The 104,751-nt window shown below is 52.4% G+C and overlaps 7 protein-coding genes and 1 non-coding gene across 18 annotated transcripts; 4 read left to right on the top strand and 4 right to left on the bottom strand.

Annotated features, from left to right (window-relative positions):
* The first annotated feature begins 2,994 nt into the window (after window positions 1–2,994).
* On the top strand, window positions 2,995–21,106 carry HSPA12B (heat shock protein family A (Hsp70) member 12B). Of its 2 annotated transcripts, none has more exons than XM_032461892.1 (13): window positions 2,995–3,127; window positions 7,914–7,973; window positions 9,755–9,852; window positions 11,383–11,507; window positions 13,821–14,007; window positions 14,364–14,468; window positions 14,687–14,803; window positions 16,731–16,905; window positions 17,545–17,631; window positions 18,006–18,110; window positions 18,237–18,495; window positions 18,850–18,953; window positions 19,605–21,106. In XM_032461892.1, exons 2-13 carry the CDS (start codon window positions 7,931–7,933, stop codon window positions 20,240–20,242), a joined length of 2,043 nt encoding a protein of 680 aa, XP_032317783.1. In that variant the 5' UTR covers window positions 2,995–3,127; window positions 7,914–7,930; the 3' UTR covers window positions 20,243–21,106. The 2 variants fall into 2 exon arrangements, with proteins under 2 accessions (XP_032317783.1, XP_032317784.1); XM_032461893.1 differs by having other exon boundaries at window positions 16,731–16,869; window positions 19,605–20,242.
* Window positions 21,107–21,513: 407 nt separating this feature from the next.
* On the bottom strand, window positions 21,514–34,301 carry C19H20orf27 (chromosome 19 C20orf27 homolog). Of its 5 annotated transcripts, none has more exons than XR_004313158.1 (6): window positions 33,731–33,956; window positions 27,470–27,586; window positions 25,956–26,098; window positions 23,411–23,549; window positions 22,294–22,532; window positions 21,514–22,170 (listed from the first exon to the last, which is right to left on the bottom strand). XR_004313158.1 is itself a non-coding variant. In XM_032461896.1 (6 exons), exons 2-6 carry the CDS (start codon window positions 27,504–27,506, stop codon window positions 22,070–22,072), a joined length of 543 nt encoding a protein of 180 aa, XP_032317787.1. In that variant the 5' UTR covers window positions 27,507–27,586; window positions 33,651–33,932; the 3' UTR covers window positions 21,514–22,069. The 5 variants fall into 5 exon arrangements, 4 of the variants coding, with proteins under 4 accessions (XP_032317787.1, XP_006187170.1, XP_014416734.1 ...); XM_032461896.1 differs by having other exon boundaries at window positions 22,410–22,532; window positions 33,651–33,932; XM_006187108.3 differs by having other exon boundaries at window positions 22,410–22,532; window positions 33,731–33,932.
* A 3,503-nt stretch (window positions 34,302–37,804) lies between these two features.
* SPEF1 (sperm flagellar 1) lies at window positions 37,805–43,442 on the bottom strand. The gene is given in 8 exon segments (XM_014561264.2): window positions 37,805–38,540; window positions 38,542–38,601; window positions 38,693–38,816; window positions 39,007–39,067; window positions 39,215–39,254; window positions 39,411–39,567; window positions 39,917–40,028; window positions 41,041–43,442. Coding segments are annotated over 8 exon segments (711 nt in total). The 5' UTR covers window positions 41,150–43,442; the 3' UTR covers window positions 37,805–38,492.
* A 150-nt stretch (window positions 43,443–43,592) lies between these two features.
* CENPB (centromere protein B) lies at window positions 43,593–46,497 on the bottom strand. The gene has a single exon (XM_032461894.1). The coding sequence runs from the start codon at window positions 46,232–46,234 to the stop codon at window positions 44,420–44,422; it is 1,815 nt and encodes a 604-aa protein (XP_032317785.1). The 5' UTR covers window positions 46,235–46,497; the 3' UTR covers window positions 43,593–44,419.
* A 4,583-nt stretch (window positions 46,498–51,080) lies between these two features.
* On the top strand, window positions 51,081–60,830 carry CDC25B (cell division cycle 25B). 4 transcript variants are annotated; one of them, XM_006187103.3, is made up of 16 exons: window positions 51,084–51,579; window positions 52,417–52,523; window positions 53,133–53,184; window positions 54,956–54,997; window positions 55,158–55,194; window positions 55,447–55,569; window positions 55,683–55,805; window positions 55,987–56,121; window positions 56,576–56,656; window positions 56,772–56,951; window positions 57,137–57,232; window positions 57,761–57,823; window positions 57,986–58,084; window positions 58,295–58,428; window positions 59,097–59,208; window positions 59,369–60,830. In XM_006187103.3, the coding sequence occupies exons 1-16, from the start codon at window positions 51,380–51,382 to the stop codon at window positions 59,507–59,509; spliced, it is 1,725 nt and encodes a 574-aa protein (XP_006187165.2). In that variant the 5' UTR covers window positions 51,084–51,379; the 3' UTR covers window positions 59,510–60,830. The 4 variants fall into 4 exon arrangements, with proteins under 4 accessions (XP_032317786.1, XP_006187165.2, XP_014416723.2 ...); XM_032461895.1 differs by lacking the exon at window positions 57,137–57,232 and having other exon boundaries at window positions 51,081–51,579; XM_014561236.2 differs by lacking the exon at window positions 52,417–52,523 and having other exon boundaries at window positions 51,449–51,579.
* Window positions 60,831–67,618: 6,788 nt separating this feature from the next.
* Window positions 67,619–82,304, top strand: AP5S1 (adaptor related protein complex 5 subunit sigma 1). 2 transcript variants are annotated; one of them, XR_004313157.1, is made up of 4 exons: window positions 67,619–68,051; window positions 69,114–69,302; window positions 70,608–71,103; window positions 76,211–82,304. XR_004313157.1 is itself a non-coding variant. In XM_006187102.3 (3 exons), exons 2-3 carry the CDS (start codon window positions 69,130–69,132, stop codon window positions 71,032–71,034), a joined length of 600 nt encoding a protein of 199 aa, XP_006187164.1. In that variant the 5' UTR covers window positions 67,620–68,051; window positions 69,114–69,129; the 3' UTR covers window positions 71,035–71,749. The 2 variants fall into 2 exon arrangements, 1 of the variants encoding a protein (XP_006187164.1); XM_006187102.3 differs by lacking the exon at window positions 76,211–82,304 and having other exon boundaries at window positions 67,620–68,051; window positions 70,608–71,749.
* On the bottom strand, window positions 75,829–75,900 carry TRNAT-CGU. Its single transcript has one exon. It is a non-coding gene; the product is annotated as a tRNA-Thr (tRNA).
* A 4,489-nt stretch (window positions 82,305–86,793) lies between the features above and the next one.
* Window positions 86,794–101,520, top strand: MAVS (mitochondrial antiviral signaling protein). Of its 2 annotated transcripts, none has more exons than XM_032461891.1 (7): window positions 86,794–86,948; window positions 90,191–90,379; window positions 91,312–91,486; window positions 92,775–92,920; window positions 93,668–93,824; window positions 95,753–96,267; window positions 97,122–101,520. In XM_032461891.1, the coding sequence occupies exons 2-7, from the start codon at window positions 90,263–90,265 to the stop codon at window positions 97,578–97,580; spliced, it is 1,569 nt and encodes a 522-aa protein (XP_032317782.1). In that variant the 5' UTR covers window positions 86,794–86,948; window positions 90,191–90,262; the 3' UTR covers window positions 97,581–101,520. The 2 variants fall into 2 exon arrangements, with proteins under 2 accessions (XP_032317782.1, XP_006187193.2); XM_006187131.3 differs by lacking the exon at window positions 86,794–86,948 and adding an exon at window positions 86,984–87,846.
* The last annotated feature ends 3,231 nt before the right edge of the window (window positions 101,521–104,751 follow it).

Genomic DNA, 104,751 nt, shown 5'->3' with positions numbered 1-104,751 from the left:
GGTGGGGAGACAGAAGTTCTTTCTGCAGCCCCTCAGCACACATTAGCTTAGGTGGGGGGATGACGTGTCCTAAAGACAAACATCACCATCTGCCCTGAAACTGCCTGCTAGTCTGCATGCCAGGCTCCCAGAAATGGGAGTCTGCTCCAGTCTTTCAAACCCGAAGAGTTTTCCTAAAAGCCACATCTGGTGGTGACCAGGGCTGGAGGGGCTGCAGACACTGCACCCACAACAGATTCCCAGGGGCCAGTTTCTCCCAAAGGCCCAAGGGAGAAAGGGTCCTGTCTGCCGAGCAGCGCAGGGCTGGGGGCTGGCCCAGGGGGAACAAAGGTTCAGAAGCAGAGAAGGCAAGCTGGGCTTGAAGGGCAGCAGATGGGATGGGAGGTTAGGGCTGGGAAGGGGAGCTTAGAGGTCAGTCAACGGCAGGCCAGGCCTTGGATTTCTTGGCTCTTCTCCCATAGGTGATGGGGAGTCATGGAGAGGGTAGGAGTGGTGGAGCAATGGGACCAGATTTGCACTTTGAAAAGTCTCCTCCAGTTGCACGATAGAGATGAACTGGAGGGGCAGGGCTGGGTGTGAAAGAATCCACAGGAGGGGAAGGTCCTGAATGAAGGCCAGAGAAGGGATGCGTGGCCTGGAGAGAGGCTGCTTCCAAGAGGACATGCTGATCCTTCCTCGCGCCTCCCCCACTTGGTGAGGTCAGTGGGTGGGCCCACAGGGCACTAGCGGGGAGGAGAGGGTGGTGCAAGGGCCAGAGAGGACCACGAAGGGCAGGGGCTCTTTGTCCCTGCCCACCTCACCCTGCATCTTCTGGTGGCAACTGTATCAAACCTCCCAGCGGGTGAGAGGCTGTCCTTCTCCTGTGTCAGACTGGAAGCTACAAACACCCATGGCAGGCTGAGGGGGCCTAGACTGGGGGGAACAGAAGGCTGCCAAGCAGGAGGACACCAGGGGCTGGGACCCCCCCCCCCACGAATCTTCACTCCTGCTCAGAGCTTGCTGCCATGGCCCTCAGAGATGAGCCAATCTGTGGAGCTGGGGAAGTGGGGATGGAGGAACACCTGGGTGGAGGAGAAAGATAAACAAGAGGCAGGTTGTACTTGAGGGGCTAGACCCTTTCCTTCATACACTAATGAGCTAATGAGCAGCCACACTTCAACCCTCCCCAGCTTTGCTCAAACTCTGGAATGACATGAAGGCCTGCCAGCCCCCCACCTGTCACACAGACAAATACAAACATAGAGACACACGTATATAATATACACAGACACACATAGACACATACCAACAGTCACACAGACATCCCAAAAGACACACTCACGTATGGACACAGATAAACATACACACACAGCGTGTATAAACAAAGACACACTCACACAAAGACATAAGCACAGACACATCAATGGATACACACACTCTGACAGCCTCCAGTGGAGGCTGCTGATTGGATATCTTGCTGACTTATTGGCCATGTGCTGACATCCAAAATTGCTCGGTGAAGCACACCCCTCACCCCTAACCTCACTGCAGGCACTCTGGAGCAGTGGCCCTGATAATGACAAAAAGGCTAGGAGAGGTGACACTTTAGCTAGAGCGCCATTTAGATGGGCAGAGAGGACAAGAGAAAGAATTCCAGGGAGGGAAAATGGCCCCTGCCAAGGTTTGGGGTGGGGGGCAACTCTGATGCCCATAGAACTGTGGGGGCCTTCTTTGGGGAGGGGGCTGAGAGGGGGGCAGACAGGAGGCAAGCTTCTCTCAGCACAGAGAGACAGGCTAGAGTCAGCCCTTGGCCCCATCTCACCCACACCCAACCTAAGCCTCTGTGGGGACACATTCACACTGGGCAGAGGGAAAGGGGCCAGGCCCAGCCCTGCCAGAACCAGGACGTGGGCGGGGGGAGCACAGGGCGTTAGCTGCCTTAGAGGGGCCTAGCAACCAGATCTCCACTCTGTAAATCCCCTTTTTGGAGGCCAGGTCCCCAAGTCCCCAAGACAGCATGCATTAGGACAGGAAGAAGCCCTCACAGATAAGGGGCTACGTGCTCCTTGCCAAAGCAGGATGACTTCCCAGTGATCCTTTTGCTAGGAGTGGGGTCCGAAACCGTGAGAACCTTCCCCTCGCTGTTCCAAACTTCAGCAAGGACAGACCTGGGCCCCAGCCTGGGACTCAGAGGCCTGTCCTCACCCTTCATTTGGTCTCTTCTCTCTTCTCTGACCCTTGGAGCCTAGGCCTAGGGATCTCGGAATGGAGGTGGGAGTGGAGGGGTCTGGGTGAATCAGCTGTGAGGGGTCTGGGACAGGGGTCTGTAACGGTTCTGGAGCAGGAGACTAGAGAGATCTGGGGCAGTGGACTGGAGAGATCTGGGGCAGGAGACTGGAGGGATCTGGGCAGGGACTGGAAGGGTCTGGAGACAGGAGACTGGAAGGGTCTGGAGACAGGAGACTGGAAGGGTCTGGGACAGGAGGCTGGAGGGGTCTGGGGCAGGAGACTAGAGGGGTCTGGGACAGGAGACTAGAGGGGTCTTGGGACAGGAGACTGGAGGGGTCTGGGGCAGGAGACTAGAGGGGTCTGGGCAGGGCTCTCCCTCCCAGCAGCTGGCTCCGGCAGAAGGCAGACGGGCTAGTCTCGGCTGAGTCCTGAGGTGGGTTTTGGGGAGGGCAGAGGTGCCCTCCTCAGCTGGGTCGCAAGAGGCCTACAGAGCGTCTGAAATTCCTCTCCTCCTCCCTCCACCTCGCCTCCACAGCCTTCTCCCCTCACCACCCCCGGAGTTGCTGGGAAGCGGGGGGGGGGGGGGGGGGGGCGCAGGAGGGGCGCAGGGAGGGGCGGTGGACTCGAGCCGGGCCGGGCCCCTCGGCTGAGGCCCGCGCAGCAGGCCCCGCCCCGGCCTCGCACATCTGGGCTGGAGCGCGGGCCCACCCGGCGGCGGCGCGGCCATCCGGCGTGGGGGAGGGGGAGGGGACGGGGAGGGGACGGGGAGGGGACGGGGGCGTCGCGGGGCGGAGAGCCGGGGCGAGGGCCGGGCGCACGTCGAGGGCTGCGGCCGCCGCGGCAGGGCAAGGCCACCGCACCGGCTGCGGGCCCAGGATCCAGGCGGCTGGACGGAGGTCGAGCTGTCGGGAGGGCGGAGGTGAGTCCTGGGCGGGCGGGGGAGCTGCTGGGCTCTCAGAGAGGAGAAAGGCGCCAAGGTCTGCCGTCCCGTCGCGGGCTGGCGGCTGAGAGACCCCACCACCGACTTCCTGACCCTGGGGGTCAAGACTGGGGACGGATCTCTCCAACAGGGCTGCCGGTTCGGGAAGGCAGCTGGGGCCGCGACCGTGGGCTGCTATCCGGGCTTTGGTACCCCACCCATGCCCTGCGGAGGGTGGGGGCCTGGAGGGAAGGAAAGGGGCCTGGAGAGACTTCAGTGTCTGGGCGTCTGGCATGGGGCAGGGGCTGCTCCAGGGAGCCAATCTGTGGAGGACACGGTGCTTAGGCCAGAGGTGGAGACCCCGTAGTTGAGTGTGTGTATTTGAGGGGCGCCTGCAGGGGGAGTTCCCACTGCCCGTGGTCCAGAAAGTTCAGGAGTCGTTGGGTGGCCCGGGTGCCAGACTGTGGGCTGGCCTCATGAACAGAGACCTCTGGTTTCTCTCTCTGAGGCCAGCTTGGGGATCCAGGTGGGGTGGGGTCTGGGCTCCCTGTGGCCTTGCAGTGGAGCCAGGCTGTAAAGCTTACTTGTGTAGGGGAGAGTCTGGGAGGGAGGGAGCTCTGAAATATGGACTCCCTGTGAACCCAAAGGCAGCTGTGGATCCCCAGAAGGTGAAAGAGGTGGTGAGGGACAGTGGGCAGAGGGTAGGAGGGGCTTCAGGCCCTAGGCTGTGTGGGAGAGAGGTTGTTTGTTAATTGGCTGCTCCCGTGATGAGGACCCATGGGGGTTGGCAGGATGTATGGAAAGAAAAGTTAAATACAGGCAGGGCCCTCAGGAGGCCCCAGTCCAGAAGGCAGACTCCATATCCCTCAGGCTCCCACTGGCCCCTCTCCTTGAGGGCTCCTCTCCAGATAGAGACTGGGGCAGCCCTCTGAGTGCCACTTCTGATCTGTCCCTTGGGCCCTGGTTGGCTCAATCTGTGGCTTGGGAGAAACTACCTGTGGCCTCTCTTTGCTTGCTGACCAAGTGCTCTTCCATTAAAGAACTGGCAGGATGCTGAGCAGAGAACAGTGGATGGGAGAGGCAGGGTCCGAGTGAAAGGAGGCCTGAAGGGGTATGGAGGTGAGCTGTAAAGATGGGGTGGGCTCTTTGTCCTCCTGGGCAGAGGACAGGTGTGTGTGGAGCTTTGAAATCCAGCAACATCACATGCTTCCCATGCTCTGGGGGACATACCCAGCCTCATCACCCCAATCAGAGGAAGAGATCATTGGAGATTTGTCTCCATCAGGCAAAAAGTCTTAGGCTTTTGTGAGTCTAGGGGACACTCCAGGATGGGAGTCTCCCTACTCAGTTTTGAGTCTCTACTCAGCCACACCCTGTCCTGGTCCCCAGTCATGCCTGTTGGGTAGAAGTCAGGGTCAGGGATCAGAGTAAAACTGAAGATTAGAAGTCAATATGAAACCAAGGGCTAGGGGTCAGTCCACGGGCAGGGTTAAGGGTCTGTCTGTGGGTATGGTCAGGGTCAGGCTGGGGCCAGAATTTAGCCTCCTCTTGTAGCCAGGAAATGAAGCTACTCTCTGTGTAAATCAAATTGCCCCACCCAATTATTCTCAAACCCATAAGCATCACCACTGAAATTACTGAGTCCCTGGGGCAGGGATCTAATTCCCCCATTTCCAGCTGTAGATTCTGCCCAGATGCAGCTTTTAGGATATATGGTTGTCCTGAGCACCACAATCAGCACACCATATAGTGGGTGTGTATGCGCAGTGCGGGATGGCCCCGAAGGCAGAGGGGGCATGTGTGCACGCTTGTGTGGCTGCCACCCCCTCTACCTCCACCTCGCAAAGCATCAGCAGGATCCTCCTTCTTTAACACTGATTGATTCAGGGCCTCCCTCCCTCTGTAAAGAACTCAGAATGACTAGAGTAAAAGCCTCAATGAGACCAAAACCTTCTAACAAGGGAACATTCAGTATCCACATCATGGAGGGAAAGAACACTGTTCACATCTGTCCAACTCCCTGCTTTAATCAACAACCTTCCTCCCTTACTTGGACTCGATCCTCACAAGGCCCTTGCATGATCCATTTCACAGGAAAGGGCACTGAGGCACAGAGAGGCAAGATAATGCACACCAGCCAGATGTCATAATAGGCTCTTGTCAGCCCCGAGACCCCAGTGTAGGGGTGTTCAGTGTATCACACACTCAGAGATGGGACTAGCTGGATCAGCTTCCCAGAGCTGGGGAGATTATAGACACGTGGTTGGACATGGAATCCCGTTTAGAGTGACGACTCCTGAAGCCTTTTTTCCTGGTGGTTCTAGATGGTTTCTGCTTCAAATGCAATAGCTTTGGTTCGGAAAATCCATTCATTCATTCAACAAAGTGTTTCCCCTGGTGCTTAGTGCAGAACCTGGCAGAAGGAAAGTTCAGTAAGTTTTTGCTGAAGAATTGAAACAATGTGCAAAAAGGACTGCCAGCTTCTCCCTCCTGGCCTTGATCCAGTAGTGTGCTGGTAAATGTTTTACAGTCAACTCTCCAAGAGGGAGAAGAACCTGATCTGCAGTGTTTGCCAGTTTCAATGGAGTAATCACCATGGCTGATTTCAAGCTATCGATGTGATGTCAGTGAATGCAGATGCACAGAGTCAGCTCTTGCGAGCTGGTGGGAACCACGTCCAGAATGACACTCCATCACCGTGAGCTGGGCTCCTGTCCCTGGCTCTCAAGGCCCAGACCCACCCCCATCATTTGCTTTCTCTTTTCTCAGCATCACCCAGCTGCTCTGCAAACGCCCATGACCTACCCCTATGTTTCCCCTGATTCTGATTCCTGGACATCCCCCTGTGCACCTCTGATGATAGCAGGACTGCGTGTATCTGGAAATCTCCATGGTGCTGGCCATGCGGGAATATCCTGGACATGCCTCGGTGTCTGTCCATGACGGGGCTGGGTTGTGGGAACTCTGTGGGAGCAAGGGTGTGTACTTGTGTGTGTATGGGTGTGACAGTGCCCAGCTCTGTGTCTGCCTGTGTTCTGGTAGCAAAACTTCCTGATCCGGCCATTGCTACAGAGAGGGAATGGGCTCTGGGCCACCACCACCCTTGTTTAGCCCCCAGCTGAGACTGGACCAGGAAGCACTTCTCAAACATTAGGGTGCTCCCTACCACCTGGGAACTTGTTATAAAGCAAGTGCTAACTCAGTGGGCCCAGGACAGAGCCCCAGAGCCTGCATTTCTAACAAGCTCCCAGGGGATCCAGTGCTGCTGTTGTGATACCGCACTTGGAGTAACAAAGCTGTCAATGACCTGAGGACAGTGCCTCTAGTTTGGCCCCCAGAACATCACAGACACAAGCTCAAGGTCCTCCCATCTTCAAAAAGGAAATAAAAACCTGTCCTCCCGTCCTCGAGCTCTATGTTCCTGCAGGTGCTGCGCCATCAGCTCCTGCTCTCAGCCAAGCTTCCCCGCAGTGCCAGCTCCGTTCTCTCACCCCCGTTCCCTCCTCGCCCAGGCTTACTTGACTCCCACTCCATCTCCATCATGTCACCGAAATGCCATGAGCCATTAAAACAGGTGTTTCCAGTCTTATCTAAAATCTCTGAAGGCATCTGCCTTCATAGCTTTCTGTTATCAAGATCTTCCTGAAGCCATAGCAGGCATCTCGGTCTTCCTGGCCAGCCCCCTTCCTCCAGTCAACGTTTATTCACAGCGTCTCCTCCCTTCCCTTCCCCTATTCTACTCTCTGCCAAGCCTCCTGTGACAATGACTTCCAAACACACATCTCCACCTCAGATTTCTCCCTGACCTCTGGATCATACGTCATCGAACTCCTTGGTCTGTTCTCTCAACAGTTTCAAAACTGTACCCAGAACACTGCCCCTTTCCCCCGCCAGCCTGCCCTGCCCCGGGATTCTCCATCTCACCATCCATCTCCTAGCTTGGACCAGACAATGTCACCCTTCTTCTTCCTAGCCTCCCATGTCCAATCTAGCCATCCTCCATCAGCCTTGTTGATTTTAACCTCTAACTTAAATGTCTGCACATCTGACTCAAGACACACAGCCCCCACCATCATCTGTTGCCTGGAGCACTGACTGGGCTCCTGCTTCCATGTGGTCCTGCTGCAGTCCACACTTCCCTTGCAGCCAGAGGATGCAAATTTAGTCATGCTCCTGCCTCCATTCTGCCACTTGAAACCTTTCAAGATTTGCTATTGCCGTTTATGTAAAACCAGACCTAAAATTGGGTCCACCAGGCTCTGCCTGCAGGGTCAGCCCAGCCCAGCCCTTCTCTCCAGCCTTGCCACTCTCCCCTTTCTGCCTCACTTACATTCTTCACAGTATCATTCGTAGTCTCAGATCCTGTCTCTGATTATGAATGTATCCCCACCAGGCTGTGGGCCCCCAGGACAGGGACAGTATCTCTCTGGGTCACCAATGTCCTCCATCACATGGCAGAGAGTGGGCACCCAAAAACATTTAGAAGCATCCTGATTCCAACAAAGCAACTGTCAAAAAGACATTTTTGAGGCAAGCTGGGACTGTGGGACCGAGCATTGGATGAAATTAGGGAACTACTGTTGATTTTATTAGACATAATAATAGTGTTGTGGCAATGTTTTTTAAAAAGTCTCTGTAAGAGATATAGTAAAGAATTTATAGGTCAAGCAACATGATATCTGGGATGTGCTTCAAAGGACTCCAGCTGAAAGTAAATAAATAAGCATTCAGTGAGGTAACAAAGGAACAAATAAATGCCATTCTACTTCTCTGTTCCTGTTTACAGCCACAGCGCCTGCAGAGATGCTGGCGGTCCCGGAGATCAGCCTGCAGGGGCTGCACATCGGTAAGACCTGCCCCCTCACCTCTGCCTGGCCCACCCCACCCCCATCTCCCACTCAGACCCACCCCGAATCTGTCAACACGTGCCCCTCCCAGCAGAGGCTCCCCAGAGCCATTCTGTGAGACGGTGTATCCAGGAGGGTCGGTGCACACAGGACCGTGTATGTGAGAGTGTGTGTGCATCTGTGTGCCTGGATGGCAGGCCTGTTCATGGGGCCTTTGTCTGCAAGTGTGTGTATGCGGGGCAGGTCTCTGTGCACCGAACTGTATGCATGTGCATGTGTTTTGTGCAGGGTCTGTGTGTAGTATGTTGGCCTGTCTCTCTGTGTGAAGGTCTCTGGGCACAGGATTTTGTGTGAGAGTGTGTATGTCTACTCAGAATTCTGTGTGTGTATGTGCGCTCCTGCCTGTGGCCTGGCCTGGGAGCAGGCTCTGGGTTCTGTGCAGGGGTAGGAGGCCAGGAGGCAGGAGGCACACGCCTCAGGAAGTCCACTCACAAAGAACTGGCGGGCTGGGCCTTCCTTCCTGCCTCCCTTCCCAGGCTCAAGCGACAGCAACTTTGCCCCTCCAGCTGGAGCTGGTGACAGGGCCCAAGCCTGCACTTGTCGCCTGAGGAAAGGGAGTTCTGGAACTGTGACCATCATGTCCCTGCCCCTCCAGCACCTCAAGACAGACACCAGCCCTGTCCAGGCACTTCCTAGTGTCCCTGACATGCTTAGCCCCTTACATATGTTCCCAGGGTACCCCAAGGCCAGAGAGGGCCTGGACCTGTCAGGGCCACTCGGCTGTGACTGTGGGAGTGCAGGCCTTGGCCCTGGCTCAGCCTAAAGCCAGATAGATCTGTTTGATTTGCTGATATGTCTTCATGCCAGACCCCATCGGTCTTTCTGGCCGGCCTCCCCGTCCCCATACATGAATCTCAGAGCTACCTCAGTGCCCCTCACAGGGGCCTTAGCGAAGCCCAGAATGTGGTGATAAGCCACCAGCCCACACCAGGAGGATGTCCGGCCAGGCAGCCCCTCCTGCCCCCTTAGCGCCTGAGCCTCCAAGCCAGGCTTTGGGCTGCCTTCCAGGGGCTGAGCTGCTTCTTCCCACCAAAGATCCAGCTCAGGCCTGGGCCAGTGAGAGGGTCTCAGTGGGGCCTCCTGCCCCCAAATATATGTGTGTTGGCTCCAGGTATATGTGTGTTGTGAGAGAGCAGAGGCTTGGAATCTGATTTCCTAGTCTGTGGACACCTCTCGGCTCAGGGCTGGGCTGGGGGAGATGCTGTCCCCACCGTTGATCCTCACCAGTCAACCTGCTAGGCCTGTCGCTGGTCCTTGTTGGGGGGAGGGGAGGGGAGGCAACTCCATCAGGTCCTGATTAGAGCCATGTGGCTGAACTTTACAGGGAAGAGGAGCAGGCCCACCTCCCACTCAGTTAGGCCTGTAGTTCTCCCAACTTTTCTGGTTTTCCTGGACTCAGTCTCCCCTGCCCCCACAATACTTCTCTGTCTCCCCACTTCGCTGTGTCTGAGGGGCTCTGGGAGAGACAGTGAGTCCTTAGGTGAAGCATGAGTCACCCCTCAGGAATAGGTTGCCTCTAACGGATACCAGGCCCTGAGCTAGGGCACCGCCAACCCCTCCTCGGTCTTGGCCTTTCTACCCTCCCTCCCTCGTCCCCCTTCCCCGGCAGAGCTTCCCTTACCTTGGCCCAGCAATGACTGATGGAGAGCCTCCCAGGCCTGGGGCCGGGCCACCAGCCCCTTACCCTGACGGTGCCAGAGTGACATCCCTCTCTTTGCAGGCTCCAGCCCAGAGCGGTCTCTGGTGCCCAGCCCACCCGGCTCCCCAAGGACCCAGGAAAGCTGTGGCATTGCCCCACTCACACCCTCACAGTCTCCAGTAAGCCTAGAGCAGGGATGGGGGTGGTAGGTGGCCTGGGGGGTGGAGGGGGGTCACGCCGGTGTCCGTCACTGGGGCTGGGCTGGCAGTGCCACCCTGCCTCCTGCCCCTTCTCACTCCACTCATGTTCTCCCCAGAAGGGTTAGCCTTAGGTGGCCTTGGACCACAGGAGTAACAGTTCTACCGAGGTGAGCCAGCTCCAGGGTGACGTTCAGGGACCATTGCCTCCCTCTGGCCTGCCTGGGCCAAGTATACTTCTGAGCAAGTAACTTTCCTAGGTCCTCAGAGCACTGGACCTCCCCTCCTGTCAACCACAGCCCCACCTTAATACCAAGTATACATAGAGAAGACCGTCCTTTGCCTAAAGTTGCACGTCTACTAATGACAGACAAAGTAAGAGTTCAGCCAGCTCTGTCTAGCCTTTGGTTATTTCAGTAGTGAGATCGCAGGTAATATTTTTTTCTCCTTTTTTTAAAAGAAAATATTTCCTCCGTATTTTGTAAATCTTAAGTGGTAATATTGCTTTTATAGTTAAGTAGTAAATGTTATGAAAGTAGAGATAAAACATTTTTACATAATCTGAAGAAGAGGGAAAGAAGAGATTTTTTTCCTATTAATGAGAAACATGTCGCTGTTTCTCTTCTCCGTCCTGGACTGTTTGCTGTGATTGCACCTGCTGTGTTTTGCTGAAATGGCCTGAAAACAGATGGAAACAATATGTTCTTCAAGCCTGAAAATATCTACTTCAATTTATAGCTTTATTAATGCCTGTGTGATCAGATTATGCAAAAAATTAGTGTATATTATTATCTAAACTTCTTCAAGCACTAATTCTTAATAAAAATATAGAACAATTTGAAAAATACAAGGTATATCTAGGGAAGAGGAGATGCATTGCTAAAAAATAGTTTGGCAACTGCTAGCTTGAAGCATCCAGGACATAACCACCCCCTGCAAGCTCCCTGGGTCTCCCCACCTGGGATGAAGTCACCGTAGTGATCCAGCCTGGGGACCCCCTTGTTCTCAGGGAGCCCAGGCCTGGCCTGGGAGAAGGCAGGGCCCACTCCTCGGCATGTGGATGGGGCCTCTCTTCTCTGCTACAGAGCTGGACAGAGTCTGGCTGTGTCACTGTGGCCGCAAAGAGCAAGAGGGTCAAATAGACACGGGTCCGTGTGTTGTGAAGCTGCTCCGAGCAGCAAAATTGCTCCCAGCTGGGCCCAGGCTGTGAAATGTTGTGAGATGAGGGTGGGGCCAAGGCAGTACAGGCAGAAAGTGGCCTGAGAATTGGAAGTAGGGAAGGAGGAGCTTGAGCCCAAAACTTCATGGGGCTACCTGAGAGGCCTTGGGCTTTCTGAGCAGTTAGCATCTCCAGGGCTCAGCCTGGAGATTAGGAGGGGAAGGGGAGCAGGCAGGCGGGCGGGGGGTGGGGCTGGGCAGGGCCGGTCTGGACCACAAACAGGAGGGGAGGAGCTCCCACATGCAGCCAGCCTGGCTCTCTGGCTGCTCCTTGACTTGCTCTTGCACTTGCAGAAGCCCGAGGCCCGAGCCCCGCAGCAGGCCCCCTTCTCCGTGGTGGTGGCCATCGACTTCGGCACCACATCCAGTGGCTATGCCTTCAGCTTTGCCAGTGACCCTGAAGCCATCCACATGATGAGGTGAGGGTGGCTGGGCTGGGAGATTGGTGGGGAGGTCCTAGACCCTGGGAGAAGCCTGGTCCCAGAAATACTGTCACCGTGTAGACATGAGGTCTCCTCAGAGCTCCTTCCACTCCTAGTCTGGGCTCCCCACTGGGGCAAAAGTTTGGAGGATGGGGCCCAGGCGTGGGGCCCCAATAGGTGTAGCTCTCTGACCCCTGCAGGAAATGTTGACCTTTGTTTTTAAATTTTTTATTGAGATATAATGAACATTCAGTAAAACACACAAATCTTTTTCTGAGCTTGTCACAAACGCACACACGCACGCATACATGCACAAATATGTGTTTTTAAAATAAAAGTGGGATATCATACAATTTGCTTTATTTTAAATTTTCAACACTATTTTGTAGATGTTTCACATCAATACATAGACAGCCACCATTTTCTTTTGACGGTTGCATAGTATTCCACAGTACAGATGTGTCATAATTTATCCATTCTTCTATGGATAGTTTTGAAGGAATTTTTCCCTCTAATTTTTCACTATTACAAAAAGTGCTGCAATGAATATCCTTCCTTGAAAACTTGTGGTGGAATTTCTATGTGGTAGATTCCTAGAGGCAGGTTCCTTGGTCTAGCATCTCAAATGAAATACAAGGAAATGAAGGATCAGAGAGTTAACTGAGTTGACAAGTCACACAGTTGTTATGAAAGACGTGTTTGAAAAATCCCTTCTGATGGAGTTTGTTGAGTTTTGTTTGAATGAAACATTTGTTTGACACTCCCCTTCAGGCCTCAAGACCCTGATCCTTTGAATGTATCTTAATGGGGCTGCAGCCAGTAGGAGGAAGACCCCAAAGCTCCCAACCCAGACTGGGATGGGGGCTCATGGGGCTTCACTAGGGCCTGGGAGGCTGGATGGAAGGGCGGATGGAGAGACAGGCAAAGGGTCACTGCCCCAACGACATAAGGAACTTGACCTGCATGAGCATGGATTGTCCTTCCCCTTTCTCTGCTCCCTCCACATCCAAGAGAGGCCACAAAGGCTCTGGGCACTTAGATCTCTCTTGGAGCTGCAGGGCATCCCAGCTTGTCAGCACACATAGCTGAGGCTATCGTGGGTGCCGTGCTGGGACTGAAGAAACATGAAGAGACACTGTGAAGGGAACAGTCACAGGAAGTAACTGGGGGACATCCTGGCCTCCTCCCAAACCCTTCCCACCCCCACTAACCACCAAGCCTCATCATTTATATTTCCCTAATATCTCTGTAATACCCATCCACTTCTCTCCACCGCAACTGCCCCTAAGTTCAGTCCCACACTCTCTCAGATGATTGCAATATCCTCCTCCCTGGATTTCCTTCTCCATCCTCCCTCCCCTCTAGTCTGTTGCTATATGGGGACCAGTGACCTTCCTAAAGGCAGATGTGATCATGCCTCTTCTCTCCCCTACTGAAAACCCAAGAGAGAATTCTAATATGGCATTTGATATTCCTGCTTAATTGACCTTAACGATCTTGTATTTTCTCTTGCTGCATATTGAGCCAGTTTACAGCTAATTCTCCCTGCTCTTTCATAGCTCCAAGCTTTTGCACATTCTGTTCCTTCCGCCTGGATTCTCAGTTCTTTCCCCAAAAAAACTGCAGTGGTGAGCTTGGCCTGACTCTGATGCCTAAGAGTCAGGGCATCAAAGAAGGCAGAGGAAGGGGAGGAAGGATTTGCCAGGCCAATGACCTGGGCAGGGAGCTCTGGGTGGAGGTTCAGATGATGGCGGGGGAAGTTTGGTATCTTAGGGTTTAGGGGCCCACTGGAGGTGCAGTCACCTGGGGTGTAGCTGCTGAGGTGGGTCAGATAGGAGTGATCATGAATGCCTTGAAAGAAATTGGCTGGGGAAGATGGCCTAGAGGAGGGCAAACCAGCTACCTGGGAGTAGATCTCTGCCAGGGTCCTGGAGAGACACATCCATCACGCCAGACCAGGCAGGTGGATGATGGCTTGCTGCCACTTGTTAAGACGACAGGGAAGTATGGTCAAATGGTGTACCTCATGGTAGGGAGCAGGAGCTGAGAATGTCAGATGGGACCCATGGCCCCAGGGATAGAGAAGATCCCATGAGCAACATTTGTAGCAATTTAAGTGGATGCCAAGCACCATATTCACAAGAACCCTAAGAGGTAGGTACTATTATTCCCATTTTACATATGGAAAGACTGAGGCTTGGGGAAGCCAAGTGGCATTCCCATGGTCACACAGCTGGTCCCAGAGCCAGCACCCAACTCCCTGAAGGGAGGTTTACTGCTGACCACACTGACAGCCCTGTGCCTCCACAGGAAATGGGAGGGTGGGGACCCAGGTGTGGCCCACCAGAAGACCCCCACCTGCCTGCTGCTGACCCCGGAGGGTGCCTTTCACAGCTTTGGCTATACAGCCCGTGATTATTACCACGATCTGGACCCTGAGGAGGCTCGGGACTGGCTCTACTTCGAGAAGTTCAAGATGAAGATCCACAGTGCTACTGTGAGTCACATGGTGGCTCAGGGCCCAGCTCCACCAGGGAGGCAAGGCTAGGAGGGGGAGCAGGAGGAAGTCTCATGAAAGGTGGGCAAAGCTGAAAGGTGAGGAGTGGCCTGGTGGAGGAGTAGCTAGGGGGGCGGAGTTTAGATGTAAGGGATGAAGGCATGACCAAGGGGTGAAGATAAGGTAGGAGGAACAGGGCTGAAGAGAGGGGCAGGGGACAGAACTAATGTGAGATCAGAGCCAGAGCAGGACAGTGCCAAAGAGGGGAAGCACCCGGAAATGGGGTGATTATAAGATGTCATCAGGAAATGGAGGCAGAGCTATGGCCTCCTGCAGTCGTCCCGTGTCCCTACCAGGATCTCACCTTGAAGACCCAGCTAGAAGCGGTGAATGGAAAGAAAATGCCTGCCCTGGAGGTGTTTGCCCATGCCCTGCGTTTCTTCAAGGAACATGCTCTTCAGGTGTGCTGCCTACTGGGGCAGACGAGCCCCAGGTCCAACATTTCCCTGCCGCCTATCCGATGGGTAGCCACTGGCAGAGGTCAATGGTCATCCCCTCCAATCCCCTGCCTCCATCAGCCCTATTGGTGGAGCCTCCATCAGCCCTACAGGTGTTGGGGAGGTGGGGGTTAGGGGTTAAGGATTCTTCCAAGTCCCCTCACTGCCCCCTTTTGCTCCAGGAGCTGAGGGAGCAGTGCCCGTCACTTCCAGAGAAGGATGCTGTGCGCTGGGTGTTGACGGTGCCCGCTATCTGGAAACAGCCGGCCAAGCAGTTCATGCGGGAGGCAGCCTACCTGGTGAGGATGTGCAGGTGGAGCAGTGGACGTTGCTCGGGAGGGTCCCGGCATGGCCCCATTTCCTCATTCACCACAGTCATTGTGTAAAGACTGCTGGCCTTCCCCTGCTGGGCATTTTAGAGGGTTGTTGCCACCAAGACAGGGCACCATAAACACGAAAAGCCTGCAGGAACAGAGAGCAGAGGGACAAGAGGCACAGCCCAGGCCAGCTTAACCAGGGTCTTCAGTCAGGTTTCCTAGAGGCAGAGCCCAAGATGGGGCTTCTTGTGCCTGCGGTCTGTTGAAGAAGGACTCTCAGGGGAAAGGGGAGTGAGGAAAGCAGGAGAAAGCTGAGCAGGCATGTGTCTCACTTGGAGTCTAGCCTCAGTCTGAGCCCCTGAAGAGCTCTGGAGGAGAATGTACCCTGGTGTTGGCCACGGTGGGGCAGGGAGGTGGCTTTTGCTCCATCCATATCAGTCTGTCATTGGTTACTGGGGGAGTGGGGGGGAACCTCTCCAAGTGAGGCGGTTCTCATTTAGCTGAGGGCAGTTCTCCAGAGAAGGGACAGCTGTGAGCCGATAGCAGCTAACACTCACAGTAGCTGGGCAGGACACCAAGAACATCCACTTCAGCCAGTATCAGTATTTTCTGGAACCCCACCCCCACCATAGTCCCAACTACTGCAAGTTCTTGAACAGGGGGAAAAGGACTATGAAACTCTGAAGGGAGGTGATTTTGGCCAATGTTTGCTGGTCTTCCTACCATAAGAGATGCCCAAAGCTCTGGAGAAAGGGGGGCCACAGCTCAGACACCCTCTTTCCAGTGGAGATAGGGAGGTGGGAGAGGGGCTCATTGCTTGATCCTGCTCCTGCCCCTGGGGCCTTGGGGGACACCCTAGGACCTCCAAAAGAGATCTCAGGAATTCCAGTGCACCCTCCCTGGAGGATACCAGGGCCCCTAACCCCTACAGACACACCTGTGGACCGGGCATGCCCCAGGTGCCAGGTCTGTAGGTGCCTCCACTTGTTTCTGGAAGGAGCTAACCCCGAGGCCAGTGGGCATCCTCTCTGCAGAGACCAGGATTAAAGCAAGGCTGTACCCAGCCAGAACAAACACCCTCACCCCAGTGCCCCACTGCTGGTGTACCCACCCTGCTTCCTCCTATACTGCTTGCTGCCTGTCAGGTCAGGAAGGGCTGGCCCTGGGCAAGAAGTCTCTATACTCACCCATCCCCATCTCCCACCTGGTCAGAATCTGAGGACTCCCACAAAACCATAAAGTACTTCCTGTGGGGATCTTCTGCCCCAATGCAGGAAGTTAACAGATCTCAAGTATTTTTCTCTCCCCTCAAACTGGCCTGACTTGGTGCCTGAAATTTCACTGTTAAAGTTTCTTTCTTCTATATCAGAATCCCTGGGAACAAAGTTCTCCTGAGAGTGGGGAGGCCTGGGGCCACTAACACCAGCCTGGTGAAGAAGGAGGGTTCAGTGAGCCAAAGGGGAAGCCCCCCATCTCCTCTGATTGATGGTCTGGCTGTTACACCCCCACCAACACACTGTGCTGGAGTCTCCACTAACCCCTCAGCCAGTGCTCAGCTGGCCAGCCCAGCACCTCTGAAGAGGACCTCGCTGCAGCCCAGGACCGCCTTGGGCAGCCCGGGGGCAGATCCCAGGTTCTAGGTTTTCATTCTGTCTGGAGTCTCTTCCTGCTGGGCAACCCCATGGCATCCTTGGCCATGGCCATGCCCTTCCCCAGCCTGGTCACAGGGTGGCTGTGGGATAGCTCCAAATTTATGCAGCATGGAGAGGCCTGAGAGGCCTAGTATGGGTGGGGTACAATGGGGAGGAGGTGGGAGCCCCACAAGCCCCGGTTGCCTGCCCTGAGGTGCCATTTCAGTGTGACGCTTGGCCCATGGTGCTCCCCGACCCTGCCCACCACCCACCCCCAGGCCGGACTGGTGTCGAGAGAGGAAGCGGAGCAACTCCTCATTGCCCTGGAGCCTGAGGCTGCCTCTGTCTACTGCCGCAAGCTGCGTCTGCACCAGCTCCTGGACCTGAGTAGCCAGGCCCCGGGCGGTGGGCGCCTGGGTGAGCGCCGCTCCATTGATTCCAGCTTCCGGCAGGGTGAGCCGCCCCCAAGGGCACTGCCCAGTGGTGGCCTTGGAGGCAGTCCCTGGAGATTTCACCTTGCCCTATTGGGACTCTCCGAGTCTGGGGTGGGGGTAACAGTCTACTCTAGGGGGAGGTGCTTGGGTAATGACAAAGGGTACTGTGAGCTGAAGGTGGAGGTCTTCAGGAGCTTTCCCTTAAACAGTCACTGAATCAGTTGCCCCTCTCCTCCCACATCAGCTGCCCTCCCCCCATCAGCCCCAAGCTCCTGCTGCCAGACCAGGCGCTGAGACAGCTATGGTCAACCTTGGTCATCCTCCCAGAAGCCATCTCCCATGACAAGGAGAGGTCTTAAGACCTGCCCCTCCAGCTCCTCCAGACCTTCCTAATTCTGATTTTGCTGTGGCCTGCGCCCTCCAGTGTTAAGGGAGGGCTGTACTTGCCGCAGCTGTTGGTTACAGCACCTGAGATTACCCCATTCGACTTCTTTGGACCCTTTGGAGTTCAGCTTTGCCCTCTCAGTTAGGAATGGAGCAGGAGTTTTAGGAGTACTGGCTGCTCCAGATGTTCATGGAGGGCGTTGGCAGGGGGACAGGGGTTGATGGCGGTGGGTGAGGCACTTCCTTCTAACCTCGCTGTCCCCCCAACACCCAGCCCGAGAGCAGCTTCGAAGGTCCCGCCACAGCCGCACATTCCTGGTGGAGTCGGGAGTTGGAGAGCTGTGGGCAGAGATGCAAGCAGGTGCCGGGAGGGGAGGTGGAGGGATATTCCCTGGGCTCTGTTGGACACTGTACGCCTGGGTGAGGGGGAGGGAACATTCCAGAAGTCAGCTCCAGTCCCGAGAAACCCTGCCCCTTCCAACTCCATCATTTGTACCTAATCTGGTAGTTCCCTCACAGTCACCTGCACCCCCCCACACCCACGCAATCCTCTGGGGATTCTCAGTGGATAAAATTACAGAACCCTGGAACCATTTCCCCCCACACCTTGTGCCCCTACATCACTCCCCATGGCCCTGCAGATACGGCTGGGGGCCTGGGGCAGGGCTGAAGGCTGGGTGGGTCTGGAGGGGGTGCAGAGGTGAGCGTGGAAGGTGCTCACTCTCCCTGCCGCAGGAGACCGCTATGTGGTGGCAGACTGTGGGGGAGGCACGGTGGACCTGACCGTGCACCAGCTGGAGCAGCCCCATGGTACCCTCAAGGAGCTCTACAAGGCATCTGGTGAGTAGCCAGGCAGCGCCCTTGGTACCCAGCGCGCCCTTGGTACCCAGCGCGCCCTGGCCCCGCCACCGCCCCCTGGCGGCGGAGTTGGCACTGACGCCCCTTTCATCCCCTGCCCCACCCCAGGCGGCCCCTGTGGCGCGGTGGGCGTGGACCTGGCCTTTGAGCAGCTGCTGGGCCGCATTTTCGGCGAGGACTTCATCGTCACCTTCAAAAGGCAACGCCCAGCAGCATGGGTGGATCTGACTATAGCTTTTGAGGCTCGCAAAAGAACGGCAGGCCCACACCGTGCGGCAGCACTGAACATCTCACTGCCCTTCTCCTTTATTGACTTCTACCGCAAGCAGCGAGGCCAAAACGTGGAGACTGCCCTGCGCAGGAGCAGGTGGGCCGCGGGACCACCCCTACAGGGGAAGGTGTGGGCCCCAGGGGACAGTAGGGTGTCTTCCTGATGTGCCCCCACGCACACATGCCAGCCCTGGTGGAGGCAGGGGGAGGGTCATGAGTACATCGGCAGCCCAAACTGGCACAAGAGAATCTTGAGCCCCGCGGGAAAGGCCGACATCTATCTCCCCTGGGACCAATGCCTGGAACTGGAGCAGACCTGCATCTAAAGCCCCTGAGAGAGGTTGGCGTAACACATAATGTGCAGTCAGTGCCCGAGTACATTGGCCTGGAACAGGGTTAGAACCTGGGACCCTGACCCTGATCCTGACCCTGTTTCCTTCACCACCTACAGCGTGAATTCCGTTAAGTGGTCCTCACAGGGGATGCTCCGGATGTCTTCTGAGGCCATGAACGAGCTCTTTCAGCCTACAGTCAGCGGGATCATCCAGCACATAGGTGAGCGCCTGAGCTTAGGTCCTCCATTCACCTCAATATACACACCCAGATGCAGGAATAATTCTATTAGTGCCTGGAATCCTCCCCATATCCATACACTGGAAGGAGACCCAGAGTCATCTGGAACACGTGGAGGATGCAGTACGGTAGGGAATAAGCTAGGAGAGAGGGTCTGTAATCTTGCCAAGCTAAAGAACCTCTGATGCCTCAATTTCCCTAAGTGGGGTGATAGTATTAGGTTCCCCAAACTGTCATCACAGGGATTTAAACGAGCTGAAGTATCTACAGAGTGAGTGCAATGTCTTGCATGCAGTAAGCTTTTAATATGTGTACATGCAGATCCTTATCTCAAACTTCCACTCTGTGATGGGAAAGCAGGGAAGAGTGCTGGGGAAGCAGAGCCCTTGAGGATTCCCAGGGGCCCTCAGGAAAGTGCTGTTTTTTCATCAGAACCAGGCTACTGTTTTATAGTGAAATGGCTAGTTTCTAGTTGCCCGGAGAGACAGAGGGGAGGTGCCAGTGGCCGTGTAGTGGTGGCCTCAGCGGCTCAACGGCTCTGGCTCTTAACGCACCTTCTCTCCCCGCCACTCTCTTTCTGCCCCCCCCCCCGCCCTCCTTCTCTTTACCCCCATCTCCACCCCTGTCCCGCAGAGGCGGTGCTGGCTCGCCCCGAGGTGCAGGGCGTGAAGCTGCTCTTCCTGGTGGGCGGCTTCGCCGAGTCCGCGGTGCTGCAGCACGCGGTGCAGGCAGCGCTGGGCGCCCGCGGCCTGCGCGTGGTGGTTCCGCACGACGTGGGCCTCACCATCCTCAAGGGCGCGGTGCTCTTCGGGCAGGCGCCGGGCGTGGTGCGGGTGCGCCGCTCGCCTCTCACCTACGGCGTGGGCGTGCTCAACCGCTTTGTGGCTGGGCGCCACCCGCCCGACAAGCTGCTGGTCCGCGACGGCCGCCGCTGGTGCACCGATGTCTTCGAGCGCTTCGTGGCCGCTGAGCAGTCGGTGGCCCTGGGCGAGGAGGTGCGGCGCAGCTACTGCCCCGCGCGCCCGGGCCAGCGGCGCGTGCTCATCAACCTGTACTGCTGCGCCGCCGACGACGCGCTCTTCATCACCGACCCGGGCGTTCGCAAGTGCGGCGCGCTCAGTCTGGAGCTCGAGCCCGCCGAGGACACACCCCCGGGTCGCCGCGAGATCCGCGCCGCCATGCAGTTTGGCGACACTGAGATTAAGGTCACTGCCGTCGACGTCAGCACCAATCGCTCAGTGCGCGCCGCCATCGACTTCCTTTCCAACTGAGGGCGCAAGGGCACAGTGCCAGCCCCTCTTGGCCCAGCCGCGCCCTCTTTCGTGCCAGAGCACTAGGGAGCCGGCTGGGGAGGACGAACCCGCCCCGTTCCCCGCAGTCCTGCCCCTGGAGATGAGGTCGCAGGAGGATGGAGGGGACACATCCGGAAACTCTGGCTTTGGGGATTGGGCCCTGGTCCGCTGACTGGAAGGCTGAAGGACCCAAGACTTAGAAGAGGTGTGTAAGGTGGCGTGCCCACAGGGAGCACGTGATCCTGAAAGCAGAATGCACCAGAAGACTGGAGCCCTCTTCAGAACTGGGGGACGGGCTGGGAGTGGGGCGGGGGTTTGGGGGTTGGAGGCAGCTAGGAGAAGCTGAGCAAGGCAGCTGCAGGTGGGGCAGCAGGATGAAGAGGTTGTGCAGGGCTAGGCCTGAAGGCAGAGTGCACCGACTGACGGGCTAAGCCTACAGAGGGAGCCGGGTAGGAAAAGGACTGGAGCTGCCACGAGGGACAGGGGTAGTAGGACCTCCCTGGGTGTGGTGCTGACCACCCAAGTGTGAATGCTAATTGTAGAAAGGGCGGTAGCAAGCTAGTGAGAAGAGTACAGGGAGAAGGCACTTATGAGGGGATATGGGGGCATATGTTGGGGTGGGGCTTTCCTTTCTATCTGAAAAGGCCCCAAGAGCAGCCTGTGAATGATCCGCTTGCACCCTATCCAGCCACACCAGGTGAAGAGGGTAGGGAGGAGAGGGAGCACTGAGGGCTGGTCCCAGCTCTGCCATCAACTCAGTGTACCTGCCCAACCATGACATGCAACAGCCCTACCTGCCCGAGAACCCTAATGTGACAATAAAGCATTTATGCTCCAGGTGAAGCCATGGCTTCCTGGTACCTCACAAAAGCGGTACTTCAAATAGTGGACCAGTGGCGGGGGTGGGGGATGGGCCTGGGTCCTACAAAGAAGAGAGAAAGTTTTCAGCTGTGCATGGGGTTGGGAACTGACCAGGAGCAGTTGCTGCTCCTCCCTGTCAAGTACCCCAAACTGAACACCCCACTCTGTAACCTCAGCAGAAGGCCCCTCTGCATCCAAACTCTTTCTTGGCAATTATTCCCAGACCTAAAATGCCGCCACCCATGCATATTTCCTTCAGGACTGGGTGCTCTAATACCATGAAGTGACCTTATCTCCAAAAAGAATGAGTTTAGCCAAAACTGTTCCTTGGCCCATCTGCAAAGGATTGGGTATTCTCAGGGCCCTGGAGAACAAAAATCTCACTGGCCTTTGGTATCCACTGAAAGTTTTATTTCTTTAGGGTTTTATCCCAACCAGTTGTTTAAAAACCAAATAACACAGACCTGGGGGTTAGGAGTTGGGAACTGTACCTCCCTCCTACTCACCGTGGACAACAGTGGGAAAGAGGGAGGGGACAGGAGAGGTGGCTAAAGCGAGACAGCAGCAGTGGTAACAGGGGTGGCTATGCCCCAGAGCCAGCTCCCCCCTCTCCCAGGTCCTGGCTAGAGCCCCTATGGCTTGGGGTCGGGGGTGGGTAGAACCCCCCAGGCCCCCCCATCCCTCCTCAGACAGCCTCCTTGGGGGCTCAACCCATTTCTTCTGCAGGAGACTGAGGCACACAGGATGAAGTGGGAGAGGAGGAGCAGGGAGGTGGTACAAATGAGGTGAGAAGTGTGGGTGAGGCTCCGGCTTGGAGGCCCTTGGACTCTCCACCTCCACACCCACCCCGGGGAGGGGCGAGGAAGCCACACCATCACACAGCATTCGGGGAGATAAGGTGGGGTTTAAGGCTGAGGGGCCCCGAGGCAGGTGGAGGCGCGGGCCTCAGTCGAAGCCGTGCCAGTCACTGTGCTCCGAGTCGTATTCGAGCTCAGCACCCACGCACTTGACACCATCCAGCAGCATGGGTGTGCCGTGGTGGCGGTCTGCAAGGCAGGTGACAAGTCAGTATATGTGGCTGGACCCAGGCCCCGTTTACTCCAAGGGGACCCCTCTGCCTTCCACCCCACAACCCCACTCTGCTAGGGGGCGGGGAGAAAGGCACCTACCAAGAAAGTTGGCAAAGGGCCAAGGCAAGGATCCCTCTTTCATACTCGAGGATGGAAACCCCTTGCAGCCAGCTCGGCGCCTCCCTCCTCTAGTCAGACCCGCCTCGTGCTCTCACCCATGACGCGCGCCTGCACCGTCACACGCACGCAGGTGCCAGTGCCACCTTCGCAGGCTAGCAGCATCTCCTCCTTGAGGACGCCCTCCTTGTGCGCTGAGTACTCACACTTGACGCTGTAACCTGTCCAGGCAATCAGCACCTCTGCAGCCTGCCACTCCTGCCCCCCAGCACTCACTGACCCCTACCCACTACCTAGACTGGCCGCCTCCTCCAAAGGAGAAAGGATGGCCCAGGACCCACCCCCAGGGCGGGGTGCACAGGTCTCTGAATTTCCCATTCTTCAATGAGCTCTACATGCCTCCACCTGCAGGCCAGGGGTCAAACCCAGGCTTCCAGGAGGCGGGATTCCCCAAAAAGGCAGGAAGGGAGGGGGGGGTGATGAAGAAGGGGTGATGGGGAGGGAAAGGGCAGGGCGGGCCTTGAGCAGATCAGATGGCAAGAGGCAAAGGCCTGAGAGGGCCTGCTCAGTCCACTTAAGGGCAAGGTCGTGAGGTGGAGGTAAGGGGACATGAAACTGAAGCCCCAGCACATGGTGAAAGTGATATCCTAGCCTTGGGGAGGAGGGGACGCTGACGCTGGCAGTGTATGGAGAAGCAGCCCCAAGCCCAAGCCCAGGTCTGGCGGATGCTTGGGAGGTAGCTGCTCAGAGTTGCTGAGTTTCTGGTAGGTTTTTCCCGAAGGGCAGCAGAGGGAGGGCTAGAGGCCCAGAGCCAGTTCCTCAGTGGCACCAGTCATCCCGCTGAGGTAACTAACAGGCGATGAGCAGACAGGCCAACTGTATGAGCCTGTGGACTTCTGTCCAGGGAGGGAGGCCTGGAGCATGGGACCTGCCAAGCTGCCACACTGCAAGCCCGTAAAAAGGCATCACGTCCCCCGACTGCTGAGCTGACCATCCGCCCTAGATGTGGGGAAGGACATACCCCATGCTCACACTCCTGCTCACACCCAGGCCCTGCTGGAGCAGAGCAGGCTTCCAGCACCCTGAGTAGGGGACGCACCTTCTGGGATGGGCATGACGCTGAGGAGCTTGAGGTGCAGGCTGGGGACAGGTGCCTCTCGGACGTCCTTACTCAGCCTGTGCACTGGGGGCAGAGTGAAGGTAATCTCATACCTGTGCAGGATCTTCAGGAAGCCAACCTGCAGCAGGAGGGGCGGGGGGGAGGAGGCACCTTCACTTAGTCTCCCCCAGGCCCCGCCCAGGTTATGCCACCTGTGACCCTGTGGGCCTCTACATTGGCTTCCTTGACAATCCCAGGGGAGCCTGACTCCCTCCATCACTCTAGCCAGTCCACAGCCCCAGCCTGGTAGCTCCAGGCCCTTTCTCTAAGGATCCCATCCCTACAGCTTGGCCAGCACACTCCTCAGCATCTGTCTCATGGGACTCAAAGGTCCTCAGTGGCCCGTTATATAGATGATGAGATGGAAGCCAGGAAATGACTGGCTGAAGGCCAGAGTGGCCACGGTATAAGTCCTCCCTGGACTTCTTGGCTACTCCTGCCACATGTGGCCCACAGCAAGGCACCAGCCTCTGCCCACAGGGGAGGCTCAAAGCTCCATAACACAGGCCACCCACCTGCCACCACCACCACCGGCACGTGCCCAGAGTCAATAGCCCAGGGTCAGGGATGCTGGTCCTCTAGTCACTCACGTGGGGCCACCAGGCAATACAGATAGCACAAGATGGAGGATGGGAATTAGAAACACAGACGCTAGACCAGCTGTGTAAGTCCAGAGCTGACCCACAAGCCTGGCACCAGCCATGGGACTGAGGCTGCTGCCTGCCCCGCTGGCACGTGAACATGGATGCCTGCCTGCCCACTCAGAGGCTCACTCTGCCCAACAGCCCTGATTCAAGGCCTGAGCAATTTCTGTTGTTCATACACAGATCTTGGCATCCGATGTCCTCTGGGACAGATGCCATCCTTGGAAACTCCAGTCGTGTGAAGGGTCACAAGCCAGGGTAGCTGCTGAGCGAGTAGGCTGCCTGGATGCCAGTCCAGGAGGTGCAGGGGTGCGTGCTGGACCCACAGCTCATGTGTGCACATGCTCTCTTGCTCAGTTGTAGGAACTGGATGGCCCTGTCCCTGGGGGAACATTTAGCCTTTCAATGGGATCAGGATGATACGACTGCACAATACAGCTCAGTCCCTGTGGCCCCCACACTCTGCTGCTGGAGGGCACACCTCTCAAGAGGGCTTTCTGGCTGTACCTGCCAATGGTAATCTTGTAATACAGTGCATCACCTGCAGAATTTTCCAAGGGAAATACTCAGAGATGTGGAAAAAATACTCATCACGACCATATTTATAACAGTACAAAAGAGAAACAACACCAGGAATAGGGAACCAGCTAAATTGATGATACATATAATGGAATACAAGGCGATTGTAAAATCTTGTGGGGAATTATTTACTGACACAGGCAGGAGGTGGTTCACAACAGAAGCAAGTAAAAAACAGTGTGTACACTGTGATATCAGCTTTTTGGTTTTGGAAACAAAGCTAAAAAAGAAACTGGAATGACACATATCAAAATATTAACCGTGGTTATTTCTGAATAGAATGATTGCAGGTACTTTTAAATTTCTTTATAATTTTCTCTGTCTTCCAATTTTTCTCTAGTGGACATGAATGGATTTTGCAATGGGAGGTGGGAAGCTATTTTTGAAAGTTTGGGTTCATTCTGTTTATTCCCTTGGGAAAGTTGTCAGCTGCAGGAGGAAGAGCAAGGGTTTTAGACTTGGGCAGAGATGGGCATGAATCTGGGTCCCTCCTCAGGGTGGTCTCAATAAACTGGATGCCACTCCCCTCCCCCCCCATGCCCTTCAAGGCTCAACTCTGAAGCCCTGGTTTATTGTCCAACTTGAGGGCCTCACTCCCTGTTTTCCCCCCAATCCATCCCCTCCAAAGACTTCCTCCTGCCCCTCCCCCAAATGGATTTGGGACCAAAACAGTATCCCAGCACTTGGAAGAGCCACACCAGAAGCTGGATGAGATGTGGCCACTAGGAGAGAGGGAGGGAAAACATGGCAGTGATAAATACTCCTGCAAAGAGCTTAAATCAGTGTGGCAAAGAAGGGCACATAAAGTCACACCCAGATATCAGTGTTAATTAGCCTCACACCTGTGTGACATATAGACATCCTTCCATTTCCAACCCTATGGGAATGTGAATGATCTCTACTTCAGAGAAGAGGAAACTCAGGTAAACTTCCCAAAGTCACAGACCCAGAACAGCAGGCCTGGACCTGAACCAGGCCTGCGACACCACAGCCCTGACACCTGCCTTCCAACTGCCGTTGTCAGAGTGATGCCGTGGATGGTAACAGCAGCTCCACTCCCACTCAAGTAACGGTCTAAGTGCACTCATCTCATAGCAATCTCACACTTCCCATTTTACAGATGGAAAAACCAAGGCCCAGGGAAGGACAAAGATGTGTCTATGGCACCAACTTAGAGGAAATAGCACAGGCCCAGGAAGCCAGGTAGGGCCAGGGAGGAGGAGGGGGAATGAGGCTGATGACGGGGGCTGGTGTGCACATACCTTGACCAGAAAGCTGCTGTCGCTCTCCTGGGTGACCATGACCACGGAGTCATGCAGCTTCTCATCAAAGTGGACATGGCTCTGGGAGCCTTCTGCATCATGGCCTGTCGCAAAGCGGATACTCCGAACTCTGGGCTTGTTGCCTACAAAGAGAGCAGGAGAGGGCTCCAGGACTGTTGCCTTCGCTGAGTCCCAGGAAACTAGTCCACTGTGTACCCTCAACCCCTGGCCCCTGCGACTGCCCTTCACATCACCCAGCATCCACTGCTGGGCTAGGCCACATCCTTCCGGACAGTGGACATCATGCAGCTCCAGGCTCCCACCTGCCCCTACCTGCTCAGTCTCCCCACAGAAAATGCTCATCCCGAGAGTGGGTGTGGGGGCATTCTGGGGTTAGCTAATAGGACCTTTCACTTAGAAGGAATGAGGCCGACACCAGGGACAGGAAAGGACAGTCCTCCCGACTCTCACCAAGCACCAGGTAGTGCAGGACTCAGCCCCAGTCATCGGGACACCCTGCCTGCTGCTCTCCTCCACAGTGCCAAGCTCCCTGCTCTGGGGCCTCCTCTTCCAGGTCTGTCAGTGCCTGAGGCCCCCTGCCTGCCCCTCCTGCTGACCCCAACCTGGGAGGGGAGGAGGGCAGGGACAGGAATGGGCTCTCTGGGACCTGCCTGGGGGTAGGAGAAACAAGGGGGTCAAAAGCCACACTCAGCCCTCCTGGGAGAGGCTGCAGCTGCCTATATACCTCATCACTGATCACTGGCAGGTAAGAAGGAAGAACCCAGGGGAAACTCCGGGACCCCTCCCAGAGACACTTTTCCCTCCTCTGCTTAGCCCCCCACTAAGCCCTCAGCTGTCCCCAGCTGGGACGGGTTCTCCAAGGCCAGGAAGTCAGGGAGTTCAGGTAGGCAGAGTAGTGGGAGCTGGACTGAGGGCCTGGCCCAGGGGAGGGTAGCTCAGTCTAACTGAGCTAAAAGAAGCCCATCTTGCCCAGAGCATGATCCCAGGCCTCTCTGACTTCTGATGGGCCCTGTGACTGCCGGGGTTCTTACATACTCAGTGGAGGCCCAGGGGGCCAGCCTGGCACTTCCACATTCCCTGCTGAGCCCCTGAGACTCAGCCCTCATATCCTCAGGCTTCCCTTGCCTAAAACCCTCTATGAGCCCTCTGGACTCTGAATGAAACCCAAAGTCCTGTCCACAGCCTCCTGTGGCCCTGCCCACCTACCAGCTTTAGTGCTCATAACAAGCACCTAGTGCTCCCCAACCCTGACAGTGGAACTTGGGAGCATTGGAGACACACCTCCCTAGACTAGCACACTAAGGAGCCTGTGGAGGTCCCCAAGTTCCCTGCTAGGGCTTAGGTGTTCCCAGCACAAACACTAGTGTGATTACTGATGTAATTCGTACTCACACTCAGACAGGCACACACAGAGCCAATGCATTCAACAATGCCCGCTTCCACCAGGGTCTGCTGGAAGACTGCAAACCCCGCCAGGCCAGGCAGGCACTCACCCTTGTTGGCTGCAGCCATGGATGCCCTCCCTGCCATGGGGTGAGACACGCAGCTCCTGCCAGACACCACCGCTCAAGCTCAGCAGCCTGCCATGCTCCAGGGACACCAGCAAGAGCCTGATGGGGGAAAGCAGGGAGGGCAGGGGTCAGGGCCACTGATGGGTCTATGACTAGGTGAGAGCAGAGGTTTCCCTTTAGGAAGGACCCAAGCAAACTCCTGCTGCGCTCAGTAGCCCAAGTGGTGCCTACGCCCCTTAGCACAGGGGGCTTCTGCTCCCTACTCCTCCACCCACTCCTCACATTCACCAAGAGTCCTCACCCCTACCTTATACCCTACTGACCCAGGGCCCAGCCAGCATGTACTGAACTCAAGTTTCTGGGTGCCAAAGCACCAGCACAGGACTCTTCTGCCCAGACCACCTGAGGCTGGTGGGAAGGGGCAGCCTACAAAGGAAGGGGACTTCTTTGGCACTTTCCAGGGGCCAGTTCTGTTGCTGGTGACTCCAGGGGCTGGCCCAGCCGAGACACACAGGCTGTACCGTCCCACATCCAGAGGCCACATCATTCAGGTTGCACAAGTGGGTTCAGGTCAGAGTTAACAGTATGCTTGGAGGGGGACAAAAATCAGGGCCCACATAATATAATGTCCTTAGAGCCTTCCCTCCTGGCAATTGGTCAGGGTCATGTACAGAACAGACAGCCCCTCCAGGGCTGTCCCCCATCGAAACCCACCATTCAGACTCCAGTCTGATTTCCTGGTGGCCTCCCAGCACAGCAACCCAAGGGCAGCCTCAGGGAAGAGGCAGTGGGAGGTGCCCCCAGGAAGCCTGTGTGAGCAGCCTGGCCTCTGATAGGCTGAGATGAGACAGTCTCAGCATTAAAAAGAATAATGAGTGTAACTGATGGAAACAGATGGAATTATATAAAACCAGAGCATTCATAGAGATTGTGAAAAAAGAAGAGAGAAAGCAAAACAAACAAACCTAAACCTTCATTTGTCACTACTGATGGTGGCAATGCCCTAACTCTCTATCCTGAAAATTGGCAATAAAGAGAAGTAATTCAGCCTGTCTCTTGGCCTTTCCTGTAACCAAATTGCCCTGGTGGTTAAAGGGAAGCTCTTCTTTCACAAAGAAATGACCAAATGCTAAATAATTCTGCAACCTCCAAAAAACAAATGCAGGAAGCAACACCAATCAGTGAGTGCTAAACCAGGAGGGCAAAGTTGAAGTGGATGCTCACAGATGTGCAAGTGCCACTGACAGATTACCTGGGGTTAAAGGAAATGACACAAGTTTGCAGTGGGTGGATGTGACGTCAGCCGGCTCGGACACACTGATGCCTCCTGATGTGAGGCAGCACGGAGTCACAGCGTCACTGACAAGGGAGTCCTGCCCCAAATGTCTAACCTGCATCGAACAAGCCCCTAGACCTCCAACTTCCAGCTTACTGCAAACACAGAGGCCAGTGGAACAAATTAACTAACTGATCCCATGAGAAGGCAAGGAGACAAACCCAGAAGGCACGCTTATTCTACAGGACAACTGACCTAGTTTTTTTTTGTTTTTTTTTTTTTCTCAATCTGCAAGAAGAAAAATAAAGGAGGGAAGTTGTTCTAGATAGAGGATGGGCAAACTACAGCCGGAGGGGCCACCACTGTTTTTTTGTAAAGTTTTACTGGCACACAGTGGTGCTCATTTGTTTATGTGTTGTCTAAAACTGCTTTTGCACTAAAGCAAAACTACTTCAAGTAGTTGCCACAGAGGCCACATAGCCTGCAAAGTCTAAAATATTTACTATCTGGCCCTTCGCTGTTCTAAATTAACACACAAAGAGACCAAGAAGGCAGGGTGCTCTATGGGACAGCTGACCTGGTTTTTTCCACCAGGTCAGTTGAAAGAAGAAAAATAAATGGGGTAGGGGGTTTCTAACTACCTATAAAAAGAGACATTTGGGGGATAGTTGGGAAATGTGAGTGAGTGGGATGGGATCTTAGATGACATTAAGAAACGAAAGCTGATCTAGTTAGGTGAGATAATGGAATTGGATTATATAGAAAAGTAGGCCCTTATTTGCCAGAGATACACATTGAAGTATTTAGAGATGAGTGACCCATGGCTAGTCCAGGGAATGAAAAGAAACCACAGGGTGGCCTCAGATTTGGGGCTGGGCCTGTGGAGGGCATGACCTCAAGGTCCTTCAGGCAGCAGGCTGCCCTGGGAGTAGGCCTCCTCTCCCTCCCCATTTCCCAACGCGAGAAGCCCACCCAGGCCCAAGCCCGGCCTCAAGTGCAGGGTGAACAGCTTTGGTACCATGAGCCCCAGGTAGAAGGGAGCCTCAGGAGGTACAAGGAAGGGCAAGGCTTGGGTTTCAGAAATGCAGGAGTGGCCAAGGCAGGAATAGCCCCAGGCCAGCACGCTGCGTTCAGTCCCAGAGGGGCAGCTTTTTCAGCCCCGGAATGCTCAGCTTCTGCCCAGAGAGCCTAGCCCCACCCCACCCACTCCAGCCACGCCCTGAAGCTGTGGGCTCAGTGCAAGGGATCAGGCCTTCTTCCTACCTTGTGCAGGGGCTGCTCCAGCCACACCTCTGCAGCCATGGGGAGTGACAAGATCCCCCCAGTTCCCAAGACAGTTCCTGGAGGCCCCGGGTAAAACTCAAACAATGGCTGGTGAGCAAAGGCTCCTAGGACTCTTCAGAAAACACTCTTCACTTCGTAAAACCCCAGTATATGAAGGGTCGCCTCCCCCTCTTTCTCCCCAGGCCACTGCCTGTTGCCTGACTGCCTGCCTTCTAACCCTCTGCCTGGAATAATCCTCAGTCCCTCATCCACACCTTCGCCTGGGTCTCTGCCCTAGAGGACCTTTTTCAAGGTAGCACAACCCAACCCCACCCCCACCCATCTGAGCATAGGCCTGAAAATCTTCAAAACGAGCCCCTTTCTCATTTCTGGTATCATTTGATATCTCTGTTCCCCACCTTACAAGGGCAGTGACTGTTTTTGCCAAACACTGTGTCCCCAGCACCCAGCCCAGCTGTGTTCAGTTTATGTTTGTTAAATGAATCAATGACCAAACTAAGAGGAGCCCAAGCATGGGCCTCGGCTGGGCCCTCTAGGCAGATGTGGCACATCAGGGCCAATGACTTCCCCGGAGGCTCTCAGGAAGAGGAACTCCCCACCCTGCTCTCTTAGCCAACCCCTGCCCGGAGGGCACTCCCCTCCCCCCATTTCACAGACTGGGGCCTAGTACTGGGCAATCGTCTAGCCTTGCCACAATCAGCTGTTATCTGCCCCTCTGCCCCTACCTGGAAATGGGAAGTCCACCGAATGCAGGACCCGTATCACTGGCACCGCCCAGAGCTCAGGACAGAGCAAGCACTCAGGCACTGCCTGCAGCCCTTGGGCAGCGAGAACACAGAGCAGGGATGCAAGTGACTTCAGGGGCCCAGAGCAGGCTGGAAAAAGCTCCTTTCATAGCCGAGAGCCCTGCTGGTCACTGCGCCTGTGAGCCTGACTATCGTCCACATACAATTCTTCATCAGAGTAGGAAGGAGAGGGCGTTGGGCCTCCTCCTGCTGCAGGTGTGTCCATCGGGAACCACTAGGTCCCCTTGAAACCCCAGGCCTCCTCCTGTGCCAGCCAAGTCTTGAGGGTGGCCCAAGCAGCACAGCCCCTGAGAGGCAGCACGGGCGTGGAAAGGACCCCAGAAGTCCTGGTGCAAATGCAGGCTGCATGGAAAAGTTACTTCATGTCCCTGTGCCTCAGTTTCCTCATCCGCAGCACAGGCATAAGCAGTGGCCTCTTCCTCAGTGGGTTTGCTGCAGCTGGTGCCTGAAGCTCTGTGACAACACTCCCCACTCCACCCCCACCTTTGCAAAGCAAATCCCCCAAAGGACTAGCTTCCGAAGCAACAGCAATTTCAGCATTAAAGAGGCACTTCAGGCCAATCCTGGAACAGCCTAGAATGGCCCTCGGGGTGGGCCCCAGGGACTTCAGCCTTCTCAGAAAACAGCTCAAGGGTTGAGGGGTCTCCCCCTCCCTTCCCTCATCCTGCCTTCCCCTCCCCCACTCACAGGCCAGCCAGGTCCCCTGGGATTGTCAGAGAGCAGACTGCTGGAAGCCCGCTGTACCCCCTCAACCAGAAGAGCTCATAAAGAAGATGTAAAGATGTACATCCTGGGAAATGCCCCCACCTGGCCAAAAAATGAAATACACCCCCTACCCTAGATGGGCTGTCAACAGGTCAGGGGCAGTACCATGGCCAGTCACAGGACCGAGAGGGCTGGAAAGCTGGAACAAGGGCCTTGGGGGACTTTTTCGGCTCTCAGTTACTCTGACAGAAATTGGGAGAAACGTCTCTTTGAGAAACAGAGAGCTGCTAGCTCAGGTCCCCCTCGTCTTTAGAGAGAAAGGCTGCTTTGAGGTTATCCTACCCCGGGCAGGCGTCAGCCAGACCCAGTGGAGCCTCTGGCACAAGGAGCAAGCGCAGGGACATGACAGATAGGCAGATGGACAGATGGACAATTACATGGGAACCCAGAGTTCTCAGCTCCTTATATTCCTGCCCTGCAGGGTGCTAACTACTACTCCAGGATGTCACATGCTGGAGCCCAGGGCTCCAGACTCAGAGGGAAGGCTAAAGACAGTCTGTCCATGGCAAAGTGGAGCTCCAGAATCTGCCACCCTCATGCCCTCCACCCCACAGCTTACCCCCACACCACCTCTCTGCCCCAGAGGCAGCCTCCAAATCCCAGGCATCACAGGGCCAGCCCCAGCTTGTCCTCTGCTTTGTGACTAGGGGCATGCTTCTTGGGGCTTTGTTTCTCATTCATCCCTCAATCCCCATTGCCAACCTTTTCAAGGACTTTCTGAGCCAGGAATTCTATAACCTTCCATCCTCCCTCTCCCAGCTCAGGGCTCAGTCCTGGCTTAAGCACTCAGTCCCAGAGAAGCCTCTCATGAAAGCTCAAGCATGTAAAAAGAGCACCCATCGAGGCCACCCTAACCTGCTGACTCCAGAACCTGACATAGGAGTGGGCACACAGTGGGGTGGACCACAAACCTAGAACAAGGCCTGGAAAAGCAAGGCTGGAGGTCAGGAGTGGTTGTGACAGTTTTACATCAATTCAGTATGGCTGTGACTCCATTTCCTCCTCCCTCCAGCAGGGCAAAGTTGTAAAGATAAATATTGGTGTTCTCTCTCTCAGAAACAGGTGGAGCAGGAGTGAACTGAGGAAGAGACCCCCAACATTCCACACCCTCTTGTCTCCCCAAGAAGTGCTGCCCTCCTCTCCAAAGCACCTCCTCCCCATACCCCCTCATGCCCCCAGCTATAGGGTGCTTAGACATCTCTGGCCTCCAGGCCACTGCCCCACCCAGGCCCCGAGAAGTAGAGGCCAGGCCAGGTCCAGGGGACGACAGCTGCTCTTGACCTTCTTCAGCTCCCCGGGCAGAGAAATGCCCTACCAGCACTTCCCAAGCCAAGATTCAAGAGGAAAGGCAACCCAAGGCCTCCCTTCTCAGTCCACCAGGGTCACTGCCCACTAACAGGAACACTGGTCCAGAACCTAAACAGAACCGCCCTGCGCTGTAACAACGAGGAGGTGGTGGCCAAGCTCCCGGAAGCACCAGGGGCCCAGAGTATAGGAACCTGTATCCTCGCCCGCCTCCATCCCTGTGGGTGTGGCGCCCCCATCCCCACCTCATCCTCATCTTGTAAGGGGACAGATGCGTTTGTACGCCCCACCATCGCACCCCTTCCGGGCTGCGAGGCGGCAGTTCTGTTCCCCAGAGATAATCCTGTGCCGTCCCCACCCTCACCTCTTCTGACGCAGTAGTCTCCGGAGTTCGTACTCTCCGACATCACCGCCCTCCTCCCTGAGGGTGCCGAGCCACGCGAGGTTCAGAGAGGCTCTCGTCCAAGGTCACACAGCGAGGTGGTGACAATAGCAGTGGGAGGGGGGAGTTGCTGACGGCGCTGACCCCGTTAGGCCCCCGCCCTTACTGTGTCACACGTGCCCCTGCAGCGCCCCGCGGAAAACACTCCAGCTCCACCAGCTAACGGTCACTGCAGCGCTGGGGCCTGACATCTCCCCAGTTCAGGTACCAGGGAGCCCTCCATGGCCCAGCTCCGACAGAGGAGGCCTCAAGCCCCAGCCCGATAGGGTCCCAGGCACCAACTACCTAGAACAGCGGCTCCACCACGAGGGGATCTCCGCGATCTGGGCGGAACCGGGAGGTGGCAGAAGGGAGAGCAGTCTCACCGTGTGGGGAGTACCCCGAGGACAAGCCAGGCAGGGACGACCGCGGCAGCGGTGGCGGCGAAGGCGGCAGCGGTGGCGGTCGAAGCTGCAGCGGGGGCTAAACGCCGAACACGAGGAGGGAGCCCCGCGCCGCCGCCTACCGCCTCAAGGGCACACCCCCAACTCCTCCTATTGGCCGACTGGGGGGGTGGGGCGAGGCCTCCTATGGCCAATAAGCGGGCCCTAGAGAACCGCCGACGGGCGACGCACCACTGTGTCACCTGCAGGAGGCCTGCGGCTGCGCCTTAAGAGCCCACACCCCAGGGCCCGTCGAGTTCTCGCGATGAAGTCATCCAGGCAGCCCGGTGTGGCCAGGGGCCAGAATCGCACAAAAGCAAGAGAAAGAGGAAGAACCTTGAACAGGCCTTGACCGCGTCCACTTTCAGCCTCGGAGTTTGCACCTCCCGTCTCCGCCCAACTTGGAAGGGGCGTCCCCTGGGCTCGACGCCCTCATAAGGTGGGGCTCAGGACTAGGTGGGGCAACTGACGCTCTCCTCTCTTCCTTGGCTTCCTGGCCCGCACTGGCAGTCGTTACGAGCATCGCTCAGTCCTCTCCAGGACCCGAGGAACGTTATATCCTTCCCGCTTCGCGATCCCCAGGATTCGGCATCTTCCCCTTCCGTCCCATGCCCCTGCCTCGGAGGAAGCTCTTCCTCACGGACCTGAGATGCGTCCAGGGAGCCTGGCCAGCCCGGATAAGCATCAGAACAAAAAAGGCACGCAGGGTGGGTGGGGAGAACCATGCAGGCGCCCCCCGGGGACCGCAGCCTCTGCTCCCCGTCTCCATGGAGGCGGTCGCCATGGCAGAGAGATGCGCCTAACACAGCGTTGCGGAGTGGGATGTGGGCGCCTGCACAGAGCCTGGGAGCGAAAAACGTGGCCCTTGGGTCTTAAGGGTTCTAGCCGCTGCTCCGCCTGCTGGTCCTTAAAAAACAAACAAACAAACAAAAAAAAAACCCTTCCCATCTCGTTAGCTGGAACAGGTCCCTCAAGTACCTGCGGGGAATGGTTCGGAGCATGGCTCCGTCCTTCCAACGTTAACTAGGGGTGAAGATAGTATGGGGGACTGAGGGCCAGCTTCCTTTCAGAAAGACCGGGGAGGCAGGTTTTGGGGACCCCCCAAGGCTCCTACCCTCCGCTGGATCCCTGGTGGCCCCTAACTTCTGGTCTCTGGTCTACACACTGCTGGCAAATTAACCTTACTGAGCTGTTGTTTCTATCTCAACCTCCCCTGCTCCAAAGCGGCGTGATCTGGGACTGTCTCCAGCAAAGCCTCAAACTTTTTAGCATCATTTTGTGATGGGTGCACACTCTAGCGTTTGAGATACTATCCTCCATCGCACGTGGTCATTGGGAGATTTACACATTCTGATCCCAGCACATCCACTGTTGCCAAATGCTTTCTCACTACCCAACCCCACCATTCCATGCACCCCACTATGCCTCCCCCACAGTTGTATTCCCATGTCTATTCTATTCAAGGTCTAAAGTTGGCACACAGTGTGCCCAAAGTAGGCTTCAGATGTATTTTGTTTAGCCCACATGGGGCTTTTTAAAATTCTGATTCATGAGGGGTGGCTGTAGCTCAGTGGTAGAGTGCATGCTTAACATGCACAAGGTCCTGGGTTTAATCCCCAGTAAGTTAAAACAAACACACACCAGGCAACACAAAACAAAAATTCTAATTCTTCTTACTCCTCCTCCACTTCCTCATCCTCTTATTCCTCTTTTGAAGTATCAGAAGATCTAACAACATGGACTGAATTCCAGTCTAGTTATCAAAGGCTGGCACATCAATTTACGATAGTCCTCACCGATCCCTGTTTTCTCACATTTATTTTACCTTCTTAGTCTATGCAGACATTTGATACCCTCCTTATGCTACCTCCCCACTTAGAATGCCCCTCCCAGTCTCCTTCCCTAGGCAAAACTCACTCTTCCTTCTGGGCCAGGTTAAGGCCTGCCTTTTTTATGTCTTTCTAGACACCTTCTGGTATGGGCTCTTTCAAACACATGGACTAGCTACTAACTGTGCACTGCCTAGGGCCAACTCCTTTCAATAAATATTTACTAAGTATATATGATGAGGAAGTTACCGTGCTAGGCTCTGGAGTTAAAGGCACTCACAGTTTAGGGTGAGACATACACCACACAAAAAGAACTATGGTCTCCTTTGCCTGCCAAACCCTCCCCACACTCCCAGGCACTGGACTGTCTGGCTGACTGGCCAGGAGGACCTGCAATACAGAGCTTTCCATGCCCCTGAGGATACTACAGGCTCCCAGGGAAGGCCCCAAAGCCATAGTATAAGTGCAGATGGTTCCAGAAGCCTCCAGGAGGAAATGAGACTTTTCAGGACAGGAGGAAGTCAGGCTAGGAGGTACATGGCTGCCATCGAATCCCAATAGGCCTGTGTAGCAAGAAGGGTGGGGGAGCTGACATCAGGCCCTGGGACTTCCTGTGCAAATGGATCTACCAGAGCCAGACGACTGAGGGAAGCCACAGGCTCAGTGGAGATGGGTGATATGTGGAGGAAATATGAGCAACTCCAGATTAGGAGAACAGATTGAGCATATGTTAAGCATCCACTCCAAACACATGGTTTTCTGGACTCCATTCTCTTTAACAAAAATTAAAGAACTATAACCTCATTGGAAAACTGCTTGGCAATATCTAACAAAGCTGATAAATTCCAACCCTGTGACCCCAAAATTTCACTCTTAGTTATGCACCAAAAGACATGCATATGACATGCACCATTTGTAATAGCCCCAAACTGGAAACAACCCAAGTGTCCAACACTAGAATGAATAAGCTCTCTGCTTTCTCGGAAGTAACAACTATCTTAGGTTTTATCCTTTCATTGTATTTTCATCCTCATGGCTGTTAGCTTCTAAAATGGCTCCTGGTGATCCCTGCCTCCTGGTATTCACACTCACGAGTACCTCTCCCTTTGAACATGGGCTGACTTACTTTTAATAAATGGAATACCACAAATGTGGATTATCACTCCTGTGATTATATTAGATAAGATTGTAACTTCGATCTTGTTGGCTTAATGAAACTAGCTGCTATACTGGAGATGGCCACAATGTGGCAAGGAAATGAGGGCAGCCACCAGCCAATAACCAGCAAAAGCTAAAGACCCCAGTTCAACAGCCACAAAGAACTTAACTATCAATAGCCAAGTGAACTTGGAAGTCAGTCCTTCCCCAGTCAGGCTTTCAGATGAGACCACAGCTTTGCCCAACACTGATTGCATCCTCGTGAGAAACCCTGAAGCAGAGGACCCAGCTAAGCCATGTTTGGACTCAACCCACAGAAAATATGAAATGTGTGCTGTTTCAAGCCACTAAGTTTGTGGTAATTTGTTACACAGTAATAGATAACTAATACATGTTCTTTTCAGTTCTTTTGCTATTGCAAAGAGTGTTGCTATGAACATTGCTGTACATGTGTCCCAGAATACAGAACCCAAGAGATTAAGTTTCTCCTGGGTATGCTGAGTGTATGCCTAGGTCTAGATGAGGGGTGTCAGGATTTTCAAATGTTCAGTATTGAAGTCAGTAGATGATCAGAATTAGGGTCACACCAAGGCCATGGTATCTTGGTTGGGATTGGGAGTCAAGCTTGGCCTTGATCCACAGAACCTGGGATCAGTCCGTGGGAGGGCTGTGAATCATACAGAGGACAGATTTAGGGGTGAGTCCATAAGCAGGGTTGAGAGTGCCTGTGTGGCTATATTTATGGGAGAATCTGAAGCTTGGGTTTGGACAGGGTTGGAGGACCCTGTGAAGGTAGGCTTGGGGGTCAGTCTAAGGCCAGAGTTAGAAGCCAGGCTGTCCTGGTGCACAAGACCTAACCCCTGGTTGTATCATCAACCTACCAAGCAGTGGCCATCTGGCCCAGTCATCCATAAGGTAAGACCCACTCTGGGCCCAAAAGGCCCTTTCACTCAAGGGGTGAGGGGGCAGTACAAGAGGGACAGGAACTTGCTGCCTTCAGGGACCCAGGCAGAGAGAGAATGCAGGCACGGGAAGGAGAGCACACCTTTAATGGAGGCAACCCTGTCCCATGTCCCCCAAACATTCTCAACATGTACCCATGGGAGGGAGGGCTACTAGAACAGGCATAGCCCATGTCTTCCCCACTCCTGGCTGAGCTCACTCCTCACCCCTTCTTCTCCAGTTGCTGTGTTCTCCAGCCTCTAGATGGGTCCCAGGTGAGTGCCCAGGATGGGCAAGGAAGCCCCTCAGCTATCTGAGGCAGCTTTCCCCATTGCCCAGCAGACAGAGGACTAGCCTGGATGGAGCTGCCGCTGTCTTCAGAGCAAGGCGGGGACCTGGTTCTAGGGGTGTGGGCCAAGCTGGGGGACCACTCCCCAAGGCCCAGCACAGGAAGCACCAAAGTACAGCCCCTGGTGTTGGGCACTGCTTTGGGGTGCAGGCCAGGTCTCTGCATGTGGCTTCTGGGTTCTGGAAAGTGGTCCAGTCTCCTAACTCGGATGGAGTGTAAGGAGGTGGCTCAGTCCCAGGGCTCAGCTGTGGGGGGTTCCTGTCCCACTGCCCCCAACGCTCACCCACACCCCAAGGGAGGGGGCGCTCCTGTCCCAGGCTCATTGGAGTTGCTGGCTCCGCCCGCCCATTCATTAGTCTGTCAGTGGGTGCGTTGGCATCTGGGCTCCGGCGGATACTGGGGCGTGCCCACGCACTGTGGCCTCTGCTCACCACTGCTTACGCTCCGCCTGCTGGAGCCGCCTGGAGAGGTCTTCGAATGCGCACGTTCTTGAGCTGGAGCAGGTGCTCCAAGCGTTTCACTTTCATCTGCAGCACCTGGGCCAAGCCGCGCAGAGGTCAAGCCCAACGCCCTGCCCCGTGCCTCTCCAGGCCCCAATCCCCCGGCACCTTCCCAGTGTGTCCTCACCTGCACGGTCTCCTGTGAGGCCAACAGCTCCTGCTCTTTCTCAGCGATCTGGAGGATGAAGCTTGGGTCGCCCTGCAGCGCCTGACTATACCCCGGAGGCCGGGGTGCAGGCTGATGGTCCACCCTGGGGTGAGAGGTAGCTTAGCAGAGGCTTGGACCTCGGGCCCCACCCTCACCCTTCCTTGGCCAGGCCTTCCCTTCCCTCCTTACCTTCTCCCACCTGTCCCTGACTTTCCTACATTTTCACCCTCACCTCCCAGGCTGCATGGGGAGATTACCAGGCCTGGAGAGGTCAGAACTCCCAGCTTCTTTACCTGAGCTGGCCCCTTCCCTGGGGGTCCAGGGCAGCTTCCCCTCCGGCCTTCTGGGACAAACCTGAGAAAAGGCAAGTGGAGAAGTAACCCTGCTGGAATCCTATTTTCCTGTCTTCCCCCTTCCCACCCACCCCTACCCCTGCCCATAGGAAGGAAGGACAGGAGGAAAACTCCTCATGGGAGGGAAGAAAAGGAGAGGCCACTTTACCCACGTCCATGTATTCAGTGCCATCCTGGGGAGCCAGCTCCTGAAAGAACCCCCAGGGTCTGCTGTGAGCTCAGGCTGCCACCTCCAAGGAGCTCCCAGACCAGGCACCCTTCTCCCACACTTATCATCAAGGCAGGGCTTTCTGCTGCCTGGGAAGCTCCACCAGAACAATGTGAGAAGCTGAGTGGGATGGCACCTGTAAGGAGCTAGCGCCCTGCTTCCTGCGCCTCTGCCTCTCCTCCAGGCGCTGCCTCAGTGGAATAAGCACCAGCTCCACCATGCCCGGGGCACACTGTGCGATCTTACGCATCACATCCTCTGGTACTGAGAAGTTCAGCTTGTTCAGAACCTTCCTGGGGGGTAGACACAGGGATGGTGGACTGGGTCCTGGGGGAACTGAAGTGAGGGGTGTTGGGGAGGGAAGGGGCGCAGCAATTGTAGCCGTTTCAGAGTGCAGCTCTTGGGGAATGCAAGGCACCCAATCTGAGCCCAGTGTTTGGGTCTCCGAGGGTCCTTGTTGCCTCCTCAAAAGAAGAATCCTTTGATTCTGTCACTGATAGATTCTGTCTGCATTGTCCCTCCCCACCATTCCATCAGTCTGGGCTGGGAGACCAATGAAGGAGGTGGAGGGGCTGGGGCAGCCCTTCCTGGGATCTCAGGGTAGGGGGCTGGAGAGCCCACTAGTGCACCCAAGTATTCTACCTGTTCAAGTGACTCCAGTTGCTGAGCTTCTGCTGGAGAGAGTTGGCAGGGACATAATTGTGCATCTCCACCATCTTGGGGAAGTAAAACTTGATGACCTCTGCGACCAGGACTGAGGGAGAGGGAGGTGCGGGCAGGCATAAGTGTGGGGAAGGGAGAAAAAAGGTGAGGGGTGGGGTGGGGAGAATCAGGGGTGGCAGAGTGGTGGGGACAAGTGGAGAGGTGGAGATGTGGAAAGGGGGAAGGACAACGGGGGGGGGGGGAGAAAGCAAGATCAGTGATCAAGAGACTAAAATTCCAGCACACCCCAGGGGAGCTGCATCCCTTCATCATTAACTCAGAGCACATGAAAACTAAGGTCCCTGGTCCTCTACGAGAGAATGAGTCTCCAAGGGAACCCTTCAGGAGCCTGGAACCTCACCCTAGGAATTGACATAAATACGCACACATACACACACAAAAGCACACAGAGAAGCAGAAACAATACACAGACGCATACATCCATCATTGGAGTTCCAAGAGACAGTCACTAACACACATACACAGAAGAGTCACATATGCACCAATATACACAGAGATGCATACTTCTGTTATTAAAATCCCAGGAGACAGTCTTCAACAGACACCTACACAGTCACAAAGAAACATTCACACAAGACCCCCCACACACACTTACAGGATAGAACATATGAACACACATATGCTCAGACTCCCACAAGACAGACATATAGAATACAGCAATAAGTGTGCACACACACAGATGCACAAATACATACAGAGACACACTTCTTAGTCATTAAAGTCCCAGGAGGGACTCACAGAATCAGAAACACACTCACACACACCACACATCCATAAAGGATAGAACATGTAGACATATATACAGAGACACACACACATGCCCACATTCCCACAGATGCACACTTCTACAACTGAAGTCCTAGGAGGTTCTGTCCCACCAACCCGCCTCCACCCCACCACCACAAGCACACAAACCCAAAGAGACATGTATGCACACAGACTCCTTACACACCCGAACATACAGGACACACACAGGTGAGCGCGGGCGCGCGGACACACACACACACACACACACACACACACACACACACAGGGGCACAAACCTCCGTCACTGAAGTCCCGAGAGAGATTTCGCTTGGGCCGGGACAGAGGTATGTTGTCTACCCACAGGTACAGCTGGTGCAGCGCTTCCTCATCCACGCTGCTCGCCATTGGCGCCCTCGTCAAGGTCAGGCCGTTCCAGCTGTGCAGCGTCCAGCCCCAACTTCACGACCCCTCAAGAGCTTCCTCTCTCTACTGCAGCCGCCCAGATCCACCTCAGCCTCTCTAACCCAGACTCCGGTCCCAGCTGGGAGCGGCCATATTGTTTTCTGAAACCATGGCAACCACATTAGACTCGCCGGGGAGCAGGGACTTCTGGGAGTTGTAGTTTTACCCCGCTACCTCCTCTTAGGCCCCAGCTTTGAAAAGGTGGTTAGGTGGCATTGTCTTCCCCGCCTCCCAAGAAGAAATCATCTCTGTGTCCACGCCACCTGCTGACCAGACATTGGCCCACTCTGGGAACTGCCAAAGCCAACCAGGCTCCCAGAACCCCTGTATCAGCATCCCCAGGACTGGAATCCCCCTCCAGGGTCTTTTAGCCCTCAGTCCCAAGTGAACGAAGCATCCCACTGTGTGTTTGTCAGCTTTATCTGGGGGGTCCATTGATAATCACCGGGCTGCTTCACTTCTGGACAGTGTGATAGTCTGTGCGACAGTGAACCTTGCCAGGTCCCTCCTCAAAGCTCTGTGCTCATAGGGCCATCCTTTCACCACTTGCCCCATCCCCACCTCCGCCCCCCCACCCCAGCAATGTCCTGGCAAGATATTTAATACGTAACCCAAACTCCACGGAGAACACCAGAGCTCAAGTTTAGTGTCTTAGGCAGGTCATTTAACTCCTTAACCCTATTTCTTCCTTGATGAAATGGTGATGGTTCTCACCTACTTGTCCCAATGGGGTCATAGGGAGAATGGTAAAGGATATTTACAGACCTATATTTGGGGGCTGGGGGAATAGGAGTTGATTATAGATACAGGAGCTTCAAGAGCAACTGCAGACACTTCCACATCACTCATCTCAGTCCAAGAGATATTCTTCCATGGGTTAGAAGCACAGTTGGTAACCAGTTCCTTTAGGAATATGGTTAGAGTTATGAATTCCTTAGTGAAGGGGCACAAAGTTGCAGCACAGGGGCACTACTAGGGTCAGCCTGGGGAGAAAGCTTGCTTCTCCCAGACTAGCGGTGTGGCTTTCAGCACATAACTGAATCTCTCTGTATGTGTTTTCTCACGGTTTTACCTACCTCATACAGGCTCTGTGAGCATCTAAACTGGCACAGAACCTGGCACACAGAAAGAGCCCTATTAACATCAGTTGGTGTTATCATTAAAGAGATGATCTCAGTCCCAGCAAAAGAGGTGTTCTTGCTGGCAAGAGACAAACGGAAATGATTTGCTCTGTTGGTATTTGAGGTGATGGACTTGGTTGGCCGGAGCACCTGGGGAGAAGGCTAATGCTCCCACCTACTTTCTCAAGAGCGGGCAAGCAGGTAGGCTGGACATCCCTGTCTCATCCTCCAGGGCTCAGATGGGGACACGATGGGGGCCAGGGTGGGAATCCCAACTACTTTTTGCCATCACTTACTTCTGAAACCTTCAAGGCCTGGAGGGAATCCTTGAGTGCCAGAGGTACTGAAGGCCAAGTGTGGAACATTCACACCACCTTCTTGTTTAAAAAGATGAATTGGATGACTGCCCCTCACCCCCACATTCCAGGGTGGGGAGAGGAGGAACCGCAAGGAGGTGTAGGGAGGGAACCACAGGGACAATATGCCAGCCCCAGTCAAGGTGGGAAAACCGGTTTGGGGCCCAGAGCTGCCAGCAGGCTCAAGCTCAGGCCCTTCCCTTGCTGGAACCACTGGGGCCTGAGGGCCTCAATGAGGAAGGGCCTGGGAGGGGTGAGCTGGCACTGAAGAAAGAGGGTAGGATCAGCAGAGGGGACTGTCCTCACCTTTGGACTGGGGGGGGGGGGCCCTGGAGGGCACCACACAAGAGAGTTTCTAACAGTCTCAACCTCTCGGGGCTGGTCTTCTTCAGCAATTTCACCTTCCTCCTGCCACTTTTCCCAAGGATAGCTACCAGGCTTGGAGATGCTAATCACTGAAAGGCCTAGAGGAATTCCTCTTAAGGCACCATACAAGGGGTGGCCTGTATGCTCCTACCCACTCCAATCTGGACCACAGGAGCTGCCCCAACAACCCTTTCTTTCTGCCCTCTGGCCTCACTCCTGCAAGGAATCTTTAATGGGTCTTGACAGGCCTAGTTCCCAATTTAATTTGACCCACAGGGACTGTTGGCTCCCTCCCTCCTGTCCCAGCCAACTGACCCAAAGCTCTCTAACCCCAAAGCAGTGCAAGGCCCAGCTTTCTCAAACCTGCCCCCCTCCCGCCAAGCCTAGAAAATCTTTAGATATGGATGTTGCCCCTTACCCTGGTCAGGGCCTAGGCTGTGGCCACTCTCTCAACATTTGTCCCACCAGAACAAGGGCCAAAGAGAACCGGGAAAGGAAGTGTCCCCAAGACAGACGCAAGCCCAGACCATGAAGGATGCACCCTTGGCTGTTAAAACATCCACCCCCACAAAAGGGGGGTGGACGGATTTATTGAATTCAGACTGGGAAAGGAGCAACTGGATGGCTGGACTCTGGGCCCAGCCCCAGGTCCCCTGCCCAGGATAGAGCCCTGCCAGAGAGAGAGGAGAGGCATGAGGCCTGCAGCTGCCCACAAGGGAAGTGCCCATAATCACTCCTCTGGAGGGCCTCTTGAGAACCTCCAATCTGGAAAGAAAACCAAGGGCCAGAGTAACATGGACTGGACCAGAGAAAGGGACTGAGGAGGTGGGGAAGCAGGCAGAGGCAGGCTCAGGAGCCTGTGGTTAGACTGTGCTTCTCAAGGCGGCCCAGGGGTAGGGATGGGGGGCTGCCAGCCTTGTGGGGGCCTAGGCTGGACCTTTCTCTGGAGCCCTTCCCAGAATGGCTTTGGGGTCCCCCCCACCAAAGACCTGGTGTGGATGGCAGAGGGGAGAGGCACTCTCTGGCCAGGAGCCTCCAGGGTTCATCCCTGGCTGCTACTGTGGCCTAGTCCACTGATGGCACGGTGTGGTAGCACCGGACAGCTCCCCACCCTCCCCACCTGGTCCCCCAAGCCCAGGGGAAAATGGGGAGGAAAGAGGATTCTGAGAAAGAGGCAATAAGCAGGCAGTGAGGCTGATGCCAGCCCGAGGCCCTACCAGATGACTGGGCCTGTCACAGGGCCAGGAGAACATCACTACAGGATCTGGGGCTCCCCACTCTGGCTCCACCCACAGCGGCTCCCCAGAGAGTCCTCTGCCCTGGGCTGGAGCTGCCACATCCAGATTGGGGGCACAGCTAGGCCCAGTGGCTCAGCTTTGATGTCCAAGACCCCGAACTCCTGCCTGCCTGGCGTGGTTCTTCCTAGTCACGTGGACTAGATCATGTTCCAAGTGGAGGATGTGGCTTTGCACACGGTCATCAATGGGGAAGGAGGTGAGGTACCTCTTGACCATAGCAAAGTAAGCCATGGCCTCCCCAAAGCTGGGCACAGGCACCTCATCACCATCCTCCTCATCATCTTCATCATCTTCATCCTCCTCCTCATCGTCTTCTTCCTCTTCCTCACTGTCTGACTCAGAGTCCTCCTCACCTTCCAGGAAATGGAGGGTAGGGCACTGGGCCTCCTCCTGGGCACCATAGCCCCCGAAGCTGCCACCAGCCTCCACGACTCCCTGGGCCCAGTCCTCAGCCTCCAAGCCTTCAGAGGAGCTCTCATCCCCTTCCTCCTCTTCCTCCTCATCACTGTCATCAACATCACCCTCCTCTTCCACCTCCTCTTCCTCCCCCAGCTCCTCTCCTTCCCCCCCTTCCTCCTCCTCCTCACCATCTTCCTCTTCCTCCTCCTCCTCCTCCCCTTCACCCTCCTCTTCCTCTTCCTCTTCCTCTTCTTCCTCCTCCTCCTCTTCCTCCCCCTCGCTCTTGAGGGCAGTAGTGATGGTGGCATTAGGGCCACCCCCGAAGCCAGCCTCACGAAAGCAGGTAGCTATGTCCGAAGGTTCCACTGCCTGCCAGGCTGCAGCCACGAAGTGCAGGGCCTCCATGAGGCCCAGCTGCAGGCCTGAGCGATCCTGGCCCTCTAGCGCGGCCATGGCCTTGAGCAGCATAGCCTGGCGGTAGTGGCCCTTCACCTGTTGGACCACTCCCCGCTCCAGCGGCTGCACGGTGCCCGGAGGGAAGAAGGCCAGCTGCACATGCCGCAGGCCCGAGGTATCCAGGGACTGGGCAGCCAGGCGGCCAGCCAACAGCAGGACTCGGCGAGATTCTGCAGCCATGCGGGTGTCCAGGGCCTTCAGGTACTTAGCCAGAGCCTGAGTGGTGACACCACCCTTAGAGTTGGCGGTGTAGTCGCAGGGCAGGCCGGCTTGGCCTGCACGAGGCTTGGCCGACTTGCCGGCCACAAGTGGGGGCAGCTTCTCGCTGCCGTCGGCGTTGGCGCACAGCAGGACACTCAGGCGCTGGGTGGCCCTGCGTGCCCGTCCATCGCTGCCGCACAGCCCCGCGGCCTGGTCGGGCAAGAAGTCGTACCATAGGCTGGTCTCAGTGGCGCTGAACACGTCCTGGGAGGCGTAGCCCTCGGCCACCGACGGCGGCTGCTCCTCCCGAGCGCGCCAGCCCGTCGTACCCCCACCGCTGCCCTCCGAGGGTACGGCGGGCGGGCTGGCGGGCACCGCTGGGGACCGGGGGGCAGCGCTGCGCGATCGGGCGCGGGCCACACCGCTGCAGGACACCACACCGTGGCGCCGGCGGAAGCGGTCCAGCCAGCCGTTGGAGGCAGTGAAGTCGTCCATGCCCAGCTCCTCGGCTATACGCAGCGCCTTCTCCTTGAGGATGATGCCCTTGACCGGCAGGCCAGCGGCGCGGATCTGCTGGAACCAGGCGATGAGCAGCCCCTCGAGCTTGTCGTAAGGGGACAGCTTGTTGGTCTTGCGGCAGGTGGAGGCCACACCGTACTTGCGCTCCGACGCCAGGATGGCGCGCTTGTTCTTCAGGATGGTGCTCAGCGTGGACGGCGGGATGTTGAAGCGCCGCGCGATCTCGCCCTTGCGCAGGTCCGGGTTCTCCTCCACCTCCTGGATGATCCGCGACTTCTCCCGGAACGTCAGCTGCCGCCGCTTGGGGCCCATCCCGGCGCGCCCCCCGCCCCGGGGCCCGGCGCCACCGCCGCCGCCCCGGGGCGGAGGGCCCCGGCCCGCGGCGGGGGGCACCTGGCGGCCTCTCCCGCGCGCCCCGCCCGAGACAAAGCGGCTCGCGGGGCGGCGGGCGGGGCGGCGACCCGGCCGGGCCGGGGGCACCTTCGGGGACGCCGGCGGGCGCGGCGCCGGGCGGCGGGCGGTAGGCGGCGGGCGCGGGCGAGGGCGGGCGGCGCGGGCGCTGTAGGCAGGAAGTGCCGCGGCGCGGGGAGCAGGGAGCGCGGCGAGCGGGGCGGAGCGGGCGGAGCGGGATCTCGCGGGAAGCGCGGGGACGCCCGGCGCCGCCTCCCAGCCGTCCGCTCCCACCCCTTCCCCGCCGGCCCCGACCGACCGCGCGGGGGCGCTTCGGCCTGCTGGACCGGCCAGCGCTGGGGCGTCCGGGGACCCGCTGGCAACCGTGTGGGCAAGGCTCTGTGCCCGGCCTCTGTGCCGCGTGGGCAGCGATTGCTGCTAATAAAGAATAACAGCTGTGTTTTGTCTTTTTTATTAAGGTAAAATAACCCACGGTTTTTGCGGAAGCTGAAAAATACAGGAAACTAAATATCACCTTTCACCTCAACACCTGGAGAGATGCGCAGGTAATTTCTGATACATTTCCTTCCAGTCTTTTCTCTAGGCGCATGCAGTTTTTTTCCTTTTTTAATTTATTGCATAAAACTGACATCAGACGGTATAGACTATGTATTGGCATCTCCTGCTGTTTTATCTGGCATCAGACGATGAGAATTTTGCCTTATTGATAAAGTGTTACCAACATACTTTTTAATGGTTGTATATTGTTCCAATTATGGTTGAACCCCAATCGATGTAGCCTATTGTTGCACAAATTTAGATTATGTTTATAAGCAATACTATAGTTTTAAATCTATTTGATGATAATCCCACAATCCATAAATAAACACTAATGACATCTCATTATGTCACTTTCCGGGCTGTTCCATGCATTTAGCCATAAATATATGCGTTTGCACCTACAGAAATAATGTCATATATGTACATAAGCATACATACACACGAATCCCTGAAACCTCTTCCTGTACCAAACACATACAAATGACAGATTCTTAAAACAGTGTATGAATTGCAGTGTTTTCAAAAAAATTTTTTTAGAGTAGCATGAGGAGTAGGCAAGAGGAAGGCTGTGGTGCAGGGAGACAGGCTGCGAATCCGGTGCTGGATGAGGCTTCAAGGAAATGGGTGGAGACAAAGAAGAAAAGAGGACCAAAGAGAGTACCCTGGGTTCTTCAAGGTTAAGGGCTCAATAAAGGACTAACAGAAACTCAGGAGGAACAACTGAAGTGGTGGGAGGAAATTCAAGCTCATATAGTGTTCTGGAAGCCAAGGGAAGAAAGTGTAGTCACTGCTTTTTTAGAGTGCATTTCTCTTTTCCCATGTGTATCAAAGTCTGAGAATTTTCTAGTCATATCCTTTGCCCATGTTTCTATTGTATTTGTCTTTTTGTTGAGTTTTAGGAGCTCTTTATATGCTCTGAACATAAAATCTTCATGTATATTGCAAATATTTTCTCCTAGTCTACCACCCTTAACTTAGTCTAGGGAATCTCAGATATGAGAAGTTTTTAATCTTTAAGTAGACAGGTCTGTCACTTTTTTCCTTTATTGCTTCTGGATTTTGTATCTTACTGAGAGATGCCTTCTCTACCCAACCCCTGACCTCAAGACATAAAAAATGTTCTTCTGACCACAAGGTCCAGAAGAAAACATGGGAGACTTTTTCCTATAGAAGCCAGATCAGTGCTTGGCCCATAATGGGTGTGTGGTCCCTGTGCAAAAGTGAATGTAGGGCCACCTGGTTGAGGACTCTTTCCCACAAGCCTTCAAGAAACTGTCTGCATTTTGGAGGTTTCATCCATGTGCACGTATGTCCTCCTGACTCCTCATTTTATCTTATTATAATCAATGGCTGTTTGGGTGAATGGACTGCGGGTGAGCTTTTTTTTCTACTTTGTTGAATTTTCTAAGTTTCCTTCAATAAGCAAACACTACTGGCCCTTTAAAATGAAAATGGAAATGGAAAGCTTGCTGACAAACATAAAGAATAATGATGAGGTGAGTGGATTGGAGATAGGCCTGTTGAGCAGCTTTGGACAGCCTGGACCAAGAGAAGAGAAGGTGGACTGTGGACTTCCCTGAGGTAGAGAATTGGAAAGATGGGGCTTCCAGAGGGAAGTGGGGGATCCCAGGGCTCCAGATGGATTAGTGCAGGAAATGGTCAGTTGAGAGAGTGGAAACAGGCCCTGCGCACTCCTACAGGCAGCGGGTAAACCAGTTATCTGGAAATGGCTATGCCATAAGTACATGAGTGTGGCTTTTCTACTGTCCTGGAAGTGGCCATACCAGTGCCTTCTGTGTGGCACCAAGGATGGGCCTGGAAGTGGAAGGCACTGTGGGCCTGTTGATGGGGGGGAGGGGAAGCGGCACAGATGCAGTTAGCAGGAAAGAGGTTGTCCAGCCATTTGAGGACATCCCTATGCTTCCTAGAGTCAAAGATCCCAAGAGAAATACCTATTTTCTCCCCCAATCCTCCAAAGAATATGGCATAATTTTTTATTCTTAATTATGTTTCTATTGGCTAGGACTCTTTTAGACTATCTCCAAGAGAATGCAACAAATTTATAATAATGACTGCCTCTGGGGAAGGGTCCTGAAGATTTGTACGGGGCGGGAGACTGACTTTTCATAGCCTTTTTGTGCCATTTGACTTTTCTCCTTTGTTTGAATTTTTTGTACTTGTATTAATTTTAAAAAACCATTTAACATGTCATAAGCCTTGGAAGGAAAGGCACCCAAAAATTTAGTCCCACCAAAAAAAAAAAAAAAATGCTGTGTGAGAACAAGCTTGGAGAAGCAGAATAATTTTGCAGACATGTGATAATTTTTCCTAGTCTTCTGCCAAGGTCCCAGGGTCACACCAGACCCCCTTAAGGGAGCCCAGAGCTTGATATGTACAGACTAGCATCCAGACTGTCCTTTCCATGAGAAGATGAGCTTTCTGCTGCCTAAAAGCATCATTGTAACAAAATCCTGGCTGATGGGAGGAGTCCTTCCTCTTACAAAGATGGTTGCAAGTATTTATTGCAGCTTGTTTTTACCGTTTTTTTTTTTTTTTTTCCAAACTGAGCACATAATCTACAGTCTAATTGGCAGAAGGAGTTACCCAGAGCTGATGTGTGAGATGCTCTGAAATGACCCCTCTGTGGTCCTGGCCCCTCTTCACGGCCCCAGAGGTGACCTCCGGACTGGAATTTCAAGCAATTCAAGAGTATACTCTCCCACACAAACCCTCCCCACACCCTGTAGAGGTGTTTGTTGGGGGATAAACACCTTCTGGGTTGGCTTTGAAAATACAACCCTCAGAGCAGTTTTATTTCTGGGCTCACTGTGCCCACCTCTACCCTGACCCCGGACAGTCACAGCTTTGGCTGTGAGTAGGGGCTGGAGGTCTGGAGCTGGACTCCTGACCTAGGGCTGGTGAACTGGAAACCTCAGTCCTGCCCAGCACATAGCAGTAGCATATCGCTGGGCAAAATGTTGAGAGAAGGAAAAGTCACATCCCCACCCTCCTCACCCCTCTCAGATAGGACTGGGGTCTCCCCACTCTCTTCCTCCACGTCTCCGGGTCCACCCAACCCCCACCACCAGGCCCTCCCTTCTGCCACCCCCACCCACTGCTCCTTGGCCTGGAGGATTAGGGCTGCACTGGAAGGGATGAAAGGCCACAGCTCCAGCCTTCCTGAACTGTGCCCCACCCAGCTGGAGGCCACCTCTTCCCTGGGGAGAAGGGGTGCAAAAGCAGATTATGTCCTTTCGCGTTTGGATGCAGCCTTCCCACCACAGTCCAGGAAAGGGGGCTTGCTAGAAGGTGATCAGATAATTAGAAGATGCTCAGGTAAAACTAGTGACAAATTCAGCCTCCTTGATCAAAGAAACACCAATTAAACACTATGATGCCATTGGTACCACATGACCCATACCCTCAATGGGCATAAGATTATTGCATAAACTGGGTTCTGAGGTTGCTGACACCCTCCTTGCCCCTCACAGCCAAAACAAAAGGCTAGGCCAACCACTAGAGCCTCCTCTGGGGCTGCCCTCTTGGGATGCTCCTCTGGACCCCTTGGGATGACATCTAACCTGGGCCACTGAAGCACCCAACGGTTATGTGTCAGCCCCCACCTCGGGCCCACCTGGGGGCTCCCCATGGGAAGTACGCTCTGAGGCCACTTGGAGCTGCCAGTCGAGAGGTCAGGGAGGCTGCGGGAACACAGACGCGTGGGGGCGAATCTCACCTCCATTTGCACAATCGTGTGACCTCGAACGAGTTGATGAACTTTCCCGCGCCTCAGCGTCCCTGTCTATAAAGTGGAATGGTGAACACAGAGCCCACAGCGCGGCTCTGTTGGCAAACTGGAACGGAGGCTCTCAGGATGCCAACTGGTGGTTGTAAGTGGTGTTAAACCGTGGGGATCCCGCTAAGGCTACCCTAGTGGATTGTTACTTCTTCAGGGGCCCTCTTCGCTGGGGGCGGGGGGTGGGCGGTGTGTAGCTCCAAACTACATACTGAGAAGCGGAATTTGGGAAGCCTGGATTCTCGCTCGAATCCTGGTTGGGAGGGAGTGCGAGGGATGTAGGAGAAATCCTAATTCCTCCACCCAACCCAAAGCTTGGAACTGGGCGAGGCCGGGCTGGTCCAGCCTCCGCGCCTTTCACCACATGGGCCCCGCCCTCGGTCCCGCCCCTCTTCTAACCCGCGCCCCCATTGGTGGCGTCCGGCGGCGCGGCCGCTGTTATTTTTCGAATATATAAGGAGGTGGTGGTGGTGGCAGCTTCTGCTTAGAGGCTTCCCGGACTGGCGGCGGGTCCCTGCGTCCCCTCCTCTCCTCCCCACCCTCCCCGCTTCCCTCTCCGCTTCCCTCTCCTCCCTCGCTCCGGCCCCGTTGCTCTTCCTCCCTCCCACCCCCCTCCACCCCGGGCCGGCTTCCTACCTCGTCCCTCGTCCCGGCCAGCTGTGCCCGGCGCCTGTCGGTTGCCCTCCGCCCAGCCCTCCCGCCCCGCGGATATGGAGCTGCCCCAGCCGGAGCCCACGCCAGGCTCGGCTCTCAGTCCGGCCGCCGTGTGCGGTGACGCCCAGCGTCCGGGCTACCTTCCGGGCCTCCGCCTGGGAGCTCACAGCCTCCTGGGGTCCCCGGAGCGCGCGACCGCTTCCTCGCCAGTCAGCACCCTCACCCAGACCATGCACGACCTCACCGGGCTCGGCAGGTAGGGCGCGCCAAGGATGCTGGGTGTGGGGTGAGAGGCCCGCACTAGGGTATTGGTCCTAGGCCTCCTTGTGAACCTGGCATGGGTACCGAATCCAAAAGGCGGAGTAGGGAGGCATCCGGGGCAGAGCCTGTTCAGGGGCCCGAGACAAGGTTGTGCTGCTCACACCCTCCAGGTGACTTGCTCTTGGCCTGCACAAGCCTTTGGAGACCTTTCCCACCTCCTCCTCCTCCACCATGCTGCCTCCCTAATCTCAGCAGATCTTCACCATTTTGCCCCAGGCAGGAGATCCTGAGCCTGGAGGGGGGAACTTGAGGTGGCAGACCAGTGGGGTTCCCATAAACCCAGGCTCCTGCTCCCTCCTCCAGTTCTTTCCTGGGGTTAAGGGGTTAAGTGCTTGTTCTGCCCCTGTAAGCAAGCCTGCATCTCCAGGCTGGGTTGTCCTTGTAGCAGTAGAGACCTAAACCTAAACCCTTCCTCCAGAAAGGCTTGTGGATGAGTAGGGGTCTGAAAAGTTTAGGGGAAGGCCCTCCAGGGCTGCTCTGCTATGCCCTCAGGGTGGCCCCAGCCCACCTCCTCCAGCCTACCTCCTTGCTCTTGCCCTGGGTTCACCTCTCCCTGCACCCAGGAGGACTTTAAATCAATCAGTCAAAAGAGATGTAGGGCCCATGTAGAAGGCCTGAGAAGAGGGTAGGCCCTTGATGCCTCACCTTTCTGGGACAGTGCAGAGGCTGGATGGGCCCTTCAGAAGTGGGTGGCTGGTGGGAACATGGGCCAGCCAGCACTTGAGCCCCACATTTACCTTTCTCCTTCCTTGGGTCCCTGCTCCCTTCCCAGCGAGACCCCAAAGAGTCAGGTAGGCAGCCTGCTCAAATGCCTATCCCTGTCCCGTCGGGCGTCTGAATCCTCCCTGTCGTCTGAGTCCTCTGAATCTTCTGATGCAGGTGAGGCCCAGGGGTGCCAGGGGAGTTTGGGAGGGCTGCCTGAGCCTCCCCACTTCCCTACTGATCAGACTAACATCCTTACCACAACCTGGTGGGCCCAGCAACCTCCCCCTGCCCACTTCTGGTAGGGCTCACCACACTCAGCACCGACTGAGCAAGGCGGGCATTGGGCGGGGTCCTGAGATCTTACCTATTTAAAAACAGTAGCCAAACCCCCTGAACCACAGCCCCACCTGGGAGGCATTAGGGCTGAAAGTCTGTCATTTTATGACATTCACTTGCCTTCTGCTATCACCATTTCCTTTAAAAAGCCAGTATCTCTTCTAGAACAAATTATTTTAAACTAGTTCAGGAAAAATGCTCAGCAAAGTTTTGGTTTAAAGCCTAGAAGGAGGAGTTTTCATAGTAAACAGGGAGTGGAGCCCTGTGTAATTTGGGGAGCAGTGTGTCAGCCTTTGGGGTCCATGGATGGGTTTTGTTTCATTTTTTAATATGTCAAGATCTAAAACAAAAAGAGGTTTTTCCCTTCTCAGAATAGGGTTGGGATGTGGTGGGGGAAAGAGTACAGGAAATGCCACTACTTTCAAACCAAGGCGCTCTGTCCCCCAGGTCTCTGCATGGACTCTCCCAGCCCTATGGACCCCCAAGTGGCGGAGCAGACGTGAGTGGAGAAAAGGAGGGGGCACCTGCCCTTAGGAATCTCAGTTCTAGTATAAACTCACTGGGAAGTCTGGGCGAGCAGACAGACCCCTCTTCATCCCCATATGGGGACACGAATTGACTTCATGTCCTGGAATTCTACTCTCTGTCTCAGGGAAGGGTCTGCTCTCACGGGAGCAGCTGAGAGTGGGCTCAGGGCTGGGGGGTAGGGGTCAGTGGCCACAGGGAGCCACTTGTGGGAATATCGGGTCAGTATGTATCTCATTTTTTTCTGCCTATACACATTTTTTCTGTGCAGTATCACAATTTCAAAATATGGTCCAACTAATTCAAAACTTTTTATTCACTCTAGGCCAAACAAAACAGTTACTGCAAGCTGGTTTGGCCCTTGGCCATCCTATCAGCAACCTCTAGCTTCAGTGATGTTTGACCCTCTGGCCAACTCCTGGACCAGGCCCTTTGTGAGGGGGAGTGGAGAAGTTGGTGGGCTCTGCTCAGCGCAGATCCCTGCTGCTTGGTTGTGGGGCAAGAGTAGTACCTCCCAGAGCACAGCTGTTCCCATCCAGCTGTTCAGGCCCCAGCAAGGAGAGCAGCTGCCAGGCATTACTGGGAACAGCTGGGCATCCTCAGCCTGGGCTATGGGACTGTGGCTTTGGGTTTAGGGCAGTGGCTGTCTTTCTTCCAATTGCCTTTGATCAGACTGGGCTGGGCTGCAGGGTTTGTTCATAAACAGGAAATGGGTAGAGAATTAGATGGGGGTGTGGGGACTATAGGCTGGGTTTTGGTGGTAACAGGGCTGTCCCTGCTTTGCCCCCAGGGCCCAGGTGCAGATTGGAAACCAAGGCAATTAAATTGATAATCCTGATGCCAGGTTGGCTGGGCACAGCCACCTCCCCCCCAACCCTGGGGCCATCCCCCTGACATTTTAGCACTCAGTGCCCCACCACTATCTCTGCACCTGCTTTGACGGTTACAGTTTCTCAGAAAGAAGTGTGTGTGTATGTGTGTACACACAGACACACAAAAGCCCCGCCTAGCAGGTGGTCTCTGGTAACATAGCTGAGGGGTGGGGCCTATCTACAGAAGCTTATGCTCCAGCCTCAAAAGGAACATCTGTTGGAATTCTTTGCCTGCTGGCCTCTCCTAAGGCAGGAAGAGGGGGGTAGGACAGAGGCTGGGTCCTGGAAAATTCCACAGGAGGGAGGAGAGGATGTGACCCTGCACATTGGTCACTAGGGGGTCTGGCATGGCAGACTGGGACTGATCCAGGGGCACACTAAACCAGTCCCCTGACCTGGGGGAGCCATAACAGCCCCACACAAGGGGAGAGAAGCCCAGTCTTGCTGGCATCCAGGCTCTAGAGGCACCTACATTGTCAGTCCAAGGCCTGTCACCATGGGATGGATGGATGCCTTTCCTGGCAGCCATATGGCCCCGCTGAGGTGATTTGCATACAGGTGGAAGGCCTGTGGGCAGGCGGGTGAGACCGTTGCCTTGGTAACGCCTCAGCCACCCTGTGACCTACCCCAGCTGTCTCTGTTGCTGCCATTCTCCAGGCCTCTTCCATTCAGGGCAGCCTTTAAAATCCCAGGCTGCCTCTCATCTCCCCCCTCCCTGATACCTGGGTCCCCGATAATCTGCATTCTTCCTACCTTCTCTTTCCCCTGGCTTGAGCCCTGGCCCCTCGGGCCTTGTGAACTGGGGACCTGATGCTGGGGGTGGGTGATGGGCTAAAAGGGAGGTGGGTTGCATGGGACCCTTTTCTCTCCTAGGTTTGAGCAGGCCATCCAGGCAGCCAGCCGAGTCATTCGAAAGTAAGTGCTCAGGCCTTCCTCACACAGGCTCCCCTGCCCTGTGTGGGTAGAGTAGGCTTTCCCATGGGGGTGCACAGGGCTCTGTGGTGGAGGGGGACGCTGCATGCTGTCTGTCACGGGCTGACTCTCCAGCCCTGAGTGCCTCCATTTCCTTCTGCAGTGAGCAGTTTACCATCCGACGCTTCCAGTCCTTGCCGGTGAGTGCCCTCTGAGGCCCAACGGGAGGCTCAGGTCTGCTGGCCAGGAGGGGGGAGGGGCAAGAGGGGTCTAGGGTCAACTCTCAGGGTGGACTTGATGTGGTTGGGTGTCCCCAGTCTGGCTGCAGGAGCTGGGGTTTTGGAGGTAGACAGGTGAGCTGGGGGAGTTGGAGGAGCTACGGGAGAAGGGAGGCCTGGGCTGGTACCAGAGGAAAGCAGCCTTTTGTACCTGCTGCCCTCCTGGCTCTCTAGGTGAGGCTTCTGGGTCACAGCCCTGTGCTACGGAACATCACCAACTCCCAAGTGCCTGGCACCTGGAGGAAGAGTGCGGCGTGTGTCCGAGCTGCCCACCGCTCTGAGGAGGACAAAGAGAATGTGCGTGTCCGGAAGGCCAGAGTGGGAGTGCTCCAGGGAGAGAAGGGGACTTGCTGCGGTGGTTCTCTGCCATTTGATGACACACCCTCCTTTGCCCCCTATACTGCCCACAGGATGGATTTGTCTTCAAGATGCCAGGAAAGCCCACCCATCCCGGCCACACTCATGTTCTGGCAGAGTGGGCCAGCCGCAGAGAAGCCTTTGCCCAGAGGCCAAGCTCAGCTCCCGACCTGATGGTATACCAGGAGAGCTGACCCAGGCAGGGCAGGCGTTCACACAGGACGGGTGCCTGTGAAGGCAGCCGGGGGGACTGGAGGCTGATCCTGAGCCCTGAGGCAGTGGGAACTTTTTCTCAGAAGGCTGGGGGTGGGGAACAGTGAGGCCCCTGAGTAGCCTGTTCATTCGTTACCCACACAGTGTCTCACCCCTGAGCGGAAGATGGAAACAGAGGAACTGACTCCCCTGGCCCGATGCCGCTTCTCCCTGACCCCCACTGAGAGGGCTGCCGAAGAAGATGATGGATTCGTGGATATCCTGGAGAGTGACTTAAAGGTAAACAGCCTTGCCCTGTCAAGCCCCCTACCTCTCCCTCCCTGGGATCTCCCAAAAGAGGAGAGCTCTGAGCTCCTGCAGCAAGACTATGACCTCATTCCAATGTCAGAAGAAGAATTGGAGGTAACTGAGTCACAGCCTTTCCTCTGGCCAATCAGAGAAGAGGAGGTGGCTGGTGCTGCAGTGAAGGGGCGATGGGCAGGGTGGAGGGAAGCCTGGCCCTCCTGCATGGCCACACTTCTCATGATTCTTTGTAAGCCCCAGCACTGAGTGGGGCCCTGTAGCTTCCTGGTTCTGGGGGTCTGCCCTATGTGGAGGTGTGAGCAGGGCCAGGGAGGGCTGCTGGCCTGGAGTTTGCTGAGAGAACTAGGCAGACTGTCCTTGAGAACACGGGGCTTTAGGGGTTGGATCTTTGCCTGGGAATTTGACCATGTCCTTGCTAATTTGGCCTCAGGAGGAAGATGTAGTCCCCCCAGGCATGGAGAGCCTTATTAGTGCCCCGCTGGTCAAGACCTCAGAAAAGGAAGAGGAGCAGGTGAGCTTCTGGGGTAGCCCCTCAGAACTTGGAGGGGTGGGCCCTACCCCCAGGTGGGATTTGGGTTGAAGGGCAGGGGCGGGGCACTCTGACCTGCCACTGCTGTTCCCGCCAGGACCTCATCATGTACAGCAAGTGCCAGAGGCTCTTCCGCTCCCCGTCCATGCCCTGCACCGTGATCCGGCCCATCCTTAAGAGGCTGGAGCGCCCCCAGGACAGGGACCTGCCTGTACAGAACAAACGGAGGAGGAGCGTGACCCCTTCAGAGGAAGAGCAGCGGGAGGCTGAGGGGCCTGTGAGTGCCCTCCTCCGGGGATGGGGCTGGGCTGGACTGGCCTGGGTGGCCACCCTCCAAGGCCACCCTGCAAGCTCTTCTCAGCCGGGTTTGTGGCAGAGGGCAGGGTGCATGGAAGAGGGTACTAGTCAGACAGGGCACTGACGGGCAGCCTCACCCCGATCCTGCCGCCGTCTGCCCCACAGAAAGCCCGTGTTCTCCGCTCTAAGTCCTTATGTCATGACGAGATCGAGAACATTCTGGACAGTGACCACCGAGAACTGATCGGGGATTACTCCAAGGTACCAGCAGTGAGCGGCCCCCTCAGGAGGCTCGACCCCTTACCAACTGTGGCCCCTGAGCCCAGCAGCTGCTTCAGTGACACCCTCTCTCCCCAGAGGCCCCCTGGCTTTGTCCTTTGCGTCTTTTCCTTTATTTTCATCTAGACTCCTGTCTCTGGCTCTCCTTGGTCTCCTGACTCCACCTCAAATCTGTCCAGGGCATCAATGGTATCTCAACCCTGGAAAACATTTCCAAACTGTAGTATCTAGCTTGGAGCCTCCTTGGGCTTCATCCTGGGGCTTGGCAAAGCATGGGGGCAGGAGGAAAGGGGGTTCATCTCTTCTGCTCCCCATCTTCATTTCCCCTTGAAGGCTATTCCCTGGGGATTGACCCTAGAGGTGCCTCTTGGTTGCTATGGGAACCAGAGCTGAAGTTGAAAGTCAAAGCATGTGTGGCCTTTGGGCTTGGGGAAAAAACTGCATCTTTTCCAGGTTCCCAGTCTTACCAATTTCACTTTGTTTCTCCTTTCTCTCTCCACTTCCCTTCAGGCCTTCCTCCTACAGACTGTGGATGGAAAGCACCAAGACCTCAAGTACATCTCACCAGAAACGGTATGCAGGGATGAGCTTTTTTTCTGGTGCATTTGGGACTTCTGTTTGCCTGTTAACTTTGCCTGGGGTCGGGCTGCCAGCACTGGGTTAGCAGCAGTGTTAGGGGCCAGTCCCTGCCTGCCAGCCTGACCTGTTGGAACCCTCCTCCGTGGCCTCCTACAGATGGTGGCCCTGCTGACAGGGAAGTTCAGCAACATCGTGGAGAGGTTTGTGATTGTGGACTGCAGATATCCTTACGAGTATGAAGGCGGGCACATCAAGGTGAGTCAGGGTGATGGGAGAGGCCCTGAAGACTCACCCAGTCGTACCCTTTCTCTGCCTGGAGGATGAATCGGTAGTAGGTGGGTGTACCTTCTCGTGGGGAAGGATTCTGCCCAGCAAGAGTCAGCGTCACTTGTCTGAAAGATGGGGACTGCATAGGGGAGGGTCGACTGCCCAGGGCTGTGGCCTGACCTGCGGCTCCTCCGGCAGACTGCTGTGAACCTGCCTCTGGAACGTGACGCCGAGACCTTCCTGCTACAGAGCCCCATCACACCCTGCAGCCTGGACAAGAGAATCATCCTCATTTTCCACTGTGAATTCTCATCTGAGCGGGGGCCTCGCATGTGAGTCCCAGCTCCGCCCAGCCTGCTAGTACTTCTCCTGACCTTCCTTGGCCAAGCTGGCGGGTGCTGGAGTCAGCTGATGGCCAAGACGCCCGAGCCCAGCCCCAGCCCCTCCTCGGCCTTGGCCCCTGTCTCATCTGATGCCTTGGAGAACCTCATGCCACCGTCCTTCCCATCAGGCCTCACATCTATCCTCTGTTGCTGCTACCCCTGCAAAATCCAAGTCTCCAGCAGCATCCTTACAATCCAAGGGCCCTGTCCCAGTCCTCAGTGACACTGACCTTTCCAGTGTTCCACTGTCCTTTCCTCTCTTTACCTCACCAAGTCTTGCCCAGACTTCCTGAATGTATCTCCTGAATTTTGCCTGCCTCTCTCCTTTCTGCCTCCCCTTTCCCGGTTCAGGAGAAATGTCTCTGACGAAAATTGTGCAACTGTCTCCTAGAAACAGAGCCCCCTTGATTTGCTTCCTTCCTTCCTTCCATCTCCCCAACTGCTTCCGTACCCAGCTAGCCAGACTGAGCTCAGAGTGTTCTTGGGGCTGACATTCTTGCACAGAAGTCTTCTGCGGTTCCCCAAGGCCCTCAAAGGAGTCAGTGCAGGGAACAGGTCCCCTGATGGACACCCCGCTGCATGCCCAGCTCTCACCCCCACACCCCTGCTCATCCCAGGTGCCGTTTCATCAGGGAACGAGACAGGGCCTCCAACGACTACCCCAGCCTCTACTACCCTGAGATGTATATCCTCAAAGGCGGCTACAAGGAATTCTTCCCACAGCACCCGGTACTATGGGTGGGGTGGCCACAGCCTGCGTGGGAGGGTTGGACTAGAGGCAAAGGGCTCGGCCTGGCGGTAGCCCTTAAAGAAGGAGAAGGGAGGGGTGGGTCCCCCCACAAAGTTACCCATTTCCCCAGATTGATTGGCCCTTCCCACCCTGCCCTAGGCGTTCTGTGAGCCCCAGAACTACCGGCCCATGAACCACGAGGCCTTCAAGGACGAGCTGAAGGCCTTCCGCCTCAAGACGCGCAGCTGGGCTGGGGAGCGAAGCCGGCGGGAGCTCTGCAGCCGCCTGCAGGACCAGTGAACCGCCAGCAACCATCCCACCCATCTTCCTTGCCTTGTGTGACCTGGGCACCAGCAGCCCAGTGGCTTGCAGGGCCGAGGGTCTGCTAGAGGCCCCAGGTGCTGTCCAGATGAAAGACGGTGATGGTGTCCCGTCCATCTGCTCCCGCCCTGACGCCTCTGTCTCACTCCAGTCATACTCCATATCCTGGTGACACCCCCACCCCCACCCCGGAAGAGCCCAGCCTGCTGACTTAGTGCAATTGGATTAAGTCTAGCTCAAAGGAAGTATTCTGTGTCCAGCAGGAGCCTTTTGTTTTTTTCCTTCCTTGTTTGGGTTAACTGTTTGTCTTCCTGTATCCAGAAAAGCCCCCCTTTTTTCTAGGGGCTTTGCTTGTATGTATGAGGCTGAGGGAGAGCGACAGCCCCCAGGATGGGCAGCAGCTGTGCTCCTGGCCCTAGGGGTCAGCGCTGCCCTGCCCCAGGCCATCTACAGCACTTCCAAGTTTGTCCGCATTGCTCCCCTCTCTCTTCCCCTCCCTCCCGTCCCTCCATGTGAACACATCCAGCACAGACATAAGCTCTTACTCTTTCCTGTTTCAATGTTATCTGCATGCTTGATTTGTCTGGTTTGCCCATCTCAGGACGTTCACAGGCTGAGGTTTAGGCTCCCCTTGTCCAGCTAGGGCTAAGGGCTCAAACATTAATAACTCACTTGGCCCTGGCTTCTGTTGCTTCAGAAAAGGATGTTATTATTTGCAGGGGCCTTTTGGATGAGGGCTAAGGCCTGTGTCCTGAGCCCACTGGAAGCCCAGCTCTCGATACTGTGAACCCCAGAGCCTGAAGCCATTTCAGAACTTGCTGCTGTCTTGTCATGGACGGACAGACGGATGAATGGAAGAGTGGTGGACGGATGGATGGCCAGGAATGCACACTGCCTTGTCCACAAACTGCTGAGTGGAAACATTTCAGTGAGTGTGACAGCCTGCGGCCGGAGTATATGTGTGCCTGTCTGTGTGGACAAAAATCTCTACACTTTAAGGTTTGGAGATATTCAAAAGGAACTGTCATGGAAGCAGCTAAACCAAGGACAACCATCTCTGGATTCTGAATCTCAGGAAGTGGGCAGGGCTTTTTGAAGGCCCTGATGAGTCATCTGCTAGGGTCTTGGTTCAATAAAGCACTGAGCAAGTTGAGTAAGCAGCATCGTGTCCGGGGAGCCCTTGGCAGGACCATGGCAGCCCTGGTTGGTGGGAAAGGGCAGGGGCAGCTCAGCGGTAAGCAGCATCTCCGCAGCTCCCACCTCACCTGGCAGAATCAAATCTACCATACGTTGCTCTTCACATTTCCTTGTCTTTGCATCTGCTGTATTATCCTTAGGAATGCTCTCACCCATCTGTTATTCCTTTAAAATTCAATTTCAAATGTTATGTCCTCCCAGAAGCCTTCCTGCCCTATAAGGGAAATGACTTTCCTTTCAGTATCTCCAGCACCCAGTAGAGGTTCCACCACCTAGGTGGTGCCAAGTTCAAGATTAAGAGAGTGCGAAAGGGTCAATCTGGGAGAGCTTGTCCTAGGCCCAAACCTGGGTGTGTCAGGAAATCCCCTTGGAACACCACAGCGAATGACCCTCCCCACCCCCAATATGAGCTCTCTGTGATTGTAGAGACTCCTTTGCAAATGTACAAATAAGATACTGCCTGATAGAGTGCACACACATGTCAGGTGTCATTAACTTCATCTACCTTGCAATGATTATTTGCTCCATACTGCAGATCGAAAAATGGAGGCTATTTCTTACCAGAGCAACAAGAAGGGATTCAGTTTCTCAGGCTGAGTCTAAAGGACACTTACCCTGTCTCCAGCTTGCCTCCTGCCCCCTCCCCCTGCCCCCAATTTCTTAAACCCCTTCAAGGCTTGGTCTTCACTCCTGGTCTGGACCCCTCTATAAGGGCACAACAGGTGGGAGGGGTGGGTGTCTTGAAGGGCTGGACATCTACTCAGGGAAGGAGGGGTCCTGAAGCTTCCAGAAGTCCCCTCCACTGAGCAGAAACCTGACACCAAGGCCGGCATTTATTCGGATGAAGGGATTTGCCCCCCAAAAGGGAAAATAGCTGGGCACACCCCTGAGAAAGAGGGATAAGTAGGGGGACAGGAGAGAGTGAGCCCTGGGCACAGTCATGCTGAGACTCGCTGGCACCACCCTGAGTGTTCAGGTGGTCTGGTTTTATGAGGAGCAAGGCAGATGCTCAGAGAGGGCACTCACTTGCTCCAGGTCACACAGTAAATACAATCTGAGCAGGTATTTCAGCTGCCAGGACTCCTATGCCTCACCTCCCACCTCTGGTCCAGAGAGCCAAGGGGGTGGGGTTAGGCTGCCTGGCCTCTGCTCTGAGTCCTTTTACTCTGTCCTGGATCAGGCCACACAGGAAGGAGAAAACAATGGGTGCTATGTCCAACAATGCCCAGACTGTGTGCCAGGTGCAGATAGCTGCGGCCATATCTGCCCCACTTAGAACGCACCATCAGAGTCACAGATGGGGTCTTGGGGCACTTAGTCGGCTCCATACACGTTTACCTATTGTCTCCTAAGCACATCAGGTCGCTATGCAGCTCATTTTGCAGGAAAACCAAAATAGGAAGGCAGGGAGGGGGCCCTGGTCAAGCAAGGAGATGAAATTCCTTCCCAAAGAGAAGACCCTGCTGCTGACATCTACCTTGAGGGAAGCGTGGGCCTGGTCTCCATAGAGGGGACGCCAGGTCAGGACCCTCCTACTTCTGGGAAGTTCAGGGGATGGGGCAGAGGTGCCCCAACCCCCTTCTTACCAGGAAGAGAAGCTGTAACTTTATTCCTGAATGTTCATAAAGAGAAGTGTATCAGGCAAGGAAGCGGTTTAAAATCCTGGGCTGCTAGCCAGTTTTAGAGGTTGTTTTGCTTGGGCCAAGGCGGGGCAGGAATTCCCACCGCCAGCCAGCGAGCCGCTGACTCACATGGTTAAAGAGCTGCATGGGGCTGGGCCCAGGTGGAGAGCCAGCCTGTGCAGGCCTGTCAGCAGGCACCACGGGGGCTGGGCATCGTCAGAACTACTCAATGGGTAACTTGCAATGACAATTTAAAAAATGTTTTCTTTTTAAATTGGGGAATAATTGACATTTCCTCAAAGGTACACATCTTAAGCACAGAGCATAGAGCATATATGTGAGGAAGCACTACACTCAAGATATCAACGTTTTTAGAATCTCTGGAGGCTCCCTCCCACTCCCTCCCAGTTACTTGCACTCTGGGTCATCGTTTTGTTGACCTCTATCACAATAGATTAGTTCTGCCTGTTCTTCAGCTTCATACAAATGAAATCATACTCTTTTGTCCGGCTTTTTTCACTCAGCATAATGATTTTGAGATCTATCATGTTTCTTTTAGCAAGTTTATTCTTGTTCATTGCTGTGTAGTATTCCATTATATGGATACATTCTTAACTTGAATTATTCATTCTCTTTTTTCCTCTGGCTTTTTCAACTTTTTAAAAGTTAAGGTATCATTTATATGCAGTAAAATTCACCCTTTTGAGTACACAGTTCGGTGAGTTTTGACAAATGGACTGTTTGGTAAACTGCCACCACAATCAAGATATAGAACATTTTCATTCTGCCCTTGATGGATTATTTGGGACTATTTCAAATTGTGCTGGGAATATTCCAGGAGTAGAATTGCTCCAAGGTTGCTATACCAACTCACCTTCCCACCAGCAGTGTCTGAGAGTGCTGTTCCATATTTTCATCAAAATTAGTAAATTTTAATTTCTCTTAACTAGAAAATGTGATTGTTATTTATAGCAAAGAACTCAGTTAACTGTCAAATGCTGAACCTACATGCTGTGATGTGGCAGCAGCAGGGGTTCCAGCCTGTTTTCTGACTCTCCCATGATGAAATACTTATCTTAATTTTTTCTCAAGTCAGATTCTTTAAAAAGTTAAAGTAGTCACTTTGGAGTTAACTGTAGGTTACTGGCTTGAGTCCATCCCGTGACAACAGCTCATAACCATCTAGAAAACTTATCATTTCTAAAAAGCCTTTATCCCTGGAATTGAGCACACAGGCACCCTACTTTCCAGAGGCAATAAAACTGTTGGTGGTGCAGAAAGGAAGGCGTTTAGACAAGGAGTCTATAGCCACGTGGAATCTGGAAACAATCAGGGAGGGAAGTTGAGTAATGATGGAGAAGTTGCTGTTCTGCAGCCGTGAAAATCACGCCTTGAGAGAATCTTAGATGATGTGAAGTTATTCAGTCTATTGTTCAGAGAAGACAGTTATGGGACAGAAGGTAAGATGCATTCCTACCCAACCCACAAGGGAGTTTGTGTGGGTGCCAAACAGGGCTGCTAGGATTGCCTCCGCCCCTGCCAGCCCACAGAAGCACACCCGCCCCTGGGAGGAGGGTGGTGACCGCAGCTGCCAGGCTCTGAGTCAGCTGGGCCTGGGGCAGTGGGAGGGGAAGGGGCCTCACGTGGCTGAGCCTGAGCTGCCTCGTGGGGCCTCCTGGCTCTCAGCCCTGCAGGAAGAGCTGCGTTTGAAAGGACGAATCACATGCTGCCTCGTCCCCCTGGAGCCTAGCCAAGACATGGGGCCTGGGGCTCCCTGGAGGAGAACTGGAGGAGGGTGCCTCCTGGGTTGAGACTAGGAGTACTGGGGAAGGAGGTCATTCAACCAGGGTGGGCAGGGAGCTCCCAAGGTTGGGTTATAGTGGGTAAGCAGGGCAGGGATTATGGCCTCTAGGAGCTGCGGGTGGGGGCTGACTCAGCCTCTGTGGTGACTCTGAGGGGACACACAAGGGGAGGGGATGAAACAGGCTGAAATTTATGGACATGAACACCTTGCTCAGCACACGTGTTAACATCAGGAAAGTTACTTGATCTCAGTGCCTCGATTTCCTCATCTGTAAAATGAGCGATAGTAAAGTCCCCCCTTCAAAGGGTTGTGGATTGGATCAAATGAGTCAGTACATGTAAAGCACTAAGAACAGGGCCTGCCTGCATCAAGTGCCATACAAGAGTCAGCTATGGCTGTTATTACTCAGAGCCAACGTGGGGATTACAAGACCAGACAGGTAAAAAGGATAAGCCTAAAATCAATTAAAGGGGCCAGCCTGAGGGTTTTGGACGTGACCCTGGGTGATGGGTTACAAGGGAAAGCCTAGCTGCTGTGTAGGAGACTGGTGGCTATGGATGGAGTTGGTGGAGACAGAGGAGGAGGAGGAGGAGGCCGTCTGGTGGCTCACACAGGGGAAGTCACCCCTGAGATGGCCCAGGAAGGTGGAGGCAGATGGAAGAACAAGGCTTGCCCTACTTTGGTCCCTTTTAATCTAGGGCAACCATATCTATTCAATCTCAGTCCACCTGGGCTCTCAATAAAGCAGATTCTCTCTTCCTCTTAGATTCCTCCTCTACAATTTGAGAAACAGCTTGACATCCTTATCAGGGAGTCATTCCAAAAATCCACTGCCTGGGGCTGGCAGATTCCACCTAATTGCCCTCCCCACATCCAGAAGTAGGGTGTGGCTCAACTGGTCTGGCCTGAGGTCTCCTAGTCTGTAAAGTTGATCAATAAAGGTTTCCAGCTGTCAAAAACCAATGGAGTGGGGAGAGCACTCCCTGTCCCTGGAGGCGTGTAAACAGGACCTGAGGGTTGATTCTGAGGTCCAGGCGAAGCAGCAGAGTTTCCAAATCCAGGCTGCCCATCAGTGATTCAGGACCCTGCAGTGACACGGGCAGGTGGGGAATGGAATCTACTTTCCAAACTGAGTCAGTATCAGTCACCACATGCATCCCAGTGGTGGGCATCAAAGGGGATCAGAAGAGGCAAACACCAGGCTGCCTGCCACTGTGGGGCAGGCCTCCCTCCAGACATAGGCAGAGGGCAGTGGAAAGTGGGAGTGTGGGGAAGGGGCTTCAGGCAAACCCCCAACCCAGAGGACCACTGAGAAGAGCAGAGCTGGGGAATGGGGTGATGGGCGCCTCTGTCCATAGCCAGAGGAGGAGGAGGGGAAACAACAGCAAAGTGTGGTCCCGGGTCCCATCCAGGTAGGTGGGCCAGACCTCAAATCCAGCCAAGCTGCTTCCTTCAAGACTATTTTTTGTGTGTGTGAGGTGCTTTATTTGCTTTTACTTCTCTTCCTCCTCTCCTGTTTGTCTCTATCTCACACACCTCGAGTCTACCTGCAAACACATCTGCACCTACTGTGTGCCTGGCCCCACCACGATCTCTAGGGTGACCACTAGAAAAGCCTACCGCACACGAACATGCACATACCAGGAAGCCAATGCTCGGCCTGTCCATCCCCCTGCCTCCGAGCTGCCACCAGACCAGAAGGCCCCACCTGCTTTCTAGCACTGGCCAAGGCCTCTCTTACACCTTCTCCTCTCCTGCCTCTACATTAATGGTTGCCAGCATTTATTGATTTATTGAGCGCCTACTATGTGTCAGGCTCTGCTCTGCCCACTTCACATGCTGCCTCACTTAACTGACTCGTTAGGGCAAACGTAACAGAAACCCCACACAGTGGTTTAAACAAAATAAACATATGTGCTCCTCACTCAGCAAGAAGGCTCTGCAGCATCTCAGCGGACCCAGACTCCTTCCTGCCTCACTGTTATCAGCACATGGCTTTTGACCTCAGGGGCACAAGTTGGCTAAGGGATGCAAAGAGTTGGGACTGGCTCCTGAGTCTGCCCCACTTACCTGGACACTACATCCATCTGGGTCCCCACTACTCCAGAGTAGCTCAAGCTAGCTTCTCGTTGCTGTCCCCTCCATGTACCTTACACAAGGCTGGCCTCTCCAGTAGCTTGAGACCTGGAGGGGACTCACTGAGGAGTGGACAGAGGTCAGAATACTATGTTCTAGGCACTAGTTGGCCCCCAGCAACCAGAGCCCTCTGCCAGCTCTTTGCTGTATCAGCTGGCAGACATGAGTCCTGGTTGAGAGTGATAGCGACCAGGAACCAGGAAGTGAGCCAGTATCATCCCAGCCTTGTGGCTGAGGCCCCACACTGTCTCTGGGCCTACCCTTCCACCAACAAATATACTTGTACCTGTGGTTAAAATGCCCACATGCCCTGGCCAGCCCTCAGGCTACCTCCTCTAGCCTCTCTTCACTGCCCCTCTGCTCAGGCCCTATGGCCAGAGGGGCCCAGACTGCATACCCTTGGAGAGCCCTGGCCCTAGGGTCCCTTCCTGGGCTGCCCTGCCCTGCCCTTTACTACTTCAGTCACCAAGGAGTGTGTGTGGGTTAGCTCCAGGCCTGCCTTGTGCATGGCCATGGCCAGGGGGAGTGAAGCTGGGCACCACTGCCAGGGTACACCCCACGGGAGACATCACCACAGGCAGACCCTCACAATGGGTGTAAAGTGGGCAGGGAACGCTAACAGGAAGTCCAGGCAGGAAGGCGTCCCCTAAGTTTTGGTCTGAGCACATTTTGAACGGCAAATAAAAGGGAGCAAAGGGCAGCCCAGGAAGAGGGAACAGCCAGTGTGGAGCTCTGAGGCCCAGTACACATCTGGGGAGGGTGCAGCAGTTCACATGCCAAGAAATAAAAGATTATGTGTGGGGAGGTGGGGGTCCAGGGCACCCAGGCAGACAATGAGGCTGACAGGTCTGGGCCAAGCTTCCAACTGGGAAGCCTAGCAATGCCCCTGTCAGGCTTAAGGTCTAAGTTCTTTATACTTTCGATGGCCTCACTCAAAGAGGGGACAAGGAAGGAGCTTGTCAGAGGTGGGAATGTGAAAGGAAACACTGATCAGCCTACTAAACCCTATGGGGCTTCATTGGGGCCCAATAAAGTGACTGACCTGCCAGGGACACATAATTGGTGACACGATTGGGACCAGAGTTTTAATCGTTCCACTCCAAACAGAGTTCAAGTCTTAACTCACTGCGGGAACTCACAACACTGACGTCCCCACACCCCTCAAGCTTCCTAAATATGCGTATTTCTCCTTGAGTCTTCATTCCCGGGGGTAAAGTTCAGCCTGGATGTTAACAGGCGCCCCCATGATTCCCACGCATATTGGCCAGTTTTGAAAGATCTCAGACCCCGCGAGCCTCACACGGCTGGCAGAGGCCGCTGGGGTTCCGAATCCCGCCCGCTGGCGACAACGCAGCCACCTCGCCTCTTCCGGAAGGTCCAAGCGCCGGGTAGCTGCGCCACCTCGCGGTCTCCGGGGGAGGTGGCCTGGGGCTTAACAGGTCTAAGGCTTCGAGTGGGAAACCCGCGTATCCAGTCAGGGAGTGACCAGCGTGGCCGCGCCGTGAGCTCTGAGCAAGGGGCCTTTGGCCCGACGGTGAAAGTCGCCCGTCGCTGGCTCCTGAGGCCCAAACATCAGAAAGCAGCCAGGACCCCGCGCCCAGCCTGCAGCGCGACGTGACACCCCGCCCACCCTCGGTGCGTCACGTTCAGGCGCGCGCTCGCGACTGACGTGCGCAGGCGTCTAAGACGCCGCGCAACCGCCATTGCATCCCTGTTGAGGAGTGGAGTAGCCGGTTAGTAGACGTCCACGGGCACGGAAGAGGTGAGTGTGACGCCTCGAGGACAGTGGCCTGGGGGTTGCAGGTCACACTCAATCTGTGGCGCCCCACCTTAAGCTTGGCTAACTGGGGCAAGCAACTACAACCCCCAAAATCCACTGCGCCGCAAGATTGCGCGAGGTAGTGACGTAATGGGTTTTGGCCGCTACCATTTCTCTATGGGGCCGGGGGTGGGAGACGCGGTGGCGAAGGCTGATGACGTGTTTTTCTCGTGGTTAGAGGGTCACCAGAGGTCAGCGCCAGGTCTGCGGGCTCTGGGTTTCAAAGCACCTTCGCGAACTTTACTGTTTAACTAGTTTAAACCCGCAGTCCATTTACCCTTAGCTACAGCTGTCTGCTTGCTGTCCACGTTTCAACCCCAAGCGGGTCACTGAGCCAGCCAGCCACCACTATTATTATTATTATTATTAATTATTTAATAGTATTTATTTTGACATGATCTTTAACATAGAAAATTTTAAGACTGTTCTTATAAAGAACTTTCCAATTAAGTTAGTTGCAGGTATGATGCCCCTTTATCTCTATACTTAGAGGTACTCAAGTGTGTATTTTCTGAAAGCAAGGACATTCTCCCACTTTCAGAATCAGGTAACATTGATCAAGACTATTATCTAACCTGTTATTCATATTTAAATGCTTCCAGTTGTCGTAGTAATGCTGTATATTGAAACTACCCCTTTCGTGGCCTGGGATCTCATCCAGGATCACAAGTTGCATTCAGCTGTCCTGTCTCTTTGGTCTTCAGTGTGGAGCAGCTCCCCAGTGTCTCTTGACTCTGATGACTGACATTTTTGAAGATTCCTGGCCAGTTGTTTTGTAGGACTGGGTTTAGGGTTGTCTGAGATTTCTAACTAGACTCTGTTATCGGCAGAGGTGGTGCTGACCGGATGCTGTTAGTGTGTCTTGGGTGGCCAACGAGGACCAGTGACCAGCCACATCAGCCTCCAGACATGCTCCCAGACCTAGCTAGGCCAGACCGTTTCTGTGGTTGCCTCCCCTCCTGGGGTTTCACGCTCATCTCACTGAGGTCTCTGGCTTCCTTTTAGTACCCATCCCAGAGCCATGGTCCATGCCTTTCTCATCCACACCTTGCGGGCCCCGAAGGCTGAGGAGGGCCTTTGCCGAGTGCTCTACTCCTGCTTCTTTGGTGCGGAGAATTCACCCGACGACCCAAGGCCACGTGGTCCTGAGAGGGACAGGCTCCTCCGAAAGGAGCAGATTTTGGCCACGGCCAGGTAACCACACAATCAGCCCCGCCCGTCCCCGGGCCTTCATTGAATGTACACCTGATTGTGATAGGTTTTCGGGGCGGGGGGAGGGGGCAGACAAGGAGAAACAGGAGGACTCAGAAGCAGAGAGAAAATTCTAGAATGGTGCTTTCAAAGAGTCTTCCACAGTTGTTCACAAGTACTACATGAAAAAGGATTAAAAATAATAACGCTATTATCATTCTTATTTATATTTATTACAGTTAGCATTTATTGAGCTTGTATGGGCTAAGCATTTATGTTGTGAGCATTTCATGTATATGAATTCATTTTATCTTTGAAACAGTCATTTGAAGTAGGTACATTATGTCCACCTTATACATGAGTAAACTGAGCTACAAAGAGTTTAAGGAATTTAATTTGCCCAAGGTTATACATCTGGAAAGTGAAAGAACTGGGATTTGAGTGTAGGTAGGCAGATCCCAGTACAGATTAAACATGCTTTGCAGTGCAGGACTTTTCAGGGCCATTCACGTGTCTTTAAGCATTATGAATCTCTGAGGAGAGAGAATGCGGGATATGGGAACTCTGCGCCAAGAGCTTCTGGGATCCAGGAGCACAGTTGGGAAACACTGTTCCATATGGGGAGACTGGCCTTGGACCTTCCCATCCCAGACCCAGACTGAACCAGTAGGCGCCAGAATCTCCTGACCCCTCTGCATTCTTGGTGGGGGAGTAACACTCTGGGGCAACCCTGGGCCAGCATCTTGTTACCTTCTTGTTCCTCTGGCGTCCTCCCCCTCCTGGCACAGAAAATCAAACATGTTTTTAAGAGCAGCATCTACATGGCCCAAATTGGAATATGATTCCTGAGGGATCAGAGAGATTTCAAAAGCCTGGATATCCAAATAGAATGTTTTTTTTTTTTCTTTTTTATTTGGGGAAGGCTGCAGGATGGGGTGACAGTGGAGAGATTGGGCAGCCTGGGTTGGACATGGCTTTTACTCCACTTCTCATCTCTTGTTGAGATGCTGAGGAGGCCTCTGAAGCAGGTGGGGGCAGGGTCTTCTTCCCCTGGTGCCCTTTCCTAGCCCAAGGAGCTGTATTCAAAACCTGCCTTCTCTTGGCCACATGGAGTGAAATGGTTCAGGACCTGGAAGCTGGAGCCTGGATTTCCATCTGGGCTTATGCTCCCTGCTCTGTGGCCCTGAGTAGGTCACTTAGTCTTTCTGAGGTTCAGTTTCTATATCTTGTCATGGAGATAATGGCAGCTCCCAGCTCCAGGGTCAGTCCAGAGGATGACAGAAATCAGTAACCCTCTGTTCTCTGCAGGCAGGTGGAGTCTATGTGGCAGCTGCAGCAGCAGGCGTGTGGCCGGCCTGGCATGGACCTGCAGTCCCAGTCTTCAGATGAGCCAGTGCCCCTGCAGGAGGCCCCATGTGGGGCCTTCCGCCTGGCCGCAGGGGACCCTTTCCAGGAGCCTCGGACAGTAGTATGGCTAGCTGTGCTCTCATTAGGCTTCACCCTGGTGCTGGATGCCCACGAGAACCTGCTGCTGGCCGAGGGCACACTCCGACTGCTGGCACGCCTTCTCCTTGACCACCTCCGGCTGCTGGTCCCTGGTGCCAACTTCCTGCTGCGGGCTGACCGCATTGAGGGCATCCTCACCCGCTTCCTGCCACATGGTCAACTGCTCTTCCTCAATGACCAGTTTGTCCAGGGTCTGGAGAAGGAATTTAGTGCTGCCTGGCCCCGCTGACCCTTCACTGGGATGGGACTTCCCAAGAGAGCAAGGAGGGAGGACGGGGGTGGACGGACACACAGCCAGGTAAAGTTTGGCAACTGCCTCCTTCCCAGCCTGCTCCCAGCTCTGGCGTGCTGCCACATCCAGGACAGATGGATGGGATGTGCTGGCAGCAAAGGGGGCTGGGAGAGAGGGTGGCAGGTAGGAATCATAGAACATCCTGTACATGGAACTGCCTCATGACTTATTCAGACCAATGCAGTGGGCCCTGCTTGTCCTTGACCCGACTTTGTCCCATCCCTGCCAGCCAGCCCCAAACAGTCCACCAGCTGCTAGTGCTGGGGGGTGGTGAGGAACACCTGCTTGGAGCTCAGCCTGCTGCTGCTTCCAGATTCATAGTCATCATGGTGCAAAAGCAGGCCCTGAGACTTCTAGGGTAGGGGAGCTGGCCTCTGCCTTTGTACTCACTTAGGCATCGCTATCAAGGATTTTGTTGGTGAGGGCCTACTCGGTGTCCAGCCATGTCACAGTTCACAAAGGTGTTACTCGTTCAGCAGAGGGGCTCCGTAACTCCTTTTGGGCCCAGCCCACGCCCACTGGCAGCCTTGAGATAATCATGGGCTTCCTTTGTCTCAGGGAAGAGGAGGAGCTGTCAGGTGGGTGTGAGAGTTCTGTTGATTGTCATTCTCATTTTGAATAAAAAGCAGCAGCTGTGTGATTTCGCCCTCCATTTTCTGTGAGTTTGATTAATGCACATCTGCTCCTGTGAGAAAGTACATCTTTGTATGGCTCTGAGCTGGGTGTCTGAGCTTTTGTGGTCAAGTATGTCCCCAAGAGGCTTCTTGGGAAGTCTCCACCTCTCGTCCCCCTCACCGCCTGTTTCATTATGTGCGTCCTTTGGATGATAGCACTTGCTTCCTCCACCAAAATGTGGTGGGTTGGTGTGGATTCCCAAGAAGCAGAGCCTGAGACAAGGATTAGGTACAAGCAGTTGATGTTGGAGGTGATCCCAGGAAGCACTTGAAGGGGAGACAGCCCGTACAGATGTGTTATCAGGGTGGGTAGAGAGCTTAGTGCCTCTGGGGGCCAGTGCACAATTGTCACCTCTGAATGACTTCACCTAAGGAGTGAAAGGCTGTGGGTGTTTGCCTGCCACTCCCTTCTGTCCAGTTGTGAGTTGGTCCCAGGAAAAATTCCTTGACTCTTTCTACTCCCATAAAAAGCCCTTGGGTGGTGTGGAGCTGGGCCTGCCTGTACCATGGTCAGGCCCAAAAGTTTATGGGTAGGGCACCAAACTGCTGTTAGGGAGTCTTTACTCATTGGTGATTAAAATTTAGTGGTTATTTAAAATGATTCAATTGGACAAAACCTCAGTTACATCTATTTTCATGACCTACCTGTGACCTGTGAGGTGTGGCTTTCTTGCACGGGCAGAACTGGCCTCCTAGGCGGTCAGGGTACAGTGTCGGCCCCGTCTCATGCTTGTCAAACAGTTGCCCTTTGGCACCCAGGAAGGACCCACCCACACCCAGTTAGGAGGCAGTACCTGTGATTGGAGTTTTGCCCTTTGAAGTCTGGCCACCAGCCATGCTGTGCTTTCTATCACCAGCATCATTATTGGGACAAGGCCACCTTCTCCATTCTAGGATGCCACAAATCACCCTCTGAACTTGAAACCCTGAAGGAACCTCAGTCCATGTATGTGGCATGCTATGCCACTGGAGATGTCCCAGAAGCCACCAGTGGGACACCCCTGCCCTATAAAATCTGCTCTCCTGGGCTGCCCCTCCCCTTACTCCAGGCTGGTGGTCCTGGCGGAGTGGCTATATCCTCACAAGAACAGGCCTCTGGCTTCTGTTGAAGGGCCCAAGCATGGCTAGTCTGAACCCTTTGTACCTATTTTTCAAACTGAACTTGAGGAAGAGGGTGAGACCCCATTCCCTGGAAGCTGTGGGAAGTTGGGGTTAGTTGAGGCTTGTGACCTTGGTTTCCGTCAGGTGGAGGAAATTGATACACAGAAAATGACAGAGAGTGAGACCCTCCTCGAGGCCACTGAGCCCCTGGTTTCTGTTGTTCCAGGTGCCCAGTTAGTACCTAGGTTTCCTTAATTCCCTGAGTTTGCTCAATGCCCTTTCTGTATATTCCCACTTTTGCCCCAGCACCCCTGAGCCAGGTTTCCACCGCAACTTCGCATGCTTACTTCACCTTCATTGAGCCTGTCTTGGACCTGACACTCTGCTAGGTGCTATGCAGGGTACAAGATTACTTGCTGGGATTTTGATTGTGATTGCACTGAATAGATGCAGGTGAAGTTGGGAAGAACTGACATCTTGACAATAATTGAGTCTTCTGTCCATGAACAGGAAATATCTTGCCACTTACTTAGTTCTTTGATTTCTTTCATCAGAGTTTTGTAGTTTTCCTCAAGTAGGTCTTGTACATGTTTTGTGAGGTTTATGCCTAAGTATTTCATTTTGGGGGGTGTTAATGTAAGTGGTAATATATTTTCAAATTCAAATTCCACTTGTTCATTGTTGGTATAGAGGAAAGTGAATGGTTTCTTAATATTAACCTTATATCCTGCAACCTTGCTATGACTGTTTATTAGTTCCAAGAGTTTTTTGGTTGATTCAGATTTCCTACATAGATAATCATGTCATCTTTGTTTTATTTCTTCCTTCCCAATTTACTTAACTTTTATTTCCTTTTCCTGTGTTATTGCATTAATTAGGACTCCTAGTACCGTGTTGAAAAGGAGTGGTGAGATGGGACATTCTTGCCTTGTTCCTGATTTTAGAGGGAAAGCCTCTAGTTTCTCACCATTAAGTATGATGTTTCATGAGGTTTGTAGATGTTCTTTATCAGATTGAGGAAGTTCCTCTCTATTTCTAATTTGCTGAGAGTTTTTATCATGAGTGAATGTTGGATTTTGTCAAATACTTTTCCTTATCTATTGATATGATCATGTGAGTTTTCTTCAGTCTGTTGATGCGATGCCATTAGTTAATGTTGAAATATCAAACCAGCCTTGCTTACCTGGGGATGGATTTATCTCCCACTTGGTGATGGTATATACAGCATTCTTTATACATTGTTGGATTCTATTTGCTAATACTTGTTGAGGACTTTTACATCTGTTTTCATGAGTGATATTGGTCTTCAGTTTTCTTGTCATGCCTTTGTCTGGTTTTGGTATTACAGTAATGCTGGCCTCATAGAATGAGTTAGGAAGTGTTTCTTCTGCATCTGAATCTTCAGGAAGAGATTTTAGCAAATTGATATATTTTCTTCCCTAAATGTTTAGCAGACTACCAGTGAACCCATTTGGACCAGCCTTGAATTTTTTTTAATTTTTAATTTTTTTAATTTTATTTATTTATTCAGGGGAGTAATTAGGTTAATTTATTTATGTTTCAAGGAGGTACTGGGAATTCAACCCAAGACCTTGTGCATGCTAAGCATGCACTCTACCACTTGAGCTATATACCCTCCCCCTCAGCCTTGAATTTTTTAAATGTTTATTTTTATAAACCAAATTTTATTTTCTACATAGCTAACATAGTTTAGAAATCAAAATGATAAAAAAGGTTTTTACTGAAAAACTTGGTTCCACCTCTGTCCTCATCCACCCTATTTTCCCACTGGCCTGGATGAATAGCTTTTTAGGTTCCTACACATCTCTCTGTCTCGCTCTTTATACACATGTAAGCAAATATGAACAAGTGTTTTTATTCTACTTCCTGCTCACACTGTTTTCTTACAAGGTAGGCTGCCTACTATATATAGGATTCTGCACATGCTTGTTCCATTGAACAGTGTATCCTGAAATAAAAACAAACAAACAACAGTGTATCCTGGAGATCTTTTTATAGCAGTACATAGCATTCTTATCCTTTTTTATTCTTATCCATTGTATGGATATGTTATACTTCATTTAACAAAGCTGAAAATTACTGTGAAATAGTTCATGTTTGCAAAAAGAAGCTTAGAATTATATAATGAGCATCTAAGTACCAGTCATTCAACTTAAGGGAAAGAAATGGCATTAACTCATTAATTCCTGATTCTATTTTAATTAAGTGCTTCCTTCTGTTTTTATTTGGTTTATAATTCTTTAAGGGTGCTTGTTAATTCTTTTGTTTTCAGTCTTTTTAAAAAATTGGTATTCGTATGTAAGTTATGAATTTTTTCCTCTGACCACTGCTTTAGCTGTATCCCATAGGTTCTGAGATGTAGGGATTTCACTATTGATGTCTTCTAGAAAATCTGCAGTTTCATTTTGTCCCATCTTTAATTCCCTATTTCTATATGACTTCATGAGAACAATATTTCTGAGTTCTTGTATGTTCAAAAAAAATTTTTTGGAGCCTTTATTCTTGCTCTCTTTTCCTGGGTGACCCAAAGTTTCTTTCTTTCTTTTTTTTTTTAAAGCTCAGCATTTTTTTGGTTTGTTTTTGGGCTTTTTGTTTGTTTGTTTATTTCTTTTGAGGGGGAGATAATTAGGTTTATTTATTTTTTAAATGGAGGTACTGGGGATTGAACCCAAGACCTTGTGCGTGCTAAGCACACACTACCACTGAGTTATACCCACCCCACTAAAGATTATTTTCTAGTAATATTACTAGAATATATCTTTTAGTATAAATGTAGCATGCTTGTTTCAGATGTAGATTGAAATCTTTTTTTATTTTAGGAATATTTTCCTGAATTATATATATGTATATATAGTACTTTATATAGTATTATATATATACATATATACACACACACACACACATATAAAGTATAGTACTTTATTATTTTTTTTAATGGAAGTACTGGGGATTGAACCCAGGATCTCATGAATACGAAGCATGTCCTCTACCACTGAGCTATACCCACCACCCCTGAATTATATTTTTAAATGGCTATTGTATTTCATTGTTTTTGTTCCCTTCAGAGATTCCAATTATGCACTAGTTGGCTCTCCTTTGCCTGTTATCCATAGCTGTCTTTAACATGGCAAATCCCAGAAAGCACAGAAAAGAAAATCAGCTCCTGAAGATGAATCTCTTATTACAATGTGGTAGGAACTGCATCTCAGTGGCCCTACTGGACCCAGTTTAGCTTAACCTAGGCAAGAGCCTGCAGGCTGTGAAGTTCATGAGGTTCACCTGTGTAACTCAGATCTCTGCCTTCTGGTTGGTTTCAGGTCTTCCAACCCTGTGGAGCTGGTCTATCCTTTAGTATTCCAGTACCAGTTGCTTGAGCCCGCATCCTGCCTGAAGTGGGATAGTCGGTACTGCCCCAGCACATCGTATGTGTCTCCTGGGCATCGCTTGTTCTCCTCAGCTTTTGCGGCATTGTGACTTGGATCTCAGGGCATGTGACGACTCCTTTCTCTCTGCCCTGATGTGCCTGCCCAGATGCAGAATACCTGCTCTTTCCCTTGATGCCCCCAAAGAATAGGGAATTTGGGAATAGCAGACTTTTACTAAAGTTTAGGGGGATAGAGGAGAGTTATCTTATAGAACCACAGAGCATAAGACTTGAGACTGATTGTCAGACACTCGTGTTCCCTGAGTCTCTGAACCATTCCCCCCAAGGAGGTCTTCTCCTAGTTCCCTTGGAGCCTTGGCCTCCCATCAACTTTCAGGCTGCTCCCTTCTTTTTTATTTTTTCACTAAAATTTTTTTTTCTTTCTTCTTTTTATTGTAAAATATGCATAACATAAAATTGACCACTTTAACAATTTTTAAGTGTACAATTTAGTGGCATTAACTACACTCACAGTATTGTATCTATTTTCAGAAGGCTTTCATCATTTAAAACAGAAACTCTGTACCCATTAAGCAGAAACTCCCTGTGCTCTCTTCTGTGCTCTCTGGTATCCAGCACCCTCATTTCTTTCCTGTTCCCACCGGGCAGTTAAGGGCTCCACCCCCCACCTAACTCGTTCCCAGGCCTACCTTTTCCCCCCCTTAACTGATTGAACCCAGACCTCGTACATACCAAGCACATGCTCTACCACTGAGCTATACCCCTCGACCCTCCCAGGCCTGCCTTTTGATAGCATAGCTGTGCCTACTTAAAAAAGGAGGGGGGGGGAGAAGACTGTCTGGGGCTCCATCTTCAGCAGTTCAAAGCGCATTTTCAGTTCTGCTTTGAAATCACAAATTCTTATGGGACATAATTAAATCTCAGGCAAGACTTCCTTCCACACTGATATATGTAAGCTGAAGATGACCATGGAAAGATCTATCCTTCCTAAGGTGAGTCATTTAGTATATATTCCCCTTAAGAGGAAGGTATAGCTGTACTAATTTTTAACAGCTTTTTTCACCCCACCCCCATTATGTATGTTTATGTGTGTGTTATGTAGTTTAATACTTCTTTTTCCCATCAGGTTATAATCTCCAGGAGAGTTTATATTGTGTCTTTTATTTTTTACATTTTACTTAACACCTGACATGGCACTGAGGCACATAGCAGCCACCCAATATATATTGAGTGAATGCATGCATAAATAAAAAGGTGGTTTATAGGAGAGGCTTGGGGCCAGGGATTCTGCAACATCTCCATGTAGCAACTTTTTCTTTCTCCTGGGAAGCAGATAGAAACAATAGACTGTGTCTGTTGTCTCTCAAGGTTGGAGCTGCTCAGGATCATAAGTCCCTTTCCCAGAAGATAAGCTGCTTGTTACAGCAAAGGAAACATCATGTAGTGCTTGCAGGTTTCCTGCTGCAAGGCCCCCTGTGTTCGCAAGTTATGCTGACTTGCTTTCTGCACTTCTGCTAATGAATAGGAATGATCTTTCCCTTCAGTGTTCTGAGAGAGGTTAGAGTTACCACAGGCCTATGATTTCTGCCCCTGGGAAAGGTGAGTAAAAAAGTGGTCAGAACTCCTCCTCTTTCTGAAACAGTCACCTGGAAGTGGCTTTTTCCACCCTAATTGTGCAAGCCACATCAGCATGAGGGTCCAGAAGTCTTTGGGCCAGTAGAGAATTCCCCTTCAGCTAGAGCTGGAACCAGAGCATTTACTATCAGGGCATTGTTTGGGATTGATACTTGATCAGAGGCAAAAGGACATTAAAACCCTTTGTCAGGTCTCTGGCTCATGTGACCCTATAATATCCAGGTGATGAAAACAAAGGAGCTCCTGGGCAAGAGGAGCCATCCTGGATCCCAAGAGGCCCTAAGGTAGGAGGCTGATAATGATCAGCAAACATTAATAACATTCCTATGTCCATGAATAATGAGTTAGTAAATATAATGAAAGATAAGATCCCATTCGAGATAAAGACAAAAAATATAAAATACCTAGGATCAGACATAATTAGAAATACATTGGGTCTATACAAAGAAGATCTATGAGCTATACTGAGATGCTAAAACCAGTGGGTGAAAGGTTGACGAGGAACAAGATTTTTACATAGCTTCTAAGTAACTTTCCATGAATTACTTATTAGCTAAAAATGGGGAAATGGTAAATCTTCTGTGGAGAAACTGGAGGGCACCCCCTTTATCAAGTGATCAAGGTGAACGTCCCCAGTAATGGGACAGACAGACATCCTTTGTCTCCTGGATGTGCAGGAAGGACACAGTGCCATGTATGAGCATTAAAAATGTTTAACCTGAATCTGATCAGGAGGAAACCAGACAAACCCAAATAGAGGGAAATTCTCACTTGTACTCTTCAAAAATATCAAGGCAGTGAAAGGCCAAGGAACTGCTTCAGATTAAAGGAGAACCAAGAAACATGACAACTCAAGGCGGTATGAGTTTTCCTGAGTCAGGAAAAAATTGTTATTGTCGGGGCATTATTGAGACAGTGATGGGACCTGGAAGCCACAGACTTTGAAGGAATTCATGAATAAAATTCACGGATTCTACAAACTTGGATGGGAACAAAAACTTTTTAAAAAGCTAATTATTTGAAATTAATATTTACTTCCTTTAAAAAAAAAGTTTACAGTTTTATGATGTACAGTTGGCATACAATGAGCCAAATGACATAAAATGGAAATTTGTTTGTTTGTTTAATAAAGGAGAAGTAGCTGCTTCTCTCTTCACCTTAGAGTGTCTCTTAACAATGTCATAGGCCTGAACATTTGGTTAGGAATTAGATAAACCCAGTCTCTGAATTTTACAGTAAAGCCTTCTGACCTTAGAACTCTATTCATGAACCTGTGAAATTAACTCAGGATGAGGTGGATGGGAAACTATCACAAGTTTCATTCGTCTCCCAAGGAAATGAGAGAAAATTTAATTGTTTTTTCTTCTTTTTTACATATATAAAATATGTGAAATGCAGCCCAGACTTTGTAATGTCTTATGGAGTACCTGTATGTTTGTAATCTAATTGCATTTTCAATAATAGTGTTTTATCTCTCCTCTGTTGGTGCATAAAGTTCTTTCTGTTGGCAGGACTCCTTATTTCTCCAACATCACACATATTTAAAGTGTACAATTTGATGAGATTTGACATATTTATATACCCATGAAACCATCACCACCATCAATTTAGTGAACATATCTATCATCTCTCCCCCAAAGTGTGCCTTTTGTAATTTCCTTCCTTTTTAAATATTGGCCACAAATGACAATGGTATTAGCAGGTGACTTGGGTCACCAAAAGGAATTATGGGTATTTTAATATCATGATAAGAGTTGATACAGATAATCTCAGATTATCATCTATGCATGATACCACTTAAATGTTGTATTTATTTAATGAAACATTTGTTTAATAATAATTATACTCCAATATTATTGGGACTTTAGTGTAACCCTGTGTATCTTTAAAAACATTGTTCTGGCCTATGAACTATGAAGACCAGACAGCCCAAAGAGTCACCGGCCTGAAGCAGGTTAAGTGCCCATGTTCTAAAGAAACAGAACAGCCTCATGTGTGAGACCCTTGTGTTGTGGCCTATAGGGCTCTTCCACAGGGAAGTCCCCATCTGTCCCCCTCAGAAGCAAGCCAAGAGGTGGATGTGCACAGAACTTCCCTGATGCTTCTTATTGCCTCACTCTTAATGCAAACACAGTTCACCAGACATTTGGGGAACGCCTACAACATAAAAAAGAAGCTAGATAAGCAAACAGCAAGAAATAGTTTCAGAGGAAGACCATGCAGGGAAAATAAGAGAATTTTTTTTTAAATTAAAAGGCTTTCTAATTACTTTTCTCAGTAATGAGGTTCAGAAAGATATCACATCCATAAAGATACATTAAAGTGAGAAAAGCAAGGACAGATGTGTAATAAGCTGATAATTTTTGTGCAAACAATTACTTGGTTCCCTTGGAATAGAAACTGCATGGTTGAGGCACAAAGGTGGAAGTCAAGGATGTATAGCTGCTGTATTGCATATTTTAAAATAAAGATGTTAAAAAGTAAAAAAAAAAAAACCAGAAAACAAGAATAGATTATCCGAAAATAAACGTATTATTCCTTACGTTAAAAATTAATTAGAAGATCTGGAAAATAAAGTTAAGGAATTAAGGAACCTAAAAGAAAGACAAAATAAAGGAACAGAAAAGGGAAGATACAGGGAATCTAGTCGCTCTGCACAAAAAAGAAGCAGGGTACTTAGGATTTGTTGGTTAGTTCCAGAAGTGGGAGGCATGGTGGGTGCTGTGGACTAGTGTGGTAGATTGCCCTGACTTTTTGACCCATCCTTTATTCATACCCTTGCAAGAGATAGAGTCTATTTCCACTGCCCTTGAATCTGGGCCAGCCTCATGACTTGCTTTGGTTAATACAATTTGGTAGAAGTAATGTGCCATTTTGGAGCCTAGGCCTGAAGAGCATTTTGCTCCCTCTTTGAAAGCTGCCTAGCCTAGGCTAGGCCACTGGAGGAGGAGAGACCACGTGGAGCAGAGAGGATCCATTGCAGCTGAGCCCATCCTAGGCCAGTCAGTTCCCAACAGAATTGGCAGCTGACTGCAAGGGCTCTAGTGAGCCCAGATTAGATGAGAACTTCCTAGCTAAGCCCAGCCCCAAATCACCAACCCACAGAAGTGTGAGCTAAGTAAATGGTTGCTATTTTGGTCTGTAACATTTTGCGGTAGCTTTTTTACTCAGCAAAAGCCAACTGATAGAACTAGCTCCTTCTACTTCCTGATAGAGTGTATTCCTATATTGGGCAGAGCCTGGAAGGTAAAAAATTAGACTCCTTTGCAGCTAGAGTTAACAATATTAAGATCTGACAATGAGATGCCCCACCAGAGATTAGGGGTGGAGGGGCAGAGGTCATCTTTCTGCTGTCACTTCTACTGACAGCAAGGACACAAAGATGTGAAGGTCTCACATCTCCATAGCCAGACTCAGCATATTCCTACATCAGCCAGATTTTGAGACAGAGCCATGTGGAGCTGGGGGTGGCAGCAGTGGCCTTCTTGCTTCTGACCATGACTATGGTGATGTGCTCTTGAACTCTGATACTCCACGGCAGCCTCCTGACTCCTGCCTCTTCAGACCTCCTTCACCATTTTGCAACCAATTCCCTGTATTAAATTCCTTCCTGTGAAAAAACTGACCATGTCAGGTGTTGGTGAAGAAGAGGACCGTACTGGATCACCTGGAACCATCAGTATACTGCTGGTGGGAGCGGAAAGTGGTGCAATCATTTTGGAGAGTTGTTTGGAAGCTTCTTATAAAGCTACGCATACTCTATCCTATTGTCCAGCAGTTTTAAAATGAGGTGTTAACGCCACAAAAATATTTACATGTGAATATTCATAGGAGCTTTATTCCTAATAGCCCAAACCCCGAAAAGCCCAAATATTCCATTAAAAGTAGAATGAACAAATTGTGCTGTATTCATATAAAAGGCTTAGCAATGAAAGCGAACAAACTCCTGATACTTGGCACAACATAGATGGATGTCAAAAACGTGTGAAAGATGCCAGACAAAACTATGTCTTATATGATTCCGTTTATATTAAATTCAGGAACAGGCAAAACTATGATGATGGAATCAGAATCATGACTGGGGATGGAGATTGATAAATGAGTACAAGGGAACTTTCTGGGGAGATGGGAATATTCTACACTTTGATCTAGGAGCTGGTTACACAGGTATTTAGGAATTTCAGGAACTCTGCTATCTCACTTTAAAGGCGTGTCCTACCTTGTACTCATTTTCCTGTTTTTCCCCAAACTCCAAGTACGTGTCTGTTGCCAAGCAACTTACGTCAGTAGTTCTCAGAAATGAGGGCCAGGATGGCAGCCTCTGAGTGGCAGGTGACGAGCAACCTGATGTTCTGAGGCTGAGGAGGAGGTAAGACGGGACCCGGAGTAGCTGGCTGTGGCAGGCACTGACCCATGAGCTGACATGGGCCAAGTCCCTTCCTTGTCCTGTGACCCCTGAGAGATAAGGAGACTTATACGGGACCCTGTTACATCAGACCATGTCTTGAACCTTCTCACGTGCCTGGTCAAGGCAAGGGTGCCTGCAGGAAGCCAGAGGACTCAGAGGCTCAGTACTGTAGAAAAGAAAATACCAGAAGAAAAGACACCAGAGTGTCTAGCAGTTTTTTTTTTTTTTTTCAGTGATGGTATTATGAGTATGGATTTTGGTTTTCTTCATCAAACATTTCTGTTTTTCCTCATATTAACTATATAAGCACGTGTCCTTTTTTTATAATAAAATTGACTGTGAAAATCAAATCATTTAAAGAATAACAGTTTAAAAACTTATTTGAAATGAGGTTGTATATGCAGGGATTATATTTTGTTTTTCAGTCATGGGAGTTCCCTGAAGGGACTGACATGAGAACATGTCCTTGTTTGGGGCCTTCTGGCACGATCTTGGGCCTGAGTTTCTCTATGGGGGGGAATGTGAGCTGGTGGTTGTTATCCCATGTGAGCCACATCCCTCCTTGGTGCACTGGCCTAGAGATATGGGCCACCTGCCTAGGGGTGAACTTTATGGGGGAGGGGACCTCCAAGGACCTCAGAGGGGAAGGGGTGACCTGGAGTATAGATCACTTTCTGGACTTGCCCTTCCACTAGTAAATGGACAATGATCAATAAATTCTATTCATGAAATACAGTGGAATGCAATCAACAGTAAAGATAAAATAATATCAATAGCCAGATAGGGTCAAAAGATGATTTTTAAATTTTATTTCACTTAAGAACTTTTCATTTTGAAGTAATTTCAGACTTACAAAGCAGTTGCAAAAATAATACACATTTACATCTTACATAACCACAGTACAGTGACCAAAACCAGACCATTAACAGTGATTGAATATTAACTAATCCAAAGGCCTTAGTAAGAGTTTATCATTTGTCCCATTGATGTCCTTTTTCAGTTTCAGGGTCCAACCCAAAATTCCACATTGCTTTTAGTTGTTAACTCTCTTTATTTTTTCTTTAATCTGGAGTGGTTCCTCAGTCTTTCCTTGTCTTTCATGGCATTGACATTTTTAGAGAGTTACTCTGTGGATCAGTGCTATCCAGGACAACCTTTTAAAAAATTGTCCAATAGAACTTTCAGGGATTATAGAAGTACCTGTATCTGTGCTGTCCAATGTGATAGGCATTAGCCACATGAAAATAGCATCTGAAATGTGGCTGGTGGCGCTGAGGAACTGAAGTTTATATTTTTTAAAATTTTAATTGAAATAGCTACATGTGGCAAGTGGCTACTGTATTGGACAGGACAGCTGTTGACTGTCCCTCGTTTTGGGTTTGTTTAATGTTTCCTCATAATTCACTTCAGATTACAAGTTTCTGCAAGAATACCATAGATGTGATGCTGTACTCTCCTTTGGTTCCCTGACAAAGGAGACGAAACCACTGAGGCCTAGATTTTTTCCCTAGCGCTGTGCCTAGCTCAGCATGGCACAGGTGCCCTGTACATCACTGCACTTGTTTCTCTCTCTCCCTGCACTAGAAGCATCCTGAGGGCAGGGCTTATGTTGTGTTCATCTTTGCATGCCCTGCGCCTGTCACAGTGTCTGGCACTTAGGAAGTTGCTCGGTTAAGTTTACCGGATGAGTGAATCATAGGCCTGGATTTTTATTGTGGCAAAATATATATAAAATTTACCATTTTAACCATTTTTAAGTGTAAAGTTCTGTGGCATTAAGTACATTCACATTGTTGTGCATCCATTTCCAGAACTTTTTTCATCTTCCCCAACGGAAAGTCTCTACCCATTAGACACTTAACTCTCCATTCTCCATTGCCTCAAGCCCCTGGCAAGCACCATTCTACGTTCTACTCTATGAATTTGACTACTCTAGGTCCCTCATGTAACTGGAGTCATACAATATTCGTCCTTTTGTGACTGGCTTACTTCACTTAGCATAAATTCTTCAGGGTTCATGTTATAGCATGTGTTAGAATTTTTTCCTTTTTAAGGCTGAATAATATTCCATTGTGTGTATATACTACATTTGGTTTTATCCATTCATCCATTGATAGACATTTGGGTTGCTTCTACCTTTTGGCTGTTGTGAATAATGTCGCTATGAACATGGGTGTAGAAACATCTGTTTGAGTCCCTGCTTTCCTTTCTTTGGGTATGTATCCGAGAGTGCAATTGCTGGATCCTATGGCACTTCTATTTTTAATTTTTTGAGGAACCACCATATTGTTTTCCATAGCAGCTGCACCATTTCACATTCCCACCAGCAATGTACAAGCATTCCACGCCAACACCTGTCATTTTTTAAAAAATAATAGCCATCCTAATGGTTGATATTTGCTATAGAAGGAATGTTTATGTCCACTGCACCCTCCGCATTCATATATTGAAAACTAATCTCCAATGTGATGGTATTTGGAGATGGGGTCTTTGGGAGGTGATTAGGTCATAAAGGTGAAGACCTCAAAGAGAATTAGTGCTTTTTTAAGAGACCCAGAGAGCTCCCTTTTTCTTTCTGCATGTGAGGACACAGTGAGAACACTGTCCTTGAACCAGGAAGTGGGCCCTTATCAGACATCTAATGTGCTGGCACCTCACTCTTAGACTTCCCAGCCTCCAACACTGAGAAATAAATGTTTGTTGTTTAAGCCACCCAGTCTATGATATTTTTGTTAGGGCAGCCCAAATGGACTAAGTCAGAGTATCATTGTGTTTTTGAGGAAGCTGTATATATATATATATATATTTAATGCCCTGTGAGGTCCAGCAAAGACAGGGGTGACAACTGCTTTTGGAAGCCAGTCAGCATACTTCCAATATTCTTCCTGCGAGAATTGGATATGAGGTCACTGGATTCGGGGCAGGTAGCAGGCAGGAGTAATTCTCAAACTAATCAACATTCAACCTGTCTTGGCTAAACAAGGCAGAGCTGGCTTTATCCCAGTTAGTTGAGTTCAGGTGTGACATTAACACCATTCTGTAAATGCTGAATGTTGTGAAATATCCACAGGGTTACCACATAAGGTAATAAAAAAAAAAAAAAAGGTGTTCAGGTATCTTTCTATGATTCAGTTTGGGAGCACTGGCTTTGGAGATTGGCATTTGCACATGATCCTGGCCCAAACTCTTACTCCTCAGTTGTCTTATTTTTCTTTTAAGTTGCAGTAAAGGTGTAACAATCTTAAGTGTACAGTTAATGCATTTTTTACATATGTGCAAGCCCAAGTACTCACCACTTACATCAAGATACAGAACATTTCCATCATTGTAGAAGGCTCTCTGGTACCCAACCCCTCAACACACCCCCCAGAGATAGCCAGTGATATCATTTCTACTTATGTAGATGAGTTTTGCCAGTTTTTGAATCTTAGCTTACCTTGTGACTTGGAGCAAACAGCATGTGCTCTTTGTGCTTGGTTGGTTAGCCATGATGCCTATTCATCCTGGTAAGATTGATCCGTGTTGTGTTTATCAATAATTTGTTTCTCTTGTCTGTTCTTTTTCACTGCTGTATATGACACGGTTTGTCTCCATTTTCCTGCTGATGGACATTTGCGTTGTTTCTAGAGCTTGCCTATTATGAATAAAGCCACTATGAACGTTAGCTATCGTGCCTGTTTCTAGGTGGACCCATAGGTCACTCAGGAGTGGTTGCTGGGTGATACGGTTGGCGTACGTTTAACTTAAGAACTGCCATTTCCCCAAATCTTTTGATCTCTCTTTAAAACAGGAAAAAAGAAACCTCTACCCGGTTATTTTGAGAATACTTAATGGGCCCTAAGACGTAAGACTTTAAATCTGTACCTGGAACCCAGTGAGCACTCAGTAATTCCTGGCCTTTGCCCCAGCAGAGGGAGGGTGAGGCGGTTGGCGAGCACTTAGGAGAGGTACCGCCCCAAATCCTTGGGCGGAGAGGACTTTCCCACGCAGCACTCAAGGCCCACACCGGAAGTGCCTGGCGAGCCAACTTTGGCGCCCCTGCCCTGTATATACCTACCTGTCCCAAAATTCCACCCCCCTCGCCCCCGCCACTCCTTCCTGCCTCCTCAAGCCCAGGGGGAGCGTCGCCTGGCTGAATGCTCGCGCCCTTGTGAGCTTTGTGTGTCACCCAGTGTTTACTGAGCACCCTGTGTGCTGGGCCCTGGGCGCCCAGGAGCGAACGACATAAAGACCCTCACCCCACAAATTACTCGGCGGGAGGAGGGGTAGCTTTGCGTAGGAAGCGTCGGGACCGAGTCCGCCACAGTTTCTACTTGGTTTCTAGCCAGACCCTTGGAGAATTACCCTGGAAGTTGCTCGAGAGGAACAAAAAAAGAACATTTGCTCCTCCGCGCCCCAGCAGGAACCGAGGCCAGTCCCGAGTGCGTGTCCAGCGCATCCAGGCCCCAAAACCGAGGCCAAGCGCCTGCCCCCGCCGCCCTGAGGATCCAGCTCGCCCGGAAGCCCCGCCCCCGCCGTTTGGCCTGTGGCCGCGCGGCCCGGGCCCTGCCCCTCCCTGCCTCCCTGCCGGGGAGGGTTCCGGGCTGTCCTCGATCAAAGGCTGGTCGCCTGACCGCGACTACCCAAGGTAAGAGCGCTGCGCCGGGAGCTCTGTCCTCTCAGCTCAGGGCGCACGGACGTCCTTCCGGAAGGTGGCCTGCGGTGCAGGAGCCGAATGGGACTCGGGAGTCCTCCAGGGCGCGTGGGCCTTGTGGCGCGGGGGGCCAGGAAGAGTGGGTCCTAATTAAGGCATCAAGGGCTCCGCGCGCCGCATCTTGCACCAGGGACTCGGGGGGTGGGTGGCGCGGGGCGTCTGCTCGGGCTGAAGGGGAGGTTGGGTCCTGGCTGCTGGGCTCTTCCAGCCGCTGGCAGGCCCAGGGTGACCTCCAGGCGAGGCCTATCCCGGGTGCGCCAACCCCTGGCGGCCAAGGCCGCGCTTGCGGGTCGAGGGCTGCCGCCCTCCCCTGGGTCTTGACTGTTCCCCGTGGTGACACCTGTTCAGAACGGCCTCTTGGCGCTCCCCGGACCTAGATCTGGCCCAGGAATTCAGAAATAGGCCCTGAGGCTATGAGGCCTCGTCCCTTCCGGGCGGGTGGAGTTTTCTTTCTGGAAAGCGCTCGGAGCCTCAGGAGCAGTGGGGTCGGAATCGCTCCTTGCCGCGGCGGTCCGGAACACTCCGCCGGGAATCTTCTGTGAGACGGCAAGAGGGCGCCAGGAAAACACTGGAAAAAACAAAACTGTTTGGAAACTGAGAGACGTCTGAGGAACAGTTAGCGAGCTGAGAACCGCTGCTTTGGAGGGCAGTGTTGGAATGTCCTCAGACCTGTCGGAAAGATTTCCATCTCTCACAAGAGAAGGGACTAAAATACTGCGTCCTACCAGGAGCACCCTCACTCAGCGCCTCTCTTCCGCCCCGGCCCTCGCCCCAGGAGGGGTTGTATGAGTCTCACTTGCTGCAGGGGTCGCTGTGCCCTGCAAGGTGTATGGTGAGTTGCAATGAGGCAGCAGGTCCTGGGTTGCAGTCCTGTCAGGCCAAAGTTCAGCCGTGCAACTTGGCGTCACTTCTTCTCTCGTGGGATCGTGGCAAGGATTAAATGAAAGAAACTTAGGTTGTGCCTGCCTATAGTGGACCCTCAATAAATATGAACAAATATGGGCTTCCTTTCTTTTTGGTTGGACCCTTTCTTCCCCCATGCTCCTGCTAAACTCTATGCCTCCCGCTGGGATGCAGAAGAACGTTATCACCTGACTCTTGATCCCCTGGGAGAGAAGGAGAAAAGAGTCTGCCACCACAGAGTTGTTCTTTCCTCATCTCCTGAAGGCTCAAGGGACCCCCACCCCACCTCCCTGATCCTCTTGACCTCTGTAGTTAGTACTTGCCCCACCGGGAATGTAGCACCTGGTGGTTTGCAGAGCAAGTCATGGGACATGTGGCTGTAAGGCCAGTGAGCAGCAGGTCGGCAGGACTGCTGCCCCATATCCCATGTGGCAGAAGCCTGGCAGCCTGAACAGCTTTTGGGAACTTTCTGCTCTGCAACACTGTCTCCTAGGCTTCCCACCTAATCTTGACACCCATGTTTCTACTCCAGCCTGCCCCTCTCTCCTTTGCTCCCTTCCCTTCTTGAAAACCCCTTTGGACTCCAGTAGCATCTTATGCTTCTCTTGTTGAAAATGGAGCTTTGGAGTCCCCTCTGCACCACTACTTCTTCCCCAGATTCTCTGGCTTGCTAAGTAGCACCCTCCACCCACCCAGTGCCTAAGAAGTCAGCCTTGATTCTTCTCTCTCCTTTACCTCTCATATCCACAGAATACTGGGAATCCAGCCACTCTTGCCATCTCCATGGTTACTATACTGGCCATACCCATTACGTGTTCCCTGCTATCGCCTCCTGACTTGTCTCCTTGCTTCCATCCTGTTCCCTCCACAATCCAGTGTCCTCAAAACCACCACAGAGGTCTTGAACATAAATCAAATCTTCTCCCTTCTGTGCTCAGAACGCTTCCTGTTTCACTCCAAATAAAACCTAAAGTCCTTTCCTATATTGTCCTAAGTGAGTGGCCCTTCCCAACCTTCTTGACCTTGATCTTTGCCCCTCCCCCTAACTTTCTAAACCTGGATCACTCCAATCTACTTTCTGTTCTTCAAACATGCCAAACTCGTTCCCACCTTAGGACTTCTTGCTTGCTGTGCCCTCTGCCTAAAACATGGATCTTACAGCCAAGAACAGTTCAGCTCAAATGTCAATTCAGAAAGACTTCCCTGACCATCCCAGTTCAAGCAGCATGCCCTTCTTCAGGGGCTCTGTCTCCTTATCTGCTTTATTTTCTCTGTAATCTTTATTACTTTATTACTAGCTGGAATTCTTATTTAGGGTATATTTACTGATTCGTTATCTGTCCCACTCTAGTAGAATATAAATTGGTTAATGACAGATCTTGTCTGTCTTATTCCCTGCATGAGAGACAAATAAGAAACAAGCAAACAAACATTTATAATTGCAAACTGTGGTAAGTAGTACATAAGCAACCCACAGCAATTGATTGTACTTGGGGCACTTTTAAATTTCAGGCTTACAAAGCTGGACTACTGTGTTGTCAACCAAGCTCTCTGAGCCATTTAGGGGTGAGGACAAGGCTGGAAAAAACTGGTAACTTGCCCTGGGTCACACTGTGAGTGAAACTCAGCCTCCTACCCTAAGGATATGTATGTAGCAAGCTTTAATGGTAGGCTTACAGTCATGTTCTGGAAAGAACCTGGTCCTGGATCCTGAAGACCTCAGTTCTTTGCTCTTCTACTAACTAGCAAGCCCTCTTCATTTCTTGGAACTTCATTTTCTTGACCACTAGAGTAGGATGGGTTGTATTATGATCACGCTGGGTGCTTTCTTCTCCTTCTCCCCTCCTTCTCCTCCCCTTCCCCCCAGTATACTTCAAAGAAGCAGGACTTCCAGGTGGAACCCTCTTGCTGTCAGCAGCTAGGGGCACATTCAGACCTGGGGATGATGAGGGAGGTGGAGCCAGAGCCCTCCCCAACACTGACCAACCTGCAGGGCAGAAATGGGTTCTAGGTCTTCTGGATCTGTTTTTGTTTTGCTTTGTTTGTCCATCAGTTTGTTTTTAAGCAAATTCATCGATCAATTCATTTTTAAAGAGATTAATTTAATAATCCTGTTTCATTATTGCCTGGGTCTCACTCTGGGACTCAGGCAGTAATGAAATAGGATTATTAAAGAAAAAAGCAAAAATTCCAAAGAGCTGAGAAAGAAAGAACTGCTTTTTGCCCAACCTCACTCCCAATTCTGTTGCTATGTGTGGTCTGTTTTCTTCCAGTATTTTTTCCTCTCTCATTCCATCCACACTTCATGGGCCAGAGCCCTCTGTCACTTCAGAACCTGGACAGTGATGACGTTTGCCGAGGACAAGACTTATCAGTATATCCGCAACAATCACAGCAATTTTTGCCATATCCATGTTCTGGAGATTCTGCCTTACCTGTCCTGCCTCACAGCAAGTGACCAGGTGAGCCAGGGTGTGACAACCAGGCACTGATTCGGGGCAGGGCTGTGGAATTGGGAGCTTCTCCCAGGCCAGGGCCAACTCCTTCCATCTCTGTAGTCTGTCTCCTGCTTCCCGTCCTTGACATTTTTCTAACTTTCATAATAAAGTGTGCCTCAGGGTGTCCTTTCCAGCCTCCCTGAGCTCCCTCTTGTGTCGTTTTGGTGTAGTGCACCAAAATACTGCATAGATTTCTGGGCTCCGGGCCCCTCACCCACATTTACCAGAATCTTCTTTTTCTTCATCTTCCTCTCTCTTGTCCTGTGTCCTTGTTCCTGTTTAGTTTTGATTCCATTCTCCTTGTTATGGGACCTGTCCTGGCAGGGAGCCTGGGGCTCAGTCTTGAGAGTCCATGGGAATAAGACTGTTCTAGCTCCCTCAGCACATGCTGTGGAGTGGGCCTGGCCCCTCCCATTTTAGCTGTCCCCAGATTGAACCCAGCAGACTCCGTCCACCTCCTGCATGCAGATGCTGGTGGTGTGCGGGTCTGCGGCTGGTGGGGTTTGGCTCCTTCCTCTTGTGTTTTGGTGTTTATGGGACTACCTTGCCATTTAGTTCTGCAGTAAATGCTTTCTATGGGTTTTTGTTTCTGCTACCTGGTTATTTGTTTGTATGTGCTAAGCCTCAATTTCTTCATCAGTAGAGTGGGTATAATAATAACATTAAATAAGATTCTTCATACAAAGCTCTGAGCAGAACGCTTGAGAGCCTATTTCTGGTAGCTGCTTTTAAACCTGGGCTCAAACCCTGGCCTTGTCCTAGGCTCTGACCCAGTTTCAGATGGTTGCCTCCCTCTGTGGCTTTCTAGGTACCTCCAGTTGCAGCTACCCCCTCCAGGGTGGGGAAAGGGTCAGGACCACCTGGCTTGAGCTAGGCAGTGGGGCTGTGTCTTTCAGGACCGACTGCGGGCCTCCTATGAGCGCTGGGGGAACCAGGGCACCCTGTGGGAGCTCTTCAGCAGCCTTCGGCGGAGGAGCGGCTGGGTGCATTCCTTCATCGAAGCGCTGAGGAGCTGTGAGCATTCTTGCCTCGCTGACGAAGTGGCTCGCGTCTACCAGAGCAACCTGCCCCGTGAGCCTCCTGCCCTGGGCCTCTTCTGGGACTCCTGTCTGATTCCACTGGCCTCCCCTCTTCTTCTCTCCTCACCCCATACCTCTGGCTTCCTCTGTCACCCTCCTTCCAGCCTCCTGGGCAGTGGACAAACCTGAGTGTAGATCCCAGTTTGGCCACTTAATAACCATTATTAACCCTTTGGTCAGGCCCCTTTGTCTCCCTAAGCCTCAGTCTTCTTCTCTGTAAAATAGGGCTAATGGCAACATCTACCTTGCAGGGCTGCAGTAGACACCATGGGATGATGGCGTATTGAGTGCTCTGCTGGGGCTGAGACCCTCCCATATGCTCAGCAAATAGAGCCTTAATTTTTGTGGCCATGATGATGGCCTCCCACCCTCTTCCTCCTGTCTCCTCTCCCTCAGTTCACCTTCCCTCTCTCTGCTCATCTCTCTCCCCTCCTTTCACTTTCCCGCTCTTCTCCCCGTGGATTCCTTCCTTCCTTTCTCGTCATCTCTTCCCCTCCCACTGGTTTCCCCTGAAGCCTTTTAGCCCCCACCCACAGCTGCCCAGTTATCCCTCAGTGTCTCTCGGTGCTCCCTGCCAGGCCCAGTGCCCAGGGAAGGGTCTGATGAGCTCAGGGTCTCAGGGGCTGAAGCAGGAAGACTTGCGCCAGCCCTACTTATATTTCAGACTAGAGACAACTACTGACACCCTGCTTAGATTTACAGTCTTAGCATGTCTGTGTGTTTGCCTTTCTTCTTTTCCCTCTTTTCCTTCTTCCCTCCCTCTCTCCCCTCCTTCCTTCCTCCCTAACTCATCTCTTCATTTGTGGAGGTTAGCAGTGGCTCCCTCAAATACAGACAGCTGTGGTGGGGCCAGGGGTAGGGGCAAAGGAGAGGGACTGAGGAGGCAGCTTTAAGTCAGGGGTCAGTTAGTGGTGAGGGCCACCCGTGAGGAGGAGGAGGAGGAGGAAGCGCCTGGGTCCCAGGATGTCCGGGACAGAAGTGATGACTGCTGACACAGTCTGGGTGGTGAGAGGCCTGCGAGGTGCCCTTCCCTTCCGTACTCTCCTCTCACCCATTGCTCCTTCTGCTGATCCTTGTCCTCTCTAGCGCCACTCTCCCTTCCACACCTGCCTCCACTTGGTGAAGCTTGTCACCTTTGGGGAGTACCTCCCACGTCAGGACAGCTTTTGGAGCTGTGGGACTGACAGACAAGGACCTGGGGGCCTAGGAACACCCAGGCCTCTCCTGTCACTGACAGCCCCCCAGTTCCTCCTCGACATCACTGTATCTTTGTCCCTCAGGGACTCCAAACCAACCCCCAGCCCCAGTGGAGCCACCGTCAGTTCCTGCTGTGGCCCCCAGCAGCCTCCACAACTGCTACAGAGAGGATGAGCTGAGTTATCCTATTCCTGTCCAGGACACCGAGCCGCCAGAGTCCCCGGGAGAGGTGCGTCTTCACAGTCTACCTTGAGCCTTCTGCTTCTGTGTTCCTGTCTGCCCACTTCTGCTCACCCAGCCTTCCAGAGGCCCTCTCCTGTGCCCCACAAATCATGCCTAATCTCTGCTCAGAACCCCAGGGCTCCCCCACTGGGGATCTGCCCTAGACCAGCTCCCAGACTGCCAGCCAGGACTTCACTATGTGGCAGCCCCCAACCTTCTGTCATCAGCTAGCTGTGAGGTCAGTTTTGAGGTCTTTGCAGTAGTCCACGTGAGATGTTGAGCTGGCTCGAGGGATCAAGGGGTGATTAAATGAGGGGGAGTGAGGGAGCAAGAGGTGAGGGGGTAGGAGGTGGATGGTGGGAGCTGAAATCATTCCTAGTAAAGTCAAGTTTGGGGGGAAAGATGACTGATTCTATTGGGATATGATGTAGGGTATCAAGGAGACACAAAGTCATGGACTTGCATCCCAAGACAGGGGTCTGTGCAGTGGTCCCACAGATGGGGACCTTTCTGTAGGGCCAGACAGATGAAAGGGACCCTGTCATGAAATGACAGGATGATTTTCTGTGAGGTGGGTTCAAAGTCACCTGTAGACAGAAGTTGTGGCAATGATGAAAGCTGAGGCAAGGGCTTCCTTGGCTCCTGTGCTCCATGGCGTGGGCTGAGGCCTGCGAGAGCTGCCCCAAGAGCAGAAGCTGCCCTTTGCCCGCCCCTGGGAGAAGCAACTGCCTTATTCACATTTTCCCTCTTGCAGAGTTCAAAGAAAGTCCCACAGTCATCCAGCTCTGGGGCTGTCCTGAAGAGGCTGAGTGGCCCCCCGGAACCCTCCTCTGACACAGTGGCTCTCAGCCCCCTCCCCTCCGGTGGGCCTCAGGAGCAGGACACAGAGCCAGGCCGCACCCACACAGCAGGTATGTCCAGACTCCGGAGTCAGAGGGCCTTTCTCACCTCCCGGTCAGGGTAAGGGTTAGAGTGGCCCCTCTGGCTGTCTTGGACAGGAGGCAAAGGTAGGAATAAAAGGAGCTCATCCCAGGGAACAACCCAGTTCCTTAGAGGGCATGTTGGTTAGCATTTGCTGTGTAACATACAATCCCAAAATTTAATGGCTTTAAATATTTATTTAGTTCATAATTGTGTGGGTCAGCAACTGGGGCTCGCTCAGTTGGGCAGTTCTGATCTTGGCTAAGTTCCCGCTTGTATACATGTCAGTGTACACATAAGCTTTGTATAACTCTGGCTGTTGGCTGGGGTACCTTGGTTCTCTTCCATGAGTCTCTCATTTTCCAGCAGACAAGCTGATTTCATATACTTGAGAAGAGTTCTGAGAGAGAGAAAGAGAAAAAGAGAGAAAGAGAAGGAAAGAGAGGGGCTTCTGGTGCATAGGTTCAAAACTAGCGCAGAGTTCTTCCTGCCTCTTTCTGTGGGACAAAGCAAGTCACAAGGCCAACCCAGTGTCAAGAAATAGAGAGAGAGACTTCATCCCTAGATGAGAGGACTGATGAGGTGACCTTGCAGAGGGCATGGGTACAGGAAGGAGATGTGAATTAGGGCCACTAATGCACTATACCAAAGGGACTCTAGGATCTGCCAGGACCTGGAGGACAGCACCTGAAGGAGAGTGCAAGGCTAGGCCAGCTGTTGGCAGCTGGGTCTCTAGCTCCCAGTAAATCACCAAAACTTTTCAGCCCTCTGAGGAAGTATGTTGTTCATCAGCCAAGGGCCTGGACCCCTGCACCAGCCCTCTCAGTAATATAGTGCTGTCTGCTCTGATCTCCCAGACTGACATCTCTGCACCACTATTTCCCAAACTATGTTCCACATGACTGGTGCCCAGCCAGCCCTCGCTGTCCATGGGAAAGCCACAAGGCACAGCCACAAGGCACATGAGCAGTTAAAGGCTCAGAGAAGCCATCTTAGTGCCCCATGCTCTTGTCACGCCAAACTGTGCCCCAAGCTTCCATTTGTGTTTTATAGTGTCCACTTGCCATGGAACACCTTTCAGGAAATGCTGCTGTGGATCAGGGAGGCAAATGGTACTTTGATTTCAGTACAAGCATCGATACAGTTCCCGTGACATTCTGTCGTATTAGATTTGGGGCGGGAGTTGGGGGGTACATCAGAATCACCCCTGACCTTTGTCCACAGTAGGGCCTGGCATGTGCATTCTAAGAGTTCCATAGGGAATCCTGATATTTCCGCCTTTATGGACCATCACCACCTGCTCCCTCCTGCTTTCCCCACTTCAGGCCGTCCTCCCAGGGGTGGCTTTGTCCATGCAGCCCCCAAACCCTTTGGCATTAGAGAAGATTTGCACACGCTGGGGGCTGGCTGGGCCTCTGGTGCCACATGACTAATGTGAGCTCTTCTCCTTGAGCCATCCTGTTGCCCTCTGCCCTGGCCGAGGATTGCTCCTACTGGTAGGAAAAAAGGCAGTGGGAGAAACATCCAGGATTCCACTAGGCTAAGGAGAAGATGGAAGAGGCAGGCACAAGAGGAAAAGGAGGCAGGCAAGAGAAGAAAAGCAGAGGATTATTCATTAACTAATGATACTCAAGCTCCTAGACCCTGGTAGAAGGAGGGATTTACTCTTGTGAGAAAACAAGTCAAGGACCGAAGAGAGACAGGACCAAGGATACACCTGCAGCCGGCCTGGGAGAAGTGGCCAGAGGGACTGTGGAGACACCCGCTGTGGGTGGGAGGTTGGGAGGCTTAATGCAGTAGCAATGGTGTGAGTTGGGGCAGAGGGACCCTTCTCTAGCCCTCTGATCCCTGAGTCACTGTGATTTTAGGGTAACACTCTTGTGGGTTTGCGTTTCTCCTTTTGTTTCGCCACCTGCAGGCGTGGTCCCCAGCCTCACACCATCCCGTGGGCCTGTGTCTCCAACTGTCTCCTTCCAGCCCTTGGCCCGTTCTACCCCCAGGGCAAGCCGCTTGCCTGGACCCCCAGTGTCAGCTCCATCTGTTGGCACCTCTTCCTCCTCCACTGGCTTGGCCTCTGCAGGGGGTGCTGGTGACCAGGCTGAAGGCACTATCTGCTCCAGTGGGGCAGGGGTGCCCACCAACTCTATGATTGCCTGCACAGCACCCTCCAAGGTACCTACCAACTCAGCACTTGCCAGCACAGTACCTTCCAAGTTGCCCACCAGCTTGAAGCCCACTGGTACAGTGCCCACTAATGTGCTCGCCAGTCAAGTACCATCCAAATTGCCCATCAATGCAATGCGTTCTGGCACAGTGCCACCCAAAGTGCCTGCTGGCCTGGTGCCTGACCACAAGAAGCCTACGACCATGGTGCCCAGCAGGGTGCCTGCCAACACTGGGCCCACTGTCAGGAGCAGCAACAGACCCTCGGAGGTAAGTCCTCGCAGTGATCTAGACCTCTTCCCCAAGCCCTGTCCTTGGACCCTTTCCAGTCTCCATTCTGACTCCAGCCTAGGCTGGTCCAGAGCTTTTTTTTTTTTTTTTTGAGGCTATAAGGACAGCTGAGACCCAGCCTCATCAGACCTCACACCATGTCCTTTAGAGTAATAATAATCATGAGAGCTCTTACGTGTGGATGCTTCAGAAGGGTCAGGTGGGCTTGGCCACCTTCACTGGTCATGTGCACTAACTCATTTAGAGCTCACAGCTTCCTTTTAAGCTCAGCAGTGCTATTTTGCAGACATCTCCTCAGTGAGAGGGTAGAGCAGGGTGGCCTGTCTGCCTCGATGCCTTGCTCTTCACCACCAAGATATCTGGCCTGCCCCACTGTGACCAGCGTTTTACAGACTGCAGTCCCAGCCCATCTAGCCTGGAGCAGCTGCCCAGACCCAGCAGCCTCCACAGCTGCCCGCTCCGAACCTGCAAGTCTAACCCTTCTGCTATTGTTTGCCTGGAGGGACCAAGTCCAGGACCCCTTGGGCGCATGAGGCCGCCCGTGACCAAGGGATCCCTGTGGTGGAAGTGAGCTCACAGGCAGACCAGTGAGTAGAGCTCTCAGCCCTGGAGGAGGTCGCCCCTGATGCTTCTGCAGGGCCTTGGTCCCCTCCTCCCCCACTGTCCTCCTGTACCATCAGCGAGTTGAGTCCCCAAGCAAGGGTGGCCTTGCAGCACTATGAGAACTGATGGGTCAGGGTGCTAGTTCTTGGTCTGGCCTGGGAATGGGGCCACTCAGCCTGGCTTGTCTCCCTGACATCCTCAGTCCCTTCCTGTCCCTCTTTCTTTCCCAGGAGACTCCTGCGTCTCCAGCACCCACAGGCGCTGTTGCTGGAGGTACCTTGCCCTGGCCAGACAGCAGCTCTGACCGCTGGAGCTCAGAGCCAGAGCTGAGCAAGCCTGGCGGGCTGGTATCCAGGATGGATAGCCAGCCATTCTCCATCTGCTCTGCGGACCTTGCCATCAGCTGCAGCGATTCCCTGGGCGCAGGGCCTGACAACGCCCCAGAGGAGAATGAGTACGTGTCTATGGACACCATTAGGATTCACGAGGGCCCCAGCGCCCCTCTCCTGGGGGACAGCCCTGGGATGCGCACCCCTCCGTGTGCCCCAGAGTTCCAGGCAGAGGAGGAATTGGAGGAGTCGCTGACTGTTGGGAGAATCCTCTGGGCCCCATGGCTTGGGGCGGCTGTGGCTGGGGCACTCCTGGCCACACTCCTTGCTGTGATGTACCGGCGGCGTCTGCTCCAGTGAATCCCCCAAATCCCCTTCACCAGGCATCTAGTCCTTCCCCCGCAGCACATCCGCTGGAGCCACAGAGCAGAGCTGTCTCACCGTCCTTGACCCCTTTGCGGGGCTGACAGAGGCTGGGTCACAGGGGAGGCAGGGGCCAGGCCTGGTCTTGGGAGGCAGCATTTTCATCCCAGCTTGTGCCCTCTTGGCTCCCTTTTCATCCTTGGCTTTCTGGGCCCTGGGCTGCCCCAGGCATTCCAGACCTCACCCTGGCCATCTGGGTCACCCTTATCCTCTGGAGGAGATACCCCCGTCCAGGCCTTATCCTTCTTTACCCAAGTGCAAAGATCAGGAGACCACAAGGGCTCAGCAACATCCCCTGCCCTAGTCCCTGGCAGCTGACAGCAGATGGGTTGGGTAGGGAACCCCATAGGACATCGCTCTGGCCCCCAGTGGCTAAGCCTGAGGCTATTGTCCCAGGAGCAGCAAAGTGGCCCATCTCCAAGGACCTGACAGCTTCTAGTCCCCTGTCTCTCTGGTTCCCCTCCCCTGCCACATAAGGATGGGGAGGAGGTCTGGAGATTCCCAAGGACTCCTGGGAAGCCTGACGAGCTGCTAGGCCTGAGGACCACCTAAAGAGCCCCTTTCCAGTCTCATCCTGGTCTCTAATCTCCTCAGCTCCCTACAGGGCTTGGTGTGGGAGCACCTGCAAGGCAGAGCTCAGGTCAAGGTTTGGATTTCAGCTCCATCCCTTCTGGGCTGTGTGGCCTTGGCCACAGACTTCTCCGGTCTTGCTTAGCCACATGGACATTGTGTATCATGGCTCATCGTTCTGGGTTCTCCTGAGATTGAGGGATACAGGCCTTTGTCAAGTGCCTAGCCCAGAGTGGGTGACCACTAAATGCTTCTACTGCTCCCTGGCCAGCCTAGTAGAGATGAGGGCATGAGAGGCAGAGTGCCCAGTGGGTAAGGGTGCAACTCTGTAGTGTACGGTGGCCTAGGCCTGCGTCTTGCTCTGTCTTTCTCACTAACTATGCTCTTGGGCAAGGTGTTTACCTCTCTGTGTCTCCATTTTCTCACCTGTAAAATGGAGATGAATAACATTTTTAATATGTATATATCCTAGTGTTGTGAGGATTAAATGAATTTATCTATTTAGAATGGTTGGATACATGTTGTTACTATCCCTATTCAAATATGGAGGAACTGGAGCACTTGGCTACACCTTTAGAGGCAGATGGCAGACCCTCCTGCCTCCCCACCTTTTCTATTTGCCTCTTACTTTATCCCGTGCATTGGGGAATTATTTGGGAGTGGGGAGGGAGGCATGTCCACTGGGGCATCTATACAGGATGGGGGCTGGGGTGCCCCCAACAGCCAGATTGGTGGGTATCCTTGTGGATTCTCTTCAGGTGGCCATTGCTGGACAAGGGGCAGACACAGGAGGCTCAGGAGCTACCTTCATTTCTGGGCTCTTTAAGAGACAAGGACTAGAGCCCTGGGGAGGCATATGAGGTAGGGGTCCTTGTGGCCCACGCCCAAGCTGTCAGTCTGAAGGTCCTGCACCCTCCTTTGGCTGCTGCAACCTTTCTTTTCACTGCCCTAGGGGACTTCAGCAACCTAATGACCTCTACTTCTACCTCTGAACTTCTCTTCAACCCTCTCTCCAAACCCAACAGACTGCACCCTGAAACTAAGTGCTCACTACCCAAGCTGTTTGCACCACTCCCCATCACCCCTGCTCTTAACCACCCTCTGTGCTCCTCCCTCCCTCCCAGGTACCAAGGTCAGAGAACAAGTCATACACTGGTACTGGTTTTAATGTGTTACCCTCCCAAGGTGATTTTGGAAAAAAGTATCTCAAGAAAGCAGTGTGTAGACCCAAAGAATGCTACTTGAGTGGTAGAACTTCAAGCACAGTGACCAGCCATATGGGGATATACCTTTGGGTAATATGTGTAGGAAACATCCAGGGACCTACCTGGTGCTTTTCAAATTATGCTGCCCTGAAGCTCTGACTTGGCCTGCATTGAACAGCATCCCTATTTTGGCTGTTTTCAATCTGAAGGCCTCTAAAATGCCAACTTCAAGCAGAATTGGGATTGGCCAGTGTGTGGAGGCCTGTGGCCAGGAGAGGGCTTGGGTTGATGACGTGTGTCAGATCTCAGGAGTCCTGGGTTTGGAGTGTGGTTTCAGCTGCAGGAAGGTGCATGTAGGAGGGAAACCCAGGCAGGTTCCCCTCATGGATGATGGAGAGAGGGAGGAAGGACCAAGGAGGACAGGGGGGACCTCTTCCCCCTGTGGTGGGCACAGCTACCTACACCTGGAGACTTGGGAAATCACCCTTCAGCTTGAGGGAAAGGCTAGGGTGGGGCCAGAGGGCCAGGTACTGTCCTAAGCACTTAGGGCAGACTCACCAGTAGCTGAGGTACCTGCATATAAATCCATCTCCATCTTTACTCTCTCCTGTTGAAAAAGTTCCCTTAAAGCCCAAGGACCACCAGTGCTTCTCCTTCCCTGGGAAACACCTGCAGACTCTGCTTGACGGACCACGGAAACCAGGCCAATGCCTTTCCCTCACCGCGTTTCCCTTGTTTGATGTACTCACATTCAATTGATTTAGGGGAGTTCCTAGTCAAAGATCAGCAGGATGCCCTTTACTCTTTCAGGCCTTGGATTATTTATAGCTTCATTTAAGAAACATTTTTTATTATTATTATGGAAAACTTAAGCACGCATGGAAGTAGAGAAAATAGAATAATACCCCCCCCATATGCCCATTACCCAGTTTTAATTATGGACTCATGGACAGTCTTGTTCATTTCTGCCTGATTCTCCTTTTTCTGTGCAGATTTCTTTCATAAGTCAGAGAGTAAAGGGTTCAGAAAGCCAAGGGACAGACTTGGGTCAGAAGGATTTTGTGGCAAAGGCTCTCTCTCTCTCTCTCTTTTTTTTCAAGGCAGCATTAGGTAACAATTAGGCATTCCTCTCTTGGTTTCTTGGCCTCAGTGGGTGATATCCCTCTTGAATCAATTCAAAGTATAAGCAGTGCCGGGTCCCTGTCTTAGGAGGAGAAAACCAGAGGGGTTCCTTCATTGGCAAGCTCCTTGGAGGTGCCTGGCTACTGCTCCTGTCCCAAAGAGGAGGTGATTGACAGGTGTGTCCAGTGGCAGTTTGCCCCATTGCACGAGGGATTGCTCTAGGATCTGACGGAGCCCTTCCAGGAGGCAGAAATTCCCATTCTTGGCCAGGCTCAAACTCTGCAGTATGTCTCCTGCTCCTATAGGAGTTTCCCAGGAATGGAGTAATTCAGGCCTTGAGGTCCCTTGCTTTCCAGCAATGCACTATCGTGAAGCTGATGACCAAGGAACACCTCCACCCCGACCTGCAGGGAAAGTAGTGTCCAGGGTCCCTGGGCTCATTGGTGCTGGAAGTGATAACTCTTCATGAATGAAAATCACATGCTATCCCCTGCCACCCCATGCTCACCTTTCTGCTTTTTGTCCTGTAGGCAGGGGCCATGAAGTTCACACTTGGTGCAGATCATGGTCACCCAGAATTCCTCACTCCTGTTGTTAATAACAGCAACGGTGGAAAGGGCTACCACTTACCTCATACCATGCTGTGTGCCAGGTGCTGGGCTAGGTGCCTTACGTATACTAACTCATTTAATCCTCACAAAGACCTTATGAAAGGGGTACAATTATGACCCAATTTACAGCTGGTCTGCAAGACTGGGAGGGAGGAAGGGCCAGAGGGGACAATGCAGGGAAAACTCTGACCCCTGAGCCCCAGAGCTGGGTGTTCTGCATGCCCATGATCCATAGCTGATTGGATGTCTGGACCTTGGGACCCCAATTAAAGTGAGATTTCACACCATCACATCTCTGCCCAGTGTGCTGAGATCTGCCCCTTGCCGTAATAGTGTAATAATGTGCAATATATGATTAATATGGTCTCAGAGATGTTTATCAATATGACTGTAATCACTGTGTGTGTGTGTGACCAGGCTCAGTGGGCGAGGCAGGGGACATAAGTGCAAAATGCCAGGCCTCTGGAGGCCAGTGTGGTTTAGCAGACATTGTTTGTTAAAGGATTCTCTTGTGCCAAGTCTAAGGCCTAAAATGAGTAAGACACCTGCATACCCTGCAGTGCTTGGAAATGGCTCACAAAGTGTGTTGGAGACAAATAGCTTTCATGTCATGTTTTCATGTACAACATGAACATCAACAAATACTGTGTCCTGAGCACGGGGATGGGCCTTGGAGACACAACAGTAAAGCAAGGAGTCCACCTTAGGTGCCCCCTCCATCACCCACTGCCTGCAGTATAATTGTGAGTGGTCTAAAGGAGTGTCCAAAAGCATGGGTGGAGGTGGAAGGGGGAGGGACAAGTGTTATTTTGATCAATCATGTAGTATCAGTAATTATAACAATGAAATCCAGAAAAGCAGTGAAACTTAGATCCTCTAGGGAACAAGAAAAATATTAAGTGTAAATTTATAAAGACACCTACCAGAAAGGCTAAAATGAAAGTGTCTGACAAGATCAAGTGTTGATGGAAATATAGAGCAACTGAAACGCTCAGACTTTAGGGGGACTGTAAGTTGGTAAAAACCCTGTTAGAAAATTGGCAATATCTACTAAAGCTGAGCACATGCATAGCCTGGACTCAGCAGTTCCATTTCTAGGTATGTACATGACAGAAACGAGAGCTCTTGTCTACCAAGATATGTGCAAGGATATTTCTAACTGCACTGTTCATAGTAGCCCCAAACTGGAATCAACCCAAATGTCTATCCATGGTAGAATGGTTATATAAGTTAGGATAAAGTCATACAGTAGAATATTAGTATACAACAATGAGTATGAATGAAAATATTGTTACACACAACATGGGTATGTCTCACGGACATGATGTTGAGCAAAAGAAGTCAGTACATATACAAAAGTGCTCCCTGTGTGATTCTATTCCTATAGAAAATACAGAAATAAGTAAAGTGATCTATGGTGCTGAAAGTCAGCATGGTTAGCTTTGGGAGGGATAGATACTTCCTGATTTGGGTGTTGGTTTTATGAGTATGTTCAGACTCCCTGTTAGAGATACTGAGATAAACCAAGGTCACTCACAGGACAACAAACAGAGGCTGTTCATTCAGAGCTGGCAAGAAAGGCCACTGTCACTTGCATTTGGCAGGGAGGGAATCAAAGGCAGGCAGGAATGGGAGAGCATGATGAAAAAAAAAAAGGGAAGGCTTCAGATGTGCTGTGATTGGAGGCTGTTTGCCTAGGACACTGGAGGCCAGCTAACTAGAAGAGGGACGTCAGGAGCATATTTGACTTCCTCTGATTGATCCTGAGTTGGAAGAAAGGAAGGAGTGGTAAGGGACCGGGAAGAAGATGGCACACATTGACCAAGTCCTGATCATTCAAGGCCGACTACTACAGAGGTTGTGGATTGGCTTTCCTGGCTGGGTACTGCAGAGAGTTCATATATGGCCTGGCCACGTCCTTTTGTATATTCAGTCTCTCAGAGGGAAGGGTAGGGGCTCTGAGAGGGGCCTCCACTGCTGGAATGGGATGGGAGTGGGCACATACACATTTCATCCAGCTCCCCATCCTTCCCTGGAGTCAGTGGTGCTGCCCGTGAGAATAAGGCTAATAGCTAGAAAGTCATTGCTTAGCTACTGCACCCAGTAAGGTTTTTTTTTTTCTTTAAGGCCTGGCTTAAAGCCCAGCTCCTATTGGAAGTTTTCTCTGACTAGATCTCACTCACTTACTAGCCTCCTTAAATTCTCATGGTTTACCTCAAACCCTGCAGAGTAAATTCTCATCTTCTCGCCTGCATTGAAAAAACCCACATTGAATATCTTCCTTCTACTTAATGCTGTTTCTAAAAAAAAAAAAAAAAAAAAAAAAAAGGCAACAAAACCAAAATACGCCTTCAACTCCACAACTTTTTATTTAAATAAAATATACATACTGAAGAGGGTACTCAGAGACAGAAGGGAGGTGGGAGGGCAGCAGCCAGAAGGGTGGAGGTGGGGAGAGAAAATGGGAGGGAGGAGAAAGATGAGGCAGGGGAGGAAGCCCTGAGCTCTGTTTCTGGGACCACAGCCAACTCCTGGTGTCCCTTTCCTTCCTGGGCCTGTAAACCGTGAGGCTGGACCAGGTGATGTCACATCCTCCTCCTCCAGAGCTCAGTCCCATTGGCCCTTGAGTGTCCTTGGTGTGGACAAGTTGCACCGGCTTCCTTCCCTCCTGCCTCCTCCTTCCCCATCTCCAGGTGCCATGGCCATATTGTCTGAATCGCTGATTTCCTAGCAATCAGATGCTGTCTCCTATTTAATCAATTTGCTTGTATTTAACATAAAAAGAAAAATCTTTTCATTTTCGCATGCAGCTGGAAATCTGCTTCTTGCAAGAGTCCTGCCCAAAGGAATCAGGAAAGAGAGAAACTGTGGTAACTGCTGAAAGAATTGCTTTTTTCCCTACTTGCTGTCTCGATGATGTCCTTAGAATTGTGTCCATGGACGCGTGTTTGCAGTAATTCCATTATTATCACCTCTGGAACTTCAGATCCTTTAACACTTCATTCAGTTATAAGGGTCTACTATGGCCAGATGTCAGCTTGTATTGAGGCTCCTGCGATGAGCATAAACAGAACTTTCCAGCTCGGGGACTTGTTCGGGACTTCTCCCCCTTTTCCCTCCTGCCTTCGCTTTCAGGAGGCTGCTACTCAGAGACAAGCTCCTCAACTCTCCGCATGTGGCTGGCTGTCACCTTCTGGCCTGGCTCAGTGGACTCCTTCCTCCCCATCCAGTCCAGGTGGGTCACTCTCCCCTCAGAATTTTCACCTTCTTTATAATCTAGTCTCTTTAAATTATCTTTAAATTACACAGGTAATACACAAATATGTGTTCACTATAAAAAATGAAAATCTCGAACTATAGAGAGTCACATAGGCCAGAGTTTCTCAGACTTCAGTAGAGGTAACGAATCCTCTGGGGATCTTGTTAAAAGCAGGTGCTGACTCATTGAGTCACTTCATTTCTAAAGAGACTTTTTTGAGTAAAGACAAAAAGCAACAATTGATAATGTCCTTCATTCCCTTACAATCCTGTTTTCTTTTTAGGGGATTTGATGGACATCAGTCCTTGCCTTTCTCTGTGCACTTCTATGCCATTTGATAG

This window comes from Camelus ferus, chromosome 19 (assembly GCF_009834535.1).
Source record: "Camelus ferus isolate YT-003-E chromosome 19, BCGSAC_Cfer_1.0, whole genome shotgun sequence".
Classification (NCBI taxonomy): Eukaryota; Metazoa; Chordata; class Mammalia; order Artiodactyla; family Camelidae; genus Camelus; species Camelus ferus.
The sequence above is the reverse complement of the archived record's forward strand: the minus strand, read 5'-3'. Positions and strand labels throughout refer to the sequence as shown.

Bases quoted from the DNA above. Each gene is read 5' to 3' on its own strand.
- HSPA12B (XM_032461892.1), top strand. From the start codon at position 7,931: ATGCTGGCGGTCCCGGAGATCAGCCTGCAGGGGCTGCACATCG. The intron at 9,853-11,382 runs GTAAGCCTAGAG...TTGCACTTGCAG, and splicing joins TCACACCCTCACAGTCTCCA to AAGCCCGAGGCCCGAGCCCC. The intron at 14,804-16,730 runs GTGAGGATGTGC...ACCCACCCCCAG, and splicing joins TGCGGGAGGCAGCCTACCTG to GCCGGACTGGTGTCGAGAGA.
- MAVS (XM_006187131.3), top strand. The intron at 91,487-92,774 runs GTGAGCCTCCTG...TTTGTCCCTCAG, and splicing joins CTACCAGAGCAACCTGCCCC to GGACTCCAAACCAACCCCCA. The intron at 96,268-97,121 runs GTAAGTCCTCGC...TTTCTTTCCCAG, and splicing joins GCAGCAACAGACCCTCGGAG to GAGACTCCTGCGTCTCCAGC.
- C19H20orf27 (XM_032461896.1), bottom strand. From the start codon at position 27,506: ATGGCAGGGAGGGCATCCATGGCTGCAGCCAACAAGG. The intron at 26,099-27,469 runs GTGAGTGCCTGC...CTCTCTTTGTAG, and splicing joins CATGGCTGCAGCCAACAAGG to GCAACAAGCCCAGAGTTCGG. The intron at 22,171-22,409 runs GTGAGAGCACGA...CCTGCCTTGCAG, and splicing joins GGTGCAGGCGCGCGTCATGG to ACCGCCACCACGGCACACCC.
- CENPB (XM_032461894.1), bottom strand. From the start codon at position 46,234: ATGGGCCCCAAGCGGCGGCAGCTGACGTTCCGGGAGAAGTCGCGGATC.
- CDC25B (XM_006187103.3), top strand. From the start codon at position 51,380: ATGGAGCTGCCCCAGCCGGAGCCCACGCCAGGCTCGGCTCTCAGTCCG. The intron at 56,122-56,575 runs GTAAACAGCCTT...ATTTGGCCTCAG, and splicing joins TCCTGGAGAGTGACTTAAAG to GAGGAAGATGTAGTCCCCCC. The intron at 58,429-59,096 runs GTGAGTCCCAGC...TGCTCATCCCAG, and splicing joins TCTGAGCGGGGGCCTCGCAT to GTGCCGTTTCATCAGGGAAC.
- AP5S1 (XM_006187102.3), top strand. From the start codon at position 69,130: ATGGTCCATGCCTTTCTCATCCACACCTTGCGGGCCCCGAAGGCTGAG. The intron at 69,303-70,607 runs GTAACCACACAA...TGTTCTCTGCAG, and splicing joins CAGATTTTGGCCACGGCCAG to GCAGGTGGAGTCTATGTGGC.